Source organism: Ursus arctos, unplaced genomic scaffold (genome assembly GCF_023065955.2).
Source record: "Ursus arctos isolate Adak ecotype North America unplaced genomic scaffold, UrsArc2.0 scaffold_37, whole genome shotgun sequence".
In the NCBI taxonomy this organism is placed as follows: domain Eukaryota; kingdom Metazoa; phylum Chordata; class Mammalia; order Carnivora; family Ursidae; genus Ursus; species Ursus arctos.
In genome coordinates this window covers 3,882,354-3,986,817 of record NW_026623053.1, presented here as the reverse complement: position 1 = coordinate 3,986,817, position 104,464 = coordinate 3,882,354, and the positions used below count along the sequence as shown (strand labels likewise).

The 104,464-nt window shown below is 39.7% G+C and overlaps 2 protein-coding genes across 27 annotated transcripts; both read left to right on the top strand.

The window, feature by feature from the left end:
- The first annotated feature begins 5,671 nt into the window (after positions 1 to 5,671).
- HNRNPC (heterogeneous nuclear ribonucleoprotein C) lies at positions 5,672 to 58,868 on the top strand. Of its 26 annotated transcripts, none has more exons than XM_048217739.2 (11): positions 5,701 to 5,842; positions 6,488 to 6,533; positions 10,450 to 10,613; positions 10,944 to 10,969; positions 33,511 to 33,788; positions 39,311 to 39,386; positions 40,030 to 40,077; positions 56,843 to 57,003; positions 57,488 to 57,601; positions 57,847 to 58,004; positions 58,104 to 58,868. In XM_048217739.2, exons 5-11 carry the CDS (start codon positions 33,548 to 33,550, stop codon positions 58,185 to 58,187), a joined length of 882 nt encoding a protein of 293 aa, XP_048073696.1. In that variant the 5' UTR covers positions 5,701 to 5,842; positions 6,488 to 6,533; positions 10,450 to 10,613; positions 10,944 to 10,969; positions 33,511 to 33,547; the 3' UTR covers positions 58,188 to 58,868. The 26 variants fall into 26 exon arrangements, with proteins under 26 accessions (XP_026345721.1, XP_048073722.1, XP_048073663.1 ...); XM_048217696.2 differs by having other exon boundaries at positions 39,311 to 39,425; XM_048217667.2 differs by having other exon boundaries at positions 39,311 to 39,425; positions 57,844 to 58,004.
- Positions 58,869 to 82,160: 23,292 nt separating this feature from the next.
- On the top strand, positions 82,161 to 83,281 carry LOC113248478 (olfactory receptor 5AU1). Its single transcript, XM_026489947.4, is given in 2 exon segments — positions 82,161 to 83,145; positions 83,148 to 83,281. Coding segments are annotated over 2 exon segments (933 nt in total). The 5' UTR covers positions 82,161 to 82,346.
- Positions 83,282 to 104,464: the final 21,183 nt, after the last annotated feature.

Here is a 104,464-nt window from a genome sequence, read left to right as displayed (position 1 = left end):
TAAATAAAATCTTAAAAAAAAAAAAAAAGAATTAAACTCTGCCATCAAAAAACTTATCATCCAAAGCAAACAAAGCCCAGAGTTAGTACAAGGAAGAAAATAGTAAAGATCAAGGTGGAAATAAATGAAATAGAGACTGAAACCAATAGCTGGTTCTTTGAAAAGATAAACAAAATTGATGAACACTTAGCCAGACTCATCAAGAAAAAAAGAGGTAGGACTCAAATAAATAAAATCAGGTTTTAAAGAGGAGAAGCAACAACTGACACCACAGAATTACAAAGGATTACAAGCAACAACTACAAAAACTTATATGCGAAAAACTGCACAACCTAGAAGAAATGGATAAATTCCTTGAAACATAAATTTTGCAAAACTGAATCAGGAAAAAAAAATAGAAAATCTGAACAGATGGATTACTAGTAATGAAATTGAATCAGTAGTCAAAAACCTCCCCCAAACCAAAAGTCCAGGACCAGATGGCTTCACAGGTGAACTCTACCAAACATTTAAAGAAGAGTTAATACCTATTCTTCTCAAACTATCCCCAAAAAATAGAAGAGGAAGAAAAATGTCCAGATTCATTCTATGAGGCCAGCATTACCCTGAGACCAAAACCAGAGAAAGACATCACAAGAGAAAAAATTACAGGCCAATATCCCCGATGAACATACACGCAAAAACTATCCACAAAATATTAGCAACCAAATTCAACAATACATTAAAAAAAAATCATTCACCACAATCAAGCGGGATTTATTCCAGGGATACAAGGATGGTTCAATATCCACAAATCGGGGAGCACCTGGGTGGCATAGTTGGTTAAGCGTCAGACTTCGTTTTGGCTCAAGTCATGATCTCAGGGCCCTGAGATCTAGCCCCATGTGGGGCTCTGTGCTCAATGAGGAATCTGCTTAAGTTTCTCTCTCTCTCTCTCTCTGCGCCTCGCCTCCCCTCCCCCACCTAGCCATGTGCATCCCCTCACTAAAATAAATATTTTTAAAAAATCCACAAATCAACATGATACATCACAACAAAATGAAGGATAAAAACAATAGGATGATCTCAATAGATGTACAAAAAACATTTGACAAAATTCAGCATCCAGGGGCGCCTGGGTGGCGCAGTCATTAAGCGTCTGCCTTCGTCTCAGGGCGTGATCCCAACATTCTGGGATCGAGCCCCACATCAGGCTCCTCCTCTGGGAGCCTGCTTCTTCCTCTCCCACTCCCCCTGCTTGTGTTCCCTCTCTCGCTGGCTGCCTCTGTCAAATAAATAAATAAATTCCTTTAAAAAAAAAAAATTCAGCATCCATTCATGATAAAAAAAAAAAACTCTCAACAAAGTGGATTTAGAGGGAACATACCTAAAAATAATAAAGGCCATATTTGACAAAACCACAGTTAACATCATACTCAATGCTGAAAAACTGAAAAATTTTCCCCTAAGATTAGAACAAGACAAGAATGTCAATTCTTGCCATTTTTGTTCAACATTGTACTGGAAGTCCTAGCTGCAATAATCAGACAAGAAACAAAAGGCATCCAAATTTGTAAGGAAAAAATAAAACTGTCACTATTTGCAGATGACATATGCAGAGTACATAGAGAAAACCCTAAAGACTTCACCAAAAACAAAAAACAAAACAAAAAAAAACCCTGTTAGAATAAATAAATTCAGTAAAACTTCAGGACACTAAATTAATATACAGAAATCTGTTGCGTTTCTGTGCACTAATAATGAACTAGCCGAAAGGGAAATTAACAATCTTATTTACAATTACATCAAAAAGAATAAAATACCTAGGAATAAAGTTACCCAAGGAGGTGAAAGACCTATACTCTGAAAACTATGAGACTGATGAAAGAAATTGAAGACATAAACAAATGGAAATTTATGCCATGATCATGGATTGGAAGAATTACTATTACTAAAATGTTCATACTAGCTAAAGCAATCTACAGATTTAATGCAATCCCTGTCAAAATACTATTAGTATTTTTCACAGAACTAGAACAAATAATCCATAAGAGATCCTAAGGAGCCAAGGCAATCTGGAGAAAGAAGAACAAAACTAGGTATCACTATTTGAGATTTCAAGATATACTACAAAGATAGAGCAATTGAAAAAATATGTTATAGACGCATAGAAAAATTGAACAGAATAGAAAACCCAGCAGTAATTCCACACTTTCATGGTCAATTAGTCTATGACAAAGGAGGCAAGAACATATAATGGGGAAAAAACAGTCTCTTCAATAAATGGTATTAGGAAAACTGGACAGCTACATGCAAAAGAATGAAATGGGACCACTTACACTTTACTTACACAAAAACAAACTAAAATGGATTAATGACATAAATGTGAGACCTGGAACCGTAAAACTCCTAAAGAAAATACAGACAGTAATCTCTTTGACATCAGTTTGAGCAAAATATTTATGGATAATGTCTCCTCAGACAAGGGAAACAAAAGCAAAAATAAACTATTGAAACTACACCAAAATAAAAAACTTTTCCACAGCAAAGGAAACCATCAACAAAAGGAAAAGGCAACCTACTGAATGGGAGGAGACATTTGCAAAACATATATCCAATAAGGAGTTGATATTCAAAATACATAAAGAATACAGCAGCATGCCTTGCTGGCTCAGGCGGTAGAGCACGTGACTCTTGATCTCAGGTTAATGAATTCAAGCCCCTTATTGGTCACGGAGCCTACTTAATTAACAAACAAGAAACACTTATACAGCTCAACACTAAAAAACAAATAATCCTATTAAAAGTGGGACCTAAATAGACATTTTTCCAAAGACATACAGATGGCCAACAGACATGAAAAGATGCCCAACATCACTAATCATCAAGGAAACAAATCAAAACCACAATGAGAGATCACCTCACACCTGTCAGAATGACTAAAATAAAAAACACCATAAATAAAGAAATGTTGGTGGGAATGTGAAGAAAAAGGAACCCTTGTGGCCTGATGGGGGAAATGTAAATTTGGGGAGGGCAGGGAATGTAAATTTTTGGTGCAATCACTGTGGAAAAGAGTATGCCTGTACCTTAAAAAATTAAAAATAGAAATACCTTATGATCCAGGGATTCCACCACTGGCTATTTACCCAGAGAAAATGAAAACACTAATCGGAAAAGATATATGCACTCCTATATTTATTGCAGCATTATTTATAATGGCCAAGATATGGAAGCAACTTAAGTGTTCATCAATAGTTAAATGGATAAAAATGAGATACATATATCTTAGATATATATCTTAATATATGTCTTAGATATATATCTTTATATACACACAATGGAATATTTCTAAGCCATTAAAAAGAATGAGATCTTGCCATTTACAACATGAATGGGCCTGGAAGGTATTATGCTATGTGATATACATCAGACAGAGAAGGCAAATGCCATACGATTTCACTTATTTGTGGAATCTAAAAAATAAAAAAAAAATCAGAAACAGACTCATAAATACAGGGAACTGGTGGTTGCCAGAGGGGGAGAGAGTGGGTGGGATAGGTGAAATGCGGAGGAAGGGATTAAGAGGTACAGACTTCCGGCTATAAAAGAAAGAAGCTACAGATTTGAAAAGTACAGAAGTGAATACAGCCTATAATATTATAAGATTGTACGGTAACTACACTTATTGTGGGTGGTTAGCATAGCATAATATATAGAACTGTCGAATCACTAGGTTGTGCACCTGAAACGAATATAACACTGTCAATTATACTTCAATAATAAACATTTTTTAAAAAAACCTTACCATCCAGGAGGAGAAATGAGTGTAAAATTAACCAGAGCTGTGAGTTTCCAATGCAATGTGGCAATTGAGCTGAGGCATTAAGCACTCGGAGGATGATTACTTGTTCAAAGTTAACAATTTGGAAAATACAGAAAAGCACAAGCAAAAAACCAAAACAAAATAAAAATCACCAACACCAAAAACAAAACCCCAAAAAAACAAAAAGCACCTGTAATTCTCCCACAGAGAACCACTATCAGTATTTCGGTAATTTTTTACATGCTTTTGTTTTTACTTTTCAAGTTAGCTTAAAAGCAATACATGCATATGGCAAAAAAATTTTAGCAGTATAAAAAGGCATACCACTTAAAATGGTAAAAGGTCCGCTCCCCAGAGGTACGTTGAAGTAAATATTCGGGTCCAAAATGGAGTCCCTCCTGCCAGGTGTCACGTCTGGAAACCAAACTTTGGCCTTCCTTTAAATTCTTCTTGACCGGAAATACTGTATATACTGTCAGCCAATCCCCAAAAGCCAAGTCAACGATGGGATCCAAACTTATTTCCTTGCTCCTTGACCTTTCTAAATAAGGTCAGATATGCAGCTCCAGCCCTGTTTCTGAGTCGCTGAGTCTAATGCTATGTAAAAGCCGCTGTTGCCCAAACGCCCTCTGGTAGAGGACTCCATCGCTTCTGAGGCCCTGTATTCTCCCAATCGGTGGTTTGTTTTCCCTTGAAGGAAGGACATTAAGCTAATTATGAAATTGTTTGTTTTGTCATTTGACAGATAACAGCTTCGTTGTGAATCTCTGCAATTCAGAATTCGAAACTAATGCATAAAACTGCATTCACACATATCTTTACCTCTTACAATGGATACAGATGTAATCACATTATCAGGTGTTCCGCATCTTCTTTCCTTAAAGGCACAAAGGAATCCCCCTCCTTAGAAGAGCTGGACCTATTTTTTATTGCGTTCAGGGCTGCTACAATATAACCTGAGGGACTGGGCAGGCGGTGACCCCACCCGGTAGATGGTAGGCCATTTCGGGCAGCGTGTGTGTGTGTGTGTGTGTGTGTGTGTGTGTGTGTGTGTATAGACAGAGGGGTAAGCCAATTTGGTTGGCATGTAGGGTATCAGCAGGATGACTTGAGGCCAAAAGGTGGCCGTAGTATTCCAGGCCAGCGCTTTAGACTTCCTTTACTTCTTGCAGTGGAAAGGAATAAGGAAGTCCTTTGGTTTGGGTGAGATACGCGTTGTCTGAAGAAGGGCTTGAGAGGCTGACAAGTGGAGCTGTCCAGGAGGGAGCTGACATTTGAGTCTAGAACAGAGAGGGGATGTAGGGTCGGAGAAACTGTAAAGTTGGTCAGTTTTCTGCAGCCCGGTCTTCACTGCTCCCTCCCCTCTCTAAGAAAAGTCCTCTCTTTAGCTACATTGGGTGGAGGATTCACTAAGCGCGTCAGCTTTTTCCTAGGCCCTGTGCTAGGACAGATCCCGCGAGCCGGCTACCTAACAAAATCCCTCAATCCTTCCCCGCCCCCGCGCCGCGGGAATTCTGAGATCTGGGCGGGTCTTCTGCTAGGCGCTGTAGGGAGCGGGGATAGGAGAATACAGCCGCCAATCAGACCTCCCGGATACCCGGATGTGAAGCGGTGCGCGATACAAAGGCGAGTTACCACCCAGCGCTTCGTCAGGTAGAGTGACCAATAAGCACGTCTCACGTGATAAATGACAGGAAAAGTAACCATTTACAAACTAGTTTCTCTCACGCATGTGGAAATTCTCTTGCATAGTCTAACCCACTACTGATTGTGATTGGGCAGAATTGTGAAGAGCGGTAGAACTGTCTAATTAGAAGCCGGAGCGAGAAAAGTCGCAGCCAATAGCACAATTCTCGGGAGCGGGGCGGGGGCTAGGCCTTCGCCTCGGCGGCAGAGGAGACTCGGGGGCCATTTTGTGAAGAGACGAAGGCTGAGCTGTGCGGCCGCGTTGTCGACCTCGAGCAGCAGTTGACTTCTCCACGTAGAACCCGGGAGTAGGAGATTCAGAATCGAATCTCTTCTCCCTTCCCCCTCCTGGTAAGTGGAGGGGGCAGAAGCAGGGCAGGCGCTGGGTTCCTCGGCGAGCGCGAGGGGGTGTGGGAGAGAAGACGAGGGAACCCTACCCTCGGTAGAGTAACCAGGCCTCCATTTATTCTCTTTGCGTTGGGGCATTAGGTTTTATGCGGGAGAGATTTTTACAGGCCTCAGCTCTTGCGCAGATTTAACCTAGTGTTCTTTAGGCCACGATCGGCAGGGAAAACGTCCTTTTCCTTTTTCGCTCTTTTTTTCTGTGTTAACGGCTTCTTTCCTTTCATTTTCTACGACCATGAGGACTCCAAGAGAGAGATGAAAGGGAAGATCGAGATGCTCATTAATACAGTTGAAGTTCATGTAGTGCTGATGTCTCCTGTTAAATTTAAAAATTGGGCGGGGGATGGGTAAGGGTTACCAAGTATATATTGTACCGCGAGCCTCTAAAATCTGGAGCGTACCGCAGGGCCTAAGAGTAGTAAATATTATAACAATAGATTTAATGTTTTACTGATTACTTTTTATTTTACATCTCTCTGAGCAATGGCGGACCTCGAAGTAGTTATTTTCAGTTATATATTTTTAAAAATATTGTAATCTCATTTACATATTAACAGTAATAATTAAAGCTGGCTTACTTTTTATCTGCAGGTTACAAATCACTTGAAATATATAAGTTAGTGGAACTTTGCTTGAGGTAGGTACTGCTATCTTTCTCAGACAGAACCTGAGAGGCACAAGAGTGTCGATTGCCAGGGTCATAATAAATCAGTAGCGGAACTACTAAGGAATTTGACTCTACTAGGTTCGTCAAGTGTTTTTTATCTAGCTATTGGAATAGTATGTATTGATAGTACTGTATTTGAATCTTTACGAGAACCTAATTACAGCAGTCACTAGCGGTAACTGGAAATTCCCAAACTGTACTTGGGAAAAATATTTAATTACGAGAATTGGCAGTTGTTACTAATTTAACGTTCTAATACAAACTTAAAATCTGATTTACAGGATATTCTGGAATTAATTTTCCAAAATATCTTAACTCTCTGTAAAAAGTATGTAGTTATGCATACTTTTTAGGAACTACATATTTTTTATTAAAGTGTTAAAGTGCCCACTATTTCTAAGTCCTGAAACTTAAAAAATGTTCGCTAAGTTTATAAAGTTACATAGGTGTTTCAAAGTAGTATCACATTCACTTATCCAAGAAATCGCCTTTTTTTTTTTTTTTTTTGATACTTGGGGAAGATTTCTTTTTCGTAATATGTTCTCTCACAAAAACTGGTAAGCAAAATTTAAACCAATAGTGTAGGATAGATTCATCCTTTAGGAAACAGAAGGTAAAAGTACTTTTTTCCGTAGTAGTTAATGGATTTGTCAGTTCCCTCACCATGTAGATAATGTAATAGGATTTAAAAGCATTGCTCTTTACAAAAAACATAAACATGTATATTATTACATGGGCTGAAAACTAAAATTTATCACTGCAGAACTGTAAGAAATGAGATAAGGGCAGTGATTAATTTAAGTCACAAACGTGATAAAAATATTGTAGGCAAATAGAAATGTAAGGAAGTAATATCTAATAACAACTGATAAAAATTGAAATTAATTGAAGGGCACTTTTCTTGCCTTGACGTTTTAGAAATATGGGTTTCTTGGGATCAGCGTGTACCAAGGAAACCGTTCCTTTGAGTTGATATCCATCTGGAAAGTTTGGCCCCAGAATTAATCTCTGAAACAATTTTAGAGGTGTTTTCAGATAGGTAGGCTTTAGTATTATTTTAATGTGGCTAAAGAGGAAGGATGACTAAATTGTAGGTCTTCTGACATTTTTGTGTTTCCCATGCTCACTGCACTGGAATGCTTGGTGTTAGTTGCTATTCCTTCTGTAGAGAATTTAAACATTGCTTATTTTTGTGATTAGGGCTTTAGTGGGTTTCATATAGCATGCAACGTATTGGATGGAATTGCTGTAAGAACAAGGAATAAATTTCTAATATTAAAAATTATATTAAGTAATTATTTTAAGATGTTAGCTGGGGAGTGACAGAATCTTGGCCTTAGAGTTAAGAGAACTGTATCCCCATCTCCCTCAGCCCCGTTACTGTGTTAGGCAAATCTGTCAAACGTTATGGATTTCAGTTTCATACTTAAAAGGGTGCTTAGACATCGTACCTATTTTAATTTCTGATTTCTGTTCAGGTCTTATGTTGTCAGAAGGCTGAAAAGTGTACAGAAAGTTCTATTAAAAGCAGTTTTTATAATATGTATCTTAACTTAGTCTTGAAGTAGCTTTATAATTGTAAAATTATAATTTACATTATTTGCTGATACTTAATATATATATTCATTCTGATTGGGGTCAGGGAAAATGATGGTTTTGTACATATTAGATTTATTAGAGAATTGGCAGGTGAGAACCAGCACTATTTGATGTAGCATAACTGCAAGTGTTGTCTTAGGTGTTAGAAAGTTGGGGTTTATAAAGGGGGAAAAGGATTACTGTAGCGTTTTTTAATTCTCTTGGGCATTTACTATGATAGGTCATGATGCTCTTGGATTTATTTTATACCACTCTAAACTATGGGATAGAGGTTCCCCATTAAATCCTCATAGTGGTTCTTAAATGTGAACAGACATTAGAATCAGGGGAATAGTTAAAATAGATTGCCGAGCTCCACCACCAGCATTTCTAATTAAGTCTGGTGTGGGCCTTGGAAATTTGCATTTCAAATAAGTGCCACTTGGTGCTGGTTGGCATCCCTCACTTTGAGAAGAGTGCTTTAGAAGAAGGGATCCAAACCTCCCAGAGGTTTGACAAAGTATAGATTAGGTATACTGTTCATTGCAAAGCATTATAATTAGGCACTAAAGTTGTTTGATCTTTTTTTATGAATTGGTAGCTCATCAATTTAACATAGCGTTTTGGAAGACATCTTTATGACTTTCAGAAATGTAAATGCTTCTTTTCATATTAACTACTTGGTGAGCGTTTGTCTTCTGACACATGTGCAAAGGATTTATTTGTAGATGAGCCACAAAGTTACTTAACATACTGTGAAGAGTCTGAGTACCGGGTTCAAGCTGTGACTTAAGTAAGAAAATTGAAAGTTTCACCATAACGGGACATCACAAACACTGCCGTAGAGATAATCAAATGTATACATTTTCTACAACTTTTTTCTTTATAGTTTGTACAATTTTTTTAAGATTTTATTTTTAGGTAATCCCTATACCCAACGTGGGGTTTGAAGCCACAACCTTGACATTAAAGAGTCCCACACTCCACAGAGTGAGTCAGCCAGGTGCCCCTATGGTTTTGTACGATTTAACACATCAGTCCAAATGTAAAACTAATTTACAGGTTATACCTAAAGTAGTCTGCTACTTGGAAAAAATTTACAGTTAAAATTTTAGAGGTTTAGTACCCGTTTTGTTGTCATTTACACATAATTGACTCAAGGAACACGTTTTACTTTTACTATTTTTTATTTTCTTTCTCTCTTTTTTTTTTTAAGAGGGAGTTGGGGAGAATCTTAATTAGGCTCCGTGGCCAATGCAGGGCTCAATCTCACAACCCTGAGATCATGACCCGAGCTGGAATCAAGAGTCAGGTGCCTAACCGACTGAGCCACCCAGGCGCCCCTGGACACCCCCCCCCCCCCCCCGCTTTTCGAAGTGAGCTCTGCACCCAACATGGGGCTTGAACTCATGGCTGAGATCAAGAGTCACATTCTCTACCAACTGAGCCAGCCAGGTCCCCCTAGTTTACTTATATTTGTAAAGGAGAATAAAACTATCTGAGTATTGAAATGAGAGGGCGGTGATCTCCTTATTTTCTTAAAAGACCTACAATCTAATTGCAAATCTTTCAGCTGATAAAACAGCCAGTCTGTCCTGCATGTTGTTACTTTTTAGTGTGGTGTTGTGTGTCAGATTCTTAGAATTCATATCTTGAAATTAGCTATGTATACTAGCTTATAAACAGGCCACAGAAACAAATTCACTAAGGACCATAATTTTCACTTATTTTATGACATTAAATATTCAGTAACTCTAATCTTTTCTCCTTCGTTTGTGGTTTTTCATTCTGTTGCTTGAATGATGAGCTCCCTATTGATTTATTTTTATGATGTGCTCCATATTTAAACATCTTTCCCCAGATAGAACCTATCAGGTCTTGTAGTTTGATCACTTACAGGTTTTGAGAATAGATGTCATCTCTAGTATGTATCTTCATGGTAGACCATTCCCCTTCATAATCTTCATATTTGCTTACTTCTTCATCTGTTGGCCTGGTTTTTCTATAATTTCTTTGTCCAAACTGCTGATGATCAAGAGGAATGTTCGAATGTAGATTTTTGATTTTAAGACCCTTGTGGGAATATAGGCATATATTTAGTAAATTTTTGTCACCTACTGATAATTGAAGAATTGTGAAGACAGTCACTGGTAGAGGTGATGGTTCTATAGAGGCTCTCCCATCCCCGTATAATGTTATGCTTTACCAAAATGTGTTACATGCAATGGACAGATGTTTCTGTCTTGGGGGTTTAGGGCACAACATTTCTGAGGAACTCTGACTCAATCTGTCCCTTCTCCTTTCACAGGGCAGCAAGGCGAACCCCATCCCTACTCACTGGAGCTCAGCTTTGATTTTTAACCTCCCTTCCCCACCCTTCCAGAACACACACATTCCCATTCCAAAACTGATTTTATAAAGACATTTTAAACATAATGATGCAACTTGGTGTGCACTACGGCAAATTTACAGGTGTTTTTTTTTTAATTGTTTCCAAAAACGGGACTTGGATTTAAGATGTAATTTTTAAAATTTCTATTTCTATTTTTTCTGCAGCAGTTGGGTTAGAGGAGGAGGAGCCTTTTAGCCTCTCATAAACTGACCTCTCTACTTCCTCGTGTATTTTTAAGATTGATTGATGATGTGGAAAGGGCTTTGCTTGTCTGCTACTGAGAACTTTACCCTTGCGGTTTTTGTGGAAACTGCTTTTGGAAAAAGAAAAGAAATGAACTTTACTGACTTGACATTTTTGCACCTCCCGTTTTTCTAATCTGGGCTATTTTTATTTTTGTTTTTTTACAGTGAGATTTTTTTGATCTTCAGCTACAGTAAGTTATTCCAATTTTTTTTTTACATTTTTCCTGACTTTCCGCTGATTTCCTTTTTATTGTTGTTACTAGTTACTATTATTTATTTATTTATTATTATACTTAATGATGGTGATGATGATGATGATAATGACACTGATGATTTTTAACCGGATTAAAATCGAGTTTTTCTGAATGTTCATAAGAATTTCTCCGGCCTCCTGATTGACTTTGGAGTTTTGCATCTTGGGAGAGAAAGTGAAGGCATTAGCATTTTTAAGTGGATTGATCACATAAACCTTTTCTCTCCCAACCCCACCCTTGCCCTCATCCCCTTCCCCAGGCTCGAAAGAATTTTACTGGCTGTTAAGTCTGTGACCTTATTTTTCCTGATCTTTAACTTAACTGTTTTAGAGCATCTCTGGACGTCTGTATTTTTAATTTTTTATTTTTGTTTTTTTTATTTTTAATCTTTCATTTGTTAAATTTTTAAAATGTGCTGCAATAAAATGTGTGTGGTACTACTTAACACCTATGATGGTGATGGCATTTTCCCAGAAAGCCATTTTCCTCCTGTTTCCCTTGAAATCCCATCCTGCTTTTCCTGTACACTACTACCCCTCACAAACCACAAGCTGCAGCAACATGGATGCCCAGCCTGGAACAGCAGCAGCCAGGATGACCTGGAGCCAGGGGGGCCTTCGGAACAGATGCACACCCTTCCTGGGTGATGGTAAGAGGTGTGAGGTCCACTTGGTTTCATTGCAAAGACTAGGAAATACACCCATTTAAGTCTAGTTGATGCGGTGTAGGTGATAGCTTCTGGAAATATTTGGGTTAAGATTTTGGTGTATCTTGAGATATTTCCCAAAGGATGCCAGCTCAGTTTTTTTATAAGCTAATGGAATTATGAGGTTGTTACTAACTCGGGTTGACTGAAAATTTTTGATAATTGGAAAGAGCAGCTGAAGTTTACATGTACTTCAGAATGAAAATGGTTTTAAATAGCAACAAGACAAGGACATATTAGATGGGTTTTTTTCTTAGATTATTGCAAATTAGTAAAAATTTTCTGTCATTTAGAGTAATTTTCCTTGGGTTTGTGACAATAGTTTTTGATTGTATTCCATTTAGATTATTCTTAGTGAAATTTAACATGAATCAAACCACAAGAAATATGGTATAATATTAAAATGCTATCTCACTGGGAGGGTTTTGTTTTTGTTTTTTAAAAAGGATAGGTAGATTTTTAATTTCAAAAAGCAGTGAAATCTCTTTAACCTGTATCCAAATCAGAAAAGATGTAGGTTGATCTCTTTTTCAGTGATGACTTGTAGCCCGGCAAATGTTGGGGAATTTAATGTGTTCCCAAAAGTAATAGGAAGGAATGAGTACCTAAAGAATTTAGAATTTTAGCAACCTGTAGTATTTTAAGATTTATTCATCCATTTTAGAAGGCGGGACAGAGGGAGAGAGAGTCCCAAGCAGTCTCCGCACTGATTGCAGAGCTCGATCCCACAACCTGAGCGAAAACCGAGAGTTGGACGCCCAGCCGACTGTGACGCTCAGGCACCCCACAACCTGTAGTATTTTACTGACTATAATGGACTATCGTTATAACTCACTTTAGAGTTGCTGTAGTAGTTTTTGAGCTGAGAGAAAAAATGAGATGATTTTTAAAGGCATATTCTGTGATTTGTGTTACTAGGATAAATCACATCTTCCTTACTTGTACTAAAAGAATAAAATCCAGTTAAAGTGAACACTGAAGGCATCCTCAAAGGAAAACAGAATGGGAGAAAGTTATATAAAACGTCCTGAGGTTATCTGGAAGAGGAATGGAAATTTTTATGGGTCCAAGTATTACTGATACCCTCTGTTACATGAAAGCTATTTTTGTCTTACTCTTCTGTCATTGTGTGGCTGCTGTTTACTATAGGTCTGTCCTTGTTAATTCTGCAAATTCTTGTGGGTCATGTTCCTTTGGGGAGATACAAAAAGGTAAGGTAGTTTTTCAGGGACTTAAAACCTTGTGAGGGAGACAGATGAATGAGACAGTGTCATCCTGTGATTAGAGGTAAACTTAGAACCTATAGAAGCATGTAAAAATGAGTACTTGATTGACTCAAAAGGGCAGGGAATGCTTCTAAGGGAAAGGGAACTGAACTGAACCTTAGAATTAAGGCCAGATTATTAAAAAATTTTAATGCCATGCTATGGAGTTTGTATTTTATCAAAATCTATGTGTGAGCTATTGAAAGGTTCTAAACCAGGGAGTGAGATCAGATTTTCATTTGGAAATGTCATTCTGATGGTGTGGAAATGGCTTAGAGAAGAATGAGTTTGGAGGTAGGTGATAAGGAAGATAGTAAACTACACAGAAAAATAATGAGCTGGCCTGGTCAAAAGAAGTGGTATGGGAACTTAGAGAGGAGCTGATAAATTTTGGAGGATTTGGTGGTTGCTCTGATAATGAGCAAGGGCTTCAGCATGACTCCCAGGATAGATGTTGGGTAAACAAAGGGAGCAGATTAGGGTAAGAGTAGGAGAAAGCAGTTTAAACAATTAGTCTTTGAGGTGCTTGTGGAACATTCAAGTAGAGCTGTTTATTCATTAGACATTTGAGTGCTTATTCTGAAAATCACCATTAGGCTGTGGCATAGGGATGAACAGAACATATTGTCCCCCTGTCCTTTTGGGTATTACAGATCATTGGGGGGAGAAAGAGTGACAAAGCGCTTTTTAATCTAGAAGGATAAGAACAGGGATTATAGGGGCGCCTGGGTGGCACAGCGGTTAAGCGTCTGCCTTCGGCTCAGGGCGTGATCCCGGCATTATGGGATCGAGCCCCACATCAGGCTCCTCCACTATGAGCCTGCTTCTTCCTCTCCCACTCCCCCTGCTTGTGTTCCCTCTCTCACTAGCTGTCTCTCTCTGTCAAATAAATAAATAAAATCTTAAAAAAAAAAAAACATTATAGAAAGGGAACCAAATTTACAATATGAAGGTAGGAGTCCCCTGTCCTTTTGGGTATTACAGATCATTGAGGGGAGAAAGAGTGACAAAGAGCACTTTATAATCTAGAAGGAAAAGAACAGAGTAAGATGATAGAAAGGGAACCAAATTTACAGTATGGAGGTGATGTTAGTGAAGTGACCTTGAATTGATGTTGAAATTAACATCCATGAGAAGTGGATTATCCTACTTGAAAGCACAGGTAATGGGAAATCTTGGCTTCAGAACAAAAAATACTTCTGGAGAATAGTCACCAAGAATGCATAGAATAAGACTAAGTTGAAAAGATAAGCAGTTAGCAAGCATGGTGTACAGGTCCGTGGAAGGTCCTTATTTAGTATCTGGGTTGTCTTGGGAACAAAAGGAATCTTTTGAAAGGACCTTGGAGAATGCTGAGATAGTTTCTTTGGAATTTCCTTCTGGCTATTGTCTGGGGGAATGTTAAGTAATGAGGACAAAGTTCAAGGAGGACAAAAAATTAGAAGACCTATCAGAGTAGGTCACTGTCTTTTAATCTCATGAAAAAAGTAGTAATCTTAGGCCTGGGGATACTTGCCCAGACTTTTCAGATGAGTTTTTTTGTATGTGTATGAATGAGCAGATGTAATTAGTTTGAAGAGGACAGGTTGATCAGACTATAGGAAACTACTGATTAGTTCTCTAACAACCCATTGGGTAAGACATGATATCACTTCCCTATTTGAAAAGAAAAATGAAGTAGACCCTCAATTTTTTCATCTTGAAAGTGATCTGGACACCTTACTGTGTATATGTCCATCATTGTTAATGTTCTTGTAACTTTTTTAATCATCGTAACGTTTGTGTATCATCATTAGCATTTTGGAGATGAGAATATTGAAATACAGTTTTAAAAATTTGCTCAAGGTTAGGCATACCTAATACATGGTAACACACGGATTCAACCCAGGTGATTAAACCTACAGATTTCAACTCTTACTCATACTAGATTGACTGTTCTTTACTTAACATAATGAAGTATTTTTGAAAAACAAATCTTCAGTTGGGCTAAAGTTATCCCCCCCCCCAAAAAAGAGACTGCTTTGGACTTGTATTTTTAAAGAGTTTCCAACTAAAAACCATCATTAATATATTTTGTTTTTAATTCTTACCACTTTAAATGGCACGATAAAAGTCCAAGGTAATAAATTAGATCGATGTAGCTTTGTGATAATAGTTTTATAAAATTTTGTAATATGATGTGTCATATTTCAGTGAAGTAAACGCATTTTAAAAGTGAGTTTTAGTTGAAGAAATAAGGTTAAAAAAAAAAACAAAACACATCCCAGAGTGGTGTATTGCCAAATCCAGCAGTCTTTTTTCAATCCTCATCACACTTGACCAGTTGTTGTGATTTAACCAGTTCAGCCACTTTCCTTCTTGAAACTTTTTTTTATATAGTTTCTAGGTTTTTGTTCTGTTTCTGGCTTTTCTTTCTTCCACTTTGTTGGAGTATTGTGTGTTCAGTCCTTCAACTTCTCTTTTTTACTCACAGTCCCTGGGTCATTTCATTCAGTCAGATTATTTTATATACCATCTATAAGCTAATGATTCCCACCCTTGTATCACCAGCCTGGACTTCTTTTGAATGACATGCCAGTCTGTCTAGTTACTGAGCTGACTACTCCCTTGAATGTTGACTACATCAGTTTAAAAGTCCCAAACTGGGGCTCCTGCTATTCTCTCAAACCGGTAATGCCTGTTTCAGTTAATAAAACTCCAGTTTTTATGTCATAGAGGTCAGACTTCGGTTAGCCATCCTTGTCTTTCTCTTAAACCTCACCTTTGGCCTTGTGGAGTAACCTGTCAGCCCTTCCTTTAAAATACAAGTATTGACCACAGTGCCATGGCTTGGTCCAGTTTCAAGCTGCAGTTGTCTCTTGTGCATTATTGGAAAAGGTTTCCGTTTCTTTTGCTGCTCCCCACCAATGTGAGTAGCTGGATTGGTCCTACTCCATTGTAATGTTTGAAAAATGGATTGCCTGAAGGTGTTGCTTCTTGAAACTCTATAGCTCCCTATTTTCAACGTTAAAATTAAAAATTCACCGTGATTTAACAAAATACCCTATGATCTATTGTGTTCCTCCTCCCTTACGAATAGTATACTTTACAGTATATTCTGCTCTAGCTGCATTACCTCCGTACTGAGTCTTGCATGCTGGATGGTCCTATCTACGCTTTTTCTTGGAATTTTCTTCCCTGAGACATTCCTAAGTTTAGGTTCCTCATTTCATTTAGGTTCTTAACTCAAAGGTCATGGCCTCACTGAGGTTTTCCCTCACTTAGCCCTTCAAACTTCCCCCTCCCCACTGGATACTCTAGCACTTTGGACCATTGCACATACTATAGAAGTTTATTGTCTGTGTAAAGGTATAGGGAAGTATCTTGAAAGATACGTGCAAAACAACATTGTTAGGATTGGAAGGAAACTTTGTGCTTGAAGAGTAGTATAAATAGCACGACAATATTTTGTTTCTCGTTTCAAGACAAAACTTACATAGATAGGCTTCAACTCCTCTGTGACTGGGTGTAAATGGCTACAGCCTCTGTGGTAGGGGTTTGGTAAACAGTTTTATAGTTAAGTTGAAAAAACTTTAAAATAGGTCTGGCTGTGGTGGAATGAATCAAGTTTTCATTTGAGGGCATAGGTTATTTTGTTTCCTGTGATGGGGCTGTAGACAAAATTTGGACAAACTTTATGATTTTTTTTTTTTACATGAGTAGGCATATATAGGCTTTTCCAAAAGTCATTCATACATAACAGCACATCCATTCAAGTAGAAAAAAATTTTTTTACTTCATGTGAACATATTAACATAAAATGAGTAGACATCTGAAAATTTAAATAGGTGCATGCATTGCATACTTTCACAATATCTTACTTAAATAGAACTCAATTTTGGGCCTTTGTGTTCTTCCCGTTTTTCCCTTTTATAAACAATTGAACAGTCTGACAAAATTTTGTAAATACCCTTATTTTTAGATCTGTGTATGCATATATCTCGTACTGTTTTCATTTTACTGTGAAAAATTCTGAAACATAAGAGGGCGGAGTATAATCTCTATGAAGTTGTCCAGCTTTAACAGTCTTTGGGTAATCTTGTTTCATCTATACCTGTATCTACTCTCTCTGCTTCACGTTACTTTGAAGTAAATCCTTCATATATTTCATCTGTAGCTGTTTCAGTATGTATTTTTGAAAATAAGGACTTAAAAAACGCAGTCATTGTCACACTGAAAAGTATTTAAGACCCTAAAATACTACCGTGTGGACTGAGAAAGGCATTCTCCAGTTGTGTTTTATTTTTGTGGGAGTATTGGTTTTGTGGGGTGATTGATTTTTGCTTACATGGTTGTTTGTTTTTTTGCTTGGTCCTTTCTGGACTTTGAGAAGTTCTTTTATTAGGGATAAATTTGTTTTTTTTAATTTGAGAGAATCTTGGTGTGTTTATTCTCATTGGTGATAAAATTGAGGTCAGGGTAACAAAAGGTGGGATTCCTGTATATATATTAATTTTACTATTCTCAGACTTAGGTATAATCCTGTGTTCTAGCTGCTTAGGTCTGAGTGATGGAGAATATTGTAAATTTAAGTTGGATTTCCTTATTAAAAATAATTTCCTTATACAAAATTATTTTTCTCTACTGGTCCAAGATCTTTTATTTATAATTCAGAAATTTAAAAATTTATGGAAAATGTTTTCATTAGTTTTACACTTTGGTGACAAGCCAGACCTCAATTGACATGAGATTATCTATAGTCTGTTACATTAAATGACTGATTATGCATATTATTGCAGAAATACTAATATATTTGATTTGACAGATGTGTGCTTCCCCAGATCCCACTGGGGTGTAACACAAAAAAGCACAGTATTATCTTGGTAAAGTCTGAAAAATCTTGAATTTTTCCAAGCACGACTCCATGATAGACTTCAAAAAGTATATTTTGTTGGAACTCAATGAAAGATAATAAAAGAAAAATTAAATCTTGGCAGTAAGTATTATTGACCCTTGCTATTCAGAATATGGTCTGTACTCCAGCAGCAGCAGCAGCAAAACAACATCATCATTGTCGTCGTTGTCGTCATCATCATCATCATCATTTGGAAGCTTCATAGAAATAATTTCATGCTCTCTCCTAGAACTGTGATTGATGGGTACAGTAAAGAGAGGGACTGGTCTGGACCACTTGCACTCCTTTTTATTGCTTGTTCATGATGTAGAAATTTTGATGGGCTTTCATGCAAGAATTTTTGGTGTTTGGGAGGGAAGTCAAGGATCATGTTATGGCTTATTTTATGTAAATTTGAAATAATACAATGTAAAAAATAACCATTTTATGTGTAAGATTTGAACTAATGACACTCCCCAAATTATAAATAGGATTAAGAATCAAGTAATCTCAATAACATAATAAAAAATTATTATAAAAATATAAATGAAATTTTAAAAAAAGAAGTAACTTCAAACAGGCAGACTGGGTAAATGGTGATACCATTAAGCTAGTAATCAAAATAAATGCCATCCTGAAATAGACGTATTTCGAATTATCAGAGCTTTTAGGCAAATCATATCTGGTATGATGTGACCAGTCTATGTTATTTCTTGGTGGTAAATGATAGCTGAAGAGTAATATTTTTAAAACACTTTGCAGGCCACTGTAGATCTGTGATTATAATACTTGTGAACATTTTTTCCTTTTCTCCAACCTTTTAAAGAAAATATTCAAACATACAAATAACAGTATAATGAATTTCTATATTCCTTCCACCTAGATTGCCATGGTTCCATTTTCTTTCAGTGTTATTTGCTAAACCGTTTAAAGGAAATTTCTGATTTAAGACCCCTAAAATTTAAAGCGTGAATCTCAAGTATAGAGATAGTGTTCTCCTGACCAGGTGTTTATACAGATTAAACTGTGTATTCTCATCACATAGAATTTTAGTTACACTAGCAGTAATAAGTCATTGAATTTTTTTGCTGCTTATTTTTATATATTGCATATGTTCTTGATGTTTAGTTCCCAGTTGAGATTTATTCACCTTATTGAAGTAATTTTGAAATGCCGATTTTAATTCTTTTCCTGTGAAAAGCATTTTTTACATATTTCTTTTTTTTTTTTTTTTTTTTTTTAAGATTTTACCCATTTATTTGACAGACAGACAGCGAGAGAGGGAACACACGCAGGGGGAGTGGGAGAGGAAGAAGCAGGCTCCCAGCGGAGGAGCCCGATGTGGGGCTCGATCCCAGAACGCCGGGATCACGCCCTGAGCTGAAGGCAGACGCTTAACGACTGCGCTACCCAGGCGCCCCATACATATTTCTTTTTTTTTTTTTTTTTAAAGATTTGAAGAGAGTGAGCGAGAATGAAAACACAAGTGGGGGGAGGGGTGGGGGGGAGAGAGAGAGAAGCAGACTCCCTGCTGAGCAGGGACCTTGAGGCAGGGCGCCATCCTGGGACTCCAGGAACATGAACTGAACCTAAGACAGATGCTTAACTTGACTGAGCCACCCAGGCGCCCCTTAAATATTTCTAATGATTGATACTTGTAGATTTGGGAACTTCTTTTTTTCAAATGGCTTAAAATGTTCCCAAAGTAAACAGGTTTGTCAAAGGGGAGTTTGGCTATGTAGAAGCTGCTCTGATTAAGACTATGATAGGCTTCTAAAATGCTGAGGTTTTCTTCCTTCCTTTCTTTTAAGATTTTATTTATTTATTTGACAGTGTGAGAGAGCACAAGCAGAGGGAGCTGCAGAGGGGGAGGGAGCCCGATGTGATGCAGGGCTCAATCCCAGGACTCTGGGGTCATGACCTCAGCCAAAGGCAGGCACTTAACTGCTTGAGTGACCCAGGCGCCCCCCCCCATCTTTTTAAAAAAAGTTTTTATGTAATCTTACGTAATCTTTGCATGCAGCGTGGCTCTGGAACCCACAACCCCAAGATCAAGAGTCACATGCTCTACCAACCCACCCAGCCACATCCCACACCCCCATTTTAAGTCTGATATAACACTCTGAAACAGAGGAATACCATTTAATAACGGCACAGTTGATTATGGAGGTTGAGATTGTAGAGAGAAGTGTCTGTATTTGTTGGGACTACCAATGAGAGACCCCAAGTTTATGAAACCATATCCAGTGAAAAATTTGGTCTACAGATGCCCTTTTTCTTGTTTTATATAGTTTTTTTTTTAAGATTTTATTTATTTATTTGACAGAGATAGAGACAGCCAGCGAGAGAGGGAACACAAGCAGGGGGAGTGGGAGAGGAAGAAGCAGGCTCATAGCGGAGGAGCCTGATGTGGGGCTCGATCCCAGAACTCCAGGATCACGCCCTGAGCCGAAGGCAGATGCTTAACCGCTGTGCCACCCAGGCGCCCCTGTTTTATATAGTTTTGAATTGCTCTTGTGGAAGAGAAGCACTCAATCTTTCCAAATTGTTTAGGGGCTTATAGAAATCTTTGCTGACTCTAGGTGAAGCTGTGTATCAAGTCATTAAATCTCAAGGTAGCATTAAGCTATCTTCACAAAATGAAAAAATTATGAAAGCAGTATGGCTGTTGAGGAAAAATTGAGGGAAAAGTATTTAAAAACTTACTACTACTACATCCTGAGATGTCTTACACTTAATGATTTAGATAACTTGGACAGTTGACCCTTGAACAACACGGTTTTTAACTATATAAGTCCACTTATGTGGGTTTTGGAAAAAAATACACAGTGCTGTATAGTTTCCTTATGATTTTAATAACTTTTTGGTAAGGCTTCCAGTCAGCGGTTTCTGGGGAGTTGAGTTACATGGGATTTATTTTTGACTGCACAGTGGGGAGGTTGGTGCCCCTAGCTCCCTGTGTTGTTCAGGTGTGTGCTCCTTAACATCTTGAACATCTCTTGGCGTCAGTACATTGCCATTTTTAAATAGTTGCCTGTATTTAGTTGGATTGATGTACTGAAGTTGTTCATTTAGCCAGTCCCATATTGTTGTACACACTTTCTAAATATCCACGTCCTTGTTTCCTTAAAACGAGTTCTCAGAAGTGAGATTATTGGGCGCCTGGGTAGCGCAGTCGTTAAAGCGTCTGCCTTCGGCTCAGGGCGTGGTCCCGGCGTTCCGGGATCGAGTCCCACATCGGGCTCCTCCGCTGGGAGCCTGCTTCTTCCTCTCTCACTCGCCTGCTGTGTTCCCTCTCTCGCTGGCTATCTCTCTGTCACATAAATAAATAAAATCTTTAAAAAAAAAAAAAAAAGTGAGATTATTGAGTCAAGAACAATCACAGGACTAAGGCTTTTGATAAAAGTCCAGCTGTCCTGTGAAAATACGGTACCAGTTCATAGAAATAATACGTAAAAGTGACTTGTAATTTAAATGTTTTTCCTTATTTGGTAAGTGAAGTATAGATAATTGGTTTAATTTATATTTCCGTTATAGTGATGTTGAATTTTTAAAAAATCTCCATGGACCTTTAATAATATTTGCTAATAACCTGTTTGCATCCTTGGCCCATTTTTATTTTTTGGTATTTACCAATAATAGTAAATGATGTAGTAATAGCAGCGGCTGCAGCAGCAGTACTTGCTATGTGCCAGGCCAGCGTGTCAGTGTTTTCTGTACTTCACTTATGCCTCATATCTCACCTATGAGACAAGTACTGTCAATGATAACTCCTTTTACAGTTGAAGAATCTGGTTTTTGAAGGGATTGACTTCACAAAGAGTAGTGTACAAGGCTGTCTGACCCCAGAGTCTCAGAGCTCTTAATCGTTAGGTTCTTTTATTTTCATGTGTCTTTGTATACATTACTAAGAACTTAAATTGTGAACAAGTGTGTATTGCAGACATCAGGAGGTTTGTTGGTTTTTTTAGTTTTTTTGTTTTTGTATTTTAGTGTGAGGATGTTCTGAATTTTTATGTTCTATTTAGGAAGTTCTCAGTCACTGTTTTAAGCGAAGTTTGGTCATGGTGGATATGGTTTGAATTTGTGGGGATAGGTATCTTCGTATCTTTTTGGTTTAAAATTGTTTTTTTGAAAATAGCCTAAACTTTTTGTTTTGCAGTTTTTTGAGTTATTAATACAGGTCCTGCTTAAAACTAAACCAGGGTAGGGATTTTCAGTATACAGAAAATATGCAAAAGGACTTACCCGTTGGGACTGTTGGTTGTCATTGTTTTAAAACTAGTAGATAACGTGAAAAAAAATTGCTATTGAAGGAAAATTGTGTTAATAATATTAAACTTTTTAAAATGATAAGGGCAGGACTTCTCAGAGGATGGTGAACAAATCAGTGAAGAATACATAATTGTAAGAGATTAATACTTCAAAACTTAACAAAATCAAAATCTGAAACTTCTTCAGGCTGGAACTAGGGATAGTGAACAGGATAGAAGAGGATGAAATGGGGGCGCCTGGGTGGCTCAGTCATTAAGTGTCTGGTTAAGTGTCTGCCTTCGGCTCGGCATGATCCCGGCGTTCTGGGATTGAGCCCCACATCAGGCTCCTCTTCTAGGAGCCTGCTTCTTCCTCTCCCACTCCCCCTGCTTGTGTTCCCTCCCTCGTTGGCTGTCTCTCTCTGTCAAATAAATAAATAAAATCTTTTTAAAAAAGGATGAAATGGTATTTGAAATGTAAAGCCCTATACTAGATGCAAAGAAACCCAGCAAAGTAGTTGTCCCAATACAGGAAGTTAGCATTATATTAATAAATGTATAAGAATTAGGGAATTTACTTTGTGACTTCTGCATGTATTGACAGTGCAAAAGTTACCAGAAACACTAGCGTCTGGATAGCATCCAGAGTGTTCCATTCTTGAAAGAACAACCAAATTTGGACTGCTACTGTGTTCGAAGGGACATTGACAGATTAAATTGTATTTGTTTCAGGGCACCATTTTTTATCTTCATAGAAGATGGTGAGGATAGGGAATAGTTTGAATAAGATGATTTACGTTAAAGAAAAAATTAATGCCAATGAGTGGACATTAAAGGAAGGAGGGAACTAAAGGAAGAAATTGGTTAAAAGCCAATTAAGTTTATGAATTGAGTATTATATTGTGAGTTCTTTGACAATTCTCAAGAGGCTAGATTATTAGTGAGTCAGCAAGGATGTTGAAAGGGGATTTTAACATCCTCTGAAGAACTGTGGGGCGGTTGAACTACCTGATTTAGTTTTTCCCTCTTTGACATTCTGGGAATATTTTCTTAAAGACCTTCATTTTAAAATTTTTTTGTCGTAATACATTACCCATTTATACTTGGACAGGAACAATCTTTTATTATAAAAATGCTTATTAAGAAATTTGAAGGAAATATGCATATGAAAGAAAAATATTTTTAAACCAGTATTAGTATTTTGGTGTTTTGGTTCATCTCTGTCTTGTAGCTACAGGTGTACCTATACACCTATATTTCTTATATTTTTAATATGTAATCATTACCATATGTAGTTTTAGAGTCTATATTGTAAATATTTTTCACTTGGTTTTCTGCAATGTGTTTTAAGTGGTTATGTAATTTTTTTATTAACAGGGATTTATAGAACTTAAAGATGTTCAAAGTTTTCTCTTTCAATTCCAAATATAGGATGACATTGCCGATTGCTTAATTAACGCAAGTATGTAGGCCTGCCCATTGCTTGGCACTTTTTAAGAATTTTCAGAGGAACCTACAGAAACATGTACTGGTTTATTTAGTTACAGCTGTGGGGTTGCCTTGTCTTCACCCCATTGTACAATCATTCTTATATTAGCATATCTGACAAAAGTAAGTTTTGCTATTTTCTGGGAACTTGGTAAAGTGTGTCAGCTGGTATATATCATTTTTCTGTTTGCTGTAATAGGAGCTTTAAAAAACTTTGGAACGGGTACTATTACATGTGTAAAATACACCCCGTGTTCTAGCCTTCCTGTTCTAGTAGTCACTGTGCAGATTGCTATGTTTGCTCTCTGTATGTGTGGTGGTTTGTTTTGTTTTCCTCCTCAGTGAGTTTAAAGTTTTAGGCATGATACTTCACTTAGAAACTTGAAAATGCCTGCATCTCCTCTAAGAATAAAGATAATCTATCTCACCAAAATAATTATCAAGACAATGAAAATTAACAGGTTCAATATTCTCTTGTATACAAACCATAATAAAATTCCCCATCACCAAAAAAATGTTGTTTGCAATCCAGTGTCTAGTCAGAGGGTCACACATTGCTTTCTTAATCTAGAAAAGGCCTCTACTTTGTATGTATGTATTTTTGAGGAGTCCCAACCAGTTATATTGTTGTATAACGTCTCTACAAACTTGAAATTGTCTAATTGTTTCCCTATGTGTAGATTCAAATATTTTACCAAGAGTATTGCATAGGTGATGCATGTTTATTATTTTGTCACATCAGGAGGCATTTAATGTCAGATCAGTTGGTTTAAGTGGTGGCATTTATGTTTCCATTGTAAAGATACATTTTTTTCCCTTTATGATCATTATTCTTTTAGGTAATATTTTGAGATCATGTAAATCTTGTTTGTGCCCAACAAGCTTTTGCCCAGTGATTTTAGTGTACATTGACAGTTGACTGAATTAATTCTTACATTAATTTTTCATGTTTATGATTTATTTGGTTTGCATTTCCTGCCCTTTTTCTCCTGTTCATATTTGTTGGGACTGTTGCATGTTTTGTGTTATTTAGGTTTTGACAACTGCATATGTAATTTTTTACTTTAAATTTTGATCCGTCTATAATTTTATTTTGGTGTAATGAGTTATGTTTTTCTAGGGTTTTTTTGGTTTTTAATAGCTGTGTGATATCATTTATTGAATTATCTGTTTCTCTCTGTAATTTCTAGTATCTCGAGTATTCTCTTAGTTTTAATTCTTAGACATAGCAGTTAGAAAGCTTATCAGAAATATGACCAGCTTTGGTGCACCTGGCTTAGTTGGCTAAGCATCTAACTCTTGATCACACCTCTGGTCTTGATCTCAGAGTTGTGAGTTCCAGCTGGGACTCCCTGGGCATGGAACCTATTTAGAAAAATAAGTGTATATATTTTAAAAAAAGGGCCAACTTAGCTTTTTGTGTCCTGAAAATGTCCTAAAGCACCACCATATGCTATTTTCTCATGCTAGTAGAACCTTGACCTTGAGATTATATCTGTGTTTTGATTAATATAAGCTTTGGGGATGGAGCAGATTAAAGTATACTGTTCTTTTTGCAGACACAGGGACAGTTCGTTGTTAGCCAGGGGAAATAATTGATGAATGCAATAAAGATACATAGGCAGAGAACAAAGGAGGGCCAAATAGAGTAATGTGAAAGAGTACCTAAATGGGCAAAGTAGGAATTTAAGTTTGTTAAAGGAAAACAACTTTTTTTCCCTTTTTTTTTTTTTTTTTAAAGATTTTATGTATTTAAGAGAATGAGGGAGAGGGAGAAGCAGACTCCCCGATGAGCAGGGAGCTTGACATGGGGCCGATCTCAGGACCCGGGATCATGACCTGAGCCAAAGGCGGTGCTTAACTGACTGAGCCACCCAGGTGTCCCTGTTAAAGGAAAATAACTTAGTGCAGATGATGATGCTCTAAGTAGAAGGGGAAATTTATGGTATCCGAAAGGTACTTAAGAAACTTTGACCAATTGTGAAAGGTAGTGTGAAATAGAAAACCTTGGACTCTAGATTTAATCATCTTTTTAAAAAATTGCCAACTCGTTGCTGCCATCTAGTGATAATTTGCTTTTTATATTCATCACAGAAAGATAGGAAATAACAGTCATATGGTAGTTGTATCTGATTCACATTGAATGTATAGGCTAGTTGAGGGGTAGTAATAAAAATTCTAAGGTAGAGTTCTGCATTTTCTTGTCTGAGGCAAGTTATTTCCCTTGTTCTCTAGTTAAATCATTGACATTTCGTAAGCCATACAGATGTTGTCTTTGCTTGCTTTTTTTTTTCCCCTGGACTAACAGATACTGTGATATGAGTAAGTATAGCTGTGAGTAGCCTAGGTGAATAGGGTGAACAGGTAGAGGATTGGCTGATGTCTTCAGTAGAAACATCTTGTGGCTTGTTACCTATTTTCTCTGATGGGTTTTTTGTTCGTTTGTAGCAAATGTGCCTAAATATGATACTGAACATAGTCTGAATAAGTGGCGCTGTTTTGTCAGGTATTTGTCTTTCCAATCGCTTTCCGCTAAAGGTGGAGTTACACTACCCTGCGCATAAAGGCAAGGAAGCTAAAAGTTGATTCCAGTTATAAATTGATTTTGTCTCCGCCCCTAGCAAAATCCAGCACCATCATAACCTGTTTTTGGGCTATTTGAAACCTGTACCTCTCATAATCATCAGATAGTGCAGTCTGCCTCTCCCACCTCACTGCACCTCTTCCCAACAGACTTTACTTGAGATTTAATGCTAACTTAAGAGAAATGGGGTCGTTGTTACAAACATTTCCCAAACTTTTAGCTAGATTGAAAATCCAAGATAGGTTTGTCTCAAGAGGACAAAGAATCAGGATAGCATGAGCTTCAGAATGAACAGTTAAAAATAAAATTTTGACAGGTTTGCTTGCATTCTAACCAGATGCAGATTTTATTTATTGGTTTTAGAATGTAATTGGAATGGCAGGAGTGGAAATTGGAAGATTTAATTTTTTTTGCCAGAGAGCGTGCACAAGCCGGGTGAGCAGCGCTATCCCTTCTGAGCAGGGAGCCCAATGCGGGACCCTGGGATCATGTTCCTAGCCGAAGGCAGATGCTTAACCGAGTGAGCTACCCAGGTGTCCCTCTGTAATTTTTTTAAAGTAACTTAAAGTCAGAGGCACCTGAATATATATCCACAGATCTTAAGCATTTCTTGTCCTTCACACTGCTACCTCTTGGTATTGTATGTATGTATTTGAGAGAGGGAGAAGCAGACTCCCCATTGAGCAGGGAGCCTGATGCAGGGCTCACACCGGACCCTGGGATCATGACCTGAGCCAAAGGCAGACACTTAACCAACTGAGCCACCCAGGCACCCGGAAAATCTCTTGGTATTACTGCTTTAACATATGAAACCTGTGATTAGATGCATAGATCTTTGTTTAATAAGGCAATAAAGGTAACAGTATTCCTAGTTTTGGTAAAGGTAACTGAGTATTCCTAGTTTTGATTTACCAACCAGATAAGACACACCTTAGTGATCCTTTGATGATAAAAATACTGGGATGAGGGGCACCTAGGTGGCTCAGTCAGATAAGCGTTCAACTACTGGGCTCAGTCTTGATGTCGGGTTGTGATTTCATGCTCCGTGTTTAAAAAAAAAAAATGGGATGAAAATATATGTATATATAAATACAAAATATATCATATACAAACACCTACGTCCACATCCACCCATGGACTACAGTGTTAAGTGCTACCACCCAAATAACCTTTAGGAAAATGTTCATTTCATTCCATTGTATTTTAGTGTGTTCGAATTCTGCTTTTCTGGAAACCAGATCCACTTAATCGTCAGTAGTGAATTAAACAGGATGCACAGTATCCATGGAACATAAGCATTTCAGAAATCTACCCTCTTTATTTTTTTTTTAAGAATTATAATGGTTTGGGTTTTTTTTTAGAGAACGAGTTGGGAAGGGGCAGTGGGAGAGGGAGACACAGAATGTCAAGCAAACTGAACACTCAGTGTGGGGCTGGATCCCATGACCCTGAGTTCATGGACTGAGCCACCCAGTTGCCCCAGAAATCTACTTTCTTGATTTTACTCTTTGAAACCAATTTTAAGAAAGAAACTTTTTTTTATTCTGTGTATTTGTTTACTTGGATGTTAAAGAAGAACGAATTTGACAATGATTTTTTAAGGTATCTGCCTGGCTCAGTTGGAAGAAAAGGCAACTCTTTTTTTTTTTTTAAAGATTTTATTTATTTATTTGACAGAGATAGAGACAGCCAGCGAGAGAGGGAACACAAGCAGGGGGAGTGGGAGAGGAAGAAGCAGGCTCACAGCGGAGGAGCCTGATGTGGGGCTCGATCCCATAACGCCGGGATCACGCCCTGAGCTGAAGGCAGACGCTTTAACCGATGTGCCACCCAGGTGCCCCAAGAAAAGGCAACTCTTGATCTCTGGGTTGTGAGTTCAGGTCTCATGTTGGGTGTAGAGATTATTTACATACATAAATACATAAAGTTTTTTTAAAAAATGATTTTTCTATTTACACCTGAAACTAAGATAACACTATATATTAACTAATTGGAATTAACATAAAAACTTCAAAAAATGTTTATTCCCTGAAAAAACAAGGGATTTGAGTGGACTGAGTTCATCTGTGAGGAAATACAGAGTATTTAGAATGTGCCAGAAATTTCCGGTTTTCAAAAGATGGAAGAAGTAGTGAAATTTATCAACTGTGGTTTGAGGAAATGGACTTCCTGAGGAATTGACGGTGATAAGGATTAACCAAAAGCAAAGTACCCACAGGTCATTTTAACCTATGCTCTTTCCTAAGTATGTAATTTTTATGTGAATAGTTAATGTATGTCTCCTGTTATTGTACAATTATAATACTGCTTTTTTTTTTTTAAGATTTTATTTATTTATTCGACAGAGAGAGAGAGACAGCCAGCGAGAGAGGGAACACAAGCAGGGGGAGTGGGAGAGGAAGAAGCAGGCTCATAGCGGAGGAGCCTGATGTGGGTCTCGATCCCGTAACGCCGGGATCACGCCCTGAGCCGAAGGCAGATGCTTAACCGCTGTGCCACCCAGGCGCCCCTATAATACTGCTTTTTGACTTTTTTTAAAGATTTATTTTATCTATTTTAGAGACAGCTTGCTTATGCATGTACAGGGTTGGGGGGAGGGCACAGGGAAGGGGGGGAGAGAGAATCCTAAGCAAACTCCCCACCAACCTCTGAGTCCAAAGAGGAACTCGATCCCAGAACCCCGAGATCATGACCCAAGCTGAAACCAAGAGACAGACGCTCAGCCAGCTGAGCCACCCAGGTGCCCTTTGACTTAAACATTTAATCATAATTCCCACATTATTTAAAGTGATTTGGAGTTATTTATTTTTTTATGTAGTGATCACTACACCCAACTTGGGGCTCAGACTCAACAACCCTGAGACCAAGAGTTGCATGTTGGGGCGCCTGGGTGGCTCAGTTGTTTAGCATCTGCCTTCGGCTCAGGGCATTCTGGGATTCCTGCTCATCAGGAAGCCTGCTTCTCCCTCTCCCACCCCCACCCCCCACTTCTGTTCCCTCTCTCGCTGCCTCTCTCTCTCTGTCAAATAAATCAAATCTTTAAAAAAAAAAAAATCGCATGTTGTCATGAATGAGGCAGCCAGGTACCCCTGAAGTGATTTGCAGATTATTCTAAAAACTGCAATTGTTGATAATTAGAATACCACGTTGTTAAAAATTAAAAATGCATGTAGAATGTAGTATGCTACAGAGCTATATAAAGTAAAAAGCAAAGATGAACCTGTTCTCTTCTGCAGCTAGCTTTATTATTTTACTTCTAATTTTCTTTTAATGATTTTATTTATTTGAGAGCTCAAGCAGGGGGAAAGGCAGAGGAAGAGATAAAGGGAGAAGCAGACTCTCCTGCTGAGCAGAAAGCAAAAACCCTGTAACAACTAAAGCCGATAAAAAACAGAATTTTGCCGGCGGGGTTTACACTTGGGAATGACCCTGTGACAGTTCGGAAGTATTATAACATATTTAAAGAAAGAAAATGCAATGCTAGAATTTTATACCCAGCCAAGCCGACATAGAACCAACTCTAGGAATAATAGAGGGCACAGGCAAACTTATTACCAACATGCAAGAGAAACTTCTCATGAGTTCTAAGTAATAGATTAGAGATAAGATACTCTAATACTTAAGACATGGTAAAATTTAAGCATTAATAACCACAAAAAGACTGTCATTTATAGTCTTCCAAAAGATTCACATGTGGATCTGATCAAGCCTTCACTCCCAGCTTTGAATTTCATGAAAAACAGAAGAATAGTGGAATTGTACTAAGAGTATGAGATTGTGGAATATCCATACTGGGAAACTTCAGGTTGAATACCCTTTATTCTTCAAGAATAAATTTGAATTTAAAAGGGGGAAAGGGGAACTTACCTAAAAGCCATAAAAGGGGTGCCTGCATGGCTCAGGCAGTTAAGTGTCTGCTTTCAGCCCGGGTGGTGATCTCAGGGCCCTAGGGTCCTGGGATCGCCCCACATCTGGCCCCCTGCTCACTGGGGAGTCTCCCTCTGCCTCTCCCCCTGCTCTTGTGTGCCACTCTCTGAGATAATAAAATCTTTTAAAGTGATTACTATAAAGGTAGAATAATAGTTATTTTGGGGAGTTGGAAAGGTTTTAAGAATGGAATGCTGCACTTGGGGCTCTGAGTTTTGAGATATTATAGAGATTCAGCAACTCTGGCACCTTGAGACTTTTTATAACTACCTTGTACTCACCCATTCTTGGAGCAGTGAAAACCCTTCCTGTTTCAGCTGCTTTTTTTTTTTTTTTTAAGATTTTATTTATTCGACAGAGATAGAGACAGCCAGCGAGAGAGGGAACACAAGCACGGGGGAGTGGGAGAGGAAGAAGCAGGCTCATAGCGGAGGAGCCTGATGTGGGGTTCGATCCCATAACGCTGGGATCACGCCCTGAGCCGAAGGCAGATGCTTAACCGCTGTGCCACCCAGGCGCCCCTCAGCTGCTTTTCTTAAAATTTGTTTCCTTGGCTTTCCACTAAATGGGTATTTGGGGCTTCTTCAGTTTCTGAGTCTTTTTGGTTCTTCCATAGTGATAGATACCACGGACACGTGGGTGGTTGGCTTCCCTTTACCAGCTTGCATTATGGCATTTTGATTGGGGTACCTTGACACCCAGGCTTACTATCTAGTTGCTTTTATGTGGGGATTCAGAAAGGTTCAAAAACTGGGCTCTGCTGTTGCTGTTTTATTCTAGGAAACCCAGGGGACTCACCCCCCATAGTTGCTTTGCATTTAGGATATTGACTGACCATTTTATCCCCCCACCCCCCAACAGATTTCATGGGTAAGGTACCTTAATGATCAGAGGTAGGCTGAAATGTGATCTAAGCTCATTTGGTTATTTGTAAAACATTGGGAAATAGGTTCCCTCTTCAATACAGTTTTAAAAAGTGGTATCATTAGAGTGTAAACTCTGAGGAATCTTGTCTCTTTGTGTTTTTCCTCTGAAGTAGCCTTGGTACCTAGTACTTAACAGAAAATAAGTATTCAGTGGAAAAAATGATTAATTTGTAGTAACTCCTATTCTTTAGAAGATGTGTTCCTTGGAGCAGGGTTAATGGACCTTTGTGGGTTCACTTGTCTTTACTGGTGCTCATATCGATTAAATCCTTAGAGTAAGTATGGGCATTGAAAGCTATTCCATTGACATTAGCCAAGCTATTGAGGTTGAGGTCATTATTTGTTGTTAACAATTCATGATTCTTGTAGCAAATTTAGTAACCATGTTAAATCGGAGAAAATAGATAAAATATATACTTTAATTCAGAGATGGCAACCATTATTAGCACTTTCTACTTGTGTATTTGGAAGTTTCTTTACCAGCCTTTGCAAGTGGAGTTCCTTGGGTATTAATCCTTGATGTCCTAAGGCGTTCTTCATGTGTAACGAATTATCTGCTTCTAGATTGGTACTAGCTATGTACCATCTTTGTAAAAAGTGAGAAAATAGTCATTTTAAATCCATTTGCATTTTGCGGTTCCAAGGAGTATATTTGAAGGGGACATTAGTATCTGTTTTTTTTTGTTTTACACTCTCTGTTCAGTATGCTAATGGCATGTAGAACCATGTCTTTCCCCTCACAGGTAATTGCTAATTAAACCTAGGAAGATTTTTCCTATATTGACTATTATTTACTATAATATTTAGAATATATGTTAATTTTTTGTGAAAATATTCGTAGAAAACTGGCTTGAGTTCTCCCCACTTAACAGTAACAGCAAACCTTAACCAACAGTAATACTTGAAACCAGTTAGGCCTTTCAATAGGTTTCTGTTTTTGGTGTTCTAGAGGCTTTCTGGTACTTTGACTAAGAGTCACCAATACTCTGTGCTACTGTTTGGTAAATTTTTATTGCTTAGTCTAAAAAAATTAAGAACTATTGTTTATAAAGCTGTAATTCAGAAATCAAAATCAGGTAAAGACAACTTCTTGGATTTTGGAAAGGCTAGGAGGGAAAAGCAGTTGTTACAACTTTAAAAATCAGTACTACTTGTGAAATGAGTAGGTGTTTTAAGGGACAGGATATCAGTGATCTGTATAAATGATACTATGCTACCTGTTTTAAATATATGTGTATATAGAAGAGATTTTTACATAATCTGTGAACTAGTTTGTCATTCTCTTGGGGATGGAGAGAGAACATACTAGACACTGATATCTGATTTGAGTTTCAAAGGGATGAATGGGAAATAAATTAAAATTAATCTTAAGAATGGTACTCTAAATCCAGTGTGGGCCCATCTTAAAGCCTGTTTAAGTGTGGTAGTTGGATTGGGAAGGGGCAGCAGATACAAAAAAGTAAAAGGATGTAAAAATGTTTTCACTTGAAAAAGACCTAAGATGATAGTATCATGAATCTCCATGTAATTATAATATGACTGAACCTTCATATACGTTTAAAAAAAGATAATTTTTGTTTTGAAATAGTCTGAGGAAAGTTGTATTCTTCTTGGTTCTCCTGATCTTCTTTTGATTCGTGCAGTGTTCTGCCTGCTAGTTTTATCATCATCACCATCTAGTATTACAGATATCTCTGCTGTATTTTGTAGATTATCCCATAAAAAGTAGGTCAAGAGTCATTGCATTCTGTAAAATGATGGTATTGTTACTTAAGATACCTCTGGCATATTATAAATCAATTAATATACCTGAAAGTAAATATTTCCAGAGGGAATGATTTGGGTCTATATATTGCCTTAGTATAATGTTAATTATACTTGAAGGGAAGAGTGTTGTCCACATTCATCTGGCTAAAGAATGGTTTGTGGGCAGAATTTGAAGTTTTGTATATCTTTGGAATAGGTAAGAATCCTTTTTAAAAAAGCAGTGTGCAAGAAGGTGGAGTTGTTGATACATGGCAGGGAATGATTAGGTTAGTATGACAGGGAAGGTTAAAAATACAATGAGAAGTTGGTAGTAGAGAGCTTAAGAGATTCGCATTTGCTTCAGGACTTTAGAACAGAGAGGGCTCACTTGAATAATGTCCTTAATTGTGTTGCTAGTGGTCTTTGAAGAAGGAACACCCCCCCCCCCCCCCCGTGGTCCTTTGAAATGATAGTCTGGCACTACTGGAATAGACTAGGGAAGATGCTGCTGAATTTGTATAAGAATGCATATATTCAGGAGTTTGCCTTTCTAAAATAGTAATATAGTTGCTGCTATGAGAGCCCTTTAAGTTGATAATCTCATTAGTCACTTTGGCTCAAAATAAAGAGTAGAAAATTTTATCAAGGAGTATTTTGGTTTTATCGGGTTTTTTTTTTTTTCACCTGAATGCATTTTTTTTCCCTTGCAGTTTTTCGGCTTTGTGAGGAACCTTATCATCAAAGAAAATGGCCAGCAATGTTACCAACAAGACAGATCCTCGCTCCATGAACTCCCGTGTATTCATTGGGAATCTCAATACTCTTGTGGTCAAGAAATCTGATGTGGAGGCGATCTTCTCAAAATACGGCAAAATTGTGGGTTGCTCTGTTCATAAGGGCTTTGCCTTCGTTCAGTATGTTAATGAGAGAAATGCCCGGGCTGCTGTGGCAGGAGAGGATGGCAGAATGATTGCTGGCCAGGTTTTAGGTAAGATCTGGGTTGAATTTCTTCACTGATAGTTTAATTCAGATACGAGTTTTCCTGTTAATGCTTCTGTTTTTCTCTCTCTCCATTAAGCTAAGTCTAAAAAATGTTAGGTTTATAGGTATAATTGGCTAAATAAGGATTTTATTCCTTTTTGTGTAGCAGAGACTGGATAATCAGTTGGTGGTCTTGAGTAAAGTTGGGAGGGTAAGAAATGACACTATGGGGGTGCCTGGGTGGTTCAGCCGTTAAGCGTCTGCCTTCTGTTCAGGGGTCATGATCCCAGGATCCTGGGATCGAGCCCTGTATCGGGCTCCCTGCTCGGCGGGAGGCCTGCTTCTCCCTCTCACACTCCCTTGCTTGTGTTCTCTCTCGCTCGCTCGCTCTCTGTCAAATAAATAAAGTCTTTAAAAAAGAAATGACATTTGTAAAGTACAGTTGCCCCTAAATAGCTGTGTCCTCCCACTCGCAGTAGAATGGGCAGACACAATATAGCTTAGTCACTCATGGGCTGTGGAGTCAGATTGCTTAGCACAACTGTGTGTTGGGCAGTTTACATAACTTGGCTGAGCCAAGTTCAAATGGAGGTATAGTACCTCAGTCTATCATCTGTTCTTACCTGAGGTAGTAGTACTTTGGTGTTACAAGAATTTGGATTAATTAGGATGATTCATGAGAAGCTTCTGGTATACGTCTAGCATGTTACACTCAATAACAGTTACTTACTGTTAATGTATTTTTTAGCATTAACAGTACAGACTGGTTTTGTTTTAGGTGTGTGTTTCCCCAATAAGGGGTCTCCTGATACCATGTTTATATATTTGAGAAATGAAATCTGAGCTCTGCCCAGATGTTTATATTTAAACTTAAGAAGATCGCATCACATACTAAGACTTTAGAGCACATAAGTATGTTCCTGATGATTGTAGAATTTCATCTCCTTGAATAGTTTTCTAACTGCTTATCAGTTGCTAAGATTTGCTGTCAATCATAGTTAATCCTGGGTGTTAATATTAGGGAAGTTGAAGGGTTTATAAGACAGAAGTACTACTTTTTGCTTTTTTATGAATAAAAGGGAGTAAGCCCGTAAACCTCCTGAGTGCCACAGAATGGCTAGTTCCATTGTTGATAATGTATTGTTTAGCAGTTAAAATTATCTGCTTTTCTGAAGTTTGTAGCAATTCATTATTAAGTGACAGTTTTTAGTTTTCTGATGATTCCTGTGTGGTGACTTACTTTAATTTTCATTTTGTTTTCAGCATTTCCAGGAGTTTGTATTCAGTTTTTTTAAATGGATAATGTTCAAGTTTAATTCCACCTTCAATATTTTATTTTCCACGTGGCTGCTTCTCTTCAGGTTGCTGTGGATTTTTGTCCCCATAAGTGTTTCCATGTTGGTGTTTCCCTACAGTATTACACAAAACTTCACTTGATAATGTTTGTAACATTTAATAAATACCTCCCACATAACATGATTTATTATAAAGTTTCGACAGCTTTTTTTTTAAATAAGTGACAGCTCCATTCTTGGAGTAAACAGCATTGTCTTTAATAGCAAGAGCAGTTTTTTAAGATTTGATTTTTTGTTTTGTTCTTTAGATTTTTTTATTTGACAGAAGATTGAGAGCACAAGCACAGGGATCGGCAGGGAGAGGGAGGCTTCCTGTTAAGGGAGCTAGATGTGGGGCTCCATTCCAGGACCCTGAGTCGAAGGCATACGCTTAACTGAGTCGCCCAGGCGCCCCTGTTTATTTTAGAGAGGGGGGGCAGAGGAAAAGGGGGAGAATCTGAAGCAGACGACCCCCTGAGCATGGAGCACGATGCCCTATGGGGCTCCATCTCACAACCCTGAGATCATAACCTGAGCCAAAAGCAACACTCTGATGCTTAACTGACTGAGCCACCCAGGCCCCCCTCAGCAGCTTTGTAGACTATTCTGAATGTTTGGTTATGATTTCCCAGTGGCTCTTTCATGAAGAGCTCTTTCTAGAATAAAAGTTTTGTGTAATTTGTAAACACTTCTCAAATGCTAACTATTTTTAAAAATCCCAACCATACTGGATTGGGAAGGGAAAATATTGGAAGTTAGAGAGCCTTGTAATCCTTGACATTGAAGATGCATAGAACGGTTGTAATTGAGAATACATAAAAAAATTTTCATACCCATTTGTCGTATACCCAAGTACAGGAAAACACATGTATAAAACTTGGTGTATGTAAAATGGCTGCAGCAAAAATGAACTAAATCAGGAGTTTTGCATCATAAAATGAAGTCAGGGTTTTTTCTGGTACTTGGGTTTTTGGGTTTTTTTTTTTTTTTTTTTTTTTTTTTTTACTGTCGTGGAACTTTACTAACACAAAAGTAGAAGAGTTTAATGAACATGTGTGTAAGTACATCTCAACTAGTTTAAGTACCAATATTTGACTATTCTTGTTTTAATCTATTTTTTCTGGTTTTTTTTTAAATTTTGTTAAGAGTAATTTTAAGACTTCAGCATATATCCATCAGATAAGAACTTCAACAAAATGCAAACCACGTTTCCCTTATCAGATATTAAAAAAAAAAACCTCACAGTAATTCCTTAATAACAATCAAATATTCAGGCCATATTTAGATTTCTTCCTTTATTGTCTCAAACTTTTTTTTTTTTTTTTTTAAAGATTTTATTTATTTATTTGACAGAGAGAGACAGCCAGGGAGAGAGGGAACACAAGCAGGGGGAGTGGGAGAGGAAGAAGCAGGCTCATAGCGGAGGAGCCTGATGTGGGGCTCGATCCCATAACGCTGGGATCACGCCCTGAGCCGAAGGCAAACGCTTAACCGCTGTGCCACCCAGGCGCCCCTCAAACTTTTTTAAATAACTTTTTGCTTTATTCAAGTCAAGATCCAGTCCTTCCATGTCCACATACACATTTGATTAATTGCCCCTTAGATGTCTTTAAATTGAGGTTCCCCATCCCTTCCTTTCCCATTAAAGAAGTTTGTGACATTTAATTTGTTGAAGAAAACATTAGTGTCTTCCATACTGTGTACTGATTTGAATCTTTGTGGTATCATTTAATTTGTTCTCCACCTCTGTTTTGTGTAATACTTCTAGATCCAGAGCAGTGCTGTCCAAGAGAAATATAAACATGTATACTTAAAACGCATCTGAATTCAGACTTGTAGCTAGCAGCTTACTCTATTAGACTGTGCAGATCTAGAGGCTTGATTCAATTCAGATTCTATTTATTTTGATGAAAACATTAAATGGGTAATGTTACATATTTTATGTTGTATCACACCAGGCGACATGGTTGCCCATTTTTAGCGATGTTGAGGATAATTTGTGGATTCCGGTTTTACATCTTGATCCATCTGTAATAGTTTCCCATCAGTTTTTCACCTTAATGGTCATCATCCATTGATGATCATTGCTCAGGTATTGCATTAGGGGTTGTAAAAGAGTGGGTTTTCTCGTTTGTTCTGCCTAACTTTTCTAAAATGAACAACACGTTAATATTTGCTTTTTCTGAAATACCATTCATGTTGAAAAGACCAGATAAATTTTTTTTAAAAAAACTCTTCTATTTTAGCTTTGGGGGGGGAGTGGGCAGCAAAGCAAGGTTTTTATTGAGAGATAGCAAAGTGGTAGTATAAATCTCCCAAGGAGGGGGGGGACCCAAAGGGGTTGCCTAGCTTTTTTTTTTTTTTTTTTTTTAAAGTTCTACAAACTCTACACCCAGCATGGGGCTTTGAACTCAAAACCCCTAGATCAAGAGTCCCATGCTGTACTGACTGAGCCAGACAGGTGCCCCATGATATTAATATCTCTAATAATTTAAATTGGTGTCTTTTAGTACATTGCGTATCCTTCTATAGAGCTTAAAGTATTTTGTCTGTGGCCATTGTATCCTGTGTCCTTGAGACCTTAGTCTTAAAATAATTTCATTGCACCCTTGCTCTCTGGCACCACACGATATTCCAGGTCATCTGATGTATTTCTTGATTTTAGTCTCAATTTGCCACTTACTAAAATAATGGGAGTTCTATTGAAGCCACTGTACACCAGGAGTGTTTATTACTGGATTTTAATAGCTTCTGTCTTGTTTCAGTAGGCAGAATAAGAAGCACTTTTTTTTTTAAGAAAACAGTTTCATGTGTGTTTTGTAGCAGTTCCAAAATAACCATGCTTTTTTGTTTTTTACTAAAATTAAGATTACTAAATGCATTTTTAGATTTGAGGTTCTTTTTATTAATATATATCCTATTCTGGATATTGACTCAGTACTACACTTTAGGATCACATGAAATAATTCATCTGTAAGGTTGTGTAATCAGGGCACCTAGATGGCTCAGTTGGGTGAGCATCTGCCTTTGGCTCTGGTCTTGATCCCAGAGTCCTGGGATCCAGCCCCACATCTTGCTCCCTGCTCAGCGGGGAGTCTGCCCCCCCCCCCCATTCTCTCTCTCTCTTGCAAATAGATAAATTTTAAAAAAAAATTTTTTTTAAAGGATTGTGTAATCAACTTGATATATAGTGTTCTGTTTTTATTTTAGAACTGTGCTTTTTAAGAGAGAGGGCCAGGGGGGTAGGGGTGGGGGATGCTGTGCCTGGGACCTACTTAAAAAAGTAAAAATATAAGTCAGCTGTAAAGGCAAGGTGTTCTAACGTTAGGTGCTAAAAATTGGAAATGAGTTTAGTGAACCAAGAGCTCTGCAGATTTCTTCATACATATAATGGTGATCAACAAATAGTGTACTAAAAGTCTGTTTTTTATTTGGTCATTTGATGAACTAAGTTTTAGAGAGCTGGTTTTTGACAAATGGACTCTTGTTAGAATAAGACAGAGATCATGAATTCAACTTTTACAGCTGATCCCGTTTATAAGGAGAATGAAAATTCGGGGCGCCTGGGTGGCACAGTGGTTAAGCATCTGCCTTCGGCTCAGGGCGTGATCCCGGCGTTATGGGATTGAGCCCCACATCAGGCTCCTCCGCTATGAGCCTGCTTCTTCCTCTCCCACTCCCCCTGCTTGTGTTCCCTCTCTCGCTGGCTGTCTCTATCTCTGTCAAATAAATAAATAAAATCTTCAAAAAAAAAAAAAAGGAGAATGAAAATTAGCCTTTAGGGATAATTTGAGGGTATCATACTCAAAATAATTCATGAATTCCTAGATATTTTATATCTCTGAGGTCATTTATTCATTCCTGATACATTCTCTGAATAATGAGAGTTTCATTTTAGTGGGAACTGAGGGTAGAAGGTACTTAGGGCAAATGTCCTGTCTTACGTATGATGAATATATGTGTGTTTTATATAATGAATACTTTTTTGTTACACAACGGAGGACAAAGGGGTGAAAGACTAAGTCCTAGCCTTGTAAAAATTCATGAGCCCTTTTTACATAAGAAAAGATGAGCGACAGTATTCCGCCTTTGTTGATATATATACTATGTTCACATTTAAAAACTGTAGTTTAAGATTCTACCCTACCCAACGGAATTGTCATTAAAGTTTTTGTCTTTATTTTTGTTTTTTCAGATATTAATCTGGCTGCAGAGCCAAAAGTGAACCGAGGAAAAGCAGGTGTGAAACGATCTGCAGCGGAGATGTACGGGTCAGTACCAGAACACCCTTCTCCGTCCCCTCTACTCAGGTCCGGAACTTTATTATTTATAACTGCATTGTGTCCATCAGTGGGCATCTTCTCTATCTGTTTTCTGGATGTGGGGAGGGTTAACTGTAGTATGTTTTATCTGTGTAAAAATGATGCTTTATTAATTTTGTATTGGTATAACTCCTTTTCGCCCATTTCCCAGAGAATTATTATAATTCCCTGAGATTTTTTTACTTACTAAAGAGCAGTTTGGTATTTTTAACATACAGTGAAAATCTTTCGAGAGGAGTTTTTTAGTTTGTAAGAAGCTGGGAAATATGAAAGGGAAGGAGGGTAGCATAAGAATGTTTGGTTTACTGTTGTATTTTTCAGTGTTCTTATATTAGCTCTTAAGTTTTATGTTGAAATTGTAGCAGATTTGTGCCTAAATTTGCAAATTAGCTGCTGCATGTTCAGTGGCTTCTAAGATGATTGGAATTATAGTGGATTGTTGCTTGAATGATTGGGGATTGTTCCATGCTAATCTCTTGATCTGTTTGTTATGGTTGGTTTTGCATGGTTTTTTGTTTTTGTTTTTCCCATCTGCTATTGTGAATTTACATCAACAACTCCAAATTAATCCTCTTCGGTATTTATTTTTCAGCTCCTCTTTTGACTTGGACTATGACTTTCAACGAGATTATTATGACAGGTATGTTAAAGGTGTTTTGTCTTTTCTGGTAAAAAGCTATTTATTTAGTAAGAAGCATTTATTTTTCTGTTTTGTAATGAACGTTCTCTTTTATAGCAATGAACAACGAACATGTTGTCAAAGTCATTCCCCCCCCCTTATAAACAAAATGAAAAATACCTTCCTATAAATTGTCAGGGGTAGACTAGGGTGACATTTCTGTTGATTTTCAAAGAATCGGTTTATATAGTGTCAGGGCCTATAGGAACATGTCAGGTATTTTGTTTGAATTTGTATGCCAACTAAAAGTAAGGACTAACTGACTTGCCAAATGATAAAATAGGAGTTAATTAGCATTTCCATATTCTCTTCATTATTTCCCTATTGCATACTTGGCACTTGGCTTTGCATTGTAGGACATTACAGCAGAACTACTTAAAAAAAGATCCCTAAGTCTCCCTTGAGCAAATCAACTAATAGAAAATAGGATACAGTAAGCATACATAAATGAATTAACAATATAAATTGCTTTAGGGGTTATAAAGTATTGAAGACTTATAGATTGGGGTGATGGTTGGAACAGTGGTTGATTTGTGTGTGTATGTGCCTTCAGAAGAGCATTAGTATTTGTTGAGACTTGAGAAGTAAAGTCGGAAGATGTGTGGAGAGGGATAGGTTATGGATAGTTATGAATGATAGATTTAGACCAGATGATACAGGAATTAGTTATTGCGGAATGACATTATACACAAAAGATATTAGTATCATTGGCATTCTGATAACATTAGTCTTCATGCACATTAAGGAGATACTGAGTTTATTTGGCTTCCTGCTTTTTAGATTATGCATTATATGGAAGTATATGGGGCATACTCCTACATTGGACTTGATCTAGTATGAATTTTCTTTTACTATTTTTCATCTTAGGTTTTCAGTATTCAGATCATTAGTGTGATGTTAATACATATAAGAATTTCAGTTCGATCATTTTCTGCTTTGGAAATAAAAGTAATAGCTTTCTTAATTTGGAAATGTTTCCCAAAAGAAAAACCTTTGAACTGAGTTGATTAGTCATGCCAAGGAAGTTGGGTAATGGAATCAAGTCAGTCAGTAAACAGTATGAGTAAAGACCTGAACGTGTGTTTGAGAGATCTGTGGACTGTGACAAGTTAGTCATTAATAGGCCAAAAAGAGTAAGACTGGAAAAATAGTTTGGACCTACATTGTTAAGGTCTTTGAATGCCATATTAAGGTTGTGTGATTTAAGTATTCTTCATGCCTCATCACAATGGTTATTTCATTTGTCCATAGAGATTTCTTCACATTTTTGTATCCATGTATGTTTGAACACATATTGTGCAAACTATGGTGATTCTCATACTTTGAAAATATTAAGATACAAAAAATTGAGAACAGATCTGGGCATCTCTTTGCTACTGAAAATGTGATCGTTGGATGAGTGACTTGAAGGCACTGAGATCTATGTTTATCTGAAGCAGCTGCCCTTTACTCTCTCTCTGCTTAAAAAACACTCCTGTCCAACTATACGGGATTCTTGTACATATTGTCTAGGTAGATTCTTGCATATTGCTATGTATTTTTTAAAGCTTCTCAAGAAATTTGATGTCAGAGAGTTGAGAATCATTGGTAAGAAAAGATGAGGAAGTAGTTTTATTTCTGTAATTCTTACCTATTTTTTTGTCCATGGCTCCCTTTAGAAAAATTCTAATAGATTTATGTATGTATATATGTAACACAAGTAATTTGGGGTGTACCATGGACTGTCACGTAAGAAACTCCTGTTTTAAATTGAATGTGTAGAGAATTTTAACATGTACAATCCTAGCTTTTTCATGAGAATAGCCATCTGAGGTTTCACTTTTAGTTGTCCTTTTGAGGCAGCAAAACTTTTGACCATCCCTACCATCATCCCACTATAACTTTGCAGAAGACTGTTTTGAGTGAGGACTTTCAAAGGGTTAATTGAAAAGAGATGTAAACATCAAGGAATAGTGAAGAAGGTCAGATGTTTGCAGAAATACCTTCAAATTTCTTGCCACTGCTGTTTGATCCTAAAAGTTGGTGGCAGTGCCAATATTGGCCTCACTCTTCAGTTTTTAAGAGGTCAAGAGAATACCTTTAATGTATCGCTTGATTTTATAGAGGGTTGGTGAAAAGTAATGTCTTTCTCCTTCCGTTCTAATCTCAGCCAATAGAAAAAGAAAGACTTCTGGCTGATTCAAGTATATTACTGAGGACTGTGATGGGAAAATGAACATATTTAGTCAAAAATAAAACTAGTCAGGAAAATTGCATTAGTTTCTGCTCAGAAGTCATTCTGAAGATACTTTATTTGCAAGGTTAAGACTTTTGTTATTGTCTTAGTTACTAACATAGTGATCCTAAATCAACTATGTTGGATTCTTTATTAAAGCAGAATGGGAAATTGGCTCTGCGATGAGCTGAAAGCTCTGGGTCTTCCTGTGTAAACGGGGTTAAATCAGTGTATACCTAATCCCTTCAGTCATACCCTTAACATAAAATTTACATAAATGTTTCAAGACAGAAATATGGTGTTTCTTTAGGAGGCTTTGTTTTCATTTTGTTTTGGGTTTTGTTTGTTTGTTTTTTAATATTATTAGAGAGCCTGCAGGAGCTGGGGGAGAGGGAGAGAGGGAAGCAGACTCCCTGCTGAGCTTGGGGCCTGATAATAGCTTGATGCCTAGCTTGATCCCAGGACCAAGGTCATGACCTGAGCGGAAGAGAGTCACTTAATCACCCCAGGCACCCGTAGATCATTTCTTTATTATCTAGCTTTCTGGGATCTTGAGTTCTACTTACTCTTATGGTAGAGAGGCAGCTGATAAGGAGCCTAAGAAAGAACAGTTGAAGAATCCAAAGACTTCATATTTAGCAAAGAAGTTTATGACCAAAGTCCTATATAATCACAGTTTTCTTACCCCTAAAGTGGAAATAATAATGCGTAATACTCATAGAGTGGCTGTGAAGACTAAAGGAAACATGAAAGATAAGAAATTGCATTATAGGGGCATCTGGTGGCTCAGTCCCTTAAGTGTCTGCCTTCTCCTCAGGTCATGATCCCGGAGTCCTGGGATCGAGCTTCACATTGGGTTTCTTCCCCTTCTCCCCCTCTATTCGTGCTCTTTCTCTTTCTCAAATAAATAGGATCTTTTAAAAAATTAAAAACAAAAAAAAGAAGTTGCATTATAAACGTAACAAGCCCCAAGTATTGTAACTGTTTACAACCAATTAGTGACAACCATTAGGACTCATTCCTGTTTGTTTTCAAGATCTTCAGATTTCTTAATATGCTAAATTTCCTCAGTTATACTTCTGAATTAGTATTTTTTAATAACTATTAATACTGGCGTATATTACTTTGTTGGCATTTATCAAAATGGAAGGGTCTTATGGATACCCCACCAATTGTCTTCCCAAAAAACTAACATCTGTAGCACAATTTGAGTTCTTTATGTTTGACAATAGTCTTACTAACTAATGCACAGTGAAATGAACAGTGGTTAGTGTTTGTTTTCTAGACATCTTTTTTTTTTTTTTTTAAAGATTTTATTTATTTAACAGAGAGAGACAGCCAGTGAGAGAGGGAACACAAGCAGGGGGAGTGGGAGAGAAGGAAGCAGTTGTGTTGTTGTTGGGGGACGGTTGGTTGTTTTTTGTTTTTTTTTCTCTGTCTTTTAAAACACCTCAGTTTAAATATATGTAAAAGAGAACAGTGTAGGGGCCCCTGGGTGGCTCAATCAGTTAGGCATCTGACTCTTGATTTCAGGTCAGGTACTGGTCTCAGGGTTGTGAGATTAAGCCCCTCCTGGGCTTCACACTGGGCCTGGAGCCTGCTTAATATACTCTCCCCCCCGCCCCCAAAGACAGAATAGTGCAGAGTAAAAGACAAAGACTGCTTTTATAAACATAATCTCAGTACCATTTATACATAATTAAAACATACCTTAATCTCATATGTTTTCCACAGACTTGATTTTGTGGGTTGTATTTTTGTGTATTTTAGCATGTTTCTCTGCCACCTGTATTTTCTCTGACCTGCTGGATAGATTGCAGGCTTGATGAGATTTCAGGTTCTATTTTCTTTTTTTCCTTTCATTTAGGGATGAGGGAGCATGAGGGGGTTATGGAAAAGAAGACCAGAATTACTTCATAAAGGCATTTTGCATTTTAGTTATCATTAACCTGATTTTCGACAGAAATTTTAAGAATGCAGGAAGCATTGGGTGTTTTATAAGGAGTATCAGGAAGTAGGTAATTAACAGTGTTTTCTTAGGAGAATTAGAATGACTTGTATTTTCGTTTGGGAACAGGTGGGCATTTGTGATCAAGTCCCAAGGATTGTAAATACCTTTAAAACTGAAGGGTAATCAAATGTTAATCCTAACCTATATTTTAGTATGTTGTCTACTGAGGAGGCAACAGGATCAGATTCTGTAGCTTTATGCTACATATTGCACTTTTTTATTTTTTAAAGATTTTATTTATTTATTTGACAGAGACAGCCAGTGAGAGCATATTGCACTATTTTAATTTGGGGTATGGGTGGAAAAGTTAAAAGTGTTACCTGTGGTCATTAAAGATTACCATAGTTTAAAAGGATTTTCATTACATGCTTTATCAGGAATGGTGCTGTTCTTCTAAAGTTAAATAAATGTATTTGTTAATATCTTAGCATTATAACAGTGATCAGATTTTGCATTTTAATGACGAAAAATCCAAATGGTTATTAAGTTTTTTCCCTAAGTTACCTTTTTCACTGATTACCTGAGTTAGGCCTGTCTTTTGTTTTTGTTCTTAAGGCCATTCCTAATTTTATAGGTGTTGTAAGTTTTGGGATGAATTTTAATAAAAATTGCTGATACATGTGGAACTGCCATTTTAGATGTATTAGTATCTGACAATCATACATACTGTCAGCTCTGTTTCACGTATACTATAAACGAAAATTGAGTAACCAAAACATTTTTTTCTGGTAGGATACAACCCCAGAAGAAGTTTTTTGTTTAATGATGACTATTCATGGGCATCTGTGTATAAAACTAGGGGAGTTGCATAAGTCACACCTGTGTGCAAAACATACTGTTTGTTGTTGTTGAAAGTCTGAAAACTTGCAAGCTTCTGACAGAGATCCAGTTTCAAATGTGTCCTATTGAGAATGTTGTTGCTTCTAAGAAAATTGTTGCTGGAGGACTTCTTGTGTGAACAGTTGCTTTGAAATATTTACAAATGATCTGTTTTTCAGTTTCTTAAACTTTATTTCTAATTTATTTAAAATCTCTTTCCATGTTGAGTTTTAGGGATTCACTTTTGAAATTACGGAGCATTAGAAGGCTGTATGTGCTCTCTTGCCAAAAGTGTTGTAATAAAAATATTCAGCACATTGTTGGAGATCCACGGGCATTAAAGGTCTATTTTTTGAGGGATCTTAACCTTTTAAACAAAATTGGAATATACTACAAGTAGATCTGAAAGTTCTTATGTAGGCTAATGTAAGCATGGAATTGATGCTTGTTACAGTTAAGCTGGCATTATTATAATCATAATTGATTTATAAGTGTTTGCTATTTGTGCCACAAATACTTAGTGTTTCCTTAAGTATAGAACCATCCATTTTTAGAGAAATACTGAAATTCTATGGATTTTAATCAGTTGTGGTCCCACATTTCTTTCTCTTACAAGATAACCCATGAAATTGTTCTGGAATTACATAGTGGTAATGGTTGCACAAGTTTGTGTACACATTCAAAGGGTTTATCCTATGGTACATGAATCATATGTCAATTTATTTATTTTTAAAAAATATTTATTTGACAGAGATAGAGCATGAGTGGGAAATGGGGGAAGGTGCAGACTCCCAGCTGAGCAGGGAGCCCGACTCGGGGCTCAATGCCAGGACCCTGGGATCATGACCTAAATTGAAGGCAGACGCCCAGCCACCTGAGCCACCCAGGCACCCCTCATATTTCAATTTAAACGAAAAAGAAACATGACTCAGTTATGGTCAGCCAAGTAATTCTAGATCATTCTTCTATTGAGAACTTGGGAACACAGGAAACAAGTGTCTAATTATTAAGTTTGACAGTAGACTATAGTATGAAAGCTAAGACAAAATAAATACCTGATAAACAAATGATGGTTCAGAAAGACCCTGATTTTAGTTCAGTGGTCTATGTGGACTTATATCATCACATATTGCATACGGTACGTGAATAATAATGTAAACAGTGTATAAGTGACTAGACTGTAAAGTTCTTCCATTAGAGCTTTTTCAGAGTGCTATTATTACTCCATATCGTAAGTATCTTAAGTAAATATGCCAGCACACCATGAATAGAAAGAATGGAATACATCACCTCACATATCTAATATAGCACATGTATTGCAACCCGTATGTTACCTATTGAAGAAACTGTTGTAGCAAGCACTATATGATAACAGTGAAGAAAATGATGTGGAATTAATATCAGCTGCTATGTTCCCTTCATTGCATCATAGGAAGATGAGTCGTGTTTCCTTTTATGGAGCGCTGAGCTTTCCTAAGATTTTAAGAGCCCCCAGGTAGTTTCACAAAATGCTATATTTCAGCTTGGCTTTGGTAGTGAGTAGGAGGTTTTGCCACAGATAGGGTAAAGGTACAGAGTTTTAAGTATCCCTGTTTGTATTTGGGAAAGCAGCCAGTTATAATTGGAGAGTGTTGGTTGGGTGCCTGGGTGGCTCAGTCAGTTAAGTATCTGCCTTCTGCTGAGGTCATGATCTCAGGGTCCTGGCATCAAGCCCCCCACATCAGGCTCCCTGCTCAGTGGGGAGCCTACTTCTCCCTCTCGCTCTGTGCCTCCCCCTGCTTGTTCGCGCACGCACAGTTTCTGTCAAATGAATAAATAAAATCTTTTTTTTTAAGTGTTGGTTATAGAGGGCTTTGTATGGCATGTTCGGCATATGCCACATAGGCGGAATTAACTTAGGAACAGGTTCATGGCTAGAAAAGAGAAATTGGAGGGGAAAAAAGATGTATTAAGTAGTTAACATTGTAAATGTTGGAATGGAGAGGAGGTATAGGAATTTCTGAGGTGAACTGGTCTTGGTGTAATTTATTGAGTTATGAGGGTTATGTGTTTTGTAGGGAGAAAATAAATATAGCTTAGATTTTTAAGTTTTATGATTAAGATTATACTAGTAAAGTTTACATGAAAGGGAGGTTTAGAGGGTTTGAGTTGTTTGAATTTGGGGAAAAAATGTTATTGGTACTTAACAGCTCTTTTCTAGAGAATGGTATCCTAGTATTCAGTGGAGAAAAGTAGTTGAGGTGAAGTACAGTGGTGGAGAACTCTGTTGAAATGCAGGACAAGGGAAAGAGGCTAGCCATCATATTGAACTAATATTTAAGCCCTTATTTTGTTCTAGGCACACAAAGTTTTAGGTTTTAGATAATAAATTACAGAAATAGTGACTGTAGATTGAAGCCCCTCCCCTTCTGTGTTACTGGGATTAGTGGGGCTATCATCTTGCTTCCCTCCTTTTTTTCCATTTTTCTGATATTCCTGAGTAGCAGTGGACCTGAAGGAGGAGCACATGAAATATTTAGGTTTTGAAGTATTGGGTGAGACCATCTGCTTGGAAAGGCACGTGATTCAGACCAACAGGGTTCTTAACTACTTGGGAAAGCTAAGGGATACCTTCGTAGATGTCATTTTAAGCATAAGGTGAAATTGTGCATTTGCTCTGAACCCCTGACTTATTTTTTGTATGGGAACCTGATCATGTTATAGTTGCTAGGAGAATTTTAGTTGAGAGCATAGTTTAGTACAGAATACACTTTCAACATAAACTTGGTATTATTGACTTAAAATTTTAACAGTACATTCTTAAGTTCACTTAGCATTCATTTTGGGCTGTTTGCTTATTTTTATTGTGCCCTGGACTCTCAGTTAGTAGGTGGGAGATCACTTCTTTCCTGGGGAAGCATTTGACCCTCAGTTATGGACAGCCAGGTAATTCTTAATCATTTTTCTATCGAAAACTTGGGAGCGTAGGAAACATTTTCTAATGAATAGGTTTTGATAGTAGGCTATCGTATGAAAGCTGAGACATGATAAACACCTGATAAGCAGATGATGGTTCAAAAAGATCCTGAGAATCTGCTATATGATTCTGAATTTTAAATGCCATTCTGTTATAACCTCTAATCCAAAGATAGCCTCTGCTGTTTTAGGATTCTACTTCAGGATACTCTTAATTCAGGTAGATTTGTCATTTTAATTAGATTTTAGATTTGTCATTTTAATTAGATTTTAATTAGAATAGCCACATGTGTCCAGTGATTACTCAGTTGGACACTGCAGGTCTAGAATGGGGCAAAGTTAAGCTTTACTGGGTCAGGTGAATTTTGAGTAGTGTTGAATATGAGAATTGTGATGACTGAAGACTACTCTTCAGGCAGGAAGTTAGAGAAGTCAGACCGCTGTTTTGGAACAAAGCTGACAAGGAATATTGATGGGGTATCCAAGAAACTCATTTTTCAGGGAAAGAAAGAGAAGGTACCCTTTGATAAATAGAGTACGATTATACTTTGATATACCCTCTTAAGAACTGTATCCAAGGAATGAAAAAGTCCACCAAATAGAATTTGACTTAATTCAGGCAGATAACCTTTTTCTTTAGGACCTTTATTACCTTGCAGTAATAAATGTGTTACTACTGTGAGATTAGTGGAGTTTAGCAAGGGAAAGAGATTCATAGGGTACAAAATATGTAATAGCAGGAGAAACTTACCAGTGGAAAGTTTTGTGATTTCCTTAAAGCAAGTATGACATGGTAGTCTCATCACATCCATTGGAACGAGATCTGATTTTCTTTTGTAATGGCTTGAAAAATGATGCAATTTTGTGGTAGATTATTATATTCAACTTTGTTTTGTGTGGTTTTCCTAGGGGGAAACTCCCAGTAGTCTTTATAAAGCTAGGAAAAGAGCAGATCACTGCTCCTGGCTTTCCAACTATAAAGATAGGTTTGGTTTGTTATGTGTTGATAGTGTGGTTGTGACAAGTTCTTTCCTAGAGGCCACTTGAGGAGAGGCATTGTTGTGTTCACCAGGGGTGCTGTGGTGGAAAATAAATGGTCTCCGAGAAGATGGGTGGATTGAACACAAAAAAGCAAGTTAAGGCATCTTTAGCTTTTACTAAATGAGATGGGAAGCCGTTGGAAAGTTTTGAAGTTAATCCAGACAGATCTGCTTGCAGATCAGTGTGAAGGCTGAGAGTGGAATCAGATGTCACCAGAGTTTTGGCCTGGACAACTAGAGACTTGGAATTTACAGAAACAGTGGTAGGAGAAGAACATAGGAACTTGGTTGGGGAGTGAATATTCAGACTGGTATGGACATGTTTATTAGACATTAACTTTGAGAGATGTTAAATAGGCAGTTGTTTATACAGAGATACAGTAGTGTCTGCTTGTAGGTCATACAACCATAATATTGGATGAGTGGAGATAGAAAGTAGAGATCCCTGGAACTTTGAAAGACTGGAGAGGAATCAGTATGGGTAATTGAGAATGCCGTAAAGAAACCTGGAGAAAAACCAGAAGCATGAAATGTCCTGGCTCTGTGAATATGTATTGAAAGAGTAGAGGGATGAACTACATATATTAAGTAATACAAAGATTTAGAAATTGTGGGGTCATTGGTGACTTTGACATGGGTAGATTTTGATAATGGTGGGGCAGAAACATTACAAGGAGATTTCAAGAATGGAAAGATAAAAATAGGATATCTTTATACGTACAGCAGAATTTACTCTGTACAGTTTTAACATACATAGTATGAACAAGGTATGGTATCTACCAGTGTAATCAGGATACAGTTCCATACTTCCTAAAAATTAACCATGAAGCACTTTTCCCTAGCCCCTTGGGAGCCACAAGTCTGTGTTCTCAGAAAGCTACTTAAAAGAAATTTTATTGTAAGCCAAAGAAGTGTACTCTTCTGGCCCAGCTTGGTAAAATGAGAATATAGGAATGAATGGGCTTACATGTTCTTAACATATGGTCTGTAAACAATATTCTGAATACTCTTTTATAATTTTGGCTTTATAAAAAAATTAAAATTGTACCACATGGGCAGTTTTTAAGACATCTTTGGAAAAGACCCAAAGTGACATTTGGGGAGTACGTATGTTAACATTATGACAAATGAATAAGGTTATAATTCTTGGGACACGGTGTCTATTAACGAATGTCCACCTGGATGTAAAGCTTGATTATAAGCAGAAGCAAAGATTTAAAAACAATTTTTTTTTCCTGAACATAGTCTTGAATCCAGTACTGTTTCTGAATGGATGATCAAAGCAACCCACATATTATCGCTCAGATTATTTTTTGTTTGAAAATTTTCAGGTGAATTTTCAAGTTGTCTTTCCTGGAAACATCTGATTTTGTGTTAACGTAGCTTCCCAGATGAATCTATCAAGACAAATCCCTATATTTTTGTAATTTTCTAAGATGTAGCTTTTATTTTTTTTAATACAAAAATTGGGTACATCATAAAATGAGTAAAGTATAGTTAATTTTTTTTCCCTCTCACAGTTATAAATAAATCAGTGAGGCAGTTTTCAGTTGTATGTATTGAAATTTGCAAAAATACCCCTAAATACTAAACCGACAGTTCTTTCTGAAAGAAGATTGTAGAACCATTTATTCATTGGCAACATTGGTTCTACACATACAGGGGCTGTTAATTCCTTCCGTTTGTAAGCAGGAATGCATATGGTGTTCCCAGCCTTGATCATTGTTCTTTGGGCAGGTTCTTAAACCCACAACGGTGGTTAGGTAATCTTTGTTTTTCCTTCAATTACAAAACTGTTTTTTCTTTAAAATTTTAATAGTTTTGGTGCCACTATGTATTGAATGATCCTGTGCCACATACTGGTTTGTCCTTTAGTCCCTGTATCATTAAGGTGAGCAGGGCTTGCTGTTTTTCAGTCCTATAGAACATTTGTATCCTTAATGGACCATTGGATAAAGGCAGCACAAAGAAAATTAAGGAACATAAAGTACTATGCAAATTTATATTGGTAATTGGCACTCTATCCATAAATTGCATTAGCGAAACAAGTTTAAGTTCACAGTTATATTCAGTTTGGCTTCTCCCAAGAAGAGTCACCAAGGCAGCATGTTTGTGGGAAAATACTTGCAAATAAGGTTTAGAAATTGTCCCTTACTTTAGAAATAAAACACAAATTATAAAAAAAAAATGCTAGTTGATTTATTTTAAGCACAACAGCAAGCATTTTGGCAACATGCAAACAAGTTTTTTGGGATCCGTTTTTTACATGACATAGTTTCATATTTACATTTTAATGTAAACCTGAATTAAACATTACATAGACATTTCATTCTTCTAAGCAGAGTCAGTAGCCTACTCATAAATCTTTGAGATTTAAAGAAATATAGACTATTAAAATTAACATTAGGGTGAACTTTTTAAAATTTTGGTTTTTAGTTAAGTATTTGTCTACATGTTAAAATGAACTATATCATAATCTGTAATTGTGCATTTAAGGTAATTTCATTCTGTTACTTTTACTACATTAAAAACGAATGACATGGGGTGCCTGGGTGGCTCAGTCGTTAAGCGTCTGCCTTTGGCGCAGGGTGTGATCCTGCATCAGGCTCCTCCGCTGGGAGCCTGCTTTTTCCTCCCCGACTCCCCCTACTTGTGTTCCTTCTCTCGCTGGCTGCCTTTCTCTGTCAAATAAATAAAGTCTGAAAACAAAAAAAAAGAATGACATGATTTTAAAAGTCTGAGAGGTTGTACTATCTATAGTCTAGTGAAAAAAGTTTTGGTAGTTTTAAAAGATAATGGAAAATAGTTGCCATTCAAATATGGTTTCATAGAAGCTTTTATAAAGAATGGGAAAGACCATCCAGAAATAATATTTTATAATATTTAAAGATACCAGTTATTGAAAGCCTTGATTCTTGAATAGTTAACGTAAGGAGTGCGTTCTGAAGGTTTACCCTGGATGGTATGGTGGGAAGAAACCTATCTATAGTTGAAGTTGTAGATTGTCTCAGGAGAGTACATTGATAAGAACCAAACAGTTGCTGTAGCAGAAGGGCTTTACTCGGGGCCTTAGTTTCAAGTCTTCAGTTGTTCATGCACTGGTTTGTGGCTAGAGTCATGGTGGCTAGTGTTTGAGGTAAGTATTTCATCAACTGGGAGTTTATTTAATTACCGGAGGTAGGATGCTGCTCTTTGGCTGGTAAACTCTGTACATAATTTTTGCTGTTGTGTTTCCCCTGGTTTCCTCTAGTTACATCCCACAGACTCATTTTACTGATATTTATTCATTGGGATTTTGCTCATCTCACTTTCTTAAAATCATTCTTTTTGAATCTCATGGATTTGTACGTATTTTTCTCTGTACTTCTCTAAATTAAAGCACATTTTAGTGTGCCTGGCTCAAGTTGGTAGAGCATGTGACCCAGGGTGGTGAATTCGAGCCCTATGTTGTGTAGAATTTACTTAAAATAAAAAATTCTTTTTAATAAATCAAAGCACATTTCTGAGAAATGAGCATTCTCTAGATCTGGTCTTGTTCCTGCATCAGTGATTTTTAACTTCATTGTGAATAGGTACATTCATAGAATTTTAGGTTTCAGAGATCTGACACATTCTAAAGCCCAAAACAACATGGTAGCCTGTAAAATAAATCCTCCTAGGAAAACCAGGGGTAAGCAGGGAGAAACATAATGAAATTTCATTATAGATAAAAAAATAATGAGCCAGAAGAAAATACTTCCTGACACTTGAATGAAATTATAATGGGATTGCATGTTTAAACTGAATTTGATAAATCAATATTGTATAGGGAGGAGGGAATAATCTTATTAGATTGCTCTTACTTATAAACTATATCATGTTGTAGCTTTTACTTTTTTTATGATCATTTTAGAGAGAGTAAACAAGTGGGGGGAGGAGCAAAAGAGAAAAGCAGACTCCCTGCTGAGTCTAGAGCTGATGACATGACCGTGAGATCATGACCTGAGCTGAAATAGTCAGATGTTTAACCGTCTGAGCCATTATTTTTTTAAGATCTTTGTGGGCCTAGAATATCTGACAGTTGATTTCCAGAACTTCCTATTTCCTGTTTGATAATTAATATACCTAAAATTATTTTTAATCTCTAAATTTTTAAGACAGGAAGCAGGTATGGTATAGTAAATGAATATATTCAGGAGAATACAGTTTTACTAATACATTCTAGTTGTTCCCACAACTAGAATTGAAATTTAATAGTAGTGATTGAAATTTAATAGTATGAATCAGGGTTTTTGAGACCCGAAGACCATCTAGTCATCTAAGAAACTTGCCTTTGTAAACTTTATATTTTATTTTTAAGTAATCTCTTCATCCAACATAGGGCTTGAATTTACAACCCCAAGATCAAGAGTTGAATTCTCTACTGACTGAGCCAGCCAGGCACCACTGTAAACTTTTATTTTTAATAAATGACTTGTAATGCTTATATTTTTGCTTGGAGATAGGACAGTTTCTTTGTCTTATCTGTTCAGATAATTAGCTAGCTAGTGTGCGTCCAGAAGTGTTTTAATTTCTTTAAAATGGTATTTTAATGACTTTTTTTTTTATTCGGGCTACATTTTATACCAACGCTTAATGCCCAAATTTCTGGTTTAGGGTATAATCATAATTCTCTTAGGATTTAGTGCTTGTTCGTGTGGTAACAATGAAACTTTATGAAGACTTTTTAATGACTTTGGCTTTATCAGTAGGGAATCAGCACATGATACTGATCTTGATAAGCAAGGTTTTTCTTGTGGGGAAAATGGTTACTTAATTTGTAGCTAGTTCTTGAAGCTTTAGTAATTCCTATCCCTTTGACCTTGAGGGTTGTCAGAGAGGCATGGTTTTCTCTTCATGTTTTCACAGTCATGCAGTTTGACATTTTACAAGGAAGGTCTTCTTAAACTTCCTTAGAGGAATCTTTGTGAGTTTTTCAAGAATCCATTTTTGCTTGACCAGCAGTTAAGTTCCATGGCACTAAAAGCCCTTTAGCACTACCAGTTGGTCTTCCGAAACTTTTTTCTTCTGAAAACTAGAGCATTTGACTTTTATTCGTATTTGTGGGGCCATTACATAGATTCAAAACAAACTGCATTTCTTGCCTCATTTTCATTGTGATGACTGACCTGAATCAGGTGAAATTGTACGGTTCAGAAGAAGTTCCAGTGCTGACAAGTGTAGGGAATCTGGAATGGCAAGATGATTGGTTTGGAGACTGGTGCCAGTGCCAGTGAGTGGGTTGTTGGGAAGGGGTAGTTTAGATCTCTAAATCCAACAGGCTTGGGTCATGAGATGTTTCATGCCCAAAGATGTAGATAACTCACCTTCATTTACCTCAAGAAATTGCTTTTTTTTTTTTTTTTTTTAAAGATTTTATTTATTTATTCAACAGAGATAGAGACAGCCAGCGAGAGAGGGAACACAAGCAGGGGGAGTGGGAGAGGAAGAAGCAGGCTCATAGCAGAAGAGCCTGATGTGGGGCTCGATCCCAGAACGCCGGGATCACGCCCTGAGCCGAAGGCAGACGCTTAACCGCTGTGCCACCCAGGCGCCCCAAGAAATTGCTTTTAAAATATCGCTTTGCACAAAGGAGAGTGGTTTCTGAATTATTTTATATTTTATTTTATAGTTTTTGAATTAATACACTGGGAAATTAATGGTCCAAAGAAGAAAATCTTTAGGTATGGAAAGTAGTGGTGATAATAAAATGTTTCTATAAGCATCTTTTTTGTTTGTGTTAATTCCCATAAACCAATTAAAACTGACAAATTAACAACTCATTTAAAACTGCGGGACGCCTGGGTCAAGTTAAACCCAGGCCTATCCTAGGATACAAGGGCTGGATTAGAAGTTTTTGTATCTGGGGGCGCACCTGGGAGGCTCAGTCGGCTAAGCATCTGCCTTCAGCTCAGGTCATGACCCCAGGGTTCTGGGATCAAGTCCCACGTGGGCTCCTTGCTCAGCGGGGAGCTTGCTTCTCCCTCTGCCTGCTGCTCCCCCTGTTCTCTCTCTGGCAAATAAATAAATAAAACCTTTTTTTTTTTTTAATTTGCTGAGAAGAAACCTCTGTAGAAGCACTAATAACACCTTCCTACTTCCCGAATCGTACATTTTCTTATTTCCTGGGGCTCAAACTTAAAAATGTTCCTTAGTGGAGCTTAAAACAAAATTTTGAGTGCTTTAGTAACTTTTACCATGTCGTTGATTCTTTAGCACTTGACAAATCAATAACTATTGTACTTCAAGGGGAAAAGTATTGGGTGGTCTTGACTTAAAACTGCTTGAGTGAAAATTACTAAATTGTACCCTCACTTGTTTGGCAGTGTACCATGTGCTTTTTCTTAATTTAGGGAAATTCCTGTCATAGCTACTCCTAGGAAAAAATAAGCTACTACTATATTAAAGTAGGGTGGTGGAAACATTTTAGATTAAGTTGGGTTGAGGAAAAAAGAATGACCACTACCTGGAGGATTGGAGACTAGAAATTCAGAGATAAGCCACTGATGAGATATCTTAGAGGGAGACTCATCATATATATGAATTATAAAGTTTTAAGTCTTTGTAATACATCACTTTTGCTTCTTAAAACTTTTTGAAATTAGGCAGAACAGCAGTTGGTGGGTAGTTTTTGTAGAATAATATACCTGGGGCTGGGCATCAAGTTAGTTACTAAGAAGGTACAAAACAGAATTACAGGATTTTTTTTTTTCTAGTGGTAGGTCTTACCTTCTTATGCTGCCATAGTCTCTTATAAAAATAACAACATGGAATGTTTTCTAGAACTGATATCCATGTAAGTTTTTATGTTGTACTTTGAATTTTTTCTTTACAAATATGAGAGTCAATACCAAGCCATCCCTTGGAGGTGTATCTTCAGCAGTCACTAGGATACTTCTCCAGTGAAAGCAGCAGTTAAGGAACCAGTGATTTTTTTTGAGAGCTGAATGTGTGCTGGGCAGTGGATTTAGGCACTAGTGAATAGTGAACAAAACAGACAATATTCTCCATCCTGTTGGAATTGGAACTATGAATGCATCCTCTGCTTAAATGTTAGAATGGATCATGGCTTTTTATACACAGGTAACACATATATATAAATGGCTCTTTGTTTTTATAGGGCAGAACTGGTTAATACTGTCAGTTTTATATGGATCAGTTTAGTATCACTAATAGTAATTTATCTGTATACTTCTGTGGATGAAAAGTTCAGGGATTTAGCTCATAAGAGATACCAATGTTTGCAGACTCTATTAATTGCAGTCCCTCTTTGTGAGTATTTTATATGGGGTTGTTACTGTGTTTTATTTATTTATGAATTACTGGAGCGTATATAGAGAGTAAAATCAGTATATATATAGGCTATTCATTGTACAAAGTAATGCTTTATTAATACTGCCAGAGTACAGAGGAACCGTTTATGTCCATCCCTTAAGGACAACCAACTATCATTGGATATGCCTGTGTGTATGTAGTATTTTCTTGAAGTACCTGCTGTATTCAAAATGGCAAAGAAGGGAGGTTTTTACCAGACTTTGGAGTGAAATTAGCAAAAAGATACAAATTGAGAGACAGTGAACATTAATTTATTATTTTATAAGGTCACTGATGGATCTTGCTGACTTAATTTTAGTTGTGAAGGAATTCTGTTTTCCTTTTATCCACTAGGATGTATAGTTACCCAGCACGTGTTCCTCCTCCTCCTCCTATTGCTCGGGCTGTAGTTCCTTCAAAACGCCAGCGTGTATCAGGAAACACCTCACGAAGGGGAAAAAGTGGCTTCAATTCTAAGAGTGGACAGCGAGGATCTTCCTCCAAGTCTGGAAAGTGTATGTATTATTATTGTGGCTTTGTGATTCTGCTGTTTCTTGTGTGTTGGAATAGGGAAATTAATGCAATTAATAGTCAGGGTTTGTACAAATGCCTTTGTATAATCAAGATAATGGAAGAGGAGAAGATAGTGATTAAGGGGCCAATTAAAGTATAAGACTTTAGGGGAGCTAGGCACTTGTGAATTTACAAAATGTGTAAGTCAAACAGTACAAAAAATGCTTTCAACTATAATTGAGGTCTTTAGTGGGCCTACAAAAATAAGAATACTGTTGCTGAGGGAGTAAGCACATTAGATATAGGTTTTAGCTACCAACTAAAAAAAATGAGGATCCCCATGACTGGGACTGTATGATCCTGGCTCCATTTCTCCCCTGGGATCTCCTGCTGGCTATTGCCGTATGGTTTAGTGGGCAATGTGTTTGGCATCTGTTAAGCTTCTGGTAGAGTTGATTCTGACCTAGAGTTTTGTTTGTATTAAAGTGAAAGGCGATGACCTTCAGACCATTAAGAAGGAGTTGACCCAGATAAAACAAAAAGTGGATTCTCTACTGGAAAGCCTGGAAAAAATTGAGAAAGAACAGAGCAAACAAGGAGGTAAATGGTCTTGCCGCTTGTTGGGTATAAAGTTGGGTTAGTTACTGAAGATAGTTGAAGGTATATGTTGGAATAGTGGGATATAAAGCAATTGAATATGAAACTTGGGGAATTTGAATTGGGAAGGGCATTTGTGTGGGAGGATTTAGATTTGTGCTGCAGTTCTGTGATCACTAGTGGGGATTGTCTACATCCTGTGGACATTACTTGCCCCTAGACAGACTTGTCCTTCTCATCCCCAGTAGAGATGAAGAATGATAAGTCAGAAGAGGAGCAGAGCAGCAGCTCCCTGAAGAAAGATGAGACTAATGTGAAGATGGAGTCTGAGGGGGGTGCAGATGACTCTGCTGAGGAGGGGGACCTACTGGATGATGATGATAATGAAGATCGGGGGGATGACCAGGTGAAAACCACGGGAAAGGAAAGAAAGAGGTGGTGGAGGGGGGAGCAGGGACACATGGAGTGCCTCTAACTCCATCCTATTTGTGTCTGTTTCTCACAGCTGGAGTTGATCAAGGATGATGAAAAAGAGGCTGAGGAAGGAGAGGATGACAGAGACAGCGCCAATGGCGAGGATGACTCTTAAGCACATAGTGGGGTTTAGAAATCTTGTCCCATTATTTCTTTACCTAGGCGCTTGTCTAAGATCAAAATTTTCACCAGATCCTCTCCCCTAGTATCTTCTTCAGCACATGCTCACTGTTCTCCCCATCCTTGTCCTTCCCATGTTCATTAATTCATATTGCCCTGCGCCTAGTCCCATTTTCACTTCCTTTGATGCTCCTAGTAGTTATTATGTTAAGTCTTACCCTGTAATTTTTGCTTTTAATTTTGATACCTCTTTATGACTTAACAATAAAAAGGATGTGTGGTTTTTATCAACTGTCTCCAAAATAATCTCTTGTTATGCAGGGAGTACAGTTCTTTCCATTCATACATGAGCTCAGTAGTTGCTTCCCTAACTGCAAAGGCAATCGCATTAGTTGAGTAGCACCTGAGAACAGCTTTGAGTTAGAGGTATGTGTGTTATACCCCACATAAGAGTGCTATGTGGGGCTGTTCAACACAAATGTAACAATGTATTTTTGTGAATGAGAGTTGGCATGTCAAATGCATCCTCTAGAAAAATAATTAGTGTAATAGTCTTAAGATTTGTTTTCTAAAGTTGATACTGTGGGTTATTTTTGTGAACAGCCTGATGTTTGGGACCCTTTTTTCTCAAAATAAACAAGTCCTTATTAAACCAGGAATTTGGAGAAAAAAAAAACCTGGTTTTTTATTTTTGTATTTTATAATCGTTTACTTCAAATTCTTTGTTTCGCAGCGGCCTCCACAAAAACCGTAGAATGTACTAGATATATTTTTCTTTGAGTCATAGTCATCACTCATACCAGCATACACTACTCAAATGATGTGTCATTGGGGGTGGGTATTGCATCAAGGAGACAGTAACTTTGATGTGGAGTGGAGATTCTTGGGCAGAATGGCTTTTCTATCCTAATGAAAAAGGTTTGGGAACTACATTAAGCTTTTTTGTTAATGTTTTGTGGTCCACTTGACGCCCTTTTTGAGATTTTTGTTGTGTGCTAAATCGTTTTGTCCTTAAATAGAAGAGGTTTGAACATGTCAAGATTGTAGGAAAATTTAAACAACTGGAGAACGAAACCTCTGTTTTCTTCCATTTTGTCCTTTTAATTGCTACTCAGAGTCCCAGTTACTTTCTGGATTCTGAGTCTGTGCCTCCAAGTTCCTAAAAATAGGAAAGCTCTTTCTTACCTGCTCTTCTATAGTTTATACCTTCCCAGGTAACTTAGAACATTTACTTTCAATGAGTTTAATCCATATAAATAATTTTTGTTCCCTCCTCCCATGTGATTAATTGCAGCGATTTTTAGGCGTGATACTAATTGGCACCTAGACTTCTAAGGATGGATTTATTAAACAGCTTCTAGATTTGTTATGCTTGCCTAATACTGAAAGGTCTGGTTTATTTATGTTTTATACTTGTTTCCAGCAGAGCAGGACAAGAACATGGTTAGTTTGGACTATTACCGTTCACACAAACCTTGGATTCCCCAGAAAGTTGATGTTTCATAGCATGCAGCAAAGGCATTTTATATCCAACCTACTATGAGCAGAAGTCCTATTTATTAGGATCTCAAATATCATTTTATATAACAGGTGACAAAGCAGAATAGAAGGAAGAGGCTGAACTATGAATTACCCCCTTGACCCCACATCCATTGTACAAAAGTAGCTTTTGTGGGTTAATTTGGTCAAAAATGCTTCGACCCACCCTGTTTTCTGATCTTAACATGATTTCATGTTACATAAACTCACTTTTGGCGTGTAATCCCAAAAAGAAAATAAGTTGGATGCTTAGAAGAAAGGGTCAAGGTTCTAAGATGTTAATAAAACACATTTAAGGTTATAATGTTAGCCATCAGTACTTAAAAGATGCTGGATGCATTTAGGCCAGGCATGAAAGTGTCTTTCTTAATTTCATATGAAACCAAGTATTGAAAGAAACTGTAGAAGACTTAGAGAAATGGTCCTATGCTCATAGAAGATGTATACACACACACACACACACACACACACACACACACGGTTATTGATAAAGAGATCTCTAGTTTGTCTTGATGGGGAAAGAGTCATTTCACGCTCTAGGTCTCAGGCTATTAGGAGTTAAAATTTCCTCATGGAACTAAGAACAGTACTGTAAAATTCTATAATCATAGGTTATACTCTTGTAATACTTGGAAATTCAGGTTCCTAGGCCAAAACTGTGGAAAAGGAAACATGACTAAAATAGCATATAGTTCTGTATCTTGCAATCTGATCAAATGCAGACGCTACTAGCTTTTTTTTTTAAAAAGGCCGTTAACCTTGAAGACCATTGATCTAATGAAGGTTTATAGTCACTGTTAACATTATTTAACTCTGGGCCCCAGGAAAAGAGGTTGGAACAGGTTCAGTTGAAATAGAGGCAGAGCAAGCATGGGCTCTGTGGGTTGGCAGTGGATGGAGTTGAAAACTTGACAGTTTTAGAGTCAGCTAATCGTTTAGAGGGAATTCTGGGTAACTTGACACTCTCAAAGACCAGGGCCTTAAGCTATTTAGTGGAAGTAAGATTTAAAACAAAATATGGTGATGCATTTGTTGGGTATTACAAAATTCAGAATGATTTACCCAAGATGCCTAGGAATGTAAGAAAATAGCCTGGAAGCTTTTAAGAGTACAGTCTCCAGCCAGGATTTGGATGAGGAAGGTGGATGACTTAAATGAAATCCCTTTGGAACATTTCTGATGCTACATAATTTTTAATGGGGAGACTTCTATGAAGTTCAGTGGCAAAGGTACTTTTCTCATTTGCTCTCTCACCGGTGAAAGGAGCTAACTTAAAGCTGTTGGAGTGGAATCGATGACAAATTTGGAATGCTTGAAAAGAGGATTCCCAATAGATTTCAGTTCGGATGTCACCTGAACATCTGAAACTTGCAAGGATTAGTAGTGCTAGTCAGTACATGTTTTAAAGTCTCTTAAGAGATGGAACTAGGTGTAAGAGAATACGAAAATGCAAACAAAAACAATAGAATTATGGTAAACTGGAAGGGAATAAAATGAAGTCAAGTGAGTATTGAGAATGTAATGGAAGGAAGGGATAGAACAAAAACAAGCATCGTTCTAGCCATACAGTAGCTATAAAATATCAATAAAGGAATCCAGTGAATAACTTAGCAGCAGTATGTTGATTCAAAAGAAGTAGCCAGGGGAAGCAAAGCCCACAGATACGATACGCAAAGGAAAGAAATGGAACTGCTCAGAGACTGTACTTAACAAATACTGGTGGTTTTAGGTAACCTGGATGTTGTGTTGGGGTGTGTTATGAAAGGAATAGAAAATAGGTATGCGTTCATTTTTAGGAGAATCAGAAAGCATCATCGACTGTGGCCTGGGAGAATGAAGGGTTTAGCCATATAATTTGACCCTTTTATTTAATGTGAGAGAAATTCACCTGCATCACAGTCAAATGGGGTTTGTGTTTCTGGACCCTAGTTCAGGTAACACTGACCAAGGAAGTGCATTTCACTTGAGTTGTAGGTGGGTTAAAGAAAAAAAGTATGGTTATATTTTGAAGCCAGTTAAAAGTAGTAAACACAGATACAACAGAAATGAGAGTGACCAATTGTGTAGAATGGGCTGGTAAGTAACCGCAAAGAATCTCGCTTTATCAAAACTGCTTTATCTCACAGAGAGCAGGTATCATTTATACCGTGGTGTTTATTTGACGGATAAGTGGCAGTCTGTTGGAGAATTTTTAGTGTTTGGAAAGACCTTGGGATAAAGTAAAAATTGGGTCAGCTAAACTACAGAAAAAGCCAGATTTAGATGTATGCCTGACTGGTGACAGAATTGCAAATGTTTAGAGAGGAGAATAAATTAGGGGTGTTGGAAAATTCCATGTTTGAATTTTAGTTAATCAAATTAATCCTAATACATCGGGAAGGCTTCAAAGGGTATGGGGTTGCATTAGTAACTTTGAAATTAATCAAAAATCTTAATACCCCAATTATGAAGAGCAGGACCTGTGTAGAGAGGTGGAGTTTAAAGCCCTGTTTGACCTCTCCCCCACCTTAAGTCAGAACTAAAATAGAAGGGATAGTGTAATGCGGTGAATTCCAAAAAGACAAAGTAGCTAATTAGGAGTAGAAGCCCAAGATTTTTAGGTGTCACACAAAGAAGTTGAGGGAGATAAAATGTTCTGAAGATTTGACAAATTTGCTTGTACAAAATGACTCAACAGGCCTTTCATAAACCTGAAGTTGTGATTAAAAGTAATTATTAGTATGTTAAGTTAGTTGTCGAATGGATCTCAACTTTGGTTGTGTGTTAGAATTACCAAGGGAGCTTTTAAAATCCTGATGCCTAGATGTATGTGTACTTCAGACCAATTAAATCTCTGCAGTTGGGACTCTTGGCAGTAATTTTCAGTTTGCTAGCAACATGGGGAGCCCCTGCCACCAAGAGGCAAACAGTGCCGTTCCCTGTGTAGTTAAGGTGGAAGGGAGGAATTAGGGCATTCAGATAGGATGTCTCTGGGTGACTGGCTGATAAGTTAGTAAAAGAATGCTCATGTCATATGTTAGGCGGTTTAAGTCAAGATAAGTGCTTACAGTAAGAGCATGGGGGCGACGCTTTATTTAAAATGAAAGGGTGAAAGTGAGCATGTGTACTTACCTTGAAATCTATGGCCAAAGTATAGAAAGCACTGAAGGGGAGGTGTCTGGCTAGGGTTAAAAGGTGAGAAAAGCTAAGGTTGAGGGAGAGACAAAGTCTGTACTCTGAGTTACAAGAAGACATGTTAAAGTAAGCCCAACCTTAACCACCCACCACTCTTTTTTAACCTATTGCAGTCTAATAGAACTTTTGTTACGGAAGTGTTTCATAATACATTGACTAACGTGCTAGCCCTATGGCTGCTGAGCCCTTGAATTGTGGCTAGTGTGACTGAGTAATTGAATTTCCAGTTTTGTTTTTAATCTGAGTAGTGTGGCTATCTTATTGGATAGCGTAGTGCTACGAAATGAGCAGTTCTAAAAAGTACAGATATGATACATCAGCTGTGACTTAGGCGAACAAATGTGACTTTCTGAGGTGTTTCGTGCCGAGTTCACTGAAAATACGTATTTTAGGCCCTAGACCTCAACATTGAAGACTTCCTTAGAACTTCCCTAGACTAACATGAATACTTACTTGATTAGTAGGACATTTACAACTACAGGCATAGTCTTTGTTACCTTCGTTTAGCAATGTTTCTTGGAAAATAAATTCTTAAGTGGGATACCATCTTGTCAGTGGGTGCCCAAGGCTCAAGGCAGATACAGGTTTTATATGCATCTGAGAAGGATGCTGGGCAAGCATTTAAGGTAAAATCTTAGTTGATTTTCACATAGTCCTATAACATGTATGGAAGTAACCCCTGAGTTTCAAAGAGTGTCAGACTAAGTGCCTTGTGGAAAGCCCCATAGATATTAAATGGTAGAGCCAACATTTTAGCCTGTGATCTAGCTTAACCATGAATTTTGGACCTAAGGAAAGGTAATGATACTTTTGAGCTTACATCCTGGATCCCAAAAAATGACACAACTATTTCCAAGGCATGATAAGAGACTAGGATCCCAGCACCTTCTCTCTTAAAAGGAAAAATAACCTTACCATTTCTCTATCAATCTGTACACTGAATACTAGAGTGGTTCATAGATCTAACAGTTGCAAACACGTCTTGAAAAACACCTGCCTAAGAGCAGAAACTGTGTTAGGCAACGTGGTTGGGCTTCAGAAATGTAGCAAAAACATAAGAGTCTCTCCCATCCAGTTTCCTTAGTTTCTCCTGGGGAACCCAGAGGCACTATTATAAACTATTTCTTCTATCTCAGACAACAAACTTTCCAGATATCTTGTAAAAATCATTATTTGTCAGGATAATATTCCAGTTACACAACTTTGACCCTGTACCATGATGCCTGCATGGTCCATTAGAAGCACCTGGCAATGTCATTACAAGAACATCCTAAAAAGGATTTGGTCTTTCTCAAAAGGACTTGATTAATGTGAAAGGGGTTCAGTGACACAGGTAGAGTCACCTTTGCAGACTCAAGCTGCAATAATGAGTTTCTGGTATGAATGTGGGACATAAGTGACCCCCAAGAAAGTTTGAGAACCTACCTGTCCAGTTCAGTGACTCAGAAACTCCCACCCATTTACTACTTGATGAAGAACTTCAGTAGTTACCATCCAAACTTAGGAATCTTCCTATGGGCCACAAAGTCTTGGGGTCTGATACATGTTTTGCCTACTTGGTCCCTGCCCTAAAGGATACTTGCTTTACAGAGGTATGAATGAGATCCTTAAGCCTCTCCTGTGACAACTTGGGGAAGATGACCCACCCAGAGGGCTTGTAGTGGAGCCAGAGGTCTGCTAGATAGCTAGAGCCAGCTGTCCATCCAACCTCACTCACAGTATTCCTCTCCCTACTCGGAACCTCTGATTCTCCATTTTGGTAGTTTCCTCATCCAGCCAAACCTGCCCTTTTCTCCAAACTTCATATGGATTCCGCAAAAGCTGTTTTGTAGCAGTGGCTAGGTCATTCACAAAGTGCCAGAAACTGCTGGGGTTTAGTTGCCAGAAAGTTAGCTGCCCAACTGCTAGAAATGCTGCAGTGGTCTGCTCTGTCTTGGGTAGTAGAAGGAGCAGCCCTTAGTAGAATCTGCTATTGGGAGGCGGGGTGGGTAGCAGCATCCTAACTTGCTCACTGTTATCTGACCAGCTATGGAGACAGCTTCAGTGTTCGCTATCAGTGTTTTCATTCCCTCACCTGGGCATACAATCCTGATTCATTCCCCTGGTGGGACCCAGCAACTACCCGGGTATGTGCCAGGTCCCTGCTCTCTCCCTTTCAGCCCGTGGGTGAGGCACGTGGCAGTACTACTCTGAAGATTATCCTGTCTTGTCCTCTTAAGCACTCACCTAAGTGTAAGGATATACAGCTTCCCTTTAAAATAGTAACCCTCCAGCACAGTCCCTCACTTCGCCAAGTAGTCTGTAGTCTTCACACAAATAAATGACTTGAAGATTTATTTTCCCTAGATATCTACAGACCTTGGGAAGCTTTGTTTTTAGCTTTGGTGTATCTGAGGAGTACTAACTTTTTCCACCAAGATGGCAGCCTCCTGCCTGCCCTATATACACTTTTCTTTTTGCCTACCTTGCAATCCCCTTTGGGTGTCAGAGGCTCCATAGCCATGTTTCCCTCCACCCCGCTCTCTCATTTTCAACTTTTTGGCTATCTTCAGTCCTTTCCTTGAGGAATGTTTATACTTAAAACTTCAGAATATCCTAGGCACAGTTTAGTTGCAACATAACCACACATCATTTTTCCTAAGAAGAAATACGCTAGTGAAATAACAACCACCAAGTTCAACAAAATCCATACTCCTGTATCTAGCTGATGTAAACACTTGATTATATTTGCTGTGTTTGGAAATAAAAATGACATGCTGTATTTTATAGCTACTGTTAAAGCTCATGTGCCTCCTAAAATGTCTGTCCAGTCATTTTCTCCCAGTCTTCCCTGGCACCATTCCAGTCCAAGCTACCATCCCCTTGCTCCTGGTTTACTGCAATACCCCCCTGTATACCCACACCCACTGTGATCCTTTTCCAACAGCCTTCGTGATCTTTTCAAAACACACATATAATCAAGGCACTTCTTGGTTTAAAAGCCCTTCTGGCTTTCCTTGCCTTAAGATAATGACAAAACTTCTTACCATAGTGCGCATGGCATAAACGGTCTTTCCTTGCCCATCTGTCCAGCCTCTCTACCACGTACTCCTCACTTTCCTTGTTCGAACTTTGCTTTTGCGCCTCTCACTCCCTATGCTCACTCCCTCCTTTGTCCATTTGGTTCACCCTTAGAGTTCAGCTCAAGTGTTGGCTTCCTCCAGGAACCGACCCCCCGCCTTTCTTAAGTAGGGCAGTTGGCTCTCCTAGAACCAGGAATCTCTTAGTAGTACTAATTACAGCCACACACCGCAATCTGATTACTTGATTAATATGTTTTTCTTATTAGAGTGGAACTCAATGAGAGCAGCAGCCGCATCTTTTACTGTTCACCAATATTATCGCAAGTGTTTCAGAATATCTGAAACATAAAAATATGTTGAATGAATGGGTGGGAAAGGGAAAGGAAAAAGTAGGGGAAGGTCAGCCCTGGGTGAGGCAGTCTTGGAAACAGCCGGAATGCCCAGCAAGGCTGCAGAACTGGCTGCATGACACACCTGCAGGAATGTTGTAATGCCTTGGGCCTGTCCCAAGGGGATGCATTCTTACGAGTGAACTTCAGAGTCCCTGCTTTCATTGTATTTCACCATCCTTTGCCAGTGCCTCCAACAAATCCCTAATAATGCATGTCTGATTGCCAAGGATGAGAGAGTGCGTTATCCAAAAAAGGTGGATGTGCGCATTGAGATTAATCTCTTCTAGGGCCCCCCGAGTGGCTCAGTCAGTTAAGCATCTGCCTTCAGCTTGGGTTGTGATCCCTGGGGTCTGGGGGCCTGGAATCAAGCCCTGTGTTGGGCTCCCTGCTCAGTAGGGAGTCTGCTTCTCCCTCTCCTCCTGCCCCTCCCCTGCTCATGCTGTCTCGCAAATAGATAAAATTTAAAAAGAAAAAAAAATAACCTTTTTCAATACCTGTAAGTCCAATTTCCCTTACAAAACGCACCGTTCCCTTAGTGGGCAGTTCTCCTACCCCTCAACATCTGCCCCTGCATTCTTTACTTTTTAAAGTATACATATATATACTAGAAAATGCATGCATTTTAAGCATACAGCTTCATGAAGATTTATGAAATGAACATGCCTGTGTAAACACCACCCTGATCAGGATATGGAACATTGCCAGCACCCCAGAAACAACCTTCATGCCCCCTCCCACTATTACCCCCCTAGGTAACCACTACTGTGACTTCCGTCATCATAGGTGTCCTCTTTGTGAACTGTATGTAGATGGAATAGTACTTCTGAGGTTTGGGCTTCCCCTGGGAGAAGCATTTGGACGTAGTTTATTTGGGGAATGAATCCAGGAGACAGGACTTGTGAGGAAGTGGAAGAGTGAGACAGTTAAGAAGAAAAAACCAATGTAAAGGTGTGTTACTGAGATTGGGTACATAATGCTTCTCAGAGTTTTCCAAGGATGGGGGGACAGGAGGCTGGCATTTATCCACTGGCTCCTGTTCCCCACTGACTGAGGGATGCCACAAGGAGGTTCACTTCCCTGCAATTTGGGGCTGTAACTGATCTTAATCAGCTCTGGCGGCATTGAAGGACATGTAGATTGTTTTTGGTTTGAGATCATATTCCCATGAACATTCTTGTACATGTCTTTTGAGAACATATCTGTACACATTTCTGTTGGGTATGTATATAGTTGGGTGGAATTGTTGGGGCATAGGGTATGTGTATATTCAGCTTTAATAGATATTGCCAAACACCTCCTCAAAGTGATTGTACTAATTTATACTTTAACTAGCTGTAAATGAAATTTTTAGTTGCTCCATATCCTTGTTAGCACTTGGTATTGTCAGTCCTTAAAATTTTAGTTTCTTTAATGAGTATGTTTGAGTGTGTCTCACTTTGCTCTTCAGTAAACTTTTATTGTATAATTTACATACAGAAGAATACACAGGTCATGTACAGCTGTTACTTTTGCACACCAAACACACATCAATACTAGCAAGAAATCAAGAATTGGAGAATCACCAGCACTGCAGAACTCCCACGCATGCATGCCCTCTTCCAGCCACTTACCCCACCATCCCAAGGACATCTATTATCCTGACACCATAGATTCTTTTTGCCTGTTTTTGAACTTCAAAATAAGTGAAATGATATATTATGTAGTTTTTTATGTCTAGCTTCTTTGATTCAACAGTATGTCTGTATAGTTCATCTATGTTGTTGCATGTTGTAGTTTAACATTCATACTATTGTATAGTATTACATTATACAGATAGACTGCAATTTATTCATTCTGTGAATAGGCATTTAGACTTTTCCGTTTTGGCTATTATGAATAAAGCTGCTATGAACATTCTAGAGCATGTCTCTTTTTGAACAAATGTTTCTATTTCTGCTGGGTATAAATCTAAGAATGAAATTAAAGAGTATTATCTCATGCCCTCACGTACCTGCTATTTTCCAATCTTAGCTATTCTGGGAGGTATCCTAGTGGTGTCACTTTAAAAACTTGTTTTCTTAAGGAGCACTTGGGTGGCTCAGTCAATTAAGTCTCTGACTCTGGATTTTAAGAATTTTTTTTTCTTAAAAAATTTTCTTTCCTGGCACACCTGGGTGGCTCAGTCAGCTAAGCATCTGCCTTTGTCTCAGGTCATGATCCCAGGGTCCTGGGATCAAGACCTGCATCGGGCTCCCTGTTCAGTGGGAGCCTGCTTCTCCTGCCAACTGCTCTCCCTGCTTGTGCTCTCTGTCTCTCTCTCACACAAATAAGAAAATTTTTATCTTTCCTTTTTTAAAAATGTTTCTAGGGGCGCTTGGCTGGCTCAGTCAGAAGAGCATATGGCTCTTGATCTCAGGATCATGAGTTCGAGCCCCACGTTGGGTGTAGAAATTACTTTAAAACTTCAAAAGAAATAAGCTTCAGGGACGCCTGGGTGGCTCAGTCAGTTAAGCATCTGCCTTTGGCTCAGGTTATGATTCCAGGGTCCTGGGATCGAGCCCCGCATCCAGCTTCTTGCTCAGCAGGGAGCCTGTTTCTCCTGTCTGCTGCTCCCCCTCCTTGTGTGCTCTCTCTCTCTCTGAAGAATGAATGAATGAATAAATAAAATCTTTTTAAAAAATAAAAATAAGCTGCTAATGTTGGAGTAACATTAGATTTTCAGAAAAGTTGGCGAAGACAGTACAGGGACTATGTAAGTGATGAATCCCTGAATTCTACAGAAACCAATATTGCACTGAATGTTAACTAACCAGAATTTAAATAAAACTATAATAATAAAATGCAAACATCATCATAAAACAAAAAAGAAAAAGACAGTACAGAGAGCTCGCTATATGCCCATCCTCGTTTCCCCTAATGTTAACATCCTAATGCTACCGTGGTACATTTGTCAAAACTAAGAAATCAACTGGTACATTACTATTAAATTCCAGACCTGGGGCGCCTGGGTGGCTCACTCAGCTGGGCCTCCGACTCTTGATTTCAGCTTAGGTCATGATCTCAGGGTCCCGGGGTGGAGCCCTGGGTTGGGCTCCACACTGGGCATGGAGCCTGCTTGAGATTCTCTCTCCTTCCTCTCTGCCCCTCCTCCATGTTTACGTGCTCTCTTGTGCACACTCTCTCTCTTAAAAAACTCCAGACCTTATTCAGATTTCAGCCGTTACCACATTCACTCATGTGTTTGTGTGTTTCTGCACAATTTTATCACATGTATAAATTCATGTAACTACCACCACACTCACTATACAGAACTGTCCCATTACCACAAAAGAACGCTTATACTATTTATTGTCATACTATGTCCCCCATCCTCCTACAACCGTTCCTAACCCTTGGAAACCAGTGATCTGTTCTTCGTTACTATAATTTTGCTGTTTCGAGAAGTTATATAAATGGCATCATACAGTGTGTAACCTTTTGAGAATGGCTGCCCTCCCGCCCCCCCCAGCACAATGCCCTTGAATTCTATCCGAGCTGTTACATGTAACAGCGGTTTGTTCCTTTGGGTTGCTGTGGATGCACCAGTTTGTTTAACCATTCAGCTGCTGAAGGACATTTGGGATGTTTCCAGTTTGGGGCTATTACAACTAAAGTTGCTATGAATATTTGTGTATCAGTTTTTGTAGCCATACTTCGTCATTTCTCTGGGCTAAATGCCCAGGATGGAGTGTGGTGATTGGTGAGTAGTGTGGTTAAGTATATGTTTACTTTTACGAGAAATTGCCAAACCATTTCCCAGAGTTGCTGTGTAATTTTACATTCCCACCAACAAGAACAAGAGATCCAGTTTCTCTGCATTCTTGGCAAGATTTGGGATTGTCACTAGTTGCTTTTTTTTTTTTTAATGTAATCTCCACACCCAATGTGGGGCTCCAACTCAAACCCTGAGATCAAGAGTCACATGATCAAGACTGAACCAGCCAGATGCCCTAGGATTGTGACTAGTTTTTATTTCACTTTTTAAATAGGTATGTAAGCGGGGTTTTGTTTTTTTTTGCTTGTTTGCATTTCCCTAATGGCTAATAATACTGTCTTTTCACGCGGTTATCTGCCACATGGTGAACTGCCCGTGCCTTTTGTCCGTGTTATAATTGGATTTTTTTTTTTAAGTAAGCTCTTTGCCCAACCCAGTGGGTCTTGAACTCATTACCCCAAGATCAAAAGATGCATGCTTTACTGACTGAGCCAGCCAGGTGTCCCTAGAACTGGATTTTTTAAAACTGCTGAATCTTGAGGGGATTCACCATGTTGGGTGTAGAGCTTACTTAAAAACAACAACAACAACAACAACAACAAACCTGAGTTTTGAGAGTTCTTTATGTATTCTAGATACAGCTCCTTTGTCAAATAGTTTGCAAATATTTCCTCTCATTCTGTAGCGTCTTTTCATCTCAACAGGCCTTTTGTAGAGCCAATGTTTTTAATTTTGATAAAGTCCAGTTTATCAATTTTTGTCTTTTATGGATCATGCTTATAGTGTCATTTCTAATAACTCTTTACCAAGAACTGGGTTCTGATTATTTTCTGCTATATTTTCTCTAATAAGGTTTTTTATGTAAATTCAATTTGCCAACATATAGTATCTTACTAGTTTCAGATGTAGAGTTAAATAATTCATCAGTTGCATATAACACGCAGTGCTCATCACATCACGTGCCTCCTTAATGCCCATCACCCAAACATCCCATATCCCCTCATCCACCTCTCCTCCAGCAACCCTCCGTTTTTTTCCTATAGTTAAGAGTCTCTCATGGTTTGTCTCTCTCTGATGACTTCCCATTCAGTTTCCCTCCCTTCCTCTATGATCCTCTGTGCTGTGTCTTATATTCCACGTATGAGTGAAACTAGAGGATAATTGTTTTTCTCTGACTGACTTATTTCACTCACCATAATCCCCTCCAGTTCCGTCCACATCAGTGTAAATGGTAAGTATTCATCCTTTTTGATGACTGAGTAATATTCCAGTGTATGTATAGACCACATCTTGATCCATTCACATGTCTATAGACATCTTGGCTCTTTCCGTAGTTTGGCTGTTGCGAACATGACTTCTACAAACATTGGCGTGCATGTGCCCCTTCGGATCACTACATTTGTATCTTTGGGGTAAATTCATGGTAGTGCAATTGCTGGGTCGTAGGGTAGGTCTATTTTTAACTTTTGAGGAACCTCCATACTGTTTTCCAGAGTGGCTGCATTCCCACCAAGAGTGTAAGAGGTATCCCTTTTCTCCACATTTGCGCAACATTTGTTGTTTCCTGACTTGTTAATTTTAACGATTCTGACTGGTGTGAGGTGGTATCTCATTGTGGTTTTGATTTGTATTTTCCTGATGCCGAGTGATGTTGAGCATTTTTTCATGTGTCGGTTGGTCATTTGTATGTCTTCTTTAGCGAAATATCTTTTCATGTCTTCTGCCCATTTCTTGACTGGATTATTTGTTTTTTGGGTGTTGAATTTGATAAGTTCTTTATAGATCTTGGATACTAGCCCTTTATCCGATATGTCATTTGCCAATATCTTCTCCCATTCCATAGGTTGCCTTCTAGTTTTGTTGGTTGTTTTCTTTGCTATGCAAAAGCTTTCTATATTGATGAAGTCCCAATAGTTCATTTTTCCTTTTGTTTCCTTGCCTTTGGAGACGTGTCTAGCAAGAAGTTGCTGCTGCTGAGGTCAAAGAGGTTGCTGCCTGTGTTCTACTCTAGGATTTTGATGGATTCCTGTCTCACATTGAAGTTTTCATCTGTTTTTAGTTCATCTGTGTGTATGGTGTAAGAGAATGGTCCAAAGGTTCATTCTTCTCCTTGTGGCTGTCCAGTTTTCCCAATACCATTTGTTGAAGAGACTGTCCTTTTTCCATTGAATAGTCTTTCCTGCTTTGTTGAAGATTAGTTGACCATAGAGTTGAGGGTTCATTTCTGGGTTCTCTTCTAATAAGTTTTATAGTTTTATCTTTTACATTTAAATCTATGATCCATTTTAAATTATTATTATTATTATTATTATTATTATTTGGTATAAGATGTAGGGTTTAGATTGAAAGGTTTTTTAAAATTTGTTTTTACCTATGGCTGTTCAATTGCTCCGGCAGCATTTGTTGAGAAGACTATCCTTCTACCAGTGAATTGCTTTTGCAGCTTTGTCAAAAGTCAGTTGGGCATACTTATGTGAGTTCTATTTCCAGGTTCTCTATTTTGTTCCATTGATCAATGTATTTATCCACATGTCCATACCATATTTTTGTTAACTGTAGCAGTATAGTCTTAAAATTGGGTAGAATGATTCTTTCTACTTTATTCTTTTATTTTTATATCTTGCTCTTGTATCTTGCAACCTCACTGCACTCTCTGATTCTAGGAGTTTTGTTGATTGCTTGGTTCGTAGCTTCACTGAGAAAGGAATTCTCTCAATTCATTGAGAGTTTTGGAGACTCATCTGCCTAGACAGTCACGGCAACTGCAAAAAGGGATAGTTCTATTTTTTCCTTTCCAATATGTATGACTTTTGTTTCCTTTTCTTGCATTCTTGCCCTGGCTAGGATTTCCAGTACAATGATGTATAAGGGTGGTAAGAGCAGATATCCTTGCTTTGTTCCCATTTTTAAAGGGAAAAGTATGCTGTCTTTTAACATAAGTATGTTAGCTGCAGGTTTTCTCAGGTTTAGGGTATTTTTCCATTTTCTTCTACTTCTAACTTGCTGAGAGGTTTGTTTCTTTTTCCCCATAACTGAGTGTTGAATTTTGCCAAGTGTTTTTGTGCATCAGTTGACGTTCTTGTGTGGCTTTCTTCTTTAGCCGGTTAATATGGTAGATTCTATTGACTGCTCTCCAAATGTTGAAGAAATCTTGCATCCCAGAATCAACCCCACTTAGCCATGGTACATAATTCTTTCTCTATGCATGGTTAGATTCTGTATGCTAATATTTTTTTACAGACCTTCGTGGCTATATTCATGAGACTTTTTTTTTTTTTTAAGTGTGGTCTTGTTCTGGTTTTTGGTTTGGTTTGATTTGGTATCATGGTTTGGAAAGGTTTCCTCTATTTTCTTGAAGAGATTATGTAGTTTTGGTGTAATTCTTTTTTAAATATTTGGTGGAACTATCCACTGAAACCATCTAGACCTAGAGATTTATTTTTACGGATTTTTAAAATAGGTAACTCAGTTCCTTATCATCTGTTTTGTATTGAGTGATTTTGGTAGTTTTGTATTTTTAGGAATTGACCCATCTTATCAAAGTTGCTGAATTTCTGTGGGGAGAGTTGTTTCACCTGTGCTCTCAGTATTCTTTTAATGTCTGTGGGCTCTGTAGTGATACCTAGTGTTTCATTCTTTATGTTAGTAACTTGTGTCTTCTTTTCTTTTTCTTTGTCAGTCTTGCTGGAGGTTTGTCAAGATTGTTGAGCCATTCAAAGAGCCACATTTTGTTCCGTTTTTTTCTATTTTTCTATTCTCAATTTCATTTTTTTCTGCTTTTATCTTTATTATTCCCCTTTTTCTGCTTGCTTGGGGTTTGTTTTGCTTTTTTGTAGTTTCTTAAGGTAGAAGCATTTACTGCTATACATTTATTTTTCTGCTCTCCTTTAGCTGTGTCCCACAAATTTTGACATATTGTAACTTAATTTTTATTCATTTCAATGTAATTTTGATTCCCCTTGAAACTTCTTTTCTCATCCATAAGTTTAGATTTGTGTTGTTTAACATTCAAGTGTTTGCATATTTTCCTATTTCCTATTCTGTTACTCATTTCTAGTTTGTTGCCATTATGATCAGAGGATATATTCTGTATTATTTTGATTATTTTTTAAAGAGTTTATTTATTTGAGAGAGAGAGAGAGCACGAGCAAGGGGGAAGGGCAGAGGGAGAATCATACTCTCCGCTGAGCAGGGAGCCTGACCAGGGCTCGATCCCAGGACCCCGAGATCATGATCTGAGCCGAAGGCAGCCACTTAACTGGCTGAGCCACCCAGGTGCCCCTCGATTATTTTAAAGTTGCTGAAGTTTGTTTTATGACCCAGGATATGGTCCATCTTGGTGGATGTTCCATGCATACTTAACAAGTATCTGTATTCTGTTCTGTTGTTTAGTGGAGTGATGTATATATTGTATATATTTCAATAAGATCCTGTTGATGATGTTGTCCAGATTTTCCACATCTTTGTTCTTAAGTAGGCTCCAGGCCCAATGTGGGGCTCAAACTCATGACCCCGAGATCAAGAGTCACATGCTCTACCAGCTGAGCCAGCCAGGTGTGCCTCCATATCTTTGCTTATATAGTGATTATATACATTGTTTACAGAGGGATGCTGACGTTGCCAACTATCGTTGTGGATTTATCTACTTCTTTCAGTTCTATCAGTTTTTGGTTTATGCATTTGGACCTCTATTGTTTGGTACATACATATTTAGGACTTAAACCTAACACTAACAAATGGCAAGTGGGAAAAATAAAATTTAAGACATTTTCAGGAAAACATTGTCTCAAGATGAAGTTGAGGATGATGGTAAATTTTGTTAAGACTTTAGAAAGATCCAAAGTGCTACCTCAGAGAGTAGTTCAGTCAAACAATAGGGCTTCTTGAAAGCTTAAAGATGTTGTCCCTCAGCAGTTCCAGCAGATTAATATATCTCAAAGACATATATTAATGTGATTTTTGTCTAGCAGACAAATCCTAGTAAGTTTTAGAGAAGACCCTCAAGTTTCTGAGAGAATCATAGTGGCAGAATCACTACCAACTTGAACTGTAAGACAGTAGAAAATAAAAGGAAGAGTTTCAGTCCCCAAACTTCTGTAGACAGGAAGCAGACCGGGAGAACTACTCAGCTACAAACATAACTTAGCTTTCATATAAAATAAAGAAGAGTTTAGTGGGCAGAACCAAGATTTCAGAGGTGGAGCCAAGAGCCATTGAGAATTATTCCCAGGACTTGAATCCTAACCAAGGAATTGCCAACAAGTGCCCTACTGGATTTCAGAATTTCTATGACTCAATGACATTTGTGTGCCTACCTTCCCCCATTGCCCCTTTTTATTCTATAGTGGTTATCCCATACCTGTCCTGTCATTGTATGTCGTGAGTATAGAAGCCAGATGTAACTTGTGCGTTCAGCTCATCAGTCTTATGACCGAGAGGAATGTACTGGAGAAATGCTATGGAACTCGACCTAATGAGTTTCGTCCATACCTATACCTCATTTAGATGATGTGATCATGGACTTGAGCTGACACCGTAGTGGGGTGTGACTGTGGCCTTGGAGGAAGTATTTTGCATATAAGGTGGACATGAATCATTGAGGGCCAGAGGGCAGACTGTGATAGCCAGTCTCAAGATGGCCCCCAATATTTTCACCTCCCAGTATTGATACCCTTGTGTAGTCCACTCCCACAGTGAATTGGGCGGACCTGTGCAGCCAATAGGATACTGTGGAAATTACAGTATGTCACTTCTAAGGGGGATAAGATAATAAATGTTTATTGATTTAAACTACTAAATTATGGGAGCCTTCAATAGAGAACTAATCCAGTGACCAATTAATTTACTGAAATGTCATTATGAGCTCAGGGCCCCTGGGTGGCTCAGTCGGTTGAATGTCTGACTCTCGGTTTCCACTCAGGTCATGGTCTCAGGGTCATGAGATCGAGCCCCGTGTTAGATTCCGAGTTGAGCGTGGAGTCTGCTTGAGATTCTCTCTCCCTCTGCCTCTCCTCCTCATGATCTCTCTCTCTCTGAAATCAATCAATCTTTTTTTTTTAAAGATTTTATTTATTTATTCGACAGAGATAGAGACAGCCAGCGAGAGAGGGAACACAAGCAGGGCGAGTGGGAGAGGAAGAAGCAGGCTCCCAGCGGAGGAGCCTGATGTGGGGCTCGATCCCATAACGCCGGGATCACTCCCTGAGCCGAAGGCAGACGCTTAACCGCTGTGCCACCCAGGCGCCCCAATCAATCTTTTAAAAAATACATCATTATGAACTCATGGGCTTAAGCATATTTGATAGACTTAAATATCATTGTTAAACATTTAGTGATAGCTACTAATAGAAATAGAAGAAACAGTAGAAGGGGAAAAAGCACATTGAAAAACAAAGAAAATTTAATCCAAAAGGAAATAAAAATAAGGTCAGAGAGTAGGAGAGGGAAGCCAATTGGAAAAAGTATGATAAATGGAAAAATCAAAGTGAGATGTAAAAATAAATTCAATATATATCAAAAAGTCCCTCAAATTATTAAAAAAAAAAAGCCAAAAATCAAAACCAAAACCCCCAAATCTCACCAACATAAAAAACAGAGACACTCTGATTGGCTAAAAGAGGAAATTGAGATACATGATGTTTACAAAAGCCACACATAAAACTTGGAGTGTTGGTTCTCAAAATGATCTTAATAAGTAGCACGCTAACAGACACAAATAAAGGATGCAAGTTCCTTTACCATCAATAAAGTAAATGAGAGGCTGAGTGACAATACCTCCATAGAGAAGACACGGCAGCACTCTAGCAATGGGACAGTTACCCCCGGCTTTCGGGTCTCCACTAAGGTATCCAGCTGCCTAGGATAGCATCTGATGGGTGAGGATCTTGTCCCATTCTTCACGAAGTTGCCTTTCACAGTGTGTGTTTGATTTTTGCCTAGTCCATAGCAGTTTTTCTAATAAAGATTCAAAATATTCCTGAATGTTTACTGTGTGACAACATACATCTGAAATCAGTTTTTGGGCAATATCATCATCCTAGAAAGACCCAGATTTCAGGTCTGCTGGGGGGAAATTCTGCAAACATAATGGCAAAGTTCAAAATAAAAGGTTAAGAATAAAGGGATGGAAAAAGACCTACCATGCTAGTAGTAATCAAGAAAACTGTGGTGACAGTATTGCTATCAGAAAAAGTATATTTCAGAGGAAAAAGTATCAGCAGGCATAAAGAAAGTAAATTCATAATGGTAAGTGGGTAAATTTATCAAGAGGACATAACAATCTTTACATGTTTATTTGCCTAATAAAGAAACTTCAAAATACCTGAAGCAAAAAGTAAAGAACTGTAGGGAGAAATAAACTCACAATTACAGTTAGAGATTCATTATACTCCCCCTTCAATACTTTGTGGACCAAGCAGGCAGAAAATCAGAAAGGATATGATAGACTTGAACAACACTATCAAGCAACTTGACCTAATTGGTGATCATGGAACACTCTACCCAAGGACAGCAGAATATACATTCTTTTTAAGTGAACATAGAGCATTCGCCAAAATGGAACATATTCTGGGCCATAAGTCAAGTCTCAATGAATGCACAAGCATTCAAGTCATACGAAGTATGTTCTTTGACCACATGCTATTATTAAATTAGAAAACAAGAACAGAAAGATCCCTAGGAAATCCCCAAATGTTTGGAAACTAAGTATATAGCTTTAATTTTACTATGATCGTGGGCAGGGAGGTCCTAGGTATACATTGGCTAACTGGCATACAAGAAAGAAAAGCTATAAAAACGTAGTCTTCCAGTGGAGCAGAAATACAAATAATAATTATGTAAGAGTTAAGTTTAGGGTGAAGGGAGAGTCGTCCTTTGGGGCTAATGATGAGCATATTGACTGGGATCTTGTGTGGATCCATTCTCTCCATTCCCAGATTCCCAGTCACCTTATTATTCCTCGGGACAGAGGTTCTTGGAGATGCTACTAACTTCGCAAACACATTAATGGGTCTACCTGGGGCCAATTATTCTCACTTCCTCAGCTGCCTCCTGAACTCTCATCAGTGAACACATCATCCTCCCCAGCTGTGAGCTGCTGGGCTGCCCAGGGGAAGGGATGTCTCTCCCCGCCCCTGAGGATCAGTTGAGAGGACGTCTTGGGGATTGGGGACTGCTTTCCTCCCATTATCACGTGAGAAGTTAAAGTCAGTAGCAGTCTCTGATCTCCACATTCAGTCTATGGACCCAAAGAGTCTGTTTTTGTCTTTATTGTTTTTCTACTGAAGACTTGTGCTCTGATTCCCAGAGTAAGAGCTTCACCATCGACTCATATGCTTTACTAGAAATAAATGATTTGCTTAAGAACATGTCAAGCAACTTTGAAGGAGGAAGTTTGATTATCATGAGGTAATATTCAGAGTTCTGGAAATTCTTAACTATTGATACACATTCGGGAAGGAAGAGAATGGCCAGGACAACCATCCTACTCTTGGGCTGATTTCCCAGGACACGGAGGATTCCAGCGGTTAGAAAAGTATATTTCTATGTGGCTCAGGAAGATCTGTCTGCTCCTGCAGGTACTCCATGGGTTAGTGTTTCTCCAGGTGTGGTTCAGAGGTCCCCTGTTTCAGAATCACCAGATTTGGGGGCCCAGCTATAGACCTACTGGATCAAAGTTTCTTTCTTTTTTTTTTTTTTTAAAGATTTTATTTATTTATTTGACAGAGAGAGACAGCCAGTGAGAGAGGGAACACAAGCAGGGGGAGTGGGAGAGGAAGAAGCAGGCTCATAGCGGAAGAGCCTGATGTGGGGCTCGATCCCATAACGCCAGGATCACGCCCTGAGCCGAAGGCAGACGCTTAACCGCTGTGCCACCCAGGCGTCCCTGGATCAAAGTTTCTGAGGTTGGGACCTGGAATCTGCATGTAAAACGAGCTTCTCCAGTGAACCTTGGGTAGGGCACCTTCATGCTTAAAAACCCTTGTTTGGGGTCACTGTTGCTCAAAGAGACACACTAGCTGCTTCCTTTGGCTGCCTTCTCTGCATCTGTGCTCCCACTCTGCAATCCCAGGGAGGAGGGTGAGGAGGCAGCTGTAAATAAAGCCCCTTGCCCACTCCTCCCTCACCTATAGGCCCCAGGCATAGGTTCTCACTCCTAGACACTCTCCTCCCCAATCCATTTCCATGTGAAAAGACCACCCTTAAGTTTTCTTCTTAGTTTTCATTCACAGGTACAAACTGTAGCCAACAGAAATAGTGGTTATTCCAGCGTCCTTTGAAAAACTGACAGAGATGTCAATTTCTTCACCATCCCTTGCTTGGCTTACTCTTTATATTCTGAATAATGCTGAATTTAGTGCAGATTGGAGAAGAGAGATGAGAGGGGAAAGTGGAGGGGAAGAGAGAGAGTGGATTTAAAGCAATTAATGAACCTGGAGCCTCTGATCAGCTACCCACTGTATTCCCCACCACCCTATCCCGTCCCATCCCCCCTCCCCACCTTATCTCTGCTATCCTGACCATTGACCACATTCCCACTTTCAGCTGTTGTGCATTCTTTTCGTGAGAGAGATACTTGCAGGCCAGTTACCCACACTGAACAGTCTATTGAGGGAAGATGTGAAGTTGGATCTCAAGAAGTCTTACTCCAGGGGCACCTGGGTGGCTCAGTCAGGTAAGCATCTGCCTTCAGCTCAGGTCGTGATCCCGGGGTCCTGGGATTGAGCCCTGAGTCAGGCTCCCTGCTCAGTGGGGAGTCTGCTTCTCCCCTGCCTGCCATTCCCCCTGCTTGTGCTCTCTATCAAATAAATAAAATCTTAAAAAAAAAAAGAAAAAAAAAAAGAAGTCCTACTCCACTCCTAACAACCATTTCTCAGCTTCCTTGAAGTTCCTGTAAGTTATTCCTCCTGGGATTTTTACGGTCATTTCTCTGAAGGCCTTGTAATTTGCTTTGAAGTTGGGTTGGCTTTTGAAACCAATGGAGCCACTGACATTTGCAACCCAAATCTAGGGCTGCCCACACCCCTACAATCATGGGGTTTATTATAAACTAGCAGCTATTAGTTTAAGAATAGCTGAATGGTGAGCGCCTGGGTAGCGCAGTGGTTAAGCATCTGCCTTCGGCTCAGGGCGTGATCCCAGCGTTCTGGGTTCAAGCCCCACATCAGGCTCCTCCACTAAGAGCCTGCTTCTTCCTCTCCCACTCCCCCTGCTTGTGTTCCCTCTCTCGCTGGCTGTCTCTCTCTCTGTCAAATAAATAAATAAAATCTTAAAAAAAAAAAAAAAGAATAGCTGAATGGGGGCGCCTGGGTGGCTCAGTTGGTTAATCATCTGACTCTTGAGTTTTGGCTCAGGTCCTGATCTCAGGATTGTGAGATCGAGCCCCACATTGGGCTCTGCACTCAGTGCTCAGCGAGGTGTCTGCCTGGGATTCTCTCTGGCTCCCTCTGTCCCTCCCACTGCGCTCACACATGCTCTCCTCTCGCTCTCGCTCTCGCTCTCTCCCTCCCTCCCTCAAATAAATAAATAAATAAATAAATAAATAAATAAATAAATAAATAAAAGAATGACTGAATGTTACATCTCAGTAACATCAAATAAATCACCGAGTTATGCTCCGCGTGCTTTAAAAGAAGTTACCAAGGCTCTGTATTCAAATTTGCCCTCTTATATTTTGAGTGTCTCAACTTCAGTGGGGCATGTGACCTCTTCGGGCATTACAATGCTTTCTTCTTGTCACCATTCGCAGCGCTCTCCCAGTAGCCATCGTGCCTTTGTTATCTACTTGACCGTCAAGTTTAGTTATCCATATGTTTCGAGTCTTCTCCTGCCCTGGTAGTTAGATGATTCTGGAAACTCTACCAGTGGGATACATTCGAAGCTTTTCTCAAGCTAGCTCTCCTCTCCCAAATCCTCCCAACATCATCCACATTATCACTTACACTCCTCAGGGTAGGAGGAGGGGGCTCACTTCTGCACTCTTCCATCGTACCCGGTCACATCTGCTGGCTTCAAAGTCTTCGCAGCTGTGGGTCCTCACCAAAGAGCATGGAGTGCTTAACGGACTGCAGAACCCAGAGGTAATTCAGAAACACGGGCAGCAGAGCAGCCAATGGAGCGGAAAAGAGTATGGTGTTTAGGTGGGACACGCACGGCCTTGTTCATTCTCCGAACGGGAGACATTTACAAAGCCTCAGTCCTGGGGAGGAGCTGTTCCTTCCCCTCTGGCCCCAAGGACCTTCAAGTCCAGGGTGAACCTTTTCCTTGGAAATGACTTGAGACTCTGCAAAGGATGCTTCCAAGGGCAAGGTCTGGGTTTGCTCTTCACGGCCCTATACCATCCCCATCTCTCCGCATCCCCAACCCTCATCACTGTGAGAACTCACGGTAGTGCTTAACTTGTGCTAAGTTCAGAGGCCATTGTAGAGCTGAGCCAATAAACCGCCTTCGACTCCTCTAGAACACTGAGGGTCCTCTGAAGGCCTTTTCAGGCACTCTTGCTCAGGGCACATGTCTCTGTCTGCGTTGTTTGGTGGTGGGTTGCTTGCCAAATTTTGTCATTGTTTCATTTTATTGACCATATTTAGTTATGCTCTAGGTCTGTCTCTCCAATGAGAATAATCAAAGCTAACATTCTTTGAACTTTCTTAACATGCCAGACTTTGTTCAAGGGCTTTACGTGGATTAACTCATTGAATTCTTAAAACAGTCTTTCGAGATTGGTGCTTATTATCCCTATTTTACAGATGAGAAAACTGAAACTCAGAGAGGTTAAGGAACATTCCCAAGGTTACACAGCTAGTGAGTGTGAGGTCCCGGCTTGGAACCTTGGCAGTCTGGTGCCAGAGCCTGTGTGCTTTAACACAAAATATATTATCTCCGGAATGTAAGCTTCCTAAAGACAGACACTTCTGAATTTCTGGCAGGAAGAACACAGAGCTCAGCCATCAACACATATTTCCTAAGTAACTGTGTCAGTATTTAGAACTTCTTAAGATCGCCGAGAGACCAAATCGGGTACATTTCTTTTCTATTTTTCACTCCTGCTCTAGGAATGCTTACGAACTAACCAAACAACCAAGAGGAGGAGACGTTCTCTATGGCAGAGTTCTACCTACGAACGACTTCCACAGTGAGGCCAATCTTCAGACAGCTGCCCTCGGCTGCAGCAGAACCAAATCCAGCTGAGAGCCCCTGGGGGTTGCCCCTCATTTCAGGTGGTCCCCTCTTTCCGCACGCCAGGGCACTAGAGAAATATGGAAGGGGCAAACCTGAGCCGAGAGATTGTGTTCGAGCTCTCGGGCCTCACTGGTGACCCCCGGCTCCAGAAGCTGCTCTTCACCGCGTTCCTGGGCGTGGACACCATCACGGTGCTGGGAAACCTGGTCGTGTTCCTTCTGATCCACGTGAGCGCCGCTCTGCACACGCCCGTGTACTCCCTCATGAAGAGCCTGTCCTTCTTGGACTTCCGCTGCTCCTCCACGGTTGTCCCCCAGACCCTGGTGAACTTCTTGGCCAAGAGGAAGGTGATCTCCTATTTTGGCTGCATGGCCCAGATGTTCTTCTACGCGGGTTTCGCCACCAGCGAGTGCTATCTCATTGCCGCCATGGCCTATGACCGCTCTGCCGCCATTTGTAACCCCCTGCTCTACCCACTCACTGTGTCTCGTGAGATCTGTATCTCTTTGATCGTGGGCTCCTATGGTGCAGGATTTCTCAATTCTCTTATCCACACAAGCTGTATCTTTAGTCTGAAATTCTGTGGTGCCCATGTGGTCACTCACTTCTTCTGTGACGGACCCCCTATCTTGTCTCTGTCTTGTGCGGACACCTCGCTGTGTGAGGTCCTGCTTTTCATTTTTGCTGGTTTCAACCTTTTAAGCTGCACCCTCACCATCTTGGTCTCCTACCTCTTAATCCTCATCTCCATCCTGAGAATGAACTCAGCCCAGGGCAGGTGCAAGGCCTTTTCCACCTGTGCTTCCCACCTCACGGCCGCGTGCCTCTTCTATGGCACCACGCTTTTTATGTTCCTGCGCCCCAGGTCCAGCTACTCGTTACCCAAGACCGCATAGTTGCTGTCATCTTCACAGTGGTAATCCCAATGCTGAACCCCCTTATTTACTCCTTGAGAAACAAGGATGTGAAGGAAGCTTTAAGAAAGGTTTGGGGCAGGAAAATGATGGAATGATCTTCTCAACCCGTTACCACGTATCTTTAGAAAGCCAAAGGAGGGGCGCCTGGGTGGCTCAGTCAGTTAAGCGGCTGCCTTTAGCTCTGGCTGGGATCGAGCCCCACGTCCGGCTCCCTGTTCAGTGGGGAGCCTGCTTCTCCCTCTGCCTTGGCCCCTCCCTTCCCCACCCCCCGCTTGTGCCATCTCTCTCTCTCAAATAAATAAATAACATCTTAAAAGAAAGATGGAAAGACAGAAAGAAAGAACGAAAAGCCAGCCAGCCAAGGAAACTTCACCTTACGCGGTGCCAACCCGAGCACATGTCCACACTCCTCCCTGTGAATAACCGGCAAGCACTCCGGTCGCTGGGGCCCCGGGCCACAGAAAGAGTTGGTGATATCAGAGAGAATAACCAGAATTGAGAAGGCAGTGTCTGCTTGTGGCAGAATTTGACCCGTTGGCAAGATTTAGCTATGCCCCTGTTCAGAAGCTTGACTCGTATTTCCATGTTTGTGAATACTTTATTTTAGAAACTGACGTTTATATTCTTCAGAATAAAGTCTCTCCTTGACTAAGTTGAAGACTGGGACTGCTTGGGGAAATTCCCCCTTTCTGTACAGTCTCCTCTTTGTAAAAACGGACTCCTGATTGTCTGGTTATTTGAATGATACTGTTAACAACTTCAAATGTTCACGTGATGTTTTATTGTCTTTGTTGAAGTCCCCCTCCCCGCCCCCAGGCCAAATAGCCACTTGGTCCCTTTCAAACTGGATAAACTTGGGCAACTTACTTCACTTTTCTGAGTCATAGACCTTTCCCCTTTTAACTTGGGTGAGTTTTAAATTAAGTATTCAATTAAATACTGCAGAGAAATCGTTCAGAACATGGTCAGCGTCTATATGCTTCCTCACTTTTTCCTTTATAGCAGACCCTAAGCTCTCACAAAGTGAGAGAGAGGACATGTTTTGCCTTTCTTAAAGGCTAGCTCTCTCTGCTCGCATTCTATTCTTGATAACTTGTAAGTCGTGATTGAATTAAATTAAACCTATTCATTCATTTATTTATTTATTTGTTTATTTATTTATTTATTTACTGGGTGGGGGCAGTGGAGAAGCAGAGGGAGAGGGACAAGCAGACTCCATGCTGAGCTCAGAGCCTGACTGGAGCCCGATCTCATGAGCCTGAGATCATGACCCGAGCCAAAACCGTGAGTTGGACGCTTAACTGACTGAGTCACCCAAATGCCCCTAAATGAAACCTTTTTAAATAAGAGGAATCACTGAGAGGGAGCTCAATCAAACACGATGTTCCTGGGATCTCTGTACCCACTGATAAATGGGAAGAAAAGAAACGCGGTGTGCTTGGCTGGGAGGTCTGCCTCGGCCCAGTGCATCCATCCGGTGCTGCCTGGGTCAGCGAAGTCTCCCTATCTCTGCCGTTTAGCTTCATAAAGACCCTTTCCCCACAGATGCAGCCCACGGACTCTGATCCAGCCTTTAATAGTTTCCCATCGTATTACATTTTATCCCTTCTCTCAACTGTGCAGAATTAGGAGGGAAGACGGTGCTGTACACCGACACGTCTTCAGAGATCCGGACGCTGAACTTGTTCCTGACTTTTAGTGGAAATTTGGCCTTTTATTTGTCAAGTTTACTGTTAGTCTTTCATAATAAATAATGTTGATCATGTTTAAGTATAGCGATTTGTTTTTAGTGCTAACCAGAGATGTCGTGAGAAGCAGCGCAGTAAAGCGCTAAAGTAAGGCCGGGGCCCCGGAGCCACCCTGCCCGGGCTCGCATCCGAGCTTCGACACTTCAGTACGCCTGACATCCTCTCACCTCTCTGAGTTTCAGTTTTCTCTCTTGTAAAATAGGAAAACTAATCATCGCGGCAATACAGTTGTCGCTAGGAGAATTGCGTGAGTTAACGCAAGCAGCGCACTCAGGACGGTGCCCGGCCCGGAGCAAGCCCGCAATCAACTCCTGTTGTTGGAACGGCTGCTGACTCGTAGCAAATGCCTTTCAGGAGCTCTCGATATAACCGTGTGATCTTCCTCCCTTATTCTGATCCTGTGCTGAATTGGAGACACATATCCCCTAACGTTAAACCGTGGTCGTGAAATGATTTTCTTCTAACAGATGGTTGAATTTGATTTGCAAAGATTTTATTTAGACTTTTGGCATCTATAGTCAAAGATTAAGTCTCTTGCCTTTTTGTATTATCTTTATTATGTTTTAGTACTAAGAGTAAACTAGGCTTGTAAAATGTAATAAAGTTCTTCTTTGCCTGTAATTGTGGAAAAATTAAGATAGGAATATCTGTTCTTTAAAAATGCTGTATACTTTGTGATGCCTGGGTGACTCAGTCAGTTAAGTGTCTGACTCTTGGTTTCATCTCAGGTCCCGGTCTCAGGGTTGTGAGTTCAAGCCCCACACTGGGCTTCACGTTGGGCATGGAGCCTACTTTAAAAAAAATTAAAATAAATAAAAATTCTGTATGCGTAGCTATAAAACCATCGGAGACTGATGCGTTCTTAAAAGGTAGATCATTAATTAGCTTTCTTATTTCTTATATGATTATTGGTTTCATTTTAGTTTTTTCCACCTGCTTATTAAGTCAACTTCATCACTTGTATTTTGTTCAAAAATTATTTCCTTCCTCTAGTTTTTCAAGGTTATTGCCACGGGTTGCACGTAATATTCTCTTACAATTTTTGTACTTGTTCCCTGGGTCAGCACCATCGACATTGACTCCTCTAGGTCTCTCCAGATAGTTTTTTTCATATTTAGGAAAATGTATAAAAGGAACCCTCTTCCATAAAATGAGAGAAATGGGGTAAGTGGTCTGGAAGGGTCTTCTGGAGTCTAACATTCAACGAGATGAACATTTGTGTTGAGGAGGGACTGAGCACATAGACTGAAGTGCCAGACTGCCCAGACTCCAGGCCCAGCTCTGTTCCTCACTAGTCATGAAACCTCAGGGAGGTTCTTTCAACTCTCTGTGCTACGTTTTTTCCATCTGAGAAACAGAGACAGCAATGAAACATATCCCTGGTATGGAACTGTTTTCGCAAAGTAAATGACATAATATCTAAAACCGTGCCTGGCACATAGTAACTCATAAGTACTGGCTACTTTTATTCCTTTTGTTTGTATCTGTGGTTATATTGCCTTTCTCATTCTTCATATTTTTATTGTTTTCTTTTCTTTTCCTTAGTAATGCTTAACAGAAGATTTTATCAGCCTTTCAAAACATTCTGTTTTGTGGCTTTTCTTTTTCTTTTTTTTAAGATTTTATTTATTTGACAGAGAGAGAGAGAGAGCGCACAAGTAGGCAGAGCAGCAGGCAGAGGGAGAGAGAGAACAGGCTCCCCACTGAGCAGGAAGCCCGACGTGGGGCTCGATCCCAGGACGCTGAGATCATGACCTGAGCTGAAGGCAGCTGCTCAACGGACTGAGCCACCCAGGCGCCCCTGTTTTGTGGCTTTTCTTCTTATTTCTAGAGCGTATCAGTTTCCCATTTTATTGGTTTCAGGATTTTCTTTAATAATTCCTTCTTTCTGCTTTCTTTTTATTCTGTTTTTCTTTTGTCAAGTTCTTATTAAATACTGAACATCTACAAAGGAATATATATATTTTAAAGATCTTATTTATTTATTCCAGAGAGAGAGAGTGCAAGTGTTGGGGGGCAGCAGAGGGAGAGGGACAAGCAGACTCCGAGCTGAGCCAGGAGTCAGATGGGGGGCTCGTTCTCAGAACTCTGAGATCATGACCTAAGCCAAAACCAAGAGTCAGACCGTTAACCCACTGAGCCACCCAGGCGCCCCTTGCTTTAAAAAAAAAAAAAAAAGTGTATTAGCCTGTTAAGCTCTATGAAAAATTTTGTTGGAATTTTTATTGGAATTGTTCTAAATGCGTAGATCTGTTTGGGAGAATTCACATCTTTAGGATATTGAAACTTTCTGTCTATGACATGCTCTATCTTGTATTTATTAGGTTTTCTTTAGTGTCTTTTATTAAGACTTTATGACTTTGTTCATAATTTCTGCATATCTAGAGACCTTGTACTTTTGTGTATCTATGTAACTTATATATATAGTATTTTAAAAAATAACATTATCTGGATGTTTGTTGCTTGTGTACAGAAGTAAAATTGCCTTTTGTAGATTTATGTTTTTGTCCAGATGCACTGCTACACTTTCTCTGTCAAATGCCAAATTTTATCTGCAGACTGGGAGAGATTTTCATGTACGGAATATTATCGTCTTCCTTTCCAATCCTTACACTTAAAATAATTTTTTCTTGCTTGATTGCACTGATCTGGAACTTCGGCCTAATACTGAATAGAAGTAGTAAAGAAAGACTTGTGTGTGTGTCAGGAATCTGGGCGTGGCTCGTCGGGTCCTCAGCTTCAGGGTTTCATGAGGGCCGTGGTCAAGGTGTCAGCCAGGACTGGGTCTCATCTGAGGCTCAGCTGGGGAAGGATACACTTCCAAGCTAACATCCTTGTTGTTGGGAGTCAGTTCCTTGTGCTCGTGGGCTGCCAGCCAGAGGCCATGCTCAGTTCCTTGGCATGCGGGCCTCTCTGTAGGGCAGTTTGCTTCATGAAATCCAACAAGAGTGAGGGTCAGCAGAGTCTGTAGCAAGATGGAAGTTACGATTCTATTTAACATAATCACAGAAATGATATCCGTCACTTTTGTATTCTATTTTTTTTTAAGATTTTATTTATTTGACAGAGAGAGAGAGCACAAGCAGGGGGAGCGGCAGACAGAGGGAAAAGCAGGCTCCCCTCTGAGCAAGGAGCCCCTGATACGGGGCTCAATCCCAGAACCCTGGGATCATGACCTGAGCTGAAGGCAGATGCTTAACTGACTGAGCCACCCAGGCGCCCCTGTTGTATTCTATTTTCTAGAAACAGGTCTCAGGCTCCGTTCATACTCCGAGGGCAATGGACTCCATGTGGGTGTGAATATCAGGAAGCAGGGATGACTGGAGAGCACTTAGAATCTGTCACTTCCTCCTCCTCCACACCTCCAGTTCCTATTTTCAGGGGGGCAGCTCCTCTTACCTGTTCCTTGCAAATGCATCTAGAAATATTCTATGCATCTATGGGAAATCACACCCTCAACACACACTCAAAAATGGTAATATTATATACACAGTGCTTAGCGCCCAGATTTTTTTCATGTAACAATATGTATGTTTTAAAACCTCGTCCATGTGAGTGGTTATAGATCTCATGTTCTTTTTTATGCTTGCGTACTCTTGCATTGCTTGGCTACCCTGTCATTCATATCACCAGCACCGTCCTCCATGGATATTTAGGTGGTTGCAAGTCTGTAGCTATCACAAACAAGGCTAGAAGGTATGCTGCACTTCCGGACCAAAACGTACATACATTTTAAGTTAGATAGTCACTGCCGAATGGCCTTCCTGGCAAGCTGAAGAACTAGTTTAGGCACGGATCAGCACTGAATCGGAGTGCCTGTTTCTGTTCACGGTTATGCTCTAGAAATACTGACCTATCTGTAGATCCCAGAGTATACCACGCTTCCTTAAGCTTTTTCTCTTGGCCTCATACTTGTACTCCGCCTGTAACATTTTCCTTCCATTTGCTTTCTTGGAAAAATCCTACACATGCTTCAAGTTCTCTGCTCAAATGTCACCTTTCTGTGAAGCCTCCTTTTGCAGCGGATCCAATGTTCCCAATAACCTCGTGTGTATCTTTGTTAAGGGATGTGATTATTTTGATTTACAATATTATAATTATAATAGAACAATTTCTCTCCTTCTCCACTAGAAGGTAGGAACAATTTCTTTCCATTTTTATTTCCAGCACATAATACCATGCTTGGCTTATAACTATGCAAGTATTTGTTGAGTTAATTAAGATGAATCTTAATCAACAATGTATTCCAGATCCCTTCCCAACGTGCTAATTATTGCATTGATGACAGTAAATCAGCCTTGTGTAAGTTGTGCAATTTGGGGGTTAAAAATATCTCCCTCCTCTCAATAACGATGCAGTAACCTCCTCCAGTAACTGCAGGAAATTGTGAAGAACCAGAACACACCAGAAACCATTCAGGTGGCAAAGTAGCCCAGGTTGTTGGCTCCTTCCTCGAAAATCAATCCTGGGGAAAATATAAAGTAAGAGGAAAGCAGAGAATCCAGAAATGAACCACCATAACCACTCCCTCTGTGAGAAACTCCTGGGGAAACCAGAGTCTGTCTTGAACTGGAATGTGTGGGAAGAGATGAGAGAAGATGGGGGTTGGGGGTGGAAAGTACTAGAGTCAGCAGGCTATGCTCTGGGAAGGGGGTAGCAGTGAGAGAGTAGGTGGGGAAAAGCTTCCTCAAGCTCTGCTCTCTGGTACAAACTTCCAGTTACAAAATAAAACAAGTCACAGAGAGTCATTACTGTGCCTTCACCGTACAAGTGGCAGCCTCCTAGACCCTTGGGGATGGTCTCCGTGGGGGCGTAACAACTGCACAATACTCCGTGATTTTGTTGGTTATTCTGGCATCCACTCTACCAGAGCTGCAACCAGTTTGCCTCCAAATTCCCTGCCACAATTCTAGTCCTTCAAACTGTTTCTTTCTATTTATTTATTTATGTTTGAACTAGGCTGCACACTTAATGTGGAGCCCAACATGGGGCTTCACTTCATGAGCCTGAGATCAAGAGCTGAGCTGAGATGGAGCTGGACGCTGAACCGACACAGTCACCCAGGAGCCCCTCTTTTTCTGCTTAAATCAGCCAGTTAGTTTCTGCTGGTTGTAACTATTAACCTTGACCATTAGTGGAAACAAGCCTGGAAGAAAGGAAAGGGTCAGGAGGCTATTATAATAAACCCGATGAGAGGTGATGCGGATATGGGCAAGAACGTTGGAGGAATAAGGGGCTAGTGGATTGGGGATATGTTTTGGGCATAAAGGAGACAGAAACTTCTAAAGGATTGGATAAGGAAGGAGAAGAAAATAGTCAAGGATGACTCCCAGGTTTTTGGCCAGCACAGCTGTGTGACCGGTAGTGCCATTAATTGAAACGGGAAAGACTGACGGAGAAGGTTTCTTTCTAAGGGTGGAAATTTGAAGTTCTGCTTTGGTCATGCTCCACTCCAGATTCCCGTTAGACATCCAAGTGGAGATGATACAGGAGTTGGGGCTTCCACCCAGAGTCACGTCTGGAGCTGCAAGCGTACAGGGTCAGCAGCAAGCGGAGAGAATAATGAACGTCACAGGACTGGGCGCCTGGGCGGCTCCACCAGGTAGGAATCCGATTCTTGGTTTCAGCTCAGGGCACGATCTCAGGGTTGTGGGACTGAGCTGCGCGTGGGGCTCCGCACTCGGCCGGGAGTCCCCTCGAGATTCTTTCTCCCTCTTCTCCTCCCCCCTCTCATGCTCTCTCTCTCTCTCCAAAAACAAAATAAATAAATAAAAAATAAAAAATAAATAAAACTCGTAGGACTGGATGAGAGCACTAGGAAAATTGCGTGTGCGTGTGCGTGTGTATATACGTATGATGGCCATGAAATGAAGCCTGAGGCAACTGATATTTAGATATTGGGAAGAGAAGGCGGGCCCACAAAGGAAATGAGAAAGCAGCAGCCAATGAAATACAAAGAAACCAGGAGAATGGGGAGTCTCGAACGCCAGCCGGAAGCTCTGTTCCAAGAGGAGGGAGGGATCCGCATGTCAACATGCGGCGGAGAGTCCAGTAAGCTGAGAAGAGCGAATTCATGGTGCGATACGGACAGATGGACGGAATCGGTGACCCTGGCAGAAGGATTTCATACAGCAGTGTCAAGAAAAACCCGGGCTTTGCTTCCTTTTCCCCTCCCTCCAACGTTCTCTTTCTTCTTGCCTGGAAACTAGATTAAGTGGCTGAAGCTATCGTAGCCGTACTGGGACATGAGGTGAACTTGAGAATGGAAGCTTTGTGCAAAGTTGGCAGAGCAGGAAGCCAAGGGCGTCTGGGTCCCCAGTGACCACATGGAACCGTCATATCTACCTCTGAGCTTCCTTCGCATAAAAGAAAACAAACTCTATCTCGTATGAATGACTCTAATTTGGGTTTTCTATTTCTTTTTTTTTCTTAAGATTTTATTTATTTGAGAGAGAAAGGGAGAGGGAGCATGAGCAGGGGGAAGGGCCGAGGGAGAAGCAGGCTCTCCGCTGAGCAGGGAGCCCGATGCAGGGCTCGATCCCAGGACCCAGGATCGTGACCTGAGCTGAAGGCAGACGCTTCACCGACTGAGCCCCCCAGGCACCCCTAATTTGAGTTTCCTGTTATGTGTGACTAAAACTAATTCACGCTGACATAGGAAAGCAAAGAAAAGAGGCAGTGTGCTGACAGAAACAAAGGGTTTTTTTTGTTGTGTGTGTGTGTGTTTAAGATGGGAGATATCATAACATGTCTGTAGGCTGGTGGGAATAATTCTATAGAGGAAGAAATTGATGATGCAGAAGAGAGACAGTACAACAGAGGAGCATAGCATGTGAGGAAGGAAAAGAGATTGGAGGCCGATACACAGACGAGGGGATTGGCTTTCCTTGGTAGGGAAAATACTTCACCCACTACAAGGAGAGAAAGCAGGCAGGTACAGGGACAGGTAGCTTGGTAGCTTTGGTGAGGTAGAGGAAGTAGTTTTCAACTAGATTTTTCGATTTTCTCAATGCAATACGAAGTGAGTCATGAAATGAATTACAGTTTATCTGTAAGATGGGGATAATCATAGTGTTTGTTTCCAAGGGTTAATTTGCATGTGTGCAGATCACATATGGTATATCGGCCATGGCTAGGTTGGCTGTACTGAAATCTCTGGGAGACCTAATTGTGCAGCAAGAAATGACACTTGCAAGTAGCCAATTATATGAAATGCTGCCTGTGGATTTCATGACTGGGTTATATTTTTAGGGCGCAGGATGAATACATGAACCCAGAACTCAGGTGTTAGTTGGGGTAATGGACATTCTCTCCCAAGTTTCAGGATAGAAGAAAGGTCTGCTGTTCTTGGCCCGTACGGCTGAGGTCACTGAACTCTGGGTACAGCCCCATGAGAAACAAGGGAGGGGCTGGGAAGCTGCTTCAACTTTGTCCTCATTCTCAAAGTCCTCATTCTCTCATCCTCCGAGTCCTTGAACTTTGGCCAACCCTTGTAGTCTGTCCTAGCCTAAGTGGTCACTTCAGAATTTGTATTATCATCTGAGTTGACGTAGTTCGTTGGAGAAAATAAGTGACTAAAATAGTGCCCTAAATCAGTTATGCCTTTTATCAACCCTCCCTTTTGGTTCTTGTACAATTCTCTCATGCTTGGAGGTCATATAGAAAAATCTCATACCGGGGTGCCTGAGTGGCTCAGTCAGTTACGGGGCCGACTCTTGATTTCAGCTCAGCTCATGATCTCTGGGTCGTGGGATTGAACCCTGTGTTGGGCTCCATGCTCAGTGGGGAGTCTGCTTGGGATTCTCCTCTTGGGATTCCTCTCCTTCTGCCCTTCCTTCCCCACCTCGCACATGCGCTTTTTCTCTCTCTCTTAAAAAAAAAAAAAAAGTCATGCCGAGTGTGAGAATCCTTATGATAACGTCAGCATGGCACTCTAGACAACCCAAACTTGCAGTTGACTGGGAATTCTGCCTCACTCGATCGACCGTTCCTACCTAACATTAGATGGAAACCTGCCTCTGGGTTAGCTTTGACCTACTAGTATCTTTCATATTTTCTGGAGTCACACAGGTCTTTATATGTGGTGATCACTTTCATTTCTGCAAATTTTCTTTTCAGGCGAAACTACCACTAAACCAGTGTTTTTCCTTTTTCTTTCTTTCTTTTTTTAATTTTTAAAAGATTATTTATTTATTTATTTGAGAGAGAGAGCACGAGAGGGGGGAGGGTCAGAGGGAGAACCAGACTCCCGGCTGAGCAGGGAGCCAGATGCGGAACTCGATCCTGGGCCTCCAGGATCATGACCAGAGCTGAAGGCAGCCGCTTAACCAAAGGAGCCACCCAGGCGCCCAGTGTTTTTCTGTCTTTCTTTTTTTAAAATTTACTTATTTGAGAGGGAGCGAGTGAGAGAGGAGAAGCAGAAGGAGCAGCAGAGGAAGAGGGAGAAACAGACTCCCCGCTGAGCAGGGAGCCCATCATGGGGCTTGATCCCAGGACCCTGGGACCACGACCCACGCCGAAGGCAGATGCCCAACCAGCTGAGCCACCTAGGCGCCCTGCAAATCAGTGTTTTTCAATGTGTGGTTAGTGGGTCTTTTGCTTCAGAATCAACTTTTCAGCTTGAAAAAAAAAGGGGGTGACTGGGTGGCTCAGATGGTTAGGTGTCTGCCTTCTGCTCAGGTCATGCTCTCCGGGTCCTGGGATTGAGCCCCACATTGGGCTCCTGGCTGGCTCAGCGGGGAGTCTGCTTCTCCCTCTCCCCCTGCTTGTGTGCTCTTTCTGTCTCTCTCAAATGAATAAATAAAATCTTAAAAAAAAAATTCCTGAGTCCTATTGTCTAAAAACTGAATCAGTAGCTTTTGGGGTAAAGTCCCAGAATTTGCACTTTTAATGAATTTATTGAAGGATGCCCATGCATCTTCATGATTTAGGACCATTGCACTAAACTCCATGAGTCAAGGGACTATGCTACCCTTGGTCACTGCTGTAGTCCCCACACCTGGCACAATACCTGCAATGCAGTGCTCAACAATGATTGAATGAATGAACGAACGAATGAATGAATTATGGCAAGCAGCCTTGATTATTCCTTCAGAAACCATGTACCCTTTACCTTAGGTCAGGCGATGTTCTCAAACATCTTGATTTCAGGATCCCAAAGAGCTTGCCTTAGAAAATCCTAGAAAATACAAGACTGTACAAAGACATTTTTTATTAGCCATTAAAGTTGACATCGTCGGGGCATGTGGGTGGATCGGTTGGTTAAGCATCTGCCTTCGGTTCAGTTCACCATCTCAGGGTCTTGGGATCGAGTCCCACATTGGGCTCCCTGCTCAGTGAGGAGTCTGCTCCCTCTGCCTCTGCTTTTCCCCCTACACGCCCCCAGCTCTGCTCTCAGTTTCTCTCTCTTAAATAAAGAAATAAAACCTTTATTTATTTATTTATTTTAAAGATTTTATTTATTTACCTGACAGAGAGAGAGACAGCCAGCAAGAGAGGGAACACAAGCAGGGGGAGAAATAGAAATAGTTTTGACCTCAGGAACTTCCTGAAAGGACCATCCTTCGTGAACCACCTCTGGAAGGGGTGTTTTGGCCATGGAGCTGGTGAAACGTCCCGGTGAAGTGCGTGAACTCTAGAGTAAGGATGACGGGATGTGAATGCCTCTTTCACTTCCTAGCTGCGTGATGTTCCTGTGTGACACCACGTGACCTTCCTGGGCTTCCTTCTCCTTCTCTGTAAAACAGGGATAACAGTGCTGGGTTCTTAGGGATGTTGTGAGAATTAGGTGAGTTAAAACACCGTTAAGTGCTTAGGACAGCCTCAAGCACACAGTAAGCAGGACAAAGATACATGTCAATACTATTATTAGAAACGAAGATATTGTTAGTAGTAGGAGTCGTCCTAGTATAAATGCTACACGATTGCTTATAACTGCTCTGTTCTCAGGCCCCTTCCGAACACTTTCTCACGGACACAAACCACATTTGCAGCCCATCTGTCCTGCAACCCAGTGGCCAGCTGTAGTCAGAGGTCACGGGTTTAGACTACAGTTTTCTAACTCCTTCTCTGACTTCTTTTTAAATCCCCGGGTGCCATTTGTCACCTACTGTTGCAAAAGCGATTTCTAGTCTGCACGGCTTAGTATGATTTCCTGGCGTCCTCATTTTCTTTGCTTGCATTTCCCTTTTAGAAAAAGATACTTCTCCCTTACAATAATAGCATTTTTGAGTCTGTTAGCTCTACGAGAGGGCTTTTTTTTTCTTTCTAAGCACAATGCACGTCTTTTAATATTCTCTTCCTTTTTCATTTTAATAGCTTCCAGATTCTTTGGCGTTATTTCCTTTTAAAATTTTATCTTTCAATTTTTCCCCAGCTAAAGGTTTCATTTAACAAGGAAGGAAAGCTTTCAGCTCAATATAAGGAAAACTTTGAAAAATATATTTAAAACCCAGATTATGAATACATATATATGATATATATTCACTGGAGGAATTCTCAAAATTAATTAATTAATTTATTTATATTATGTTCAATTAGCCAACATATAGTCCAGCATTAGTTTTTGATGTAGTGTTCAATGATTCATTAGTTGCGTATAACGCCCAGTGCTGAAAATGTATTTCTAAAAAAGTAAATAAAATTCATCTATAATCATTCCACTGAAATGTAACCATTAATGTGTTGGTATATGAACTTCCAATAGTTTGTGTTTTTTTTTTTTTGCAAGAGGTGTATTTTTACAATAATTGGGACCATTCAAATATACTATTTTGGTTTGATAGCTTATAAATACATGATGAACACTTCTCTGTTTCATTATATATTATTCTACAGTATTTTTAAAAAGAGTTTTATTTATTCATTTTTTTGCCAGAGAGAGAGAGAGAGAGTACAAGCAGGGGGAGCCGGACAGGCAGAGGGAGAAGCAGGCGCCCCGATGAGCAGGGAGCCTGACGCAGAACTTGATCCCAGGACCCTGGGATCATGACCAGAGCCAAAAGCAATGCTTAACTGACTGAGCCACCCAGGGGACCCCCTACAGTATGTTTTGAAAAGGACTCAAGTAATCCAGGATTACTGTAGAAAAATTAGAATATTAGTTCCAAATGACCATCAATGGACAACCAGAGTAATTTGATATTCATCCTTCTACACTTTTTTTTCTATGCATGTACTTCTAGAAAAACAAAACCAACTATACCTTCTATTTTGTAATGTACTTATTTTTATTGTGGTAAAATTCACATAACATACAATTTACCATTAACTATTTTAAAGTGTTTAATTCAGTGGCATTTAGTACTTCTACAATGTTGTGCAACCATCCCCACTATCTACTTCCTGAACATTTTCACCATTACGAAAGGAACCCCACAGCCATTAAGCGGTCACTCCCCTGCTCTCCTTCCCCCAGCTCCTGGCAACCATTAATTTGTTTTCTGTTTCTATGGGTTTGCCTATTTCAAATAAATGGAATCATACAATACGTGGCCTTTTGTGTTGGCTTCTTTCACTTAGCGTAACATTTTCTGGGTTCATCCATGTTACAGTGTAGTAGCATAAGAAATATTCCGTTGTACAGATATAAACCACATTTTGTTTATGCATTTACCAGTTGATGGACATTTGAGTTGTTTCCGCCTTTTGGCTACGGTAAACAGTACTGCCGAGAACTTTCATGTGCAATTTTTTGTTTGAACACCTGTTTTCTGTATACCCATGAGTGGAATTGCTGAATCATGTGGTATTTTATATGTTTAACGTATTGAGAAACCACCAAGCTATTTTCCATTTGCACCGGCAGGACGTAAGAGTTCGATTTCTCCGCGTCCTTGCCAGCACTTGCCGCGTTCCATTGACTGCTCTTCTACAGCTCTCCTAGTGGGTGGGAAGCGGGGAAGCGGCATCCTTCCGTGGTTTTGAATTGCATTTCCCTAATGACTAGCGATGCTCGACATCATTTTCATGTACGGACTGGCCACTTGTAAATCCTCTTTGGAGAAATGTCTATCCAAGTCTTTTACCTATTTTTTAATTGGATGCAATGTGCTCTTTTTAGTTAGAAATATACCGTGGGCATCTTTTACTCTATCATTTTCGTGCCAGTGTCATGTAGTATATTTCATTCTCTAGGTTTATTACACTTTAGAAATCAATTGCCTTACCGTTAGATATTTAAACTGTTTGCACTTTGAAACTTTTTAATTAATGCCATAGTGAACTCCTTACACATGTCCAAGAGTATTCCTGAGAAAAACTCCTTGAAGCAGAATTGCTCAGCCAAGGGTAGGCAATTCTTAATCTGTAGATAAAACATGTTAACTTGCTTTCCATTCTGGTTGTACCAATCTACAGCCCTCCCAGAGTTATTAGAAGGTGTCTATTTCCTTGCATATTCATCAACAATGGGTTATATATATTTAACAATATCAATAATGTGATTGGCACAAAATGACATCTTATCATTTTAAACCTCATTGATTTAACTACTGTAAATATAAATTATCTTTCATAGATTTATTGGCCATTTCAGTTTCTTTATTTTTTTTTTTGGTAAATTGGCTGTTTTGTCTTTATCAATTTTTTCATTCTTTTCAGTATTAATACTATCAATCTTTGAGCTATATGTCAGTTTCTGTCATCCTCCCTTGTCACTTGTTTTTTTTTTCTTTTTAAAAGATTTTATTTATTTGTTTATTTGAGAGAGAGAGAGAGAGTGTGAGCACGAGCAGGGGGAGAGGCAGAGGGAGAAGCAGACTCCCCGCTGAGCAGGGTGCCCAATGCGGGGCTCGATCCCAGGACCTTGACATCATGACCTGAGCCCAAGGCAGACGCTTAACCAACTGAGCCACCCACGTGCCCCCTTTTTTTAAAAAGTAAGTTCTACACCCCACACGGGGCTTGAAGTCAAGACTCTAAGACCAAGGGTCCCATGCTCCACCAACTGAGCCAGCCAGGCGCCTACTCGGGCTCTAGTTTTGACTCTGTTCTCTTCCATTCATCTCTCTGTCTATTCTGGTGCCAGTTCCACACTGTTTTAATTTTGGGTCTTGATAATATACAGTAATAGCTGATAGACCAAGTCTCACCTTATTACTCTTGTTGGAGGCTCTTTCTCTTTCTTTTTCTCCCTTCCTTCCCTCTTCCCCCCCTCCCTCTTTTCCTTCCTTCCTTTCTTTCCTTATCATCTGTTTATTCTTCCAGATGCACTTCACAGTAACTATTGAGAACGAGGTGGAAAACTTGAAGTAACAGCTGTGGAAACTGAGAGCGACATTATGGTGTAGACTTCAAGATCCCCTTGCAGGTTGCGACCATGAATTCGTTGTGGCAGCAGCTGCCACATTTGAATGATTTTCACCAGTGGCACCATTATTGTTAATGTTTTAGCAGACTGGATAAAGCAGAATACTGCACAGGACTTTGTATTGGAGGAGAGTGCCTTTTAAGGTTCCTTCTGGGGCGCGTGGGGGGCTCAGTGGGTGGAGCGTCTGCTTTCGGCTCGGGTCATGATCCCAGGGTCCTGGGATCCACCCCAGGTCGGGCTCCCCGCTCAGTGGGGAGTCTGGTTCTCCCTCTCCCTCTGCCTACCGCTCCCCCGCTCATGCTCTGTCTCTCTCAAATAAAAAATAAATAAATAAATAAATAAATAAATAAATAAATAAATAAATAAAATCTTAAAAAAAAATAAGGTTCCTTCTGACTTAGTCTATTTATTCATTTATTCAGTAAATATCGAATGTCTCCTATATGTCGTTCACTTGGCTAAATTCTGGGGCTGTAAAGATGAATAAAACATAGCTCTTGCTTCAGAGTTGGACACATAAATGATAATTTCAATTGTAGGGGGAGAAAAAAACTTCTCTATCCTCTTAGGTTTAGTAGCTGGAGCTTGCAAATTAAATTGACAAGAGTCAAATTAACAGGAGAAGGGGAGCCTGGGTGGCTCAGTAGGTTACGCGCCTGCCTTCTGCTCGGGTCATGATCTCAGGGTCTTGGGATGGAGCCCGGCATTGGGCTCACTGCTTGGTGGGGAGCCTGCTTCTCTCTCTCCGTCTGCCTGCCTCTCCCCCTGCTTGTGCTCTCTCTCTTTCTATCAAATAAAGTCCTAAATTTAAAAAAACAAATAAAATCTTTAAAAAAAATACAATAAAAAAATTAAAAACTTGGACCTGATCTTATGGGTGATGGGAGCCACTGAAGGGTTTTTTTTTTTTTAAGATTTTTTTTTTTAAAGATTTTTTTTTTTTTAATTTGACAGAGATAGAGACAGCCAGCGAGAGAGGAAACACAAGCAGGGGGAGTGGGAGAGGAAGAAGCAGGCTCATAGCAGAGGAGCCTGATGTGGGGCTCGATCCCAGAACGCCGGGATCACACCCTGAGCCGAAGGCAGATGCTTAACCGCTGTGCCACCCAGGCGCCCCCACTGAAGGATTTTTAAGCAGGGAAGCCATGTGGTCACATTTTCGTGGCTACATGCAAGACATATCTCAGAAGGACAAGTCAGGAGGCATAGAAACTCTTTCGGAAGCTTTTCCTGTGGTCTAGGTGAAGGACAGTGAGGGCCTAACTTGGGGCAGTGGTGGTGGAGAAGATTGATTCAAGCAGGAAGAGAATCTATAGAACGTGGTGAGCATTTGGCTACAGGAAGTGAGGAAGAAGAGCTTATTCAGCTTGTGTGACCAAGTAGAAATACTGGTTAAGAAAGAAAATTCAGGGGCGCCTGGGTGGCACAGCGGTTAAGCGTCTGCCTTCGGCTCAGGGCCTGATCCCGGCGTTACGGGATCGAGCCCCACATCAGGCTCCTCCGCTATGAGCCTGCTTCTTCCTCTCCCACTCCCCCTGCTTGTGTTTCCTCTCTCGCTGGCTGTCTCTATCTCTGTCGAATAAATAAATAAAATCTTTAAAAAAAAAAAAAAGAAAATTCACGGGGCGCCTGGGTGGCTCAGTCATTAAGCCTCTACCTTCGGCTCAGGGCCTGATCCCAGCGTTCTGGGATTGAGTCCCACATCGGGCTCCTCCACTGGGAGCCTGCTTCTTCCTCTCCCACTCGCCCTGCTTGTGTTCCCTCTCTCGCTGGCTGTCTCTTTCTGTCAAATAAATAAATAAAATCTTAAAAAAAAAAAAAAGAAAGAAAATTCAGGAAAAAAAACAAAAAAGAAAACTCAGAAGGGAAATAAAAATCAGAACAGGGAGTAAGAGGCAGACAATGGGGGTAGGATTTCAGGCGTGGGATGTGCAATATGGTCCTCGTAGGTCTAGGTCTCCTTCAATATAAGAATCTTGGAGAAGTTAGACATTAAGTTCTTGAAATCTTTCTTATTATAGCTCTCTGAGGGATTGGTTTTCAAGGAGGAGGCTATTTTGCTCCCCAGGGGACATTTGGCAATGTCTGAAACATTTTTGATAGTCACGACTGGGGGGAGGGGTGCTATTGGTATCTAGTAGTGAGAGGTCAGGGCCGCTGGAATCATTCTACATTCCCCAGGATAGCCTTTCACAACAAAGAGTTATCTGGCCCAAAAGTCAGTAGTGCCATAATTGATAAACTCTGTCCTAGGGACTAGAGGAATACTTGACACCTTACTTTACAATTGTGCCCAGGGCCAGTCATTCTGATGAGAGGGTATGGATGGGTCGATTAAAAAACATCATCCCTGCTGAAAATCCAAATCCTACTGTTGGAAAAGAAATTAAACGTCCTCTATTCCGATCATTCAGCTGATATTTGAATCGTTGCGTCAACAATCTATCAGTGCAGAAGTACATAGCGCAGAACACCTCTAACATATGCAGAGTTTGAGAGCCAAGTTCAAAGCAGCTAATTTTTTTTAAAAAGATTTTTATTTATTTATTTGTTAGAGAGAGAGAGGGAGAGACAGCATGAGCAGGGGGAGGGAGAAGCAGGCTCCCCGCTGAGCAAGGAGTCCAACGCAGGACTTGATCCTAGGACACTGGGATCATGACCTGAGACGAAGGCAGATGCCCAATTCACTGAGCCACCCAAAAGCAGCTAATTTTTTGAAAAGTGTTCAGTTTTTTTTCTCTTTTTTGATCTAAAATTGGCCTCTCTGTAACAAGTAACCATTGGACCCAGCTTCGCTTCTTAGGTTCACAAAGAACAGTTTCTCTTCATCATAATTATCTTTGAAATTTATAAAGACATCAATCCTGTTTCTCCTAGGCCATGACTTTAAGTCCTCTAGCTTTATCTAAAGCATAAGTGTGGGTGTATAGCATTTTCTTTATACATAAAGAGAACAAATAATTATAAAGAAGCAAAACAAATTAAATTATATCTTGGAGACTTGGACTTGGGGAAAAACATTTCAAACAAGAAAACTTTATAAAGGCAAGGAAAAACAGCCAAGAATCCACAAAGACAACTCATTAACTTTGGGCAGAACATAGGACAAATTTCTGAAAAAAATAAACCAAAGATTCAGGTGATAAGTAGAATCAAGAATAACATGCAATATAAAATATAAATGAGAGGCGCCTGGGTGGCTCAGACGGTTAAGTGTCTGCTTTGGGCTCAGGTCATGATCCCAGGGTCCTGGGATGGAAGCCCGCATCTCGCTCCCTGCTCAGCGGGGTGCCTGCTTCTCCCTCTTCCTCTGCCTGCTGCTCCCTCTGTTTGTGCTCTCTTTAATAAATAAAATCTTAAAAAATATATATATATAAATGAAATAAGGCAGAAAAATATATACAAAGAAGGAAAAACCACAGAAACAGAAGACAACTCCCATTAAGTAAATAGCATCTGAATTTTAAAGAGAAGCAGTACACACAGGCTGTAGCAAGCTCTCCCCAGCCTGAGGCACTAGGAAATTATACAAGGAGGCCCTTCCCCTTGAATCTTTAAAAAGATTTTGTTTATTTATTTATTTATTTATTTATTTATTTATTTGAGAGAGAGAGAACACATGCACCTGGGGTGGGGGGAGGGAGGGAGAGGGAGAAGCAGACCCCTCACTGAGCAGGGAGCCCTAGGTGGGGCTCAATCCCGGGACCCTGAGATCATGACCCAAGCTGAAGCCTGATGCTTAACAGACTGAACCACCCAGGCGCCCCCCGCCCCCCAGAATTTTTATGCAGGGAAAAGCTGGTTAAAATAAACATCGAGGGTGGCGGGTTCTCCTCCTCCTTGACGCTTCTCCTCCTCTTCTGGGGTTGGGTGTTGTGGTACAGGCAGCGTTCTCCACAAGAAGGTGAACATGCGGACCGTCTCTGGGAGGCGCTAACAACTGAGGGACGGTTCTACAAATCTGCTTTGGCAATCAGGTTTTTAACACAGTATTACAATGAAAAAAAATTAGCACCAACTAAAAATGTTTTGTGCCTTCCCCCTCTTGCAGAGTCACTGCTCAGTCGCCAGCAGCCCAGATTCCCTGTACCCTGGAGAGGGACCGCTGATGAGTACAGTGCACGGATTCTGTCATATTTATAGGAAACATTGCCTCCCTGGAAGCACACTGCCGCTGTCCTGCTCAACCCATCAATCGGATATTGAACTTGAGGGCGCCTGCGCGGTCAGTCAGTTAAGCATCTGACTTGGGCCCAGGCTCAGGTCGTGATCTCTGGGTCCTGGGATCCGGGCCGGATGGGACTTCCCGCTCAGCGGGGAGCCGGCTTCTCCCTCTGTGCTCTGTCTCTCCGTCTCTCAAATAAATGAATAAGATCTTTAAAAAAAAACAAAAACGAAAACCAAATATCAAACTTGAGGAAGCATGGGCTGGGGGAGCCAAGACGAAGGCCGTGGGCACAAAGCAACACAAAACGGGCCCCCACGAGAAAGAGAAGTGCAGAAGTCCAACAAGGTAATCTCTTCTCGCGGAGATTAACAACATCCCGGGCCTGGGTGGCACCGGCAGGCGGCTGCAGAGCGTTCGTCGGCCAAGCGGCTCCGCTGACTCCGGGTCGGTGCGTTTACTGACGTCAGAGGCTCAAGTCCGGGCCTGCACGACAGACACAGGGGCCCACCGAGGGGGCGCGGAGGGGCCCTGCAACGCCCGCCGCGTCCAGGCTCGGCGCCCGGCCGCGTGTGCCTCGGCCCTGGCGGACCCCCAGCCGGGGAGGCCCGTGGGGAGCGCCCCGCCGCGCGCGGAGGTTCTCCAACCGAGCCACTGCCGCGCGCCATTACCTGGCGGGAAGGCTCTTTGTGAGACCTCGACCCGGGCAGCCGAGAGGCCACGAGATGGCAGCAGAGGACACAGCCCAGGACAGAAACCCTGAGCCATTTGCAAAAGCCGATCTTCCATTAGCGAGATATGGTCAGTTGGCCTATAATCTTGTATTCAAGGCCAGAATACATGACTGAATTTCAGAGAAGTGAGGGCAGAATTCATCAACATGGAGAATTTCCCAAGCACCACGGAATTCAGCTGCGCAGGAGGCCACATAGGAATCGGGTATCTCTCCAGTGCTTAAAGCACGGGATAGGGGTCAAGGCCTTGAAAACCTGACGTCAGCAGGAACCTTGTCACAGTACTTCTTTCTGTGAAGTTCCAATAGGCCATAATTCAAGTAAAATATGAGTGACTTCCAGAGAGGCTGCCAAACTGATGAAGGGGCAGATAAGGGTGGTTGCCGGGAAGCGTGGCAGCAGAGCAGAAGGCTCTCCGGGCAGCCAGGGACTCTGGCAACAGGCAGGGGTGGGGGCGGATACCGAAGATCACAGGACTGCTCACACAACCTTCACTCGCCGCTGCGAGAGCGTAATGCAGAGGGAAGGGGCGTTGGTAGCGCTGGGACTTAATCTCTGATCTTCTGACTTGTCGTCTAATCATCTAACACGCCTTCCATTATAAACCCCACCCCCACCCCCAACGCCCAGTTGTTCCAACCAAAAATATCTCTAGATATTGCCAAATAACCCCTAGTGGGCAAAATGCCCTCTCCCTGAGAATCAATGCCGTAGAGGGAGATTGATTAAAAAAAGGTTAAGAACGTAATGTTAAACATCTCCAAAACTCTTGAATTTCAAGAGAGGCCTCAAAGGCCTGCAAGAAGTATTGCACACCCAAAACCCGAATTCCTACCATATGTTTGAATAATTGAAGGACGACAGGCTGAATCTGGTCTGCAGTTTAAGAAAAATTTGTACTCAACATGTTAAGATCAGAAGGGTTCACATTTAAAAAGTCAGAATTTCTGAGGCTCAGTCGATTAGGTGTCTGCCTTCAGCTCAGATCATGGTCTCAGGGGCCTGGGACTGAGCCACGTGGGACTCCCTGGTGGGCGGGGAAGTCTCTTCTCCCTCTCTCTCTGCCCCTCTCCCCGCCCCCCACCAGCTCGTGCTCTCTCTCAAATAAATAAATCTTTAAAAAATTAATTAATTAATTAAAAATTAAAAAGTCAGAATTTCTGACTTGTCTAGGAAAATTGGAACTATGCCAATACCAGGACCACAGTCCCACATGGCAATAATTGGATGGAGTTGAGTGGGGGTAAAGTCTTGAAGTAGAATGTGTGTGCTCTAGTTTCCCACAGTTCCCACCAATCCCTCTTACATCATACCCAATCTGT

Excerpts from the sequence above, each read along its gene's own strand:
- HNRNPC (XM_026489936.4), top strand. The coding sequence starts at position 33,548 with ATGGCCAGCAATGTTACCAACAAGACAGATCCTCGCTCCATGAACTCC. Across the intron at positions 33,789-39,310 it reads GATTGCTGGCCAGGTTTTAG|ATATTAATCTGGCTGCAGAG; the intron begins GTAAGATCTGGG and ends TTGTTTTTTCAG. Across the intron at positions 57,602-57,843 it reads AGAACAGAGCAAACAAGGAG|TAGAGATGAAGAATGATAAG; the intron begins GTAAATGGTCTT and ends TCTCATCCCCAG.